Raw genomic sequence first — 144,179 nt, 5'->3', positions numbered from 1 at the left:
CACGTTCACAACACAGAGGCTCAGTCATTAAAACTTAACTTATCTACCTGAATGTTTACTTCTTTAAATTATAATACTTTTTACTATTCTATACTTTGCTGTAACAATGTAATGTTAAAAGGAATTCTGATTTCTTCCCCTTTAATACTTCCCTGTTGCTGTCCCACACTTCCCTCTCTCCTTCTCCTGTGCCCTGCAGGTTATAATATTTATCCCACCTCTCAGTTGTTTGACGTGGGGTTTAATCCTGGCTCTGGGCGGCCTGAGCTGAGCCGAGGGCTCCTGGTGCTTTCTGGCTCTTACATCCAGAGGACACTGTTTTATCCCCGTCACACTATGCAGCTGTGCTTCCTACAGTTCAGCAGGCAGTACGACGGGGCTGAGGTTGCTTTTGACTTTTATTACTGTTTTTATTCATAGAGGCTCATGACAGCGCCAGGTTTAAGAAAAAAAATAATGGGCTGAGCTGTATCACTAGTTTACTGAGTTTCAGACAGTTCATGACAGTTACTATATTTTAGAATTAAATAAAATTAAAGACACAAAAGTATATGTATACATGTTTTGATATACAGATAAAGTTAGAATGTTCAATACCAATATAAAAATAATATTTGATAAAAAAATAAGAAGTGAAACAAAAAATGTAAATGGTGGATGTGTGACCTAGAGTGGACTGTATTTATATTGTGCTTCATCCAGCCTTTACACCCCCTCAGAGAGTTTACATACTACAAGTCATTCACCCTTTCACACCTCATTCATACAGAGCAAGCTAACATTCACACACAGTTGGCCATGGGGGGCAACTTGCCCAACGATACATCAACATGTGGAGTGCAAAGGCTGGGATAACACGCTCAAATGACAGAGGATTATTATATATTCAATAAAATGTATAAATATCCCTCTAACTTACTTTATAATAAAGGTAGATGCATACGTCCCACTCCGCTGTGATACTTCTGCACAGTGATACTGTTGGTAGGCGTAGTTTGGCAGAGAGAAAGTAGTTCCTACATCATACTGCTCACAACAAGGCCTGAGTTTTATCTTAAAGAACTGCATCAACATTTGTGAAAACAGACATCACAAGCGACCTTCTATCGCTCTACAGTTGAGAGCGTCCTCACATACTGCATCTCTGCTTGGTATGCAGGGTGCTCGGCTGCCGACAGGAAGGCTCTGCAGAGGGTCATTAACATGGCCCAGAGGATTATTGGCTGCCCTCTGCCCTCCCTGGAAGACATCACCAGCTCTCGCTGCCTCAGGAGGACCAGTTCCATCCTGAAGGACTCATCCCACCCAGCCCGTCATCAGTTCGACCTGCTGCCCTCGGGCCGGCGCTACCGTTCACTGAAAGCCCGCACCTCCAGACTCACAAACAGTTTCTTCCCATGGGCCATTAGGACATTAAACACACAAAAATAACCCCCCATATCCCCACTGTGCAATAATCACGGTCTGTCTCTATGTATATGCTGTAATATTTATCAAATATATTTTATCATAATTCTACTTTATTCATTTCTTTATTTCTTTATTAATCCTGGTCATCTACATGATGATCCGAAGCTGTGTGCGCTACTTGCTGGTCGTAACTGTCAGAACTTTTAATCTGTGTTTTAATATGTCCCGCATATATCTCGCTGGAGCAGTGACTATAAATCTCGTTTTATTCTTGAATTTGACATGCTCTTTAGTATTATTTTGGCAGTCTTTTGGCATCACCTGCCAAGTACCATCTACAGTACAGTAGCTCCTTAATATTGGAGAGAAGGCAGACACACCCATTGCCGATATATCTAACACTGCAGCTCACATCAAAAGAATATAAATTGATTAATAGCCCGTCAACATGGAGAATAACTGTCCCTTTAAATTAAAGCAACAGTTTATTCAACAGGCAAACGTTTATAAAAGGAGTATGATGGAGGGAATCACGCTGAAAGTAACTCCACTTTATACTACTGCACCTCTCCTGTAGGCGGGCTTTAGGAGTAAAACATTACATGTAACAGGATTAGGATAGATACAAAAAGGTAACTGTATTCCCTTACAGTTACGCTATAAAAAAAGTCAAATCTGCTTTATGGTTTTCACTTTCTTTGGTTAATTTGTTCTGTTTTTAATTCAGCAGATAGTGTGTGAGCTTTATTTATGAAACTAAAATGGAGCATTTCCTGTCAGCTCAGATTAGATTTCTGCTCTAACTGTAGTCTGTGCTCATGGTTTCATTGTTGGTGTATAGCAGAGGCGTCCAAACTGTTCTCACTGAGGGCCACATACGGAAATATATACAAAGGGCTGGGCCTGTCACTAGAGGTGAGGTATATTGCGTGTGTGTGTGTGTGTGGGTGTGTGTGTGTGTGTGTGTGTGTGTGTGTGTGTGTGTGTGTGTGTGTGTGTGTGTGTGTGTGTGTGTGTGTGTGTGTGTGTGTGTGTGTGTGTGTGTGTGTGTGTGTGTGTCTCCTGGGCTACAGTGTGTATCTAAACAAAGGCATGGCTCCTGGAGTCTCCACCCTCTCTTCAGAGCTGCTCTCCCACGCCCAGGCCCTGTCTGAGTCCAATGGCCGAGGTTTAGTGACACGTGCACAGTCACGCGGCTCAGAGAGCATCTGGGCACAGGGCCGGAAGAATGACCACTGTGGCTTGGTGAGGGTTCAGTACTGCCAGGATATCCACGCACACACACACACTACCTTATCTAGAGATCATGCAGCTATATTTGATGAGGTTAGGGAGGATGGAGCTCATGTTGGTGCTGGGAGCGTCGGCCCTCTCTATACCTGTTCAACTGAATAGTGGGCTAAACCAGGTTTAGGCAAATGTTCATATTTTGTCATCTAATTTATGTGCCACATTTTTCTACATCTATTTCCTTGGAAAACTAACTGTTGATAGATCCAAAAAAGGAAAACTCCAAATCAAAATAGAGGGTTTGATTCTTAGTGTAAAGATTCCTTTGCTTTTACTGCCAACAATGCTAAGTTTATGCTTGATATATTGGGAGAAATTAGCAAAACCACAGCAAAATATTTTGATGACATATAGACACATGCATCAATAAAAAACTTAAATAATTTTAGTTAAATGTTATCTTTGAATTTCTGCTTACTTAATCCACAAAATAGACCTAGTTAATCAAAAATGATTTGTCAAATTACCTCAAAAACTAAGAACATTTCTGAGGAACTCCAAACATTGAAGGTATCTAGAACTTTTTTGGCAAACGTAGGTTTACACGACTTCTGTGCTTGCAGTGTGTCTGATAGATGAAGTGCATAACCTTTTATCAGTATGTATACATGTATACACATGCTCCACTCACTCAGACTCCCAGAGTGCACCAATCAGAGCAGCTGGCCTCACTGAGCGGGACAGATTTACACCGTCAACCATTTACAGCTATTACAATGCCTCCCTCTAAAAAATGCAAACACTTCGTCAGATTCATAGGCGGCCATGAATTTAGCCCCCCCCCCACACACATACGTCATGCACCGAGCTGCATAAACATTTATGCAGCAGTATTTTTAAAGGCCATCTGCAGTGTCTTGTAAATCTGCCCGCTGCTTTGATTTCTTATCTATCTGTGTGTGCGTGTGTGTGTGTGTGTGTGTGTGTGTGTGTGTGTGTGTGTGTGTGTGTGTGTGTGCGTGCGTGCGTGCGTGCGTGCGTGCGTGCGTGCGTGCGTGCGTGCGTGCGTGCGTGCGTGTGTGTGTGTGTGTGTGTTGTTTATGTATGCATGGTCACTTCCCTTTGATCTACTCACAGAATTGTATAGATTTAAAGTTCCACCCTTCATATAAATAATTGTCGGCAAAGAAATATACATTTGTACAGAAGTCCCAGGGCGAGCAAGAGACACAACCGGTGCTGTCTATTTTCTATGTCTGATTGGCTTTCGGTTCATGTTTGTTGTGGTAATATTTATTTCTGCCACAAGAGGCTGAACTGTCCTCTACACCAGGTGTTCCCAAACTTTTCAGCCCGCGACCCCCAGAATAACAGTGCCAGAAACTGGCGACCCCCTGTCGACGGGGGGGGGGGATTAATTTCAGTTTCCCTCACAAACACTGCGCTAGTGGATTGTCAAAGGGGGAGCCTCGTTGCGGGGAAATTATACAGATGGCTAGTCCGCCCCTGAAAATGTCTATGCAAACATTATTATTAATAATATATACTATAAAAAACTATTTTTATTTTGTAATCGTCTCGCGACCCCCACTTTGGGAACCCCGGCTCTACAAAGTGTTCTAAATGGGACCTAAGACAGCTATTTATGACAGAAAGACATGTCAGTGAAGTAAATTGCTAAGTAACTTTGCATAAGTTTGTCCATGCATAGCCATTTTTTTCCCATAATTAGTGGAAAGCTGACAAAATGCAGGTTAAATCATAGTTAGGTAGCCGATGTGTCATCACCAGTCATCCATTCTATTGGAGTGCCCTTGAGCGAGACATGAAATCTCTTACCTAATGACAGTTTAGATTTTACTGAAGGGACCTTCTCCATTTAAAAAACATTCCCCTGAAAACCACAGATAATGAAAGTGTTGTTTTAATTGTCCCTTTCCAATTGGATGGTAAATGACATGAATAAGTAAAAACAATGTAAATGTATTGTGTTCCAGAGCCACAGTGACAATGTGTGTGTGATAAGTGCCTCCTCAGGCCTATCGCCTCCTCAACAGATTTGTTAAACGCTGTTTGGGTAACGCAGAGAGCCTCAATGATTTACAAGCCTGTGAGTGTTTTAGTGATGGTTGGTGCAGGTCAAGGTAATGATCATAAATAGAGGCGCTGCAAAGGAGAGGAGGTGAAGGAGGAGGAGCGCGGGGGCAGAAAGAACAAGTGCGAGAGGGGGGGTGGACTTCATAAGTCAAAGGACTGGTTTGTATTCAAACCGTATGGTCAATGGTTTCCTAATGCACAGAACCCTGTGTTGGCGCCCAAGAAGAGTTGGAAGAATTACCAGAGTGTAGGAATACTCTCTTACAAGTAAAAGTCACATTTTTGAGCACATTTTGCAGTAAAAATGTTCCTCAAGTAAAAGTAGAAAAGTATGATCATCAAAATATAGTGAAAGTAGCGACATTAAAAGTAGTCATTGTGCAGATTGGTCCATTTCAGAATAATATATATGATATGTTTTATAATGATTGATCATTAAAGTGTTCTCAAAGCTGGTAAAGGTGCAGCTTGTTTGAATGACTTTGTATACTGCAGGGTAGCTTGTGAATTTACACCAGGTGGAACTAAAGTCTGATTTAACACTTGATTATATTTCACATCATTCATCCACATCTGTGAAGTAACTAAATACATTATTATTTAGTATTCAATACATGTAGTGGAGTAGAAGTACACCATTTACCTCTGAACTGTAGTGGAGAAGAAGTACAAAGTAGGATAACATGGAAATACGTAGTTAAGTAGAGTCCCTAAACATTTTACTAAAGTACAGTACTTGAGTAAATGTACTTACTTACTTCCCCCCTCTGCCCACAAACAGCTGTGACAGTAGGTGGTGGGCTCAATGGCAACTCTGGAATTGTTTACTTTGTGGTAAAAGCATCTGTTAACACTCATATAGCGCCATCTCTTAGTGACATGTTCTGTAGCAGAACACGTTATAACTGAATCTGAAGTCTTTGTATTTAGGCTGTTCACAAGTTCCAATTTAGCCTGTTTATATGTGTTTACTAATTGGAAATGTATGCATACCAAGATGAAAAGTTGCAAATCACAAACTAGTTATTTTGAGATTATTGTTAACTAAATGTTTTTTCCTGTGAAAATAGTAACAAACAATTGAAACTGTATTATCAGTAACAGTCAGCCCAATAGATGTTAGCCAGAAAGGACTGCTACAGCAGGGAGTCATTTTTATTATCAATTCACACGGTTGACGATCAAAAGACCCAATAGAAGACGATGACTCTGACCATTAGCAACTTCAGTAGGCCACAACAATCCACAGTATACACAAACTACTGTCAGTCAGGAGGACGTACCCATACATTATAAGGACAATATCAAAGCTTATTTGAAGGTTTAGACAGTTGCTTGTCTTTTGAATCTGTCCTTCTCCAGTCATTACAATGATTACAATCAGTAAAGACAACATCCTATACAATATAGGTTTAATAAAAAAGGACAAACTTTTGTTCTTCTTATTCTTCAAAATTGAATCAAAGGGGAAATGTCCCAACGTTAACTGTAAGCTAACAAGACAGTGAATGTACAGCCAAGCTAGTGAGGATAGGTACAGCCAGTTGATGCCAGCATTATAGTGTGCTAACATTCCGTTATTAGCACTACAAAAAATTACAATGATATGTTATATTATATATTTACATTATAATATTTAACTGGTGTGTGGTCAAAAGATAATGCATTGACAAATCTGACATTTTGAGCTGAATGTTTTGCCAGGTGAGAAGTCAGATAATCACTACGGTCTCTGAACTTTAACTCCTGCACCATGCATGTTTGATTTGTCCAAATCCTGGATGTTGAAATATATCAGAGTGTGTGTGACCTAGAGGCAAAATCAACCTCTGGGGACCTTGAATATCTGTACCAATTAGAGTCAAGGTCAACCCAATGGGGACACTGGTGAAAAGTTCAGTAGATCACCAAAGTAATGTGTGGACATGACATAGTAAACCAGTAGAACATGAGATATTTCAGTGCTTTTTTTCATTTGTCATAATGGTATGTTGTTGGCTATAGTTGTATTGTGGCCAAAAGGCAAATCATGCAAACACTTTTTCACTGAAACATGCAGAGGACTTTCTTAAATGTATCCATTACAGTAAAGACAGAGTGACTACATGAACAGATTTAGCTAAATGCATCACGCCAGACAGGCAAACACACACACACACACTCTTACACCCACATTCACACATACTCAGACTTAGCTATGGTCTGTGTTATTGTACCCAGAAGCCCTTGAGACAGACTCACCCTGTAGAATACATACACATTCTGATTGTGCACCAGCAGCTTTCTGTTTGCTCATGTTACTCATGTTCCTCTCGTATTGGCTGCTTTGAACAGATGACCAGCCGAACTGAACTGAACTTCCCCTCTATCGTTTATGACTGCACAACCTAAAACTGGAAGGAAGAATCTGTGCACGAGGAGTAACACTTTCAACTGCTAGGTGTCTTGACATTTCTTTAGAAGTTATGCATATAATATTTACAGTTTTTACATCATTTTATCAGACTTCAAGTATGTTCAGCTTGCCTTCCAGGAAGTGAACAGTTTCTGCAGAAGAGGAAAAAGGACAGTGATGAATTACACACTCCTCTCATGTTCGCCTGCTCTCCCAAACCTCCCCCCTGCTGAGATCATTCATTACAAACACTGCTTTTGTGGAGTATGGGAAACTTTTGCGTCTTATAAACAAAAAAAGACCTCATAAATGTTCTGCCCTCACTAGAATCATGTTGATCCTCCCTCTGCTTAAAGGCGCGACTGGGCCCTCGTGTGGATGCACATAACATTACACTGATGTGTGAGGAATCAACTTGAGCAAACTATATATAGAAAGTGACAAAAATAAGAAATGGTGAGTGTATTACACCAATCTTAGCACCGTTCATGGCTTCCCTAACTACATTAGATCAGACTTTGGGATACCACTATGGTAGCGTAGCATTTATACATTACATTAATGCACACTTTACGAGCAGTACCTTGTTTTTATTTATTTTAAGCATTGTGAGTCCTGCAAACCCTCCGAATATGTTGCACATTCACAAAGCTCTTTTAATATGTACAGCTTTCCATTTTTCGTAAGAATTCTGCACATATTTTATTTTGTTATTCCGAGTATTTTTTTCATATTATACTCTACGTAATTTGTGGGTATATCTATAATTCATGTAAATATTTCTATATATTTTAATGTTATAATAAAATGTATAATTGTATTTTTGTTGTTTTTTTTCTTACAATTTATCTTCTTTTACTTTGTTTATGTATGCACCGTATACACCAAGGCAAATTCCTCGTATGTGTAAACCTGTTTTTGATTCTGATTCACTAAAGACTCCGAGGTATCCAAGGGGAAATCCCCTTCTAGGCAGTCTGAGTCATCCTGCAGGCTGCATGAACTCCTTTTAGTTGTTATTATTATTATTAGGGTCTGAGACCAGGGGGGTATACTACGAAGCAGGATTTTCGCTTAGCCGGCTAACTTCAGGAAAAACTCCGGCTTTCCGGTCTTACGAAGCAGGTTCTCTTTTTAGCTGGCTAGATCTCCATGGTAACTTATGCTGAGCGGCTAACCTGCCCCGGAGCAGGTTAGGTTGCAGGCTAAGAGATCAACTCAGTGAAAGTACTGCCTGCTGACCAATCAGAGCTCCGTCTGCGGAGTTTAAAGCGATCAAGTCACATTACAGGAGAAAGGAAATACAGAAAAACTGTCGTTGCAGGAAAGACGGCCGGCAAAAATCAACTGACTGTGAACGTGAACATTAATAGAATATCACCTCCCATCTTCAGAGCAGTCTGACTATTATAACATTAGTGTTAAGAAAGCTTACTTAAATATCTGCCACAACATAAGTAACCGGATCAAAGTAACAGTACAGTCCGCGGCATATCACATCATAATGTATCATATATTTCCTTATCTGAGTCAGCTGAGCCGTTTCTGGCCGTGCAACACTCACAGTGTCACATGCTGTATGCAGAAGTATTATTTTAAGCAACACATTAAGTTGACGAAACACTCGAGTCAAATGTAATTAAAGTCAGATCGTGTCTTAGACGGGGCAGTGATACCTGTTAATGTACGCATTCAAACACTTTTACCAGCTCTATTCACCTTGCAGGTGCAACTAGGCTATGTGTCTTTTATCCTAGATAAAGTGTTTAGGTCATGGATGTTTAAAGTTTAACTTCTTTATATGTCTAATACAGTGTTTCTCAAACTTTTTCTTACCAAGGATCAACCAATAAAAAAACACTCGCGGACCACCTAACTCCACAAGTATCCAAAAACACATCGTTTTTTTAGAACAGATTACAAATCGCCTAAAAATGGTACAAACAGGTGGCAACATGTGTGACGAAGGTGTTGCGCTGGGCTGTATCATGCAATCAAAACTTAAGCTGACTCCATTGCAGAGATATTCCCGCGAGAGTGTGGAAAACTTTAATTAATTAATTAATTTCAAATGTGAAATGTTACCAATATACTCACGGACCACTAGGGGGCGATCACGGAGACCACACTTTGAGAAGCACTGTTCTAATATTATAGTATTTTCATTCAGGAAGAATGACGCTGCGCTGTCAGTATGCTTCTCCATGTTTGTGATTGGTCGAATGCTCCAAATACCACCCCTTTCATGTGAACGCACACCTAACTAGATAGGACACGGCTAGCTTGAGCGATCCACTTGATAACCCGCGTCGTAGTACAGTTTAGCGAGAGCGCGTATGTTTTGGATTAGGCCAACCGGCTAACTCAAACATATCCAGGTTAGGTTGAACCAGCTTCGTAGTACAGGCCTCAGAGGTCGGCGAAGACCCTATTGAAACAAAAAAGCCTCTTGGAGGGGTAAAAAACCGACGTACAGGAAGTTGGCCATTTTGAATTTGGCATCGGAAAAACGCGATTTATCGCGTTTTTCGTCCTCCGCGCAAAATCTATCTTCTCCTAGGGACTTTATCCGTACAGATGTAGCACTTAATTTCAGACTCCAGCTTACAGCTTCCTGCCTAGGACCTGCCTAAAACCAGTATAGAGGAATGTTAAGCCCTCCCACTATTTTCCAAGAGGGCGTTGCCAGATTTTCAATTTCAGGTTTTAACCAGGAGATGGCGCTTCATTCACAAATACAGAAAGACAAGTTTCATGGACTTTCAGTGGTGTTTTGAAGAGCATTTGAACACATCAATATTTTAGATCAACTAAATTATATCTAATCTTGTAATTCAATAATATATAGTCTTTATATATTAAATAATCATAATAATAATGTAAATGTTTACATTACACTTCTTTATCTGTTATGCTCATACTTTCACCTTTACAATCGTTTGCTTTAATATGCAGTATATTTTTTGTATATTTTTGTGTTTGCTTCCTCCTGCTCCCTTTCGGACACGTACTGTATGATTTATTATTATTATTATTAATATGAAGATATTATTAAGATAAGATAAGATGTTACTTTATTGATTGAACATTTTAGTTTAGAATGTGCTGTCCCACGGTAATTCATAAGGCTCACAGGTCACATTCCGACCATTATTTAAAACAATAGGTGCTTTCACACCGTCTACAGCTTGATTTGTATAGAGGGACCTCTGTGGCTGAATGGCCAGCGATTAGGTGTGGCGCATTTATCATAGGTGATCAGAGCTAACTGCCTGCCGTCAGATTTCATTTAAAAAACAGATCTGATTTTAAGACTATTTCTGCGCTCATAAAGATTGATAAGAATAAGAATAATGCGTATTGAACTGGTTTCATTAATTAGTGAGTTTATTTAACACTAGAACAGCCAATCGGGTCAATTTGTGTGATGTGTGTTGTGTTTGTGCAATGTAACTTTTTTTCAATAAAATATTAAAGTCTCCCAGTCCGTGACTTTTCCTGAAAGTGTGTTATGTAGCACCCTATGTTGTTAAAAATTGCATTCTAATAGCGGGATTTAACGGGTTTAGGTAGGCCTATACAAAAACCTCTGGCGGTTCTAGTGTTAAGGTAATTAGGTACAGTAGAAGCCCTTTTTTATCAGTGACGAATTTAGCAGTTGAACATAAAAGTCAACTAACTGAGGGTCACTTGCAATGACAGTGTTGTGTCTAACTGTAAGATTGTCACTCAGAGTAACCTACAGTTAACTTGGCTGCTGGAGAAGAAAGATCAGGGGGGAGGGGGGGAGAGAGCTGTGGTTGATGGGCCATTAGTTGTGTAAATACACAGCTGAGAGCTGCCGTTTCATTCAGACTGTTTAAAAAACGGTTACAACGGACTATTTTTCAAGATCAAGATCCCTCCGCTACGCTTTGGGATCCTGATCTGCCGACGAGGCTCCATTAAAATATAAATCATTTTAGTGACTTACTGAGTTTAGCCACGTTAATAACGTTTTAATGAAGTTGAATACAGTATATTCATATTTGTCAGTGATTTCATGTCAATTGTGTGGGTGTGTGGTGTGTGTGTGTGTGTGTGTGTGTGTGTGTGTGTGTGTGTGTGTGTGTGTGTGTGTGTGTGTGTGTGTGTGTGTGTGTGTGTGTGTGTGTGTGTGTGTGTGTGTGTGTGTGTGTGTGTGTGTGTGTGTGTGTGTGTGTGTATGTGTGTAGAGGTGTGTGTGGTTAAAACACTTTCATGAAGTGAAGGAGGTTTTCCTTCTATAAAACAGCTGTGGGCAGCAGTGAGTGTCACGGACATGAATTCATAGATCAAGGCAGACTGGTGCACACACTCTCCTGTCCTGCCAGGCGACACGCCCGTTCTAAGCCGTGTCCCTCATTCCTCACATCCCAAGCTGCATCCCCACAAAGTGTATTATGTTGTTACATCGTTTCAGATGTTATGTGCAAACTTGTCACCTTTCGGCGAAATTCGCCGTTTGGAATCCAAAATAGGTCGTTTGTGTGATTCATGTAGATCTGCAATAAAAATATGTTTGGGGTACGGGGGGGTCTGGGACCCGGAGTAATCTGCAGCCGTGAGCTGTTATGTGCCATCATGACACGCATGGTGTTCTTTTTTTATATATTATAATGAAGTGCGAGCTGTGTGCTCGAGTCTTCCTGCCTGTCGGCTCTGCTCTCATGGATGTATAATAAGGCTCTGCTGCTCCGAGATGATGGTCTAGCTTCAGCAGCTACATTACCTACGGGTGCGTTCGTTAATATTAACTTTGCGTCCGGAGTCACTGTGGCACAGACTGGACCGCTGGTGAACAGCTGTTAGAACGGGCCGTTCAGGTGTTCAGAGCAGAGCTCCCTGTCGGAGCGGCAGAGCATGATGTGAACTGAAAGGTTTTTCTGTGGCAATATTATTTAAGGAATCGTTGAGCTAGCTAGCTAGCATACATTGTCACTATCTGCTAACGTTAGCTTTAGCCTAGTTTTTTTCATAGGCTATAAACAGAGGTGGTATAAGTATATATATTATATATATATATATATATATATTGTACTTGCGTAAAAGTAAAAGCACTCAGATATTGTACTAGAATAAAAGTAGAAGTACTCAGATCTTGTACTTAAGTAAAAGTAGAAGTACTCAGATCTTGTAAAAGTAGAAGTACTCAGATCTTGTACTTAAGTAAAAGTAATAGTACTAGAGTGTAGGAATACTCTGTTACAGTAAAAGTCCTGCATTCAAAATGTTCCTCAAGTAAAAGTAGAAAAGTATCATCAAAATAAGTAGCGACAGTAAAAGTAGTCATTGTGCAGATTGGTCCATTTCAGAATAATAGATATGATATGTTTTATAATGATTGATCATGAAAGTGTTCTCAAAGCTGGTAAAGGTGCAGCTAGTTTGAATGACTTTGTATACTAAAGGGTAGCTTGTGGATTTACTCCAGGTGGAACTAAAGTCTGATTTAACACTTGATTATATTTCACATCATTCATCCACATCTGTAAAGTAACTAAAGGTATTAAATACATGTAGGGGAGTAGAAGTACACCATGTACCTCTGAACTGTAGTGGAGTAGAAGAACAAAGTAGCAAAACATTGAAATTCTTAAATAAAGTGCAAGTATCTCAAAATTGTGCCCAAGTATAGTACTTGTTGAGTTTATGAACTTAGTTACTTTACACCATGTGGCTATAAAGATAGAAAGACTAAGCCTTGCACAGAGGCATGAAAATACATTTTCAAAATGCTCAACAGTGCTGCCAAAATTATAAACTGACTGCTACACAATTAAAACAAATGCTTTTATATATTTCTATTAGATGTGACTCTTTGGCGTTTCTGTTATTATTAACACTGCTGCTTTAGTTGTTCTGACTGCTAAAACCCTCTGTTATTCCTCATTTTAAAGCCGATATTCCGTGGGGTGGGGGAGCCGGGGCCTCGGATCCTTGTCATCTTTTTCATACAGATGAGTTTGCATCCCAAAGCCTCAGTCACCTTAATTCATGTAATAAAAACATCTCAGGTCAGTAACACTCAAAGCTAAATGTGCAATGCCATGTTCAGCTATGTTACTATTTATAATGTTATTGTTGTTACATCAGAAGATGTACATATTGAAATGATTTCTTAACTTACAGTAGGCTATTTTTTACAATGTGTGTTGGAAGGATTTATTAAATTACAATGAATATTGTCATTGTTGAAGGTTTTTAGAGAAGGGTGAACTATAAGCCTGAATTACATAACATTTTATACCTAAAAACATAAAAGCCACAATAAATAAATCACAATTATTGTAGTTATTTTTACCTCCCGTATTGCTTTCAACCCACCAGCTTTTACGGTGTTGTTACGTCACTAACTGTAAGCTTGTCACATACAGTCTATGGTCACTCAGAGGAACCTACAGTTAATTTAGCTGCTGGAGAAGAAAGATCAGGGGGGCAGGGGGAGAGAGCTGCCGTTTCATTCACACTGTTTAAAAAACGGTAACAACGGACTATTTTTCTTAGCGGATGCATGTCAATTTAAATCAATACAACTATTTTTTAAATCAATAAAAACATTTTCTAAATCCATTAGAGCATTTAAATTAATATTGGGAGTCATGTCGTTACTTTGTTGAGAATGTTCCTTATGGGGAAAATAACACCCGTCATCCAGATCAGGATCCCTCCGCTACGCTTTGGGATCCTGATCTGCCGACGAGGCTCCATTAAAATATAAACATTTTTAGTGAATTACTGAGTTTAGGCACGTTAATAACGTTTTAATGAAGTTGAATACAGTATATTCATATGTGTCAGTGATTTTATGTCAATTCGGCGAACATAAACATAAATGATCGTGGTGAAGATGATGATTAAATTAGGATTACAAATCGAGAGCCGGGCATTTCCTCCCGTTCGTTTTTTTCGACAAACAACATTATTTTGTTAAATAACAACATGGTGATGTTTTGTAAATGATTACATGTCTCTTATTTAGCACAGAATATGATATCCGTGACATATGGATCTTAACAAAGTTCCGCTGTACATCCAGCGTACTGTATCTGACTTTATTTCACATGAGCTCCAGTGTGGAACCCCACTGCACCCCCTGGTGGATCAATGATCCATTGCAGCTGGCTTCATTATAATTACATTTATCTATCACGGGGGCGGTCTCAAGTCAAGCTGGAGGTTTTCCCTTGAGCGAGGGCAGATCACGTACCAATCACGGCCCTCGCGTTTCAAACTGTCTGAAATGAATCGCTACATCTGTACGACTCGAAATTCGTTGGGTAGCTTCTCGAGACATGGGCAATTTAAAGTTATCACAGACCTTTTTTTCTTTCGCACGGCGTAGCCATGATTTCGCGCCAAAGTTCGCGTTTGCTCGATGCTAGGCGATCCCTCGCCATGGAATACGATGATGTAATAACTCAAACTGACATACTCAGAACGCCACCAAACTTCACATGATGGTTAACACTGCGGCCCTGAACAGCTCTAGGTCAAATCTGATGTTACTTAATGTGGCGTTACCATCGCAATGGATATTTCGCCATTAAAATACGATGTTGTTATAATTCAATGGAAAATCGTCCAAACAGCACCAGAATTGCACCCGGACGAGAGATCTCTCTCTCCCGTCTGTGTGCGAGGGGGCGGGGCAGTTTGATAGGTCTCCTGACTGTGTTACAGACTGTCATCCTGGTTAGTGGTTACTCTGGCTTCTGTCTTCTGTCTTCAGGACAGAGTGTTGGATTTTTTTGTTAGTTGGATGGGACTTGATTGGATTCAATATTAGAGTAACTTTCTCGTTTGTGTGTTTTTTTTAAATATATTTGGCCTTTTTTCTGTGTTTGACTTATTTCCTAAAATAAAAAGGTTGATGAATTAACATCTAGATTTGTATGATGTTTTATTTATGTTAAAGGTGACTTTGAATGATTTTAATTAATGAATATGTAGAAAAACTAATATTTTAAATTCGGGACGGTCCACATTAATTTCGGGACGACTTAGAATGTATTTCGGGACGGTTCCGGAGGATGGTGAAAAAAATTAGTCGAGAGCCCTGGAGACAGGGTTCTTAAAAAGTCTGAAAAAGATTTACATTTGATAATCTGAATTTAAGGCCTTAAAAAGGGTCTTAAATATGACCAAAAAAATAATAAAGGTCTTAAATATGATTTAGAAGGTCTTAAAAATGATGGGATTTGAAAGGTACTTCTGTATTTCGATCAAGTCTAAAATGTGTTTTGGGGGAAATGTCCGGGCTGCAAAGTAACCAGTACGGTAATAGCCTTTTAGTTCCCCCCAACAATTTTTATTGAAATAAATCAACATGGAACCAGTAATCACTAACTTTGTTTCCCCTGGCCCCTTATCGGAGAACACCCAGCTAGTAACCTAGCAACCAAGCTTCAGCTAGCGGCAGTCAGAAACTCATGTCTCTTCGAATCTACTTACAAATAAATATGGGGAAGTATAAGTTCAACCTTATTTGGTTGAAAAACACTGAATTTAGTGTTTGGTTGAAACCAGTGGAGGGGAACGTGTTTGAAGCCCGCTGCACCTTTTGCAAAAATAAATTAGCGTTTGTTTTGCTAATTTAGCGTTAGCTAGTGCAGCAGCCCGCAACATTGTAGCAGGCAGCAGAGCTCTGAATATAGCTCTTGTTACTCACTCTCTCTCACACACACACACACACACACACACACACACACACACACACACACACACACACACACACACACACACACACACACACACACACACACACACACACACACACACACACACACACACACACACACACACACACACACACACACACACAAGGGCTGCTCGATTTTGGCAAAAATCATAATCACGATTATTTTGGTCAATAATTGATATCACGATTATTAAATACGATTATTCATTGACTTTGAAAACATCCATTTATTGAACTTTAAAACCAATAATAATTTGAACAGTATATTTCAAACTGTTGTTGGAGCACCACCCAATTGAGTGGTTGGAAGGTTCACCTCAGCTCCGCGCCGTCCGTTGATGAGTAGTCTGCCACAAGAAAAAGGACTCGAACACCAGGGCTCGACATTAAGGACTGCCCGATGGCCCGGGGCCATCTAGTATTTAGCTCGGGCAATGAAGCCTCACCTGCTGGTTGCCCGATCGGGCAATCTATTATGCCAGTATCATGCAGCTCGCGGATCCAGTAATGAGTGACCCGACAGTAAAACCAAACATATCTATAACTAGTGTTTGAGAGGTAATTAAAATAGCTACGTGTGATATTCTAACCTGAAGTGTGTGTTTTGTCCACTCACCGCTGCATGTGATCATGCAGAGCTGCGTGTCGACTCGTCAGCTGCAGCTGATCTCTCTCTCCCGTCAGATTAGACTTCACTCGCGTTTATGTCCATATCGATCAGATCCAGCTAGTTCTAGCTAATGATAGGACTACCTGCTTATTAAAACACACCGTCCTAAATAATAAGTGTTGCTATGCAACTGGGTGAGGCCACAAAGTATAGCACGGCATTATGCATTTGTTTACATGCCCACCGGAACCTAGAGGCATTACCAACAGATCAACGCACAATCAACCCATACAGGACATCTCTTTCTCCACATTACATGTTAGACCTTCAAATGGACTATTCTTGTCTGTCACATACTCTTCTTGTCTGTCACATAAGTGGCGCAACTGAAGCGGTATTGCGCTAAAGGGAAATTATTTTGACTGAAGAGATTTAGATTTGCCGGCTAACGGGAACTCTGCCGTCGCCATTTTGTGTGCTTCGCGGATGCGCTCGGCCCCTCTCGACTGCTGCTCGGGTCTGCTCGGTCAGCTTCCGGATGAGGAGGCATTCGTTCAACTTACAGTAGATAACATTACAAACATTTTTAACAGGGGCCATAATACTGTAAATAATGTTTGTTTTGGCATTTACAACTGAATGTAATGTTTTCAACTTTTTTACATCTGGGAAGGCATTTGCCTTCACCAGATGGAAAGTATCTTGACCAAAAACGTAAGTATTTCTTATAGCTATGCAGGGCATGCAAGCGAAAGAACAAACAAACAAGTGAAATGAAGAATAACATTTAGTTATATTATTATTTTAATTGTACAATATAATATTGTCGTGGTTCATCTTATAATTCAGTCTAGAGAATGCACCAGACGGCATCTGGTGCACCTGCAAAAATCTAAATTTTCTAGGGGGAGGCCCCCCAAACCATTCGTGCCATTTCGTCCGCGCGCATTTTTAAGGGCAAATCTCTATTGGGCCCAGGGCCATCTGTAAATTAGCTTAGATGGCCCACAGCAACAACAATACAAAATACACAGTATTCTGGGCTCAATTCTACCACCGTGTGATAATGCGTATCACGACAGCCAGTCAGAAGGAGCGCCGAGCATAAGAATATCATAATATTTATACACACAAGTGGGGAGGAGTTGTGCCGGTTGCTCCTCCCTACAGGTCATCTATTGGGAGATACAAAAACGATGGCCTGTCGCAGAGAATCAGCGCGAGCCAGCCGAGGCGACCCGGAAACAAGAGTCTCTTAAGTTTGAGGTTAAGCAGACACATTTGGTGTCCGGTACGGCCCCCTGCCCCATCAGTTTAATACACACGCAGTTTCACATACTTTTAGCATCTTTAAGATATGTTTAAGATATAGCTGTTCATAGTTGGCTAATACAAGTAATATATATAAGTTACTTTAGATCTCACACACACACACACACACACACACACACACACACACACACACACACACACACGCCTGTGTCCTTATAGGGATGTTTCACTATATCGTTGCACATAACAGGTATAGTTGATCAATGATTAGTTAACTAACAAACGTTAACTGTTCTTATACCCTAAGGCCTTCTCTGAACTTCCTCCAACCTGAAATTCAGCTCACTTAGAATGAATACATCTATTGATAACTCAGAAGGACCATTGTCTCTCTAACTGTGTGTGACCCAATCGTCTCATGGCCTCTTTAGGAGTCTTGCAAGATATGAATTATACAATTAATAAACTATATATACGTCTGCACATGAGCGCACATTTCCAACACACCAACATCCTTATAGTTTCTTAGCTAATGCATGCTGGATATGAACCACTAACTAACAAGACTTTAACTGTATTATATCTGAGGAAGACCTCTCTTGGAGTTCCTCTGACCTTTACCAATTTACTTAACATGGGTACATCTGCTGTTAATTGCAAAGACCATTGATAATTAGCAAAGAGACTCATGGGCCTCTTCTAATATCTGGAAACTGTAATTAAATTATATTTATATTGAGAAGGTCCAAGACTTGACATAACATTTCCTCCTTTTATTAATTTAAGTTTCCAGATCATACAAAAAACTCTTGCAGATAACCTACTGAGTTCCGCCCTTGAAAGCCCAAAATGACTTTCTGAAAAATACTTATCAACGGGTAATCATTTTACTCAAGGCAGAAATCACAGGTTGTACTGTACCTTACTCACAAATAGCCAAAAAAACAACTTTTGATTATAGCACAAAAGTGGAAAAAAAGACAATTTGCGCTAATCTACTTCTACTTAAAATGGGACATCATTTTAGGAATATATATAAAAAACCTCTCTATAATTAAGAGGAAAAAATGGACTCGTCCATTTAAGTTTAACACACATCCTATATATCAGGTGACATTAAAATGAATATACCAGAAATACGCTGTATTAAACTTTCTGCTATAACACGTTACTTTACTGTTGATTACCCTGAACGTATAATTCAACTGAAAAACCAATACAAAAATAAATTAAATAAATGATACATTTAAATAAATAATATCAAAATAATAAATACCAATAAACAAGATCAACAAATATTTTGGAGCGCACTTCCACAAGCTACTAAACATATTTGTTGATAACGATGTGATGTGAGATGCGAGACAAGGCTGGAGAATTGCACAGGGGAAAATAATGTATGTATGCCACAATTTGAGATGGGGATTTTGTTAAACTAATATGTTTGCGCTGTGGACCAACACTATACATTGACGGGGTAGCACTAAAGATAACAACATTAAACAGTTACACAACATAACAGAAATAATATCGATAGCAGCGTCCCTAGCAACCACCTTGGTAACAATGAAAACGTTGTATGGACACAATTTCCTGAAGTAATCTTCGAAATAACTAGCAAAATAAAGATCAATGTACATCCACTGCACACATAATCTGAAATAACAACTCATATTTCTCGCATCAAATGACATCAAAACGCATTTTAATGGCCAAACTAACTTTAAAATAGGTATTTTCCACCGAGAATAAAAAGAAGTTCGGCCATGTTTTGTTTTTCTGCTGGGAGAAATTTGAAGATCACGTGACATAGACGCCAGCCATTGGAATGAATGGAATGCAGTTGGAGGTCAACCAATCACAGAGCTTGAGAACTAATCACGGGGCTTGTCAAACAGAGCACATGGTGTAGTCCTAAACGATAGCTGGGGATTCTGGGTAGTGTAGTGTCTTCTTCCATCCTTTACTCCGAAAAAATATTTGTTTCTCCGAATCGAAGGGGAAAAATACAAAAGCGTTACACACAATTTAAACCAATCAATGTTGTGTAATTAATAAGGATAATCTGGTGTTTTTTAGTTGAGGAGTAGTGCAGATATCACTGTAAAATAAATCGACAGTAAGGGGAATACTTACTTCCGGGTGTACAATTCTCCGTTATCCAATGGGAATGGACGCTCACATTGCCTTTAAGGGCAGCCGACACAAACGAATGCCGTGCTTCCATGAGCGTCAAATCCCGCCGCAGATGGGAATACATTGCAATCAGTTGAAAGCTATTTGCGTCCCTTTATGAAGCTGAAGGAGCCTAGGAGCGTCACAACTGCACGCCTCGGGGACCCTGACCAAACGTCGCTCCTGGAGTGAGAGTGTGTTGTATTCTCACAGAGGGTTACATGCAGGAGAACATGAAGGGGTGGTGCCCCTCACTTAAAATGAGATATTCCCTTACGCACTACTCTATAAATCAGTAAAGTCACATAAACATAAATAAATAAATACTGATTCTTGAAACTGTAGTAAAAACCCTACAACTTCTTCATCCAAGCTATCAATCAGTGTTACGTTATTCAGTTTGCAGCTCATGCTTTAAAACAGATACTTCAGAACGATTAAAAAATGTGTTTATGAGAAAATGTAATCTGACTTCATATATTACATAATTGTTTGACTAAAAACTATACTTCAACTAACAATAAATGAAGTTCCCCTTTAAACACAGCCCCAGTCTTCTGACGGGGTCTATCTATGTACTGGCTGGTAAATGTTGTGCCAGTCTCTGTCGCCCTGTGACTGTTCTCCCGCTACCAGTCGCTCTCTAGTTCTGCTGGGTTCTTGTTGACTTCTTCACTGGTTTGAGACAAGCGATTCTATCGAAACACCTCCCTTTGTAGCCAGATTTCACCACAGCAGGATCGAGTTTCTGTTTTCAGGTCTCAACAGCTTCAAGTCAGGTGTATCGTCACCCCTTGAACTGCAGTCGGTGTAAACAGGAGGACTTGGTAAGGATCCTCCGTCTTAGGCGAGTACTAGGTTTCCGTCTTCATATTTTGGGTGGAAACCCATCGTCTTGACCTCACTAGGTGTGTGGACACAATAGTTTTCTGTGTGGGGGGACAACATCACTCGTAATGTGTTTTCCTTCTCATAATTACAAAAATGTTTTACTATGTTTTAATATTCTACTAATCTGTGGAGGCTTTATATGTTAAGGCAATATGGTACTCCCTATCCTTTAAATAACATTCAACCTCTCCCTCCTGTGGTGACAGATATGGCTCAATGTAGCTGGATTACAAAATACCCTTCTGGCCTGAAGATGCATCACCTGGTGGTCTGGCCCTCTAAGTTTCCTCATTGTTGTGGTTGATACCAGGGGCCTCATGTATAACGCCGTGCGTAGGATTCACATGGGAAGGTTGCTTACGTAGTAGAAATCCGAAAAATAGGTACATACATTTTCCGATTCACCGAACATTGCGTACTGGCGAGGAAAGTGCGTACGGTACTTCCTACGCCGGTTTCCCTTTATAAATCCCAATCGATTCGAAATGCGGTGCAGCTTCTGTGGGCTTCACGTAACGCCCATATTTGCCTATAAATAGAAAAGAAACGCCCATTCATTCATTCATTTTGATTGATTGCATGAAGAAGATCGCAGGAAATGACGACAGAACAGCTAAAAAAAACATCTCACATCGTGTCAGATTTTGGTTATTTTGGGGAGGTTGAGATAAATCATATTATTTGGTGGATGCAGTTTGAACCAGAGTAGCAGCATGGAGGTCGGATCGTCACCAAATTAAATAAATAAGTGGTCCGAAAAAGGTTAATGACAAAAATAATACACATCCTAACCTTCCTCAGGCAGTGTGTTTGTACCGGGGACAGGAGACAACCCCTTGATGAGAAACTGTAAGAAATGATCGGGGAATCCCTCCGGAGTGGAGTCATGACGACTGGATCTGAATTATTTTTTGTATTTGGTGGTTTGTGTTCCAGCTGTCGATCAGCAACTCTATATCCATAATCCACCAGTTAAAGGAAATACAACTAATGTGTTGTGTTATATTAGCTGTTGTGGTGACCACCTATTAATACACTGGGTTAATAATTCACATGGAACTACAGTTGGGGGTATTGTTTCCACACGGACATGTACTGTATGTGTTTTACTATATACAGTATATTGTGTGCCCTCCTGGCTTCTCTCTCTTCTTCCCGGACTGCAACCGGACAACATGACCTTAGCTGCTCTCAAATAAAGTACCCTTTTGCACCTTCATTGCACCGCTTCTGACTCCCTATCTCTCGGCACTACACTGGTGACCCTGACAACGTCTCGAAAAGTTTCCAGGACGGACCCGAACACGGCAAAATAAGGTTTTTTTGGAATCGTCCGTGGCTGCCACCGGCACGCGGACTGAGGCGGCTTGATGCGCGCCCCGCAGAATGGCTGGGGACCAGGGCGGCTGGTACAGTAGGCTAGGGAAGGCTAAGCCTTCCCAAATATTTGTGTCACTGCATCCTGCATTTTTAAAATTAAAAATGTAATGTAGGCCTATAATGTTTGTGTCTTTGACATTAGCGCTGCTATGCAGCCATCTGTGCCCTGTACTATGAAGCCAGTTCAACATACCCTGGATATGTTTGAGTTATCTTAACTAACCCTAACAAACGAGATCTCGCTAAGCGGTCCTACGACGCTGGTTATCAACTCCGTAAATCAAGCCAGGGTTTCTCTCTCCAGCTGAGAGCGCCTTCACGTGAAAGGGGCAGGGTTAGCTACATTTGACCAATCACAAACAGGGACAAGTGTACTGACAGCGCAGCGTCATACTTCATTAATGAAAAGTAAACTAATATTAGACAAATATGAACTTTAAACATCCATGACTTAAACATATAATCCAGGATACAAGCCACATAGTTGCACCTTCAAGGAGAATACAGAACAACTGGTTAAAAAATAAATAAACTACAGAGTGTTTGAAAGCTTACAATAGTTTTATAATACTGCCCCATCTAAGACACGAGTTGATCTGACTTTAATTACATTTGAGTTGAGTGTTTCGTCAACTTAACGTGTTGCTTGAAATAATACTTCTGCATACAGTATATGTGACAATGTAAGTGGCCAGATACGGCTCGAGAAGCTGACTCAGATAAGGAAATATTGTGATATTATATGATCGATGATCTGATCGATGATGTGATATCAGTGTGATATGAATGATAAGTGCGACACGTCGGCGTCTTCTCTGCATACGGCAGTTTAAACTTTATTTCCTTTATCCTGTGACTTGATAAATTTAAACTCCGCACACTGAGCTCTGATTGGTCAGCAGGCGGTGCTTTCACTGAGTTGATCTCTTTGCGTCAGGTAAAAAAAAGTTATTCAGCCTTCCCAAACCTGAGCCTTGCGCGCCGCCTATGCTGGGGACGTTGACCTCGTGTGGACACTCTCACTTTTTCACCACCTCAACGGCGGTTCCAGATGCCACTCACGTTTTCATCGGCGCCTGGGTGGTGCACTCCTGGACCCTGTCTTGCCTCGACAGTTTCGGACGTCCATGCTTGCATCGACCCATGGGTGGCGCTCTCCGGGACCCTGTCTGGCCTCTCCTCTGTCCACGGCTCCTTCCTCCCGGGGAGACTGCTCCTGCCTCCTGGGGATACCTCAAGGCTTGCCAAGGATTTCGTGCCCGCCGCCGCTGCGCGTCTGCCTGCGGCCGGGTTGCTCTCCTTCCTCCCGGGGTGACTGCTCCTGCCTCCCGGGGATACCTCAACGCCTGCTGAGGACTTTGTGCCCGCCGCCACTGCGCGTCTGCCTGCGGCCGGGTTGCTCTCCTTCCTCCCGGGGAGGCTGCTCCTGCCTCCCGGGGATACCTCAACGCCTGCTGAGGACTTCGTGCCCGTATTTTATAAATTGCAAACATTGCGTAGAAACTGGCGTACGCAATTTTTTTAGCGTGTTTCCCTTTATAAATGAGGCTCCAGGCTGTCAGTGGCATTTGGTTCATGTTTGGCACCCCTCCTCCTCTTGGTTGTCCTTGGAATCCACTGCCAGCACGGTGTCCTTCCCTTTGCTGATACTGTACGGGTGTGTACATGGGTGCTGGTGGCTGTGATTGGGTGGGGACATACACAGGGGTTTGTTGTGTCTGAAATTGGGGATAATACTGTTGTGTCTGAAGCTGCTGAAATGGTGTAGGAAAGTATTGTGGTGCTTGTGGTTGCTTTAATTGGTTTAGCGGACATTCATTTGACCAATGTGACATCTGTCCACATTTGAAGCAACCACCATTCTGGACACCTCTTCCTCTGCCTCTTCCTTTTCCTTGGAAACCTCCTCCTCTTTGTTGATTCTGTATCTGATTGTCTGGCACTTCCTGAGCTTGGAACTGTTGGGGGTGTCAGCACTACGGTCTCTGTTAGTAAGGTCTTCTCTGCTAGTATGGCCATTTGCTTTGCCACTTTCTTGTTTCTATTAGCTTCGGTATCTTTCTCAGCTATTTGTATCTTCAAGAGTCTCCTAGCTAGGATTTTGTCGTCTTCATCAATTTCCGTCTTTGTTGTCTGGTATCTGATATCGTGGTGAATGAGATGTTGTCTCCATTCTTCAATGGTTTTAGTGTCTAATCCCACCACGTCTCCCAGGCCTGCTTGCACTGATGAGGGAAGGGCTTTAATGACAGCGTTCTTCCACAACATTTCAACAGATAGAGAAACATAATGTTGTTCTCCCGTGCTGGCCTCCCAAACCCCTTCACATCTCTTCAAGAAGGCATGCATGTCTTCCCCCGGCTCCTTCCTCAAGCTGGTGAGGGTATGTAAACTGCGTGTTGTTGGGTAGATGTGACGAATAGCAGCCCAATAGCTCGACCTGATGTAGTTGAATGAAGTGTCATATGGGTCGTGCGTGCAATTGGCCTCGGAATCTATTGCTTTTGCCTCCAGTCGTCCTTCAATCGGTCCGAACAGGGCCCTCATGTCTCCTGAGCATAGGTGGTCTTGGGCTGTGTATCTCTCCAGATCATTCACCCACTTCTGACCTCCTTTCGTGAGTGGAGGTCGTGTTCCCACTAATGCTTCCATGTCCCTGTGAGTCCATGATTGGTATTGAAATCCTCCTTTTCCAGCTGCTATCAATGGAATCCAATATCTGGCTATACTGCACAGTGAAGAATACAATAATCCTTCTTAACAAACACCAAACTTCAACTACTGTACAAGAAGAATGATTTGTTCTTTACAAGATGGAGGTCAAAAACAATGATTTGCCCTGTGAGGCTGAATGGAGAACAAACAAAGGAGCCCTTTGAATTTGCATTTCATAAAATGGCAACTGCCATGTGTTTGTTTGACATGCGGTCGAAACAAGATGGCTACTGATTATTTCAACCTGATCTCACCAGAATGCGTGACTCCACCACGACTCCTTAACACCACATTGCGTGGTGGAATCACAAAGTTTGTTACATTCACGTGTCTGCACCACGCAAACAACCCCTATGTAAAGTGAATGAGGTTCCTTTGTCGTGGTGCACACAAGCATTTCTACAACGTCCAGCAGTGAACTTTTATTCTATAAAATGTTTTTGAAATCTACTTTATAGCTTGTAGTAACTCACGGGAGGCTTCTTTTATTTTATTTGTATTCATAATCATTTTTATTTTTCATCAGAATGTATTATGGTGCATTAGTTACGAATTTTGGTTCTCAAAAAACAGTGCATTGTGTGTAATGCAACTGTGATTTTTATTAAATTAGTTAGTTTTTAAGGAACGCCAGAGCTTCAGCTGTGTCAAATAGATTGTTCCCTTTAGTTAACGTTATTTAAAAGATAATGATCATGTCCCTTTTATTGTATTACGAGCGTCCATTCCCATTGGATAACGGAGAATTTTACACCCGGAAGTAAGTATGCTCCTTACTGTCGATTGATTTTACAGTGATATCTGCACTACTCATCAACTCAAAAACACCAGATTATCCTTGTTAATTACACAACATTGATTGGTTTGAATGGTGTACAATGCTTTTGTATTTTCCCCCTTTGATTCGGAGAAACAAATATTTTTTCGGAGTTTTTGGATGGAAGAAGACACTACACTACCCAGAATCCTCAGCTATCGTTTGGGACTACACCATGTGCTTAGCTTGAAAAAGCCCGTGATCAATCCTCAAGCTCTGTGATTGGATGTTGGAGTGGCAGTGTTCGAAGTTTACACGGAGCGTCAAAAAGCACTTTGAAATGGAATGAAACCCATCGACGGCACACTATTCAAAACAGGAATCGAACGTGTCCAACCCCCCCACCCCCCCCCCTTAGGTCACAGGCTCCTCCAACAGTGCAACACAATAAAACAGATACACAGAAAAAATAGTGAAATAGTGCAATAAGAGTCAATATACAAGTGATTGGAATATGATATATTAGATAAATAATTTCTAAGTAGTGTTAGAAATTAAAATCAATGTTGATATGGCGTAATTTGAATTAAATACACTATTTGATTTAAATCAGTTTTATTCTGAAAAACCGGAAGTTCTCACTATTAGCTTAACACTTTTATTCTGAAAATTCGTCACTTCCGGTTAGCATTTAGCATCTGGCGGAATCATACGATTTCAAACCTTGAACCAAGGTGAAATGACATGTGATGTTGTACACTGAGCACACTGGGATTAGCACTCATTTATTGACGCTGAATAATGTGTAGCAGGGAATGTTTAAATAACCACAGACGCTAGAATGATGCAATTTAGCTACAGAAAAAGGCGGGAATTGCATTGGACCCGCCCCCCGACAACGCCGGCCAATAGGAGAAGACCTCAGATGACAACAGGAAGAGCAAGCCAAGAATTGATCTCTTCGACCCCCTGACCTGAACTGACCGGTCGGATGTGGAGAGCGCCTCCACTCGCACATTTCATTTTGTACACCACCGCATATTTTGTGTAATTAAATGCTGTTAACTTTTATAAGCTTCCCTTGACTCTTTTCAGTCTCTCTTGCCTTCAGGGTTCTAGAATTGCTTTCAATTTGGCGTCCCTGGGTGGACCTGAAGCAGGATAGAGCTGAGTAGAGGGGAAGGCTGCAAGCTAACTAGCATCACACCAGGCTGCACAAAGGGAGGACAGGCTACAGACTCACTGCTGGAGTTTTTGGCTGGGCCTAAACGAAAGGTGAGACAGTTACCTGTTCAATTCAAAAACTGTATAGTTAAATAACTTACATTAGGTGCAAGCGTTGGTAGTGATCTGTAGATTGATCTGTGGTGATAATGTGGTGATTGCGAGTGGTGTGGAGATTAGGGATGGGCATTTTAAGAAATCTCTTTAATCGATCATCGTGAGACGTTAACGATCAATTATCGATTAATCGTTAACATTTATACCCGTCAAAAAAACTGTATGACGTATTGTAACGTCCACCCGGACAGGTCGGAATGACGAGCGAAGCGTATACAATCTTAACAGCTTTATTGCGGTTACAGGAAGGGTCACTGTGGGCCGGGACCACGCCAAAACAACCAAAAACAACAAACCGCTCAACAACGTGCTGCTCTTCCTCTCCCTAACATGCAGCCTTTCTCACCCACACGCACGCGCCCACACAGACACGCACTCAAAAAGCCCTCTGCTCTCCACCCCGCCCCTAACTGCTCTCCTCACAGAAGCCTGACCATAAAACAACCGTTAACAGAACACGTGAACATTAATGCAGGTCGATACAGAATAACAGAAGTGAGAAACTCACTTTTATGTTTATTTAAATGTGCAAATGTTAAACAAAAGAAATATCCCCGACGCCTCCGCGACATTAAAAAAATAAGAGCCAGTGTTCTTAAAACAAACAAAAACAAAATAAATACAATTCCGCCTCTTTTAGACATAAAACATTAACTAACAATAGTATAATGAGAAACTCCTGTGTTTAAATGTGCAAACAATAAACAAAAGAAATGTCGCGGAGGCGTCGGGGATATTAACAAAATAAGAGCCAGTGTTCTCAAACAAAATAAATACAATTCCGCCTATTTTAGACATAAAACATTAACTAACAATAGTATCAGAAACTCACTTCTGTGTTTAAATGTGCAAACAATAAACAAAACAAATGTCGGAGGCGTCGGGGATATTAACAACATAAGAGCCAGTGTTCTCAAACAAAATAAATACAATTCCGCCTATTTTAGATATAAAACTTTAACTAACAATAGTAAACACAAAACAATAACACGTTATAGGCCTCGGTCTGACTAAAGGCTACGGTGGTTAGGAGGCTATAGCTTACTTAACCTACTGGTTTTTGTTGAGGAAAATTAGCATGTTAACATGCTCGGGGGTGAGACGTGAACGGAGCCGAGTGACGGTCAGTCCAGCGGCTGAAAAGACCCGCTCTGACGGGACCGAGGTGGCGGGGATGCAGAGATAGCGTCTAGCTAATTTAGCCAGCCTGGGAAACTTTCCACCGTTCACTTTCCACCAATCAGTCGGGCTGCACTCCAGAGGTGGGGGTATGTCCCTCAGAAAGTTCTGAGTCTCTGTTTCAATGCCAGTGTCCTGTGGGGTAGATGAGTATTGCTCCCCCAGGAGAAGTGCCATCGCAGAAACGTGCGTAGTGGCAGTGACAGTTGTGGGACTTCCCCGGCATGACAACACCGCCTCCTCTCTCCCAGTCTGTGGGATAGCCGCCTCACCTGCATCAATTGCCTCTCCCAGTTCAACCAGTTTAGCATTAGCAATTAGTCTCTGTGGTGGCGAAAGAAAGCTCAAATGCTTGTGACGGGGATCCAGCATGGATGCAATCATTGGGGCGGATGTCACAAACTCGTCAGACCAAACCTGTATAAATAAATTATAGAAAAATGTCGGATGATCGATAAAAAACGTTTGAAAATATGCCATATCTAAATAAGCAAAGCACATAAGCGACATTTAGCTATGCCTATGTCAGTCTCGTCATCAGCGGCTATTTATTATGAGTGTCATGTCAACTAATTAGTTAGTTTACCTTCATTCTGTTGCTGAGGGAGGACTTCACTTTGGTCTTGAATTCGGTTACTCTGGTCTCGTCTCCTTCTCTCCGCATGAGATGGGTGTTGATGAGGCTGAAGCTTACTGGATAAATGTTTGAGATGGAGACGTCCTTCTCGGCAGACATGGCAGTTGTGACACACTTAAGTGCTGCTAACACAGGCTGTGCGTCCTCCATGAGCCGCCAGTGCTCATCCTTCGGCTCCAGGACCCTGGCATCTTGAAGCTTGGTCAGGGTTCTGTCCGAGAGGACAGCAACAACAGCCCAGCGCTGCTCCACAAGTCGCTCAAACATCTCACAGACTGAGTTCCACCGTGTTTTGCACGATTGAATAAGCCGGTGGGTGGCGAGGCCCATTTGCTCCTGCTTCTCCTTAAGCGCATTGGTTGCCACAGTGCTGTGATTAAAGTGGCTAACGAGTTTACCAGCTGCAGAGATGACCCGATGCAGGTATAGAGCAAACCCGTCATTTATGGCTAATTGGAGAATATGTGCAAAGCAAGCAACAGACACCCAGCTGACTCTGGTGGGATTGTTGGCAGCCGTAATGTTGGCCGCGTTGTCGTGGACGCAGGCGATAACTCTGGCTTCAAATCCCCACTGCTCTACAGCTTCATTCATCTTCTCAGCGAGAAGGTCGGCAGTATGCCGGCCTGGAAGGCTTTCAGTGAGCAGGACCGCTGAATTCATTTGCCAGTTGTCGCAAATGTAGTGGCATGTGATAGTGATGTAGCTCTCCGCTGTTAAAGCGGTCCAACAGTCTGTTGTTATAGCAACACTAGCTGCTGTGGCTAACTTGTTTAGGAGCTCCTGTTTTCGCTCCTTGTAGTGGGTTTCTATGACCCTGGTGATAGTGCGCCGTGAGGGAATCTGATACGCTGGTTCAAGTAAACTAACCACATCTCTAAATCCTTTCCCCTCGACGACACTTGTGGGGAAGATGTCCACTTCAATCATTTTGGCGATACTTTCTGTGATTTTCTCCGCCCGCTTCGCATCACAGCTCCTCCGGTTTAAAACTGAGGTGATGGTGGGCTGAACGGAGGATTCAGTGCCTCTTAACACGCTGGGATGAAGGCTCTTTAAGTGGTACATCATCGGAGTTGTTGTCGTGTTGTACTTGTAAACCGTGTCGCAGTGTATACAGTGAGCGGACTCGTTTTTTATCTCAAAATGGTCCCACACCGGACTTCGTTTCGCGCGCTTCATGTTGTTATCTTTGTGAGTGAGCAGCTCGCAGGAAGTTTTCTCTGCTGTCGCGACTCCTTACGCTATATCGCCCCCTGCTGGTAGGATGTTTTATTACCGATCATCGATAAGAAAAATACGAAATCGACAAAATCCTTAACGATCAATTATCGATCATCGATTAATCATGCCCATCCCTAGTGGAGATTGTATATAGTGTTTCTATTCATCTCTGTTGTATCCTCGGCGCCGCCCGATTAATGTGAATATTACATAGTATTAAGACCTTCTGGGGAGGTACCAGACTTGATCTGGTTTACACTGGACTGGGTCCATTCATGTTAGTCTATATGTTTGATGTGTTAAACCGGCGTAGTCTGGTTTAATAAAGTATATTGTGTGGAGTTTTTAAGCCGAAAAGTATATTTTTGTGCAATGTTCTAAGCCGAAACGATTGTGTACAAGATTGGTATGAGATCAGCTTTTAAGGTCAGCATCGAAAGAATTTAGAGCTAAGATAAATGAAGATTGTGTTGTTTTGTATTGTCAAGCAGTGTGGTTTTAATCTGCACATGTTGAGTGTTCCCCTTCCCCCAGTCACATGAGGTTTATGCTATACTGCTAAGCTAGTTAGCTAGCCAGTTGGCATTACTAGATGATGAAGTAGTTTGAGTGAAGATACAACCGGTAATTACTGATTAAATACACAGGGATGGTGTAGATGAACGTTGAGAGTAGATTGAGTTGTTTTGTTTTTCATGCTTTTCAAAGAAAGTCATTTGAACTTTATTATTTTGGGGAAATAAACAGGAAGTAGGTTTATGAACCGGAAGTACTAGTTGATACATTTGAGAGGAGTTCAAAAATAAAACAGCTCCCCTAGCGGACATAATAAGTATTACAGTTAATACATTCTTCACCACACAGATAAAGATTACAGGAGGTTTCTTTGAATTGAAGTATTGTAGTTGACTCATTTTATGACATTTGCATAATTTCATAAACTTGAGTATACACTGTACACGGTTTATTAGGATTTGCACCATATTCCTATTTTCATATTACTAAGTCAACTCCTGTTCATTTTTATTTCTTTATTCAGATTTTAAAATTTGCATAATTTCAAAATGTTAATTTAATTTGTCTGATTTTGATTTTGATTTTCCAACATTTTAATTTATTTGAAAAAAACAAAACAAAAAACAACAACCAGATTTTAAAGTTAAGTTCAGGTGACATAGGATATCTTTATAAAGAATACAAAGGTACTATTTAGAGGATTAGTTTTTCATCTTTGATAACTTAATAATATTATCCAAGTACTTAAACATGTCGCCAAAAGACACCAAGTTGAGACCAGTCGCAGAGCCAGGCTCAACTGCAGATATCAAGGAAAGGGTAAAAATCAGATCAGATGCTTTAACAGTTTCAAGTAAAAGACAGAGGATATGGAACCAAATGGAGAAACTGTTAGAACAGTGGCAAACGAGAGGATTGATTCCAGCAGATGATCAGCCTGGACCAACGGAAGCCCATAGAAAAGCTGTAGTTGAACATGAGAATGCTGAATACCTACAACAGGAAAAAGCATGGATCAAAGCCGGACAACCCTCTTGGTATGGACCTGAAAACATTGCTATGAACAGAGCTGAAAAAAGAAAAGCTATGGTTGCAAGTCTGGTATTCCATCTGGAAGATGCCAGCCAAGGATTGACAAACAGCTTACATGTGGTAGAACTCAGCAGAAGAATGGAAGAGGAGACCAACAGAAGAATGGAAGAACTCAGCAGAAGAATGGAAGCAGAACTCTGCAGAAGAGAGGAAGAATCCAACAGAAGAATGGAAGCAGAACTCTGCAGAAGAGAGGAAGAATCCAACAGAAGAATGGAAGAACTCGGCAGAATAATGGAAAAGGAACTCAACAGAAGAATGGAAGAGCAGCTCAACAGAGGAATGGAAGAGAGACGAAAAGCAGATGAAGCACATAATGACATTATTGAAGAGAGACGAAAGGCAGTTGAAGCCCATAATGACATTATTGCCGAAAGACAAAGGGAGGAAGATAAATACCAACAACTTCTGGCGGAAAGACGACAAGAAGATGTAAGATTTCAGGACATGAAGGCAGATAGACAACAGAGAGAAAGGAGAGAACAAGAAGAACGAAGAACTCAAAGAAAACGCAGAACAAACTACTCTCCTGACTATTCCGAAGGACAGGGAGGTGAAGATGACGCCTGCGGTACAGTCTGAAACCAGTAAACACTCCCCATACCATGAACAGTCACAGCAACAACGCGGTTTTGCATCTCCTCCTGAGAATAATAGTAGCGACGAAAATGAGCAACATTACCCTGGGAAATGCCCCAAAATGAGAAGAACCAAGAAAACTAAAAGATCCAAGACCGGTGCACATACCTCCATGCCATTGATAGCGGCTGGAAGAGGAGGATTTCAATACCAATCATGGACTCACAGGGACATGGAAGCATTAGTGGCAAAACTACCTCCACTCACGAAAGGAGGTCAGAAGTGGGTGACTGATCTGGAGAGATACACAGCCCAAGACCACCTGTGCTTGGGAGACATGAGGGCCCTGCTCGGACGGATTGAAGGACGACTGGAAGCAAGAGCAGTAGATTCCGAGGCCAATTGCACGCACGACCCAGATGACACTTCATTCAACTACATCAGGTCGAATTATTGGGCTGCTATTCGTCACATCTACCCGACAACACGCAGTTTACATGCCCTCACCGGCCTGAGGAAAGGCACGGAGGAAAACATGAATGCCTTCCTGAAGAGATGTGAAGGAGTGTGGGAGGACTGTACTGGAGAACGACATGACGTTTCGCCGGCTGTCACAATGCTGTGGAAGGACGCGGTCATTAAAGCCCTTCCCCAATCAGTGCAGGCACGCCTTAGAGATGTGGTGGGGTTAGAAGCTAAAATCCCAGAAGAATGGAGACTACATCTCATTCACCATGACATCAAATGCCAGGAAATAACAAAGGAAGATGATGAAGAAACAAAGAAACTGGAAAAAATACTTTTGAAGATGCAGGTGGCTGAGAAAGATACTGAAGCTAATCAGATGGCCATACTAGCAGAGAAGGCAGGGTGGACACCTCCAACAGTTCAAACTCAGGAAGAACCAGAGAATCAAATGCAGAACCAACAAAGCGGAGGAGGAAGTGTATGTCCACAAAACCAAGTTCAGCAGATACCTGTGTATCTTCCTACGCAAGTACAGCCACAAGCACAGCAGTATCTTCAACAGCAGACACCTGTGTATCCTCCTACGCAAGTACAGCCACAAGCACCGCAGTATCTTCCCACACAATTCCAGCAACAGCAAATACCTGTGTATCTTCCTACACAAGTACAGCCGCCAGCTCAGGTATACACTCCCATACAGCATCAACAAAAGGGACAATGGAGAGGAAAGCAACGCTCAAGAGGAAGAAGAGATGGTGGCTGCTTCATATGTGGTGATTGTAGACATTTGGCCAGAGATTGCCCCACTCAGCAATATCCACCACAAGGTATCACCTCACAATACAGAGGAGAACCAGTGTTAGATATGAGAAAAATTGAGGCGGAAGCATATGCCAGGGCCATGACGAATATTTCTGTTGGACCAGGGAATTGGGTAAATGTAAAAATCCACAAGATGAAGTTGTTGCAACCTGTATGGAGTGGACCGTGGGAAGTTGTAGAACGCACTGCAGATGCACTCCGGATCAAAGTTAAAAAAGGAACATGTTGGCACCCACTTACAGTGTGTAGCCGCACCGCTACATTTGCAGAAACGGAACGGCAGTTAGAACTGATTTTGGAAAACTGGTTCAAAACAATAAGGAATCAAACATTTTTACAACGACAGCACCAGGAGATGAGTAAACTCAAGAATCCGTGGAGTGTAAATACATAGAGAAAAACACCTTTTTATACTCGAACTGTTTGCACACCATAGACAAGGGATTTAGACAATATAAATAAATGTTCACTAAAAGTAATAAGTATAATGGAAAGTAGACATAGGCCTAAACTTGATTCAAATGTCATTACTGTAATCTGATTAGTGTGCTCTGCAGGTTTACTATTGTTCTAAGTAACAGTGGGATTTAAAATATTGGAGAAAATATGGAGATGTTCTTTCGTAGTGTGAAATATGTGATGCTTGAAACAGGTGTTTCAATTTATAGGAGAAAATGGTTTCCTGAAAGAGTCAGGTTGGGTAAATATGTAGCAATGGATGAAACAATTTTTAGAGGGAGTATTTGTAATATCATTAGTAGACATTCATTGTGTTGTTTAGATGGCATTTAACAAGTAAGACGGATAGTATGATTAGAAAGGGACAGAGTGGAAAGGGTTCGATTTATTTAACCTCAGTGTGCTAGATTTCTTATAGATAATGCGTCCCGAGACCTGGACTCCCCCTCTGAGTCAGAAAGGCTACGACCCCGTCCCGCCAAGCAGACAAAAGACCTAACCCAACAGGAGACTCCTCCTTCTCCATCAAACAGACAGAGAACCAGAGCTGAAACAACAACAACAACAACAACAACAACAACATCAACAACAGAACTGCAGCCAGAACTATCTCCACCTGAGGCATCCAGAACCAAACGGCTTGCTGACATACAGAGATACTCTCATCAGTCCCTCAGACCGGGCATGAAGTTCCAAGCTGAGCCACGAGATTTGGCAAGAGCAAAGTGTGAAACTTGAGAGCAGAATCCGCCCTCCATATAAACAGCGAAGAGACTGTAAAGGAGGAGATGACATATAAAAAGCAGTACAAGAACAGTGGCATGATGTGGGCTGCAGATGTAACTGGGCCAAAGGCTGCCTAAAAGAGTTACAGCGGATGGATTCAAGAGCTGATGGACTGAAGAGAAGACAGAATCAGAGGAGTTGGCATGGTCGATTAGAAGTGAGGAGGCCGGGGTCACGGCTTGAGACAACCAGAGGAGGAGAAAAGGAGAACGGGAATGAGTGAGTTTACACATAAACACACTTATTCACAAACGCACATAAAAGAGACCACATTTAAATAACTTGAATTCACTTGATAAATACATAAAGACAAACAGATTTATTAACCATGAATTAATCAATTTGTAAATTAAAAATAGCAGTAAAGAGGAAACTATTAAAGTAAAATGAGAAAATCACACTGAGGGAGACATGATGGAAATATTCACTCCACTTTAAGCAGTGGGTGTTGTGGAGTACAGAGTAGAACCATATGCTTCAATCTTTTCATCATGTTAACAAATTAATCTTTTAAAGATTTTTATTCACGTGTGATCTCATTTGTTACAATATTGATCACCATTAAAAGGATAGTTTTAGGAACCACTCTATAAGACACATCTGTATTTGTATGGATCATGTTAAAGGAAGAGCTCGTGCCAAGCCAAATATAGTATTCCAATCTGAAGTGTTGATTTCTCCATTGTAGCATACTTATTACCATAGGAGGGCTTTCAGATGGAAATATGAAATGACTTCTGTTTTAAAATCCTTGATAAAGGAGGGAGTAATTGTTACATGTTCGGACACCCAAGGTTCCACACACTGCTAAAGAGTTTAACGTTGTTTTTTAAGTGGACCAGAATTGAAGATATATGAAATACATAGCAGAGCTACACAGATCCTAGTAATGGTTTGACTCAAGATAATAGTTATGTACACAAGTTTCTGAATTAGATCTATTAGACATTGTAATACTAATTAGGTGTAAATGAATTGCAGTATCAGTAGTACTATAAGGAAGTGAGTTTTGTACCAAGTTTCAGGAAAGATGGGAGGCAGAAGTCCAAAAGGAAAGTTAGAACCATCTTGAAAATCATAGTTGAAATCGTGAATGAATAAGGAATGGCGCTCCACATGCTGAAATACCTCTGAAAAGACTCTGCAGAGCACGACATGGCCAAAAGACTGAGACCAAATTACCTTTGACCCTGACTGACAGTGTGACAAAAGCACTGTCAATGACTGACCCTGGGGTCAGTCACCAAACCAAACCTGACTTGACAACCAGATAGTGTGAGTGTGAATGAATGCCGGCATGTGATCAGTGTAACTGCATGATTCTAAAACAATAACTAACCAAGCATGTTTTTGGACTAACATATTATTTTGGAGCTCCAAGGGAAACGAGAGGTTTCCTAAAAATTCCATAAAAAGGGGAAACCGGACATGTGACCCGTTTCTAATCTACTTGATGATATTTTATTCCCACAGGAGTTGGCGGTTTGCAAATGTAAAACTCAATCTAAAATCTGAAGATTTTGTTTCTTTTGGGCCTGAAAGACGGAGAGAAACACTTATTTTCACTGAAGTGTTTACTGTGGAAATAATAATAATGGGTCTAAAATTGTAAACAATGTTCGTTATGTCCCTAACCAATATTTACCTGAAAGTGTTTTCCCCCTCCCCATTACAGGATTTTGTTACACATGAGTTCATGTGTAAATAGGGGGGAGTGTGTATAATGTATAATGTCAACATGTAAATGTAAAATTCACAATTTAAATTTTTTCTTTAAGGATTGAAAGAAACTTTCCACCCCAACCCAGATGTTCAAACTGAGCATTGAAGATAGTTTTAGGATTAACCTGCTCCATATCTAGGGATAATATACTGTTTGGTGAATGTTGACATGTTTCTAATATTGATTGAGTTATAACAGGTAACACAGATGCAGAATCAGTGGCCAAGGGGCTACTGTAAGAGATCTAATTCCAGAATGGAATACCGAAAAAGTTGACCTGTGATAATGAAACAATTTTGTAATATTTCAACAGATATTAAAGTACCTGAGGTTTGAAATGTAGAAAGAACATAACAGTTAAGCTGAAACATAGTAATGTAATGAGACAGAATTTAATTTTGACAACATCTTGTAACTAGCCTGGTAAAAGAAGTAAAGGCCATAGACTTTATTGTTTAGGTTATTATTATCATTATGGGGATATACATTTCATTTAAATTCATAATAGAAAGACATTTGATGACAGTATGTTGGATTTCTGTATTCATTTTTCAGCTTGATAAAAGATAGGTAGAAGCAGTATTGCCAGGTGCAATCGATGGGATTTCTGCACACGATCCAAGCAGAGAATGACGTACCTTACAGGACAGACACACTCAGGAAATCATTCACTCTGACATCATCATGACTTTAGTTGTTTTTGAATCATAATGAAATTGTATTACATAACGTTAGTGTGTTTTTACCACAAACAGGAATAGTTAATTGTTATATTAGATTTGAGAAAGATTACAAGGATTTTATTTAGTTCACCAAGAAGATGTTTTTTGTTTGTAACATATGCCAAGTAGTAAGATTCAAATATCAGCAGGTTCTGAATTATTATTCCTCTGTCCCAGAACCAACAAGAATGTGGATGGAGAGAACTATATCTACTGGAGCCAGCAGAGATTCGTAAATTGCACCAGAGACACAGTAAAAGGATGACACAAACAGTTAGATAAAAACAGACCGATAGAATGGCGCTAGACTTGTTTAAATAAAGAGTAATATTTAGCTATTTTTAGATAGTTTAATCCTTCTTATACTTTGTAAAGGAACAAGTGCCTTTACACCAGATACAGTATGAAGATGATTTATGATGTGAAAGGAGGGCGTTAGACATTTTCCATACCAAGCCAATTGCTGCTATTTTGCGAAGTGACATTAAAGGTTTAAGATAGAAGTTATGCACAAATGAAAAACTTTATATTTATGATGAATATGTATTATTTGTATTTTTGACTTTTATGAGTTATGTACCATGCATGCAATGTTCGGATGAAGAACGCATTGATTTCAATATTATTTACATACCTTAAATGGTATGTAAGGAGGGATTGTTAGAAATTAAAATCAATGTTGATATGGCGTAATTTGAATTAAATACACTATTTGATTTAAATCAGTTTTATTCTGAAAAACCGGAAGTTCTCACTATTAGCTTAACACTTTTATTCTGAAAATTCGTCACTTCCGGTTAGCATTTAGCATCTGGCGGAATCATACGATTTCAAACCTTGAACCAAGGTGAAATGACATGTGATGTTGTACAATGAGCACACTGGGATTAGCACTCATTTATTGACGCTGAATAATGTGTAGCAGGGAATGTTTAAATAACCACAGACGCTAGAATGATGCAATTTAGCTACAGAAAAAGGCAGGAATTGCATTGGACCCGCCCCCCGACAACGCCGGCCAATAGGAGAAGACCTCAGATGACAACAGGAAGAGCAAGCCAAGAATTGATCTCTTCGACCCCCTGACCTGAACTGACCGGTCGGATGTGGAGAGCGCCTCCACTCGCACATTTCATTTTGTACACCACCGCATATTTTGTGTAATTAAATGCTGTTAACTTTTATAAGCTTCCCTTGACTCTTTTCAGTCTCTTTTGCCTTCAGGGTTCTAGAATTGCTTGCAGTAGCAGCCAGATGAATGTTATGGATGTTGTTTCAAAGTTCAGGTGTTTAATAGTCTTATTATATGGCCTGTGGGATGAAACTGTCCCTGAGTCTGGTGGTTTTAGTCCTGATGCTGCAGTACCGCCTGCCAGACGGCAGCAGACAGAACAGTTTGTGGCTGGGGTGATGGGGGTCTTTTATAATCCTGAGGGCTTTCTTTAAGGTTAACCTGGTATTTTTACTCCACTACATTTATTGAAGTTACTTTACAGATTTGGATTAATGATTAATGACTGACTTTAGTTACACCTGAGTAAAATTCAGTGAAGGTGATTGTCAAGTGCCAACAATCAGGAGAGATATTTGATAGTTGGTGCTTGAGAAGACTAAATATTTATCTTGCAGATCCGTGTAAAGCATATTCATTACTCGTTATTCTCTAATCGTTCATTAAAGACCCTGTCGTATAACTGTCGTATTCTGCACATGTATTATTCTATCTACATACATCTTATAAGAGTATAATAAATATGTATAATTTCGGTTAAAATAAGTGCTTCAACATAGTTAACATTGCATGAAAGTTGATTGTCAAGTTCCAAAACAAACCATGCAATATATTAGACTTTGTCAGGCTTAATATTTATCTGTAAATAGATACCCCCAAAGCTTTTTTCTTATTTAAAAGAAGACCTTAACCTAAAGTATTCTTTAATGTTGAAATAAAGCCTTATTAGTTAGCACATCCTCCTATCAGGCACTAAACTGTTTTATTCTAGATATCATTTACAGTATCTTCTTGATATTTTCTATTCTATATTTATATCATTGACCTTCTACTTTCCCACTATTTTGTATGTACTTTTAATATTTAAATGTTTTCATCAAATATAACACATTCAAAAGTGCTTTACAAAAATGAAAGACATTAAGAAAAAGGCATTTTAAATAGCAACACAATCTTCCTGCATTGCAATTACTCTAAACGTGTAATAACGTGCTTTAACCAGTAGGAGGTACGGGTTAAAAAGCTGTTTACAGTGTTAACAAAATAAAATATACTGCTGTTTCCGGTTTAGTTTACGACGGATATATTTTGTTATTGTTTTGATATTTGTAACACAAAAGCGATGGAAAAAACCAGCAGCAACACAGAAAAGATGATCTTAACATGACCCAGCGGTCTAGTAGTTAATAAAAAACGATTATATCAAAACAAATTATTACTACCAACTTTATTGTGAAATTAAAACAGAAAGGTAAAAGAATAATTTCCGTCTATTCTGATGCCCGATCTCTGTAGATAAATAAAGAACTACGACAGATGTGTAATATGTAATGCAGCCAAACCATTTATTACAATGCATTCATGTGATGACTTTCAAAAAGTAAAGCAAGCACTGCTGAATAAAGTATGATTTTCTCTTTTACGAAACGTTTTTTTTCATATGGAATGCAGTTGGAGGTCAACCAATCACAGAGCTTGAGGACTGATCACGGGGTTTGTCAAGCTAAGCACATGAGAGGCTTCTCAAGACTCAAATTTCCCCTCCTCGAATCCTCGGTCCTCCGGTAGTGACCCGGAAATGAATTTCAGCGCGCCATTTTGAAGGACATCTCATTTCTCTAAATGCACACCGAGGACTGAGGATCGAGCGTCGAGGAGGCTCTCTAGAGGAGCTATAACCGAGGATACACTGATGGTTCCTCCACGGCTCCTCCGCGGATGCATTTCCGGGAACGGTGGAGACGTGACGCACGGCCGGACTTATCTCAGCCAATGACAGCTCTGCATGCATCCCCTGGATATTATTTTAGAAACTGCTTTCATCGCGATGTTTCCAGAGAGAACAGCTGTGAAGTCCGTGCAGAAAGCAGAGCAGTGTATATATCACTCAGTATAACAGGCCTACTCTCTTTATTTGCTTTAGTTTAGTAGATAACAAACAAAGAGTCGATATTTTTCTAAGACCATTTAGTGCTTCACATAATAAAATACACAACGGTTGTAGCCTGATTATGCTTTAGGAGCTGTAGGTGTGTGTGGTACAGTGTGTAGGTGTGTGCGTGGTACAGTTTGTAGATGTGTGCGTGGTACAGTGTGTAGGTGCGTGCGTGGTACAGTGTGTAGGTGCGTGTTGTACAGTGTGTAAGTGTGTGTGTTGTACAGTGCGTAGATGCGGCGGACAGACGGGTCTCAGTTGGTTTGGTGTCCTCTGCTTACCTTTAATACTTGTAAATTAGACCCTCCAGAAAAACGCGGGCAAAAATGCTTGATTATGCGGGCTAAATTCCTTGATTATGCGATTAAACATGCAGGGTTTTTATGTGATTTTATGCGGTGAAATTGCGGGAAGTTGCGAAATATGCGGAAAGTTGCGAAATATGCTAAATATGCGGGAAAAAATAATAACAATTTTTTCAAATATTGGGCTGTCTTATTTATTCTCTCTCACACACAACCTGCCACTAACGTTAAACCCCTTTACTACTCAATTAAACACATTCAATGTTTATTTATTGTAAAAGCAAACACACACACACTTCTCCGCCTCATTCTGTTTTCATTTACTCTTCGTTATCTGACCAGCTTCAATCTTGTAGGCTACTCACTTCGTTTCTTGTAGCCCTCGAAAGGGTTTTGGAGGTTGATGCCTCAGTGAACGTGGGTTGTTTGGCTTTCTTGTCCGCAGCAGCAGAAAGCATTTTCGAATGTTTGAATGAATCAAAGTGGGTGGTCACCGTCGATTTTCTCCTATGCTCCAACACACAGTTGCACGGGGTGCAGAATAGTTTCCCCCCACTTTTTGCCCGGTCTTTAGTAGAAATGTTCGTCGGTAAATGAGATGGATTAGATTTTTTCATCTTGGTGTTTTCTCTATCGTGTGAGCTCCACTTCTATATCGTATAAGGCTTCGCCCTCTAAGGCTATCGCTATTGGGTAATCCCTCCTGCACGTGTGCAGCACTGACAGATTTAATCCACGCCCACCTATGACGTGGGCCCCACCTCCGGGCTCACTTCCGTATAAATAGGAAGTAGGCCCTACTATCTACTCCCACTTTTCTTCAGCACTCCGTTGCAGAAGCATTGTCAGGCAAAAACAGTTCTGTTAAGAGCTACTTACCGTAACACAAGCATTCCTCCTAAAAAGCTTCTGTTTTCCGGTAAAATGGAGACTGGACAGGAAAGTCAAGGCTGTGTCAGGGATTGCCTCGTATGCGGAACGGGCTACATTATGAGTTTTGACAGGCACTCACAGTGTGAGTCCTGCCTGGGATTAGAGCATGCGAACGCTGCTCTCAATCCCGGGGTGTCTTGCTCGCATTGTGCCCGTCTCCCGCTGGTCCTCAGACAGCAGAGAGCGGACGCTCTCGCTGCTGCGGCCGCCGAGGACGATTGGCACGTCCAGGAGGAGTACTCCGGGGACAAAGCCCTTGATTTCCTGGATCCGAGTGGAGGGCACGAGTCGGACGACTACGTCCCCTCCATTCAGGGATCACCGGGTGATTCCCCCATCATCTCTCCCCTCCGGACGGAGGAGACAGGTATGGGGCCCGGTGCAGGGCTGGTGTACGTCCCAGTGATCCCTATCTCCGGCGCCACGGCGTTGCCATCGATCGGTGGGATCCTCCTAGAACTTCCGGAGATTATATCTAAGGCGGCCGCCTAGAGAAATCTCCCTGTTCCCCTAGCTCAGGAGAGCTCACCGCCGGATGATATGTCCGGGGTGTTCTCCCGGGTGCACAGGGTTAGGACTGACCCGATCTGGCCACGCTTCCCGGCCATAAGGAAGTACCAGGAGGGGAAAGCGAGGGACCCTGGAGCAATGAAAGCTCCGATAGGGACATACGTGCCCCTCACGAGAGTGGAGGGATTCACGGACGTGAATTTCCCGACCGTGCCTCCTCTAGAGCCGAACCTCACGGCATTCTTTGGGGCTAGGCAGGCCAACACGGTTTCCGGACGGCAACCCATGTTGGCTGCCGCCAAAGATCGGTTTGTCGCCCGACAGACTGACCGCATGCATCAGTGTGCGTTCCAGGCGTCGGCGGCGGCAAACAATATAGCGTTGCTGTCAAATTCCATGGTGGAAATGTCAGAGCAGTCTAAAACCATGTCCTCAGTGGAGGCTGAGGAGATAGGTAAGGCGGCTAGTACTGCACTTACCCTGTGCGCAGCAGTCGCAGTCTCGCAGGCGCGGATTGCGACATGGGCGACACAGGTTCAACGGTACCTCTGGCTACAGCAGGGGAGTATACCGGAGGGTGCAGGAAAGGAGCTGCTGGAGGCGCCAGTCAGTCCGGACGGACTGTTTGGGCCACAGTTCCACACCATGGTGGAGTCTATGAAATCTGCCGCGGAGCAGGCAGAAGACATAAGGCGTCACGCTAGCTGGCTTCAGGACAAACGTCCTCAGCAACAGCAGCGACAGCAACGACAGCACCCGCAGCCCCCGCAACAGTCTCAGCGAGGGCAGCGCGGGCAACGGCGAGAACAGCAACGGCGTCAGAATCGCCCTTCGGCAGCTGCAGGGGCTCCGTCCCAGGTCTCCGCTCCTCCGCCACAGAGACAGGATCTGCAGGCGTCGAGTCGGAGGGGAAAAAGGAACCCCCGCTCCTGGTCTTCTCCTCCGAGGGAACCTCCGAGGAAACAGAACCGAAGATGACTCTTTGGGGGGGTTATGTGGGAAGAGAGAATTTTGAATAAAAACGATTCAAATCTCAACAGTGTGTCTGTAGCAACTGTGTCTCACATGTCCCCCACACTAGTCAGGCCGGCTGCCATTAATCTATTGGTTAAAAGGCAGCGGGACTTGTTGCATATTCCATCTGTTTTTTCCTTTTCGGGTAAAAGACAGAAGGACTCGCCGTTTGAGCCAGCTGTTTCTAATCTGTCGGTTAGAAAACAGCAAGGCTCGCTGTATAAGCCTGCGGTATTTAACCAGTCGGTTAAAAGACAACAGGGCTTGACATTTAAACCGGCTACTTCTATCCTTTCGGGTAACAAGCAGCGCAGTTTTTTCTCTGTTCCAGTTGTGCCTACACACAGTCGTATTAAGCCTAGCGCGGCTATTACGCACGAGGTGAATAGCACTGCACACACCTCCACGAGTTGGAGCATAAACCCGCCTCAGGGTCCTGTTGATGAGTCTTCTCCTAAACAGAGACAGGTTGAGAGCCGGTATGTGATGCAGCGTGTGGAGACCCCTTCAAAGCCCTTTAGGGCGGGGCCCCCCTTGGGTTGCTTCACGGGCAACGGCGGCAAGGGCTCTGGCATGGCTTGTCACCATGACTACCACAACACAACAAAAACAGGTACGCCCGCTCTCAGAGCGGTGCTCAGAGTGGAGGCAGCTATGTGTAATGGACGGATGGATGAGCAGGCTGATCAGCAGAGGGTACTCTCTGCAATTTGCCTTACCCCCCCCCCCCCCCGCAGTTCGAGGGGATTCAGGAAACGCTCCTGTCATCCCAAGAACAGTGTCTTGCGCTCCATTCAGAGCTGCGGAAACTCCTGTTAAAGAAAGCAATTTCCAGGGTTCCTCAGGGGAAAGAAAATCGGGGGGTTTTCTCCCGTTATTTTCTTATCCCGAAAAAGACCGGGGGGATGAGACCCATCCTAGATCTGTCAGCATTCAACAGGTTGATAATGAAAAGACCGTTTCATATGCTGACAATCAAACAGGTAATGGAGTGTGTTCACCAGGGAGATTGGTGCACCTCCATAGACCTGAAGGATGCTTACTTCCACATAACCATCATCCCAAAACACAGGAAATTCCTGCGTTTTTCATTCCAGGGAATAGCGTACCAGTTCAATCGACTGCCGTTCGGATATTCTCTGGCTCCACGCACTTTTTCAAAGTGTGTAGAGACGACGCTGGAGCCGCTACGCAGAAGAGGGATGAGAGTGTTATTTTATCTGGACGACCTGCTATTGCTGGCCCGCTCCAGAGAGGAAGCTGCTTTACAGACGGTACAACTTGTATCTCACCTGTCAAGCCTGGGTTTCATAATCAATTGGGAGAAGAGCTGTCCTCTTCCCTCCCAGGTTATCATATATCTGGGGGTGGAATTCAACTCAGCCCGCATGAGAGCACGACTCTCACAGCGGAGAGTGGAGGATCTGACAGCTCTCCTCGGGCGCGTCACACCCGGCAGGGTGGTGACAGCCCTCTCCGTGATGCAGCTGTTGGGCATGATGTCAGCTGGTCACGTGGTGATCCCCCTGGGTCTCCTTTACATGAGGAGACTTCAGAGATGGTTTATTCGCCTGCGCATCGACCCCGTGCGTCAGAAGAGACGCATGGTGTACATTCCTCTGTCCGTAGGTTTAGATCTGACCTACTGGAAAAATCCCCACGTCCTGTCAGTGGGGGTTCCCCTCGGCAGAGTGACGTCACACACCTCGGTGTTCACAGACGCATCGCTCTCAGGGTGGGGAGGAACATGCATGTCGCAGGCAGTGGGGGGACAGTGGCCGCCTCACATGTCCCTTCATATAAACGCGCTGGAATTACTCGCCATATGGAAAGTAATCCGGCACTTCGCCCCGTTGCTGTGGAATCATCATGTGTTGATTCGAACGGACAACAAGGCAGCAGCAGCATACATAAATCGTCAGGGAGGTGTACGATCAGCGCAGCTGCTGGACACAGCCAGGAGGCTGTTGTGCTGGGCGCGCACACACGTACTCTCTGTCAGAGCAGTATATATTCCCGGCGAGCTGAACAGAGGGGCAGACCTCATGTCCAGAGGAGGTCCTCGACAAGGGGACTGGAGCCTCCACCCCGAGCTGGTCTCCCAGGTATGGAGCAGGTTCGGAAGAGCGGAGGTAGATCTGTTCGCTGCACGCGGGAACGCGCAATGTGCTCTCTGGTTCTCCCTGAGAAGGCAGGATCACCCCCCTCTGGGGGTGGACGCGTTCGCACACAGACCTTGGCCCAAGGTGTTACTGTACGCTTTCCCACCAGTCCCTCTGATCCCTCGGTTCCTGGACCGAGTGCAGGAGAAGCGGCTGATAGCGGTTTTAATAGCCCCGGAGCGCACGGGAGCGTCCTGGTTCCCCTGCATACAGCGGATGCTGTCAGGGAGACCGTGGGAAATTCCGTGGCGGGGGGATGCTCTCTCCCAGGTGGAGGGAGCGATCCACAGTCACCCAATGTTAGGCCAACGTTTGTGGGCATGGCCCCTGAGCGGGAACACTTAGAGAGGCTTGGCCTCTCTCAAGATGTTGTGAGTACTATTCAGGGGTCTAGGGCCGCGTCCACCAGGGCGTCTTACACAGCCAAATGGACAGCGTTCCAGCGTTGGTGTGTAGGGAAAGGCTTGGACCCCGTTACGTGTCCCCTGCCTCACGTGCTGTCATTCCTCCAGCTGTTGCTGGACAGGAATTTGGCTTATAGCACGATAAAAACATATGCCGCTGCCATTTCTTCATGCCACGTAGGTTTTGAGATCAGCACGGTGTTCAGTCACCCTCTGACAAAACGTTTTCTACGAGGAGTACAGAGACTCAGACCGGTGTCACGCGCTTTAGCGCCTCAATGGGATTTGGCTTAAGTGCTGCGCGCACTGGGTAAAGCTCCTTTTGAACCATTAGATCAGGTTCCCCTGAAGTTTTTGTCAGTCAAAGTAGCTCTGCTCTTAGCTCTGACATCAGCTAAAAGGGTGAGTGACTTGTCTGCTCTCTCGGTGGCTCCGTCGTGTCTCCAGATCCAAGGAGATGGCAGCTCAGCTGTATTACGCCCGAACCCGGCGTTTATGCCAAAGGTGATAACAAGCTCTTTTAGATCAAGAGTGATAACCTTGAAGGGCTTCTTTCCCCCTCCTCACATATCGGAGGAAGAAGCCACTTTTCATCTCCTCTGTCCCGTGCGCGCGCTGGCAGGCTATATTGCACGCACGGCTGCTTTACGCAAATCCCAGCGTCTGTTTGTACATTATAGAGAGCGCTCATTAGGGCAGCCTCTATCTACACAGCGCCTGTCACACTGGCTATGTGAGGCGGTGTCACAGGCGTATGTCTCCTCTGGGTTGGATCCCCCGGAGAACATTAAAGCGCACAGCACCAGGGGAGTTTCAACCTCTACGGCGTTGCACGGAGGAATGACAGTGGAAGACATTTGCACGGCTGCATCTTGGTCTTCACCCTGTTCTTTTATTCGTTTTTATTTGAGGGATGTCTCCCATTCCTCTCTGACACATTCAGTGCTGAATAGCCTGTCAGAATGAGTAATGTCAGGGTTTTTTAATTGCGTGCCCTCTCTCCGGCCGGTAGGCACTTAGAGAGCTGCCCTTTTCCCCCCTCTCTTGATCGTTTTATTTGAAGGAGACTCGGTCTCTATCTCTTATAAACGATAGGTAGCATAAGTAAGCCTACCCTCGTTCCCTTATGGAGAATATTCATTTTTTAAATGATATATTCCCTGGGAATGTGATGCTCCATTTTACGCAGGACGAAATGGACATGGGTTATTAACTGAGTAGGTGTGTTTTGTGCTTCTGGTAACGGACGGAACCAGTGGGGCGTAGACTACATCCTGCTTCGCCCTTAACCCAATAGCGATAGCCTTAGAGGGCGAAGCCTTATACGATATAGAACTGGGGTTACGTAATGTAACCCAGCTTCTATGAGTATAGGCGCAGCCCTCTAAGGGTCGGGCCCCACTGGCTCCGCGAATAGCTGAAGAAAAGCTGTTTGTGTGGGAGTAGATAGTAGGGCCTACTTCCTATTTATACGGAAGTGAGCCCGGAGGTGGGGCCCACGTCATAGGTGGGCGTGGATTAAATCTGTCAGTGCTGCACACGTGCAGGAGGGATTACCCAATAGCGATAGCCTTAGAGGGCTGCGCCTATACTCATAGAAGCTGGGTTACATTACGTAACCCCAGATGTTCAATCTATACAGTGTTGTTTACATTCTGTGATGCGCGAGCTGATGACGTCACGTCAAGACGAGTTAACTTTTTTTCCCCTCAACTTTGTGTGGAAAAAAGCGGGGATTATGCGGCCTTTTGATAAATATGCGGCCTTTTAAAAATCTGCACCATTTTGCTGATTATGCGGTAAATTCTGCGATCGCAGAATCGCGTTTTTCTGGAGGGTCTAGTAAATAGAACTTTTGGCCAGTCTCTGATTGTGTTACGTTATTATGAGAGTGCTCTCATACTTTAAATTGTATATATTTATATAAATATATTTGTGTGTGTGTGTCCGCATCTGTAGCCTGTTATTGTCTCATTATACCGCACTGTCTAGAGAGGTTTCTCAATACTCAAATTGCAACGCGATGTTTACAGTGAGAACAGCTGTGAGGTCCGTGCAGAAAGCAGAGCAGTGTGTGTATAATATATATCACTCAGTATAACAGGCCTACTCTACGCTTTAGTTTAGTATATCTACAAACAAAGAGTCGATATTTTTCTAAGACCATTTAGTGCTTTACATAATAAAATACACAACGGATTATGCTTTAGAAGCTGTAGGTGTGTGTGTGTGTGTGTGTGTGTGTGTGTGTGTGTGTGTGTGTGTGTGTGTGTGTGTGTGTGTGTGTGTGGGGGGGTGTGTGTGTGTGTGTGTGTGTGTGTGTGTGTGTTGTACAGTGCGTAGATGCGGCGGACAGACGGGTCTCAGTTGGTTTGGTGTCATATGCTTACTTTTAATACTTGTTCAACTTTTGGCCCGTAATTTCAATTCCCCATTTCAGCGACCAGAGAGAGGGGGGGATATATCCAGTTATCATGAACACATCTGTCCATCAGAGTGCTCCTCAGTCCTCCGCTCGCATCTCCTGTGGGCGGCACCAAGTCTCGAGGATAGGAGTCGAGGAAAGGAGTCGAGGAGGGGAAATTTGAGTATTGAGAAACCTCTAATGAATCAAAGTAAATATATAAGTCGTCATGAACACATCTGTCCATCAGACAGAGGGCTGCTGTGCCTCCTGTCATCATTAATGGACGTCTCTTTAAAATGACCTCTCAGAGGAGAGGAGTTCTCATTTCTCTAACCGCCTGCTGCTTCCCCTCCTCTCTCCTCGGTTCCCCTCCTCGGTCCTCCGCTCGCATCTCCTGTGGGCGGGACTAAGTCTCAAGGAGGGGAGTCGAGGAGGGGAAATTTAAGAATTGAGAAGCCTCTAAGGTGTAGTCCCAAACGATAGCTGAGGATTCTGGGTAGTGTAGTGTCTTCTGCCATCCAAAAACGCCGCAAAAATATTTGTTACTCCGAATAGAAGGGGAAAAATACAAAAGCATTGTACACAATTCAAACCAATCAATGTTGTGTAATTAACAAGGATAATTTGTTTTTTTTGAGTTGATGAGTAGTGCAGATATCACTGTAAAATCAATCGACACAGTAAGGAGAATACTTACTTCCGGGTGTAAAATTCTCCGTTATCCAATGGGAATGGACGCTCGTAATACAATAAAGGGGACATGATCATTATATTTTAAATAACGTTAACTAAAGGGAACACTCTATTTGACACAGCTGAAGCTCTGGCCTTCCTTCAAAACTAACTAATTTAATAAAAATCACAGTTGCATTACACACAATGCACTGTTTTTTGAGAACCAAAATTCGTAACTAATGTAATTTTTACATTCTGACGAAAAATAAAAATGATTATGAATACAAATAAAATAAAAGAAGCCTCCCGTGAGTTACTACAAGCTATAAAGTAGATTTTAAAAACGTTTTATAGAATAAAAGCTCACTGCGGTACTTTGTAGAAATGCGTGTGTGCACCACGACAAAGGAGCCTCATTCACTTTACATAGGGGTTGTTTGCGTGGTACCGACATGTAAATGTAACAAAGTTTGTGACTCCACCACGCAATGTGGTGTTAAGGAGTCATGGTGGAGTCACGCATTATGGTGAGATCAGGTTGGATTATTTCAACCTCTGACCCCCAGAACAAAGAGCTTTGTGAGAACACAGTGGACTCTCCCAGATGAGGTGAAATCATGAGGTGCTGATCTTAATCAAAGAAACCAGCTATCAGGCTAAACTTTAGCGTAGTACGACAGAAAAACACACTCCAAAATGCTGAACAGTTTACGACAACAATAATACAAATAGTTAGAGACCATCAAAACTATTAGTCTATGGTCGTCCGAGGAACTCTCACGCTATTATGCGACCAAATGGGAAGCCAGTCAGACACTATTAGTAGAATATCGTCTATCTAACGCACGAATGCCCCATTTCTTTCCGTAATGCACACGCAATGATTAAAGAGTATCCTTCAGACTTCCACAGACTCTTATCACCAATTAAACAAGAGACCATCTCATTTATTTGGGAGTAAACCACAATCACAACCTTTCCAGAATTAACTAAAAAACCATCTTTCTAATCAGGAACCTGGAACAACGGAGTCCATCCGATTTGTTCAAACAACACAATATTACAAGAATTAAACAGATACCATCTATTTTATTCAGGAACTTAGAACACTGGATTCCATCCGTTTGTTCAAACAACAACTATTACAAGAATTAAGCAGATACCGTCTTTCTTATTCAGGAACTTAGAACACTGGACTCCATCCGTTTGTTCAACCAACACACAAAATATATAAAAATACAAACAATAAGTACCGGCTTTGTCCCTGCCTCACCATGCATCCATTCTTACCAACACTTTCCAGCTAATGTTAGCTCGTTGCTATTCGCGCCGCCGTAGCTACAGAGGTCAATCAATCAACACCATCTCGAGAGGAACAGTTACCTGTGGACGCCAAACTAGACTTCAAACACCAGGCTAATGAAAATTGATTCACAATTTAATAAATTGCAATCCCTAATCTCTCTACAGACCCCCTGCAATCCCCTCACGTAACCCTAGGTGCCCCCGTAACCCCGGTTGGGAACAACTGCTCTACAGGAGGGATCCATTGTATGCCCGGACGTCACATCAGTGAACTCTTTCAACAGAACATATAATCACAGTTCATGCTGTTGATCTTCTCATACTGTAGGTGTAGAATGTATGAAACCTGTGACAGCCGGCCGGGGCAGAGAGGAGGAGGATGACAGCGAAGATGCTGCCTCAGCCCCGTCAGGCCGGTTATAAGGAATCTGGTTTAGGAATCAGGAAATGGCGTTTTTTCAGATGAGGCATGTATCATGTCTATTGTGCAGTTTCAGTGTCAACATACGTGCCAGTGCTATTGTCTGTTATTTTTCATAGTATTTACATACCGTCACCACTGTCAGCGAGTCCACCGCACCCTGCCGCTGCTTTATGGCTCCTCTCACTCACACAGTATGGTACAAACTAACAGAATTCAAGATATGAATCCTTTATGGTGTTGGACAAAAATGTAGACTTTAACTATTATCTCACTCCAACTGCCTGATTCCAACCTCTGGGTCTAACATTCATACAGTTTAAAGTTTGAGACACAAGGAGTCTTTTATATAATGTATTACATTCCAGCACTCGATGGGCTATGAATTTTGCCTTATCACAAGGTTATCAGAGGTGGGAGAAGTACTGAGATCTCGTACTTAATTAAAGGTAGAAGCATTGGAGAGTAAGAATACTCTGTTACAAGTAAAAGTCCTGTAAATGTTCCTCAAGTAAAAGTATACAATTATTAGCACCAACATATAGTTAAAGTAGCGACAGTAAAGTTATTGTGCAGATTGGTCCATTTCAGAATAATATCTATGATATGTTTTATAATGATTGATCATGAAAGTGTTCTCAAAGCTGGTAAAGGTGCAGCTAGTTTGAATGACTTTGTATACTGCAGGGTAACTTGTTAATTTACTCCAGGTGGAACTAAAGTCTGATTTAACACTTGATTACTACATAACACTTTAGTTAAAGGTATTAAATAAATGTAGAGTAAAAGTAGACAAATTAACTCTGAATTGTAGTGGAGTAGAAGTACAAAGTAGCAAACATGGAACAAATCTACTTGGTTACTTGAGTTATTATTTTCTTTCCTTCTTTTGAATGAAATACATAACTCTAACTTCTGATTTCCACGTGCCAGGCTTCTGCTCTGCTGCTTTGTGTTTGCCAGTCAGTTTTTCTCTCTATCCCGACAGGGCTTTATGGGACCAGTTTAGCCGGTTATGTGGGATTTCAGCAGAACAGGAAAATCAAGGGCCAACTTGCCCGGGCCTCAGTGTTTGCGTTACTTAAGGGGACAACAGCTTCAACCGGTTTTTTGGGGTGGAGAGAGGGGAGGGTGTGGGGCGTTCTCTCTCGCCTTGTTCTCCTCTCTTCTCCTCACTATCGCTCTGTCTCTGTATCACTCAGATCATCTCTAGCACCGGGCGAGTGAAGGGCAGGAGACGGCCTTCGATATCAGAGGTGAGTTTCCATCTGAATGAGCTGAAGTTGTTGCCTGAGGGCCGGAATACATTACCTGACAGGGAGCGGGGGGGGGGGGGGGGGGGGTCAGGTATGTGCAGCAGGCTGGAGGACTGGCAAGGACAGAGCTGGCATACAACCACAACTCGTAGTTGATTTTATTTATAGTTGCTTGTAAGTCCTTTACTTAAGTGAATACAATGTGCAAAAATAAATCTGCTCTGGAGTCATATGAGTGTGTGTGTGTGTGTGTGTGTGTGTGTGTGTGTGTGTGTGTGTGTGTGTGTGTGTGTGTGTGTGTGTGTGTGTGTGTGTGTGTGTGTGTGTGTGTGTGTGTGTGTGTGTGTGTGTGTGTGTGTGTGTGTGTGTGTGTGTGTGTGTGTGCGCGTGCGTGCGTGTGGTTGGGGGGGGGAGTTCTGTCATTTATCATGTATTGTTATTTGCTTTAAAGCCATACTCTTGCAAAACTAATACTCAGACAGTTGGACAATGGGAGGTTTGGAAGCAAAGCAGCTCCAACAGCAGCTTCCAAAGAGCTTTTTTTTCCTTGATTCAAACAGAATCAGTCGATAAAGGGTGACTGCAGTGAATACATTTCAGCAGCTGAACATCTTCTCAAGTTTGGTTTCTGTCAGACAGCAGAGCAGCAGCAGATGGGTGGTGTTCTGATTCTGACATGATTCTGATTCTGCTGAAGCTCCAGTGGTGAGATAAGCAGCCAGGTTGACAACTACACACATATGCATATATTTCTACACAGTAGGTGTAGAGCATCCAAGGCTGCATACTTCCACCTTATGTGATAATGCTAATAGTGGGAGGAGTGTCATAGAGTAGCATCAGACATAACAGATTTAAAGATTCTGGGAATTCAATGCTAGTTCACAAGTAGGTAAGACATATTGGCAACCTTTGTGCGTGAGAATACTGATCTGGAGACAGCAGAGCGGGCACATGGAGGCAGACAGGTCTTTTCTTGCTCGACTGACACCCTTTTCCTGACATATCCCGACACGTTGAGAGCGTCTGATCCGCGCTGATCAAAATGCTCAATAGTGTTCAATGAATATGCTTTTAGTGATCATGTGAAATAATGAGCAAGCTGAAAGTGACACTTTAATTCACCTGCTTGCATTGAGACTTAAAATCAACAAAATATCTTATTTGTAATCAGTGACACAAATCGACACCATGTGCTGTACTAATCTGCATTCATATGCACAATGTATAAGACCTGGGGTTTTGGATACTTGAAACACAACCCTTCGCAGAACCAGTCTATCGGGTTCCTATCATCCTTGATATAACAACAACATTTGCCGCCACATTCGTGTAGCAGCTTTTATGCATCAGCAGTGTGTGACGTACACCCTGAACACAACACAGTCCCCAGGCCACAACGGCCAACAACCTTGAATGTCTCACTATCTTCACACATTAGTAGATTTATCTTATTTTAGTGCAGGGGAGAAAGAAAATGAATGAAAAAGTAAATGGTCATACAATTGTGTACTTTCAAGTCTAATACACCCTAAAGGATATTTCATTGGCTATCTGTAGGGTTTAATGCGCATTATCAATCTGCGTATAAAATAATTTAAAAGCCAAACATTCATAAATTGCAATAAATATTACAAGGCTTTGCTAAGGTGGTATTAGTTAGTGTTTATAAAAGTAAATAAAACAAAGTGCAATGCAAACAGATTGAGCAAATAAATGATGACCCAGATCTGATGCCACCTTCTTTACATTCATACACTGAAAGAACTGAAACGTTGACTTTAATTAAATGTATTACGTCAACTAATAACACATAACTGTATTAGGTAAGTTGAAAGCAATAAGTTTACGTTTAAATAACATATTAGGTTCAACTTAATATTATTGCTTTCAACTAACCTAATACAGTGATGTGAGATCTGTTGACATAATACCATTTTTTAAAGTCAACGTTTCATTTTTTCACTGTACTTGTAACAATCAAAAAGGTCATATTTCTATCAATCATTCCAAGTTTATTTCCTAGTTGAAGGCCAACTCGAGCTCTTTTAATTCTGTCCACTTGTGCCTTCTACAATATCTAGGAGAACTCAGGAGTACTGTGTGATTATGCAGTACTATACGCAGATTGTAATGTTACTTAAGCCTGTTTATAATGCATTATCATCGCTTTCAGCTTCATTCAATCAATCCAAAACGTTGACAAAATATTTTCTGTCTCTCTTCTGTTGTGCAATCAGACTGAAAACAGAAGAGGTAACAATGGATTGCTTCAACAGCCTGCTCCTGAAATTGAGGGAGGTCCACGAGCGGGAAGTTGAAGGTGAGTGTAAAACGGGAAACCAGAAGCAATCAAAAGTTGTAAAGCAGCTGTAATGTGCAGAGTATCCTGTGTCAAGGGTTAAAACCATGTGTGTTTGACTTTCAGGGTGGCAGATGAAAATCCAAGAACTGTCCAATAAGAAAGGCTGGTGGGTGGATCTCTCACCCCCTGAGGTTTTACAATGGTCATGTTTAGACAACGCTTTCAAGATATTGAAGTTTAGCCGTAGAGCCAGCAGTGTGTGGACCGGGCTGCTCCTGCACCTGGCCCCGTGTGTGTCCGTGTGTCACGGAGAGCTTGTGAGGAAGCTCATGTTGCAACAAGTTATTCAGTCTGAGTCACAACACTTTTGTTTCTTTTTAAAACCAGTGGAAAATCATCCTGGTAGAGAGGTTGTCTTATTTTAGATCATTGCTACAATAGAAAGTTACAGTGATGATGCCAAGCAAGGGCTCCCTCCACAAAAAGCAATGGGATTTCTCCATTGCTTTTTGGAATATAACAACATATTTGGCAGACGTGGTAGAAGTACTCAGAGATGAGGTAGCTTAAGTGGTCAAATGCTAACTCATACCAAGGTTTAACGACTTGTTCTTGCACCACTCTATTCAAGAATGTCTTTACATCTTATAGTGAATCATCTCATCTCTATCAAACACTGGTCCACCTATTGTGGCTCAATAGCTGATTCATTAGAATGTCAGCTGGTATAACTCGTCAGACGTACTGTGCTTTACAGGTTGTGCCTTACCTGTAACTTAAAGTCAGATCAACTCCTTTTACTGCATTGATGTCATTCCATTCCAGATGACAGTATGCTTCAGTTTAGCAGAAGTAGAGCTTACATGTTGATGTGTAATTATAATTAAAATCCAATAATACATTAATACAGCACTGACCATTAGTGTAGAATTATTCAGTTTCTTGTATTTTAAATGCTCATAGGTGAATCAGTGATGTTGTATATGTCTGTGTTCTGATACAATTCATTTGACTCGGGTTTATGTTGCTCTCAATTAACGTAAAGTTCCATTAGAAATAGAGATAGAAGCACAGCTAAAACAAGAACAAAACTACACAAGGATAAAATACCAGTAGGTAAAAATAAACCTAGAACTGTTTTTTTTTAACTTTGTACATACAGTACTGTAGGTAGATAGAGGCATAAATGAAAAAAATATAAAAGCAACAATGAACAACAAATACTATGTTTATATGTAAGTCACCCTGTTTCTGTAACCTGCAGCTAACAACACATTAGTGCGAAGAGTGCTGCAATAAGTATTACATAATCAATGTAATGGATAACTTTACATGAACATAAGTAGAGGGTGTATTTACATGTTAAGAACAGCATGTGATATTTTAAAGGCACAGGGATTGTTTTCTGATTCTACTAACTGATTTGTCTGTTATCACAATAATGCTTTCTCACTGAACATATAAATCAGACACGCTGTGTGATCTCATAACATTTAGACAGCAGCCTTATTCTTGTTTGATGTGTATCTGACAGTGAGTGCGTGTATGTGTGTTTCTATGTGTGTTTGCATGTAAACAGTGATACAAAGCGAATGGAAGATCTGTTCACCAAAAACCAGCAGATGAAAGAACAGCAAAGACTCCTCACAGAGAACATCAAGACCCTGGAGAACAGGTACGGATGCCACTGTGGTTCTAGAAATTATAACTGATAGTTCCATTTAGGATATTTTGTTCATGTGTCTTTGTGATGCCTACACACGCTGGGTACTTTTTTGTTGCTTGTCTTGGCCAGCACACTCTGAAAAATAGGTTTTTGATCCCAATGTATTACTGGTTAAATAATGATTGAATCAAAAATGTATTACAAACACTTTGGCAAAATGATATAATGGTCATATAAACACTATAGGTTAATAGTAGCACAAGTGGAAAAAAGTCAGCTAACATGAATGCCATTAACACAATATAATCTGTTTAATGTTTGCTAACATTATCGACCACAAGGTGTATTGAATTAGGAAATGGTGCAATTGAATGCTTATAAATTCAACTTAGTTGACTGAATTCAAAGTGTTGTGGTCTCACTGTGGCCTGTGTGTGATGTATGTGAATGTAAAAAGAGGATGTGTGTTATGGATTATCTGATGTGTGTTTCAGGCTGAGGGCGGGGCTGTGTGACAGGTGCACGGTGACTCAGGAAGTGGCTAAGAGAAGACAGCAGGAGTTTGAAGCGTCTCAGATCCAGAGCCTGCACAACCTCTCCCTGCTGGGTATTCTACTTGCCTTTCAAATCCCTGATCATCCATTCCCGTCTGTCACCTTCATCATACTCTGTCACGTCAGACTGAATCAGCATTAAAACTTTTTCATTTGATATATTTCTTATCTCTCTTTAAGACGGCATATAAGGATTGTATGGTACATTTTCATCTTAGTATTTCAGATTCTTTCTTTGCAAATTGGACACGTTATTATCCTAGAGAATGGGTATTTTGGTAAGATGTTTACTGTTATTATTATGCTTTATTTAATTTTTGTATAGTTTTGCCTTATTATGGTACGGCCAAAGATAGATGGGTCAGCATCAACAATGACCTATAGTTTTGATGTACATGGGGAACATTTTTATATTTACATGTTCATCATTGTTAATTTTTAACATTTAATTATTTTAATCTCTGAAATATATTTTTTATTTATATTACCCCCCCCTCCACCTGCTCTGTGATTTCATTTGAACCTGCCCGAAAACACTGTCATACTTCTTTTCCTTTTCCATTAAGAACAACTCTTTTTCAAACTCTATCCATGTTTTTTCTTTCACCTAATAATACATTTGAAAAGAAAACGTTGTTGTCCAAAGCTCTGATCATGGCTTGTTGTCTGTCTTGTAGCGGGAGAAATGAACAACCAGAAAAAAGAGAACAATAGGCTGCGAGAAGAGCTCCGGAGTTTACGAGCAGCACTCGAGTTAGTATATCATCATTACTCAAACTCTTGTACATTTTCACATTATGCTACTTCATGTTTTTACTCAACTACATGTTGTAGGCCACTGTTGTACTTTTTACTCCACTACATTGATTTAACATATTTAGTTACTAGCTACTCTGCAGATTTGTAAACTATGAATACAATTATATAAATCAAATAATTCATGATCGTAAATTATTATAGGTTAGGCAACACATTATTATATAAAGTAATTCAAATAAATCCAATTTTACCAAGTGCAACTGAAGTGATGAATAGATACATAGCCTCCACAGCCTGCACAAATAACTGATACAACAAATACAAAATATATGGCGCTTAAATGGTCATTCTGCATATTGAGTACTTTTACTTTTGATACTTTAAATATATTTTGAATGCAGGACATTTACTTAAGCCGAGCACTTTTACACTGTAGAAATGCTACTTTCACTTAAGTAAATAATCTGAGTACTTCTTCCGCCTCTGTATATATGTGAACACATGTTTGCTGTTTGACCAGTATCTGACAATGGAGGGTGGTCTGCCTGAAGACCCCCTCCCACAAAGCCCCCCTGCTGTAATAAAACATAACCCTGTGTGTGCAGCAGAGGCCAGAGTGACAGCAGCACAGAGGTCAAAGCACAGAGCCCCCCCGACCTCTCCTCCCCCTCGGGCCCCGTGGCCCTCATCCGCACGGCAACCAGCAGGGCCGGTAAAAAGCCAGAAGATGGCGATGTTGTGGTAAAAACTGAGGCAGACCAGAGAAGTGAAGGTGAGAATGAGGAAGAGCTGTGTTCTTGTGTATTCATTGATTATCATGCTCACAATTTTACATTAGATTATGTTTGTGATCACACAGAAGCTCAACACAGTCAACTGAGATGGATCAACAGAAACCACTATGTAAGTTTCTAAATCACTCTCATAAGAGTAAAGAGTTTTAAAAGAAAGGGAAAACAGCTAGCCTCACTTTGTCCAAAAATACACTGAAAAAAGTGAAACGTTGACTAATTAAATGTATTGCGTCATCACATTTCACATAACTGTATTAGGTTAGTTGAAAGCAATACAATTAAGTTTAATCTAATATTGTTTTATTTAAACTTATTATAATTGCTTTCAACTAACCTAATACAGTTAGGGGAAATCTGTTGACATAATAACAAATTAAGGTCAACGTTTCACTTTTTTCAGTGTAAAAAAACCCAAACAGAAACATTAACCTAACTGCAGGTTTAACGCTCAATCATTAACATTTCCTTATTGTCAATCCTCGAGAAGCGTGTAGATTATTCCATTTCCTTTGCATGGAGCCAGGCTAGCTATGTCGCTTTTTTTTACTGGTAATTTTCTTCCTGAATAGATTCATATTTTGCATGATGTGAAAATATGAAATTATTACCTTTATAAATGTTATACTGAATAGCCACACATTTTGTTTTCTCTTTCCATAATTCTAACAGGATTCATATAAGCCTCTTTCCTGGAAAACAGAACCTTGCATACCCCGTGCTGGAGAGCGGAGGTGAGACATAGCCACGTAGGAAATAGTACAATATGCTGTAATAGGGTAAAATGGAACACATCTGTGATTGGGTGTGCAATATTTATCCAAAGACAACTGAGAAAAGATCGAGAAAAAAATGGAAAGAAGAACAAAAGTCAGCACTCCCAATAGAGATTTGAAGTTTTCCCTACTTCTGAAAAAAGTAATCATATAATCTGATTTGGGGAGTAACAGATTACATGTAACGAGATTATGTAATCAGGATACGAAAGTAGGCAACTGTATTTGATTACAATTGCTTATCAAAAATATGAATTATGTTACATTTACAAACAAATTGAGATTACTATGAGGATAACAGTGTTACAATACATTTTTAAATAAAGATGGATATATTATAGGAGAACATACTGAATGAATTTTTTTTAAGGTTTATATTTAGGGTACTTTAATTCTTTATTTTAAATACTTTTATTTGTAATGCAGTAGGTGGACACCTGGTTTATTAAACAGTTACACAATACATTTTGCTTTTGACTAATGTATTAAATTCAAGCAGCATTTGTGAACTATGACTGTTACTGCATTTTGATATAATATATCTTGGTTTCTACTTCTCTTGGTTTACATTGTTACACTTAAGTAAAAAACATCTTATTGTTATTTTCTCTCGTTTTATTTGCATCACATTTGATATTAAGATAATCAGAAAGTAATCAGGATACATTACTTTTATATTTTGATACTGAGATTAGGTTACTGATTTAAAATAACCCTCCGGGGCTTGCATATAACACACAGAACAAACTGAAATGTTGACTTTAACTAAATGTACTATGTCAACACATTTCACACAACTGTATTAGGTTAGTTGAAAGAAATTATTTTAAAATTAACCTAATTCATCTTTATTTAAACTTCATGTTATTTATTTTAACTAACCTAATACAGTTATTTGAAATATGTTGGCATAAGACATTTAATTAAAGTCAACGTTTCAGTTTGTTCAGTGCAGTTAGTATGTAATGCAGCTGCCCAACCCTGTGGTCTGATGACCTGCTCTGACATGTGACTCTTCCCCCCCCCCCCCTGTCTGCCTGGCCTCTGTTCTCAGATCTCAGAGTGTAGAAGGTCTGGACCAGCGACCCTCCCTCCCTCCTCAAGCTCTGCTTCTTAAGAGCTTTCCTACGTTAACTGGCGGAGAAGGGAGACCCAGCAGACATGTGCTCCATGCTCCCGTCCCCTGCCGTCCTCAGCCAATCCAGACCTGCCCTGCCACTCTCCCCTGGCACCTCTCTGAGTCCTCTGATTGGGTCAGCCCGCCTGCTCCGGGGACCAGCCTGGTGGTGCAACCTTCTCAGAGACCAAACCCACCACGCTATCCCAACCTGATCCCCACCAGCCATCATGCCAGCCCTAGAAGACAGGGGTTCAGCCTGACCAGGCACAGCACCCCTCAACCCCTGGCCAACGAGCCCACTGTGGTGGTCCGGTTGAGAAGTATGTCAGATACTGTGAACAGTCAAACTATGCCCCCGGAGAAGAAGCAAATCCTGCCATCTAAGACTGAAAGGGTCTTTGCAGAGCTAAGAGGGGCATGCGATGGGCCTCTGGACCTATCAGATCGAGGAAAGTCCAAAACCAACCAAACGCCAAGAGAATGTTCACCCATAGCCTTACAAGGTGAAGACAGAGGACAAAGGAGCCCTGACAAGGATGGGAAGGCCAATCAATCTGCACACGGACCAGTGTCCTCATCTCCTCCTGTCCTCCCCCCCAGAAGCTCCTCTACCCCACCAGGCAAACAACAAGACAAAGAGTCTGCCCACGACCATAATAACAAGGTACATTTTTAGCCAATAATAGTGGGATTCGACTTGACTTGCAATTTTGGTTTTTCCACTTAAGATTACCTGGTACCTTTTTTTCATAGCACCTCAGCAGACTTTACAAGTGCAACTAAATGGTGGCAACCCTGTAACCTGCTGATTGATCAGAGAAAATATTAAGTAGCGCGTCATTGGATATCCTACAAAATCATCAATAGTGACTGAATCTTCTTTTTTTCATATCTCTGAGATTTAACAGTATTTTTATTCAAATAGTGGTTGGCAAAACTAAACGAACACCACACCACTTCATCCATTTGGTTGCCAATGAAAGGATTCAGCAACTCTCTCGTATACACAAGAGTGGGTACAATCCAAATTGGTAAATTAGATTTTGTGAGGCAAGTTGAGTGAAGTAGAGCCAGTGTGTGCTTTTACAGCTTAATGGTCTTTTGGTTCAAAATAAACTGTGGGCCCTTTGCCCGATTAGTACAGTTTGTTATTCATGACAAATAAGACTTATAATGCTTATAATGACTTATTTATTTGAGGGCTCTTTTTGACATCAAACATAAATATATATCTGAAGCGTTAAAGAGCAGCATGAACTTCTGTCAATCACATCATTTGATGTCCCTGCGTGGGTGCTGAGGATGCAGAAGGATTGATATAGAGTCAGATTTGGGTCAATATTCTAGCGCGCAAAACAAGCTACTCACGAGCGGAAAATGTGCTTTTAAACGCGCATAAAATGACCCTCGCGCGCAGATTAAACCCCCGTGAGCGGCTATGTGACAGCCCTCTTGCTCGCTTGCGTGAGTGTCAGCCTCAAACGCTCGCGGAGTCTGTCTGCGCACACGTGAAAAGTTTCTGACAGGTTAGGGTGGAGCCACTGGACTTTGATTGACAGCTGCCAGGAAACCTGGAGTTGCCAGGTTTGATAAATGCCTGAACTGCAAGAGCCGAGGAGTGAAAGCAGCAAGATCAGTTGGACGAGGTTGAATGGTAAAGTTGTCCATAAAAAAACATTATATTCGTAAAGTGTACAGCTAATTAATATAATGCTGTCAAAATTATCGCCTTAACGGCGGTAATACATTTTTTGAATCAATTGCGTTAAAATATTTTACGCATTTAACGCATGTGCAGAATGGCCCGCCCCATACATCCCACCAGTGGCAGCGCCAGGGGCAGGCTACACCCATACCAAGAAATGGCTTAGCCCCACCATGAACAATTATGTTAAAGTAAGCAAAGTAAAGTCAGCCAACTTGCGTCGAGAATTGCACAGACAGCAGTTAGTAAGATTGATTTCAGTTGCCACTTGTCTGGAAATACCGAAGACCAGAAACGGTTTTGAATTTTTTTGTCACGTAGTGATCGTCTTCTCAATAGAACATCTTTGATTACATTACATTGCATTTAAATGACGCTTTTATCCAAAGCGATTTACAATAAGTACATTCGACCAGGAAGATACAACCTTGAAGAAAACAGAATCATATAAGTACATCAGGTTTCAGAGAGCTAAAACATTTCAAGTGCTACTCAACTGGCTATAGATACCAGTCCTTTATTAGTATATAAGTGCTTTGTTAATAATTCTTTGTTAGTAATTCTATCGCTCAAAGTGGAGTCGAAGGAGATGAGTTTTCAGTGTGCGCCGGAAGATGCGCAAGCTATCTGCTGTCCTGATTTCAATGGGGAGCTCATTCCACCATTTTGGAGCCAGGATAGCAAACCCACGTGTTTTTTGCTGATGGGAACTTGGGTCCCCCTCGCAGCGAGGGTGCAGCGAGTCGTTTAGCTGATGCAGAGCGAAGTGCACACGCTGGAGTGTACAGTTTAACCATGTCCTGGATGTAGGAAGGGCCAGATCCATTCGCAGCATGGTATGCAAGTACCAATGTTTTGAAGTGGATTCTAGCAGTTACTGGAAGCCAGTGAAGTGAGCGGAGGAGCGGCGTGGTGTGGGAACATTTTGGAAGGTTGAAGACCAGACGAGCTGCTGCATTCTGGATGAGCTGCAGAGGTCGGATGGCACATGCAGGTAGACCAGCCAGGAGGGAGTTGCAGTAGTCTAGGCGTGAGATGACAAGAGTCTGGACCAGAACCTTCGTCGCTTTCTGGGTCAGCTGGGGACGTATTCTCCTGATGTTGTAAAGCGTGTATCTGCAGCAGCGGGTTGTAGCAGCGATGTTTGCAGTGAAGGACAGTTTGTTATCTAGGGTCACACCCAGATTCCTTGCAGTCCGAGTCGGGGAAACAACAGAGGTGCCGATGTTGATTGTTAGGTCAAGAGTGGGACAATCTTTTCCCGGAAGGAAAAGCAGTTCAGTCTTGTCAAGGTTGAGCTTGAGGTGATGAGCAGACATCTACTCTGAGATGTCAGCTAGACAAGCAGAGATGCGTGCAACGACCTGGGTCTCTGAGCGGGGAAAGGACAGAATTAATTGGGTGTCGTCAGCATAGCAGTGGTATGAAAAACCAGTAGGCCTGTAGTTTATAACATCAGACGGGTTGAGAGTGGGTTTCTTTAGGAGAGGGTTTACTCTTGAATCCTTGAGACTGTTTGGAAAGTGACCAGAAGTTAGAGAAGTTTTGATGAAATGGGTGAGAAACGGTAGAATATCAGGAGTGATAGTCTGAAGGAGGTTTGAGGGGATAGGGTCCAGAGGACAGGTGGTAGGGCGGGCAGAGGTAATGAGGGTAAGAACCTCACTTGGAGAGAGAGGGGAAAAGGAGGTTAGTGTGTGGGTGAAAGCTGGGTCTGGTGACCCAGCGGTGAGTAAAGGTGAGTCAGAAAAAAAAGAGCGATTATCATGAACCTTTTTTTCAAAGTAGTTAACAAAGTCGCTTGACAGAAGGGAGGAGGGGGAAGGGGCTTTAGGGGGGTCCAAGAGGGTGGAGAAAATTGAAAATCGTTTTTTGGGATTGGAATAGGAAGATTGGATCTTATCTTGAAAGAAAGTGCTTTTTGCCTGAGAGGTCGAAGCAGAGAAAGAGGAGAGGAGAGCCTGATAGGTTAGGAGGTCGTCATGTTGTTTGGATTTCCACCATTTCCGCTCTGCTGCCTGAAGGATGGTTCTATCAGCACGCAGTGCGTCATTTAGCCAGGAAGCAGGAGGGGACTGACGAGGCTGCCGAGATGTGAGAGGACAGAGAGAGTCCAGAGAGGATGAGAGAGTAGAGAGGAGAGTTTCTGCAGCAGAGTTTGGAGGCAGGAGTTGGAACGAATCAGAGGAAGGGAGGGCTGAGAGCACCGATGAGGCAAAGGTAGAGGGGGAGAGGGAACGAAGGTTGCGGCGGACAGGTGCAGAATTAGAAGAGATTAGTTTGTTTTGTTTGGAAAGGGGTAAAGAGAATTAAATGAAGAAGTGATCGGATGTGTGGAGCGGGTTTACAGAGAGGTTAGAAGTAGTGCAGTTCCTTGAGAATATGAGATCAAGGACATTGCCAGCGTTATGAGTTGGTGGGGATGGAGACAGTGAGAAAGCAAAGGTGGTTAACAGAGATGTTAGTTTGTCTATCTTCCCTGTCAGGAGGTTGAAGTCTCCGAGAAGTACAGCGGGAGGGCCAGTTTCAGGGATGTGTGAGAGGAGATTATCTAATTACTCCAAGAATTCCCCCAAGGCGCCTGGTGGACGGTAGAGAACAACAATGGTTAATTGTATAGGATGGGTTACTGTGACGGCATGGAATTCAAAGGTGGAAGGAGTGAAGTTAGGTAGCTTGAAGAGGGAAAAGCTCCAGTTGGGAGAGAGCAGGAGAACAGTGCAACCTCCTCTGCCAGTGGGTCTGGGTGTGTGGGAGAAGGAATATGCTGTGGAGAGAGCTGCTGGGGTGGATGTGTTGGATGGAGTAATCCAGGTCTCAGTGAGAGCAAGGAAATCCAGAGACTGCAGGGAAGCGTAGCCAGAGATGAAGTCAGCCTTAGGAACAGCTGACTGGCCGTTCCACAGGCCACCTGCAACTAGATGTTGGATCTCAGTGGAGCATGTGGGATAGACGAGAGCAGGCCGGTTATATCGATTAGGAGATAGACGGGGCAAGTGATAATTGCGAGAAGACATATAAACAGGAATGGAGAAAATACACATGATTATAGCATGAGGGGCTAGAAAACCAAATGAAATAAAATACTAGAGATACTTAGCTCAATCAAAGTAGGATTTGCCTCCTCTTTGCCTCGCTCGTGACTCCCGCAGGACTCCAATGTCTTTGTCAGTCTGACGCTGAAGCTGACACTCCAGGAAAGAGCTACTTAAAATGGACACCTGATTGCTGAGTTCTCACTGCTGTGGGGCCACGCCCCTCTAATTAGTTAACTCTCTACAGCTGATGGGCGACAGCAGAGTCTTCCTGTCTATTGTAATGCAGGGTTGAGACAAGTGACCTACTGAGACCTGTGTAAGAGCTTCAGTTGAGCAGATCTGAGATTTAAAATCTCTCAAAAGCGCCGTTTTAGCTACAATAACTACAGAAAGATTATACAGCGTAGAATAAATGAAACAGAGAAGTCTATTTAAACAATAATATAGCTTACAGTGATTGCTGAGTCAATAGGTAGTGTCGTCACCCGGTCAAGATGCACACATACACAGATGATGTCTTCTGGCCAATCAGAATCAAGATAACGGCGTGGTGTTGTTGCAGGAAGTCCAGATGGAGAATACTTTTTCTGTAGTACAGGGGTAAACATAACTGGTACGCAGGTACGCATGCGCGGCAACAATCTGAAATGCGTACCGTCACTTGTGTCACAAAGCGTATTTGCGTACCGACGTACTTGTGAAGGTTTTCCAGAAGGCGGTTAGATCACCGGACGACAGAGTCGGTCTCCGTGTGCACAGACAGGGCTGCTGTTAACGTCGGTCTGTACAACGGAATTGTGCCAAAACTACGCCAACCGGCTGTGGAGGGAGACTCCCCCCCTTCACTGGAGAACTGCGCTAAAACAGCTGATCACAGCGTTCACACTCCACTAGCCCCCCCCCCCCCCCCGTGTTGGTAAGGAAATAAGACCCCCCGGTTTGATGATTGATAGGTGTGTGGGCTGTCTTTCATTTTGACACACAGAACAATGTTATAATAAACATACATACATACATACTGTATGTTAAATGGATATATCCACCTTGTTTCATTTATCTTTCCATTCCCACAACAATATACATAAAGAAATGGCATATTTTGGACATAGTTCGAATGGTGGTTATTAATCATGATTAATTAATTTTTAAGCTGTGATTAATCTGATTAAAAATGTTAATCGTTTGACAGCCCTAATATATATATATATATATATCAATTAATTTTATATAAAACAATATATTTTTGAGTGGGCTGTATCTGTCGAAAGCTGCTAGCTACTGTCTGCTGTACGCACCTCCCTTACGAAATGAACTATACATGAACTATAGTATTACTATAGTATACTGTAAGACTTGTATAGTGTCCTATAGTAAGTTTGTAGTGTTCTGTAGTATTTTTCGCCAGCTATCGTATTACTATAGTTTTTTCTGTTGTGCCATTTTATTAGCTATAGTAGCCCTATAATATTTCAATAGTAATACATCTAGATCTTTGTAGATATTGTCATAGTGAATGCATATTATTACTATAGTGTTTGTAAAAGTATTACACTCCTAGAATTAATGTCATTTTTTTTATATCAAATGAATTGATATATATATATATATATTTGCTGTACACTTTAAGAATATAATGTTTTTTTATGGACAACTTTACCATTCAATCTCATCCAACTGATCTTCCTGCTGTCACTCCTCGGCTCTTGGTAGTTCAGGCATTTATCAAACCTGGCAACTCCGGGCTTCCTGGCAGCTGTCAATCAAAATCCAGTGGCTCCGCTCCAAATTGTCAGAAACTTTTCACGCGCGCGAAGACAGACTCCGCGAGCGAGTGAAGCTGACACTCCCGCCAGCGAGCAAGAGGGCTGTCTCTCTCGCGAGCGAGCGCATTGCCACTCGCGGGGGTTTTATCTGCGCGCGAGCGTCATTTAATGCGTGTGTAAAAGCACATTTTCCGCTCGTGAGTAGCTTGTTTTGCGCACTAGAATATTGGCCGAAATCTGACTCCATAATTGACAAAACTTTCCAGTCAACTTAACTCTGAATCTGTCTAACTATACGTTTACCTCTTGTAATAAAACAATTTCCCAGACCAAATGAACTGAATTACAGGTGTGAAAGCACCTTGGAAGACATGGAGGTAACGGTAAAAGGGACAAAAAGGACTCATGGTATAATGGTCTTGTCACGGCAGGTATTCAAAGAGGATGACCCGAAAAAGGAGTTGAATGGAAAGACCGACCAAAGCAACGAGAAGAAGGTGCCTGTCCTCACCATATCACTGCGTCCAGGTGAACAGCTTACATTCACACTGCACTCGTCTGTGTGTTTCTTCATTTCTACCTCTATTCTACTCACTGGGTTCATGTTTCTTTAACAGTAGTCGTGCTGGAGAGTCTAAATTCTGCTCTGCAAGAATCCTTAACGTCAAAAAGCAAGGTACGTCCATTCAAGTCAACAAAGCAAATACAGTATGTCAAAGGGAAAATGTTCATGATCTTAGTATTTCTGTTTAATGTTCCTGTTTAATCTGGAAATGTATTTTCTCTTAGTTTCTTGTCTTGTTTTACTTCCTGTGTTTTCCCTGCAGTTTTATTGTGCCTGATTATGTTCCCCTGTTACCCTTGTGTTTTTGCATGCCCTCCTAATCTTTATCTTGTCAAGGTCATAACATTACATTGCATTTAGCTGACACTTTTCTCCAAAGCGACTTACAATAAGTGCATTCGACCAAGAAGATACAAACTTGAAGAAAACAGAATCATATAAGTACATCAGGTTTCATAGAGCCAAACCATTTTAAGTGCTACTCAACTGGCTATAGATAAGCCAGTCCTTTGTTAGTATATAAGTGCTTTGTTAATAGTTCTATCGCTTGAAGTGGAGTCGAAAGAGATGAGTTTTCAGTCTGCGCCGGAAGATGTGTAAGCTTTCTGCTGTCATGATTTCAATGGGGAGCTCATTCCACCATTTTGGAGCCAGGATAGCAAACCCACGCGTTTTTGCTGATGGGAACCTGGGTCCCCCTCGCAGTGAGGGTGCAGCGAGCCGTTTGGCCGATGTAGAGCGGAGTGCACATGCTGGGGTGTACAGTTCAACCATGTCCTGGATGTAGGAAGAGCCAGATCCATTCGCAGCATGAACCACAGCAAGTACCAGTGTCTTGAAGTGGATTCTAGCAGTTACTGGAAGCATGCAGTGAAGGGAGCGGAGGAGCGGCGTGGTGTGGGAAAATGTAGGAAGGTTGAAGACCAGACGAGCCGCTGCATTCTGGATGAGCTGCAAAGGTCGGATGGCACATGCAGGTAGACCAGCCAGGAGGGAGTTGCAGTAGTCTAAAGGCGCATTTCCACTACAGCGCGGTTTAAGCGTGCGGTTTAAGCGTGCAGTTTAAGCGAGCGTAGTTCCGGTTAGCGGGTACTTTTTTTTGTATGCTAAACACGTTTCCAAATGATGCCGAAGTAACAACATACTGATACCGGTTATTGAAAACCATTGATTAATGCTTCGACAAGTCTGCAGACGGCAGGTGAAAAACCTTTTAAAATGCGTATTTTTTCTTAATGGAGATCGGCTAAGCTAACGCAGTAAATGCTCCGACCGTCCACACTCACAACAACGGCCTACAGACATAAATAAACCAGTGACTGTATTCACCATGACACAGACAGTCTGGTGTTTGTACTTGTTTAACTTTTGTCTAGTTTCTGAACAGATATGAGGAGCTGTGAGCTCTGAGTGCCAACAGCTAACAGCTGATGTTGGTTTTGTGTTTCGCATTGAATATGACGTCCCGGCTCCGCCTACACTGCGTTACTATAGTTACTACCCCAGTTGCTAAACTGTTATGGAAACGCAGAATAAAGTGAGCCTGTGCTACCAAGGCCTAACTATACTGTACTAAGCTGTGCTAAGGCCCTGCAGTGGAAATGCGCCATAAGCGTGAGATGACGAGAGCCTGGACCAGAAGTTGCGTCGCTTTCTGGTTCAGGAGGGGACGTATCCTCCTGATGTTGTAAAGAGTGTATCTGCAGCAGCGGGTTGAAGCGGCAATGTTTGCAGTGAAGGACAGGTTGTTATCTAGGGTCACACCCAGATTCCTTGAAGTCTGACTCGGGGAAACAATAGAGGTGCCGATATCGATTGTTAGGTCAAGAGTGGGACAATCTTTTCCCGGAAAAAAAGCAGTTCAGTCTTGTCAAGGTTGAGCTTGAGGTGGTGAGCAGACATCCACAGAGAGATGTCTGCTAGACAAGCAGAGATGCGTGCGACAACCTGGGTTTCAGAACGGGGAAAAAAAGATTAAATTAATTGGGTGTCATCAGCGTAGCAGTGGTATGAAAAACCATGTGGGCTAATGACCGATCCGAGCGAGTTTGTGTACAGAGAGAAAAGGAGGGTACCAAGGACAGAGCCCTGAGGGACCCCTGTAGATAATTGACAAGGGTCGGACAGTTACACTGTAGGTGTGGTTTTTGAGGTATGAGGTGAGGAGGGAAAGTGCAGAGCCTGAAACTCCAAGTTTTTGGAGAGTGCGAAGGAGGATCTGATGATTCACCGTGTTGAATGCAGCAGACAGGTCCAGAAGGATGATGACAGAGGAGAGGGAGGCTGATTTAGCAGTGTGCAGTTCCTCAGAGACAGCAAGGATAGCAGTTTCTGTGGAGTGACCTGCCTTGAAACCAGACTGGTGCGGATCCAGAAGGTTGTTCTGATGGAGTTAACAGGAGAGTTGTTTAAAGACAGCGCGTTCAAGTGTTTTAGACAGGAACGGGAGGAGAGAGACAGGCCTGTAGTTTATAACATCAGACGGGTTGAGAGTGGGTTTCTTTAGGAGAGAGTTTACTCTTGCCTCCTTGAGACTGTTTGGAAAGTGACCAGAAGTTAGAGAAGTATTGATGAAATGGGTGAGAAACGGTAGAATATCAGGAGCGATAGTCTGAAGGAGGTTTGAGGGGATAGGGTCCAGAGGACAGGTGGTAGGGCGTGCAGAGGTAATGAGGGTAAGAACCTCACTTGGAGAGAGAAGGGAAAAGGAGGTCAGTGTGTGGGTGAAAGGAGGGTCTGGTGACCCAGCGGTGAGTAAAGGTGAGTCGGAAAAAGAAGAGCGAATATCATCAACCTTTTTTTCAAAGTATTTAAGGAAGTCGCTTGGAAGAAAGGAGGAGGGGGAAGGGGCTCTGGGGGAAGGAGGGATGAGAAGATAGAAAATATTTTTTTGGGATTGGAATAGGAAGAATGGATCTTATCTTGAAAGAAAGTGCTTTTTGCCTGAGAGATCGTCAAAAAGCAGTCCTGTCTCTATAAATACCCGTCAGTCATAGTGTTATTGTCAGTCCGTGTCGTGTTTCCTGCTTCCGGTTAGTTCCTGGTGTTCTTTCCTGTTCCCTTTTCCTGGTCGGTTTCATTCCTGGTTTTGTTTTATTTCTCTCCTTTCATTTGACCTCGCACGAGCTTTAATTGAATAAAGCTTGCCTTTTGTAAAGCTTTTGTTTTATACTTCGTTTGGGTCCTGCCTTCCTTACCCCCTTGTGACAGAAAATATTAGCTTTCATAGTTTGAGTTCACTTGAGAAAAAGATTTCTTTCTGATTCATCTTCTTTGTCACAGTCATCGCCAGCAGCAACACAGCGAGGGAGCAGCTCAGATGAGCAGGACGATGAGGGGAGTGTGTTGGAACGAGAGAGCAGCCTGGGCTGCAAGAGGAGGAGGGCGTCTGCAGGAACAGAGACCGACAGGGACTCTGAGACGGACAGTAGGCACAAGTTTATCATTTCAGTTCTCAACGTTTCTTGTTTTCCTAAATCATTTTTTTTCTCTGCCTGTGGTCTTCAAATCAATTTGCATTTCTAAGGCTTTTTCTATGCTCAAGAAGCATAATCCTCCTTCACCTTATTGCACCTTCAGCACCATTAACCACTCCATCCTCATCAGCCACCTCCAGTTCTACACTACCGCCCTCTCCTGTTTTAAATCTTACCTCTCCGACCAACATCAATATTTCTCCATCAGCGGCTGCTAATTCCCAACAGCCTCTGTCCCCCACGGTGTCCCCCAGGACTCTGTACTTGGTCTCCTTCTCTTTATCATTCACTTCCTCCCTGTCACGATCTGTCTGTGTGGTGTTTTGTCTTGTATTTTTCTGTCTTTGGTTTCCTGTTTTATTTTTGAAAAGTGTTCACCCCCTGTCTTGCCTGTTGCTTTTTGTCTGTTTTGCCTCCCTGATTACCCGATTGTGTTCACCTGGTGCCTCTGTGTTTTCTCCTCCCTCCTCACCTGTCTCTTGTTTGTTTGATTAGTCCTGTGTGCATTTAGGTTCTGTGTTTTCTGTTAGTCTTTGTGAGTTCCTTGTTGTAGTTTGACGTTGTTCACAGGGAAGAGTTCTGTTTAGTTTCATTGAGCCTTGGATAAAAAGGTATTTTTTCGGAGAAATCTGCATTTGGGTCCTGCCTGTTTCGCTCATACCTGACAGAAGGAACTCACCAAGGATGGGCCCAGCAGATCCTTTTGAGTTGGAATTACTCAGTTTTTCCTTTTCTTTGGCTGGCTGCTCTGATAAGTGGAGGGGAGCGTCTGGAGTTCAGCAGCGAGAGGCTGCTCTGGCTGAGTCACACCAGATGGCTATGGAGAAGCCAGGTTTAGTGAAATTCTTACCTGGCTGGATTTTGGACTTCCTCTCGGTGTATGATTCCCGACCTGCTAGCCCCAGGCATGCTAGCTCCCTGCCTCCCAACTCCCAACCTGGCGCCGTACACCTCGGTGTGTTCCGTATGGAGTCGGCCTCTGCTTCTTCCCCAGTTCCTGCTCCTGTCCAGGAGTCATTCTCTGGAACTCGTCTGGCTTTTGGAGTTCCACAGAGCCTCCAAAAGGCTCCTAAGAGAAGGAGTCGCAGGTCCAGGCTAGCAGCCCTAGCCCCAGAAGCCATGCTTTGGGCTCCAGTACAGGCACCAGCAGCCATGGTTCCAGCCCCAGTTCTGGCCCCAGCAGCCATGGTTCCGGCCCCAGTTCTGGCCCCAGCAGCCATGGTTCCGGCCCCAGTTCTGGCCCCAGCAGCCATGGTTCCAGCCTCAGTCCTGGCCCCAGCAGCCATGGTTTCGACTCCAGTCCCTCGTCTCCGTCGGACGCCAGCTACCCGTGTCCTGTCGGCGTACCGGCCGACGCCAGCTCCCTGTGTTCTGTCGGCATTCCGGCCGACTCCAGCCCCCCGTGTTTTGTTGGCGAACCGACCGTCTCAAGTCTCCTCTCAAGTTCCTACTCAAGTCCCCTCTCAAGCCACATCTCCAGCTCCCTCTCGAGTCTCCTTTCAAGTCACCTCTCAAGCCAGATCTCCAGCTCCCTCTCAAGTTCCTTCTCAATTCCCCTCTCAAGCCACATCTCCAGCTCCCTCTCGAATCTCCTTTCAAGTCACCTCTCAAGTTCCCTCTAAAGTTCCCTCTCGAGTCCCTCCTCCAGTCCCCTCTCGAGTCCCCTCTCGAGTCATCTCTCGAGTCATCTCTCAAGTCTCCTCTCGAGTTACCTCTCAAGTCCCCTCTCGAGTTCCCTCTCAAGTCACCTCGCAAGTTCCCTCTCGATTCCCACTCAAGTCTCTTCTCCAGTCCCCTCTCGAGTCATCTCTCAAGTCTCCTCTCGAGTTCCCTCTCAAGTCACCTCTCAAGTCTCCCCTCGAGTTCCCTCTCAAGTCACCTCTCGAGAGCCCTCTCAAGTCACCTCTCAAGTCACCTCTCGAGTCACCTCTCAAGTCACCTCTCAAGTCTCCTCTCGAGTCCCCTCTCGAGTCACCTCCCAAGTCTCCTCTCGAGTCCCCTCTCAAGTCTCCTCTTGAGTTCCTTCTCGAGGCTCCTCTCGAGTTCCCTCTCAAGTGCCAACCCTATGTCCTGTGCCGTTGGAGGCCCCGACGACTACTGTTCTGCCGGTGGTCCTGCCAACCCTATGTCCCGTGCCGTTGGAGGCCCCGCCTACGATTCTTCTGCCGGGGGTCCTGCCAACCCTGTGTCCTGTGCCGTTGGAGGTCCCGCCGTCTACTCATCTGCCGGGGGTCCTGCCAATCCTATGTGCCGTTGGAGGCCCCGCCGACGATTCCTCTGCCGGGGGTCCTGCCAACTCCGTGTCCTGTGCCGATGGAGGTTCCGCTGGGGGTCCTGCCAGCTCCATGTCCTGTCCCGTTGGAGGTCCCGCCGACTACTCTCCTGCCGGGGCTCCTGCCAATCCCATGTCCTGTCCCGTTGGGGGTCCCGCCGACTACTCTCCTGCCAGGGGTCCTGCCAACCCTATATCCTGTCCCGTTGGGGGTCCCGCCGACTACTGTTCTGCCGGGGGTCTTGCCAACCCTATGTCCTGTGCGTTGGAGGTTCCGCTGTGGGTCCTGCCAGCTCCATATCCAGTCCCGTTGGAGGTCCCGCCAACTACTCTCCTGCCGGGGATCCTGCCAACCCTATGTCCTGTCCCGTTGGGGGTCCCGCCGACTACTCTTCTGCCGGGGGTTCTGCCAGCCCTATGTCCTGTGCCGTTGGAGGTTCCGCTGGGGGTCCTGCCAACCCTGTGTCCTGTCCCGTTGGAGGTCCCACCGACTACTCTCCTGCTGGGGGTCCTGCCAATCCTATGTCCTGTTCCTCTGGGGGTCCCGCCGTCAACTCTTCTGCCGGGAGTCCTGCCAACCCCTTGTCCTGTTCCGTTGGAGGCCCCGCCATAACCTGTCTCGCCGGGGGTCCTGCCAACTCCTGGTCCTCTTCCGTGGGGGATCCCGCCAAAGCCTGTCCCACCGGCTCCGGTTCCTGTTCAGCCAAAACCGGGTCCTGCCTGGCCTCCGGAGCTGTCTGGTCTTTGCCCTTGAGCCCGGCCCCCTGAGAGCTGCGGTCTTCGCCCTCGAGCCCGGCCCCCTGAGTTCGCCCGCTGTGGCCTTCGCCCCACCTTGGACTCTGCCTTGCCCCCGGGCCGTCCGCCCGAGTCCCCCACGTTGGACTCTGCCTTGCCCCCGGGCCGTCCGCCCGAGTCCCCCTTTTTGAACTCTGCATTGCCCCCGGGCCGTCCGCCCGAAACCCCATCCTTGAACTCTGCCTTGCCCCCGGCCGTCCGCCCGAGTGCCCCTTTTTGAACTCTGCCTTGCCCCCGGGCCGTCCGCCCGAGACCCCTTCCAGGTCCTCCGCTGTGCCCCTGGGCTGTCAGCCCAAACCCGCCCTCCAGACCGCCTCCACCCACCCTGGTGTCCCTAGTGATTTATCCTCCCTCCTCACCTGTCTCTTGTTTGTTTGATTAGTCCTGTGTGCATTTAGGTTCTGTGTTTTATGTCAGTCTTTGTGAGTTCCTTATTGTAGTTTGACGTTGTTCACAGGGAAGAGTTCTGTTTAGTTTAATTTAGCCTTGGAATAAAGGTGTTTTTTCTGAGAAATCTGCGTTTGGGTCCTGCCTGCTTCGCTCATCCCTGACACTCCCATTCTATTATTCTTGCTTCTACCAAGTTTTGTGAGAACCGGGCCAACAGTTTTCCCTAATCGTGCACAAATAGACAGACAAACAAACAAAATCAAACCCATATCGACCCCTAAACAAAACCACCATGGCGGACGATCTTGAAAACCCTGCATGTTGTCTCAAAACAGCTAAAATCTATCATTCAATAAAAATTAAACCAGAATGTAATGGATAAGCTGAAATTGTCTTTGCATCTTAATCCACACAGCCAACTCTGTAATTATACAACTGTCATAATGATGATTCATCTCTACCATACCGTAAGACAGAAACACCACAATTATTAAGCATACAGAGAGCAGAATAGATACTCTAATAATACAACTCTTGTAAAGAAAGCTATCTGATATAATGTCAACTATTGTCAGTCTTTTTTCTGCTTTCTGCTTCATACTGTATATACATTTAAAAAGGATTTGCTCGACAATTTTTCTCCCCAACCAAAAGGAACCGTTTGGAACAATTTTCCTTTTTTTCCCTGAAAGACACCCAGAAGGAGAAGAAGATCAAGATCACCGTGAGAACAGAGGAAAGGAGCCTTCGCTGAAGAGAACCATGTCCCATGGTCTCGTGATCTCACTCAGACCTGCGTCAGATGATTGAAATGGCCACTTGGGGCTGTAATGACATCACTTATTTATTTTACATAAAGGTTATCAGTTTAGGATCAATATATTTAAAAGTAATTTTATGAGCTGGAACATATGACATCTTTGTTCATATAGTGTTTGCAATATGTCCTTCAAGTCCTACTGTTGCTACTTAGAACATTACAATATTACCAGTGTTGTATGTCATGTAACAGTTTACTGTATTCATTTTTTGGATAGGTAAACAAACAAATTCCATGGTGTGACTAAATCCAAATCCAATCCTAATGGCATTAATATGCCCATCAGCATTCTGTTTGGCCATTTATAGTTGTTCGTAAGAGAAGTGGCTTAAAAAGTCACACATTGTGCAACACTTACAGCCCATTTTCACAGCATATGACCAACTGAAGAAGAGTGCAGTAGGTGACAGTTTTCCTATAGAAATGTGACAAATATATCATAGTGTGACTTCTGTGCAGTCTCTTCTTTTGAAGCTGTTGATTGGTTCAAATTTGATCACCACGGCTATTTCAAATGCAGTATCACTGCTCATCGCTCTGTCGAGAACAGCACTGTCATTGCCCCCCCACCCCTTTGTAAAACACTAAAAAGGCCTTTAACTTACTGTTGACCTTTAATCATCACATTTCTAATAAATTGTTAAATATTGTAGAAAATAATTGTTTACTCGTATAAGCCATTTGGAAAACTCCTATCCCACACTATGATAACTTAATGTCACGTGTTATTAATTATTTCACTTTCCTGGCATTACTGTAACTGTAATATATTTTTGCCTCAGAGCCTCCCCGCCCTTTACGATGTTTTAAGTTACCAACAAAGAAGAGAAAGAGAAAAAAAACATGTTCCTCTTCCTCTTTTACATTTACAGAATGCACATATTTTGCAAGTATTAACTTTCCGTTCACAGCTGTGAAAACTTGTGGTAAGCCGGGTGGATAAAAGTAATAATTGACAGAGTCACCTCATAACGCCTAGCCTACTTTTGTGAATCATCACTCTAAAGTCAATAAATATCAATTTTGTGTGAATATAGAATGTATTTTTTTAATGGAGATGTCCCAATCAATAGGCAGAATCAGCCAGTATTTATCCTGCATATGAGACTGTTATTTTCCCTTCTGCTCTTTTTCTTTTGTGTACTTGAAGCTTTTGTAGCTTTAATGCTGCTCATGTCTCTCTAATAGCTTTCCCCCTGCCAGTGGTATCTCGTTGATTATTAAAATGTGATTGACTGTACGTACTATTGCATTGACTTTAATAGTGATTTAGTGTTGCCGTCTGCTCTTGGTACATTTTGTTTTCAAAATGACAAAATGTACACTTATACATATTTTTGTCTTAACACACTACTTCTCATGCTGAAATAAACTCCTGTCCTTGAATGTTGCCTCTGTAGCTCCCACTGTATGTGATTCAGCTCCGATATATGGTACCTAAACTGGATCAACACACACTTCCTGTTGGGTGAATTCCCCTTGGTGGATATTGATTAGTGTTCTTGGAGATAGAAGTAGCATCACGTCTGACGTTTGCTCAGGACATTATGCAAAACAAGTTGCGTTGTCATAATCAGGGATGTAGAAAAAAGTGGAAACGATCAAAAGTTTGTCATGTAGGGTGTTATACAAGTCACTCTTGCCAATTCTATTCTATTCACAGATCACATGTTTCTGTAAAGCTACAATCTAACAGTGAGCCACACTGCAGAGCAGTTCCTCTACTTTATTTGAGTTTGTTCTGCTTGGGCAGATGAAATGTGGTTGTAAGGCTGCATTTCTGCAAGCTGGAAGTGACGGATGTAAATGAGCTATGTTAGGTAAGCTGTTTCCAGTGATGGAAACTAACCATAACTCTACATTACAAGTACTGTACTTTAGTACAACATTGAGATACTTCTACTTTAGTATTTCCAACTCCTGCTACACAATACTTCTCCTTCACTACAAGTTCCAAGTTACATTTTGCAGATTTATATTTAAAATAAAATTATCACTAATATTCATCAACAACCAACTACTGAAAGTGTATAATTAAATATTAAATTATCCTGCAACATATAAAGCAATTAAATATATATCCACATGTATAACCAACAAGTCCCACCATGAGAGACAGCTGCAAGTAAAAACTCAAACAACACAACACAAACAAAACGAAACACTTATTCTGCTCATTCTCAGGTTCATATCAATATTTTGTGTCTCTACTGGAACATGTCTCCATGCTTTAAAGTTCAAAAACGTCTTTATTTTTCTTATACTGCCTGTGCTGCAGCACCTCTTTTCACCCTCTGTCTGAAACCAGACCCCAGTCTGCTCTGATTGGTTAGCTGGCTACCTCTGTCGTGATTGGTCAACCGCTTAGAGATGTCCCGCCCCTTCAGCCTATCACGTACGATGTGTTGGAGCGCTAGCCAATAGTAGCGCAAGTGTTACATAATGATGTCACTATGTGATGGAAGTAAACAATGGAAACCAATGGAGGCGTAACCCTAACGCAGCGTCCACACGGCGGAGTGCGTTGAAGCTTGCCGGTGGGCGTGTCTGAAACTCAACCACAACCAATCACATGAATCTCCCAACCCGGACACACAAGGACACGGTTTGATTGGCTAGAGCAGGGGTGGGGAATCTCCGGTCCCCGGGCCGTATACGGCCCGTGAGACCATTTGGTACGGCCCTCGAGGTAATTTATAAAAACATTTAAGAAATCTAGACCGCAAAAAAATTAAACAAGCGAGTGCCTGTTTTTCCTGGCCACGTGGTCAGGGTCCTTGAACACAACACGAGCCTACACTCTTAAAAATGTTGGGTTATTTTGTCAACCCAACCACTAGGTTGAACCTGTTGGTTAATTTAATTGGGTTATTTTTATGGAAATGGGTATTCTGAGAACCCAATTCGCTGGGTTATTTCTGTTGGGTATGGAGTTATTAGCTGTTGGGTTGCAATTTCTATGAAGTTGTGTTGGTTTGTTTTGGAATACCCAACACATTGGGTTGACGTTGACCCGCGAAACCAGCCACCTCCCACTACTCTCCGTCTCTCTCCAACACGACATTGATGGAAGGACGGTCACACTAAAGTGTAGAGAGGAGACTCGATTAAAGCAAGGTTTGTTACATACATTACATATACATTGTTTTACCATGTAGTTGACTTGATATTATTATATAAAGCGTCATACTGTTGTTAAGATGTAAGTTCGTGGAGCACTGTTGTGTACATTGTAGGGATGTGCATCTCCATCACTGAGGCCGATGCGATGCGCATCTCGATACGTTGCCACGATACGATACATTAACGATACCTTTGAAACACCAGGCGATGCGATACGATACGATTCACCCCTGTTGCGATACAGTTCGATACCATTTGATTCAACATTATGCGATTCGGGGCAATACGATGCGATTCAACACGATGCAAAAATAATGATACTTCAATATGGTACGACAGAGGATTTTTGTTTTATTCCTTATATGCAGCAAATCATACATTAACAAAAAAGTGCTTTACATATTTGGTACTGCACATCCCATCATGCCATTTATTTTTTTACCTTTAAAAGCTCTCCAGAGTACAATTGTATAACACCTCACAATTAAACAATGTAAGGATGCATTGCTCATGATTAACAATGTGCAAATAACAGCTACCATAGACCAATGCCCATACAACTGCTGCCTGATGTGCTTAACACTCAGAGGCTAACTTACCAGTGAGCAGAATGCAGTCGTTTCTATCTGAACAATAAAGAAAACAAATAACCTTTCACAAACAGGTATTTCATAACTGCTTACAGTAAGGAAGACATTTAAATTATTATTGGCCGTCACAGGCTGCTGTAAGCTAAACACCTCTCTCTGACAGAACACCTCACTGAGTGATTTAACTCATATGTCTCACTTTCAGGTTTCTCTTTTCAGCCGCAGACCCCACGTCGCCTCTTTATGTGCGTCGCTAAGTTCCTCGTACTACTTGTGTACTTTAAAGCGGCTCGGCATCGTTAACAATTTGCGAGTGATTTTTCAAGTTGACCGTCTGTAGTAATAGTGCCGCGCACATATACCATCAGGACGTTACTGATGGGGTGCGGCTGCGGAGTGATACTGTGTGTATGCAAGTCCGCATCTAGGACGGATCTATGTATCATGGCTGTAGACCTGTTAAGTAATAAAGATACCTCATACAAAGGTCTACGGATACCTTATTACTCTCTATGACCTGCGGTCAACTATATAGCATAAATGACTATTACACCGTTTTTCTTGAACAATCCGAAGTGTTGCCAAACGTTTGATTTGTAGGTATTTTTCGGTGCGCTGTGTTTCTCTTTCTCCTCAACTTCCGTGTGTGTTGATAACTGAGACTCTCGTTCTCCGTAGTGGCGAAGCAAATATCAAAGATCGTCTCTGCTGAGCGTTGACAAGATGAGGGGATTTTATATGAATTAATCGTTTTTTTACCGATGCAAAGACGCTACGCAATCGATGCATCGCGAGTTCAACCCGGTTCAACCCAAACTGTAGCCGATGTGCACTCTTTCAACCGGTGCACTCGCATCTTGAACGTTTATGCCGGTGCACCGATGCGAATCGGTGAATCTTAACATCTCTAGTACATTGCATCAAAGTAGCAAGCTAACACGTTAGCTAACACGTTAGCTGGCTAGCTATGTAGCAAACACACTATGTTGTTGTTACTCGAAATGACTCGAGAAATGCGTCATGTATTGCAGCTAGGAGGACAACGTTAGTTATCTCGTCAATTTGGCTTTTAATGCAATATCACACAAGTGAGTGTTATGGAGGGAAAAGCGCGGTGGTGAATCAGCTAGCCTCTGCATGCTAGCAGGCCTCAGCTAGCTAGCTCACCAGGCTTTACACAGCACTGGGCATACTTGTAGCCTCCCGATTTTCGCGGTAGATTCCCGATTTCATTGCCCTCTCCCGGTTTCCTCCCGGGGTCATATTTCTCCCACATTTCTCCCGATTTCTGACAAAATCAGATTTACTCAGTACTGTTTCCACTCGGACTTTAATATAGCTACACCATTGTTTGGCTTCCATGGTAGCGTGTCTCTTTAGTAGCGCGCACAACTGAAAGTGAGAGGGTGAGTAAGATATATCACAGAAAACAGAACAAGAATCGACAACATACCCTCTGCTCACTCCTTTCCTGTATTTAATACAGGTCCAGCCCACACATAGCTCCATCAAGGATGGTGCTACAGGCCGCAAGGCAGTGCACTTACAACTACAATAAGCATGGTGCGGTGGAAAGCTACCTTAAGTCGCATACAGTTTAACCGCCGACTGAAACTTTGGTAAAGTTAACGTTAGGCCTAACCATTATGTTAAAACAGTGAAAAGACGTTTGGACTACTGAATCTTATTTCATGTTATTGTATGTTTTTTCCTAATGGACTCTTTTTGTGTTGATGTTTCAGGTTGATACGAACAATCAATGGACGATTTTGTGACTACTAAATTGACCGAGTGGCAGCTTCCAGGGCTGATTGAAAGGTTCAGAGGTAAGCTAATTTATAGGTCACCTCCATGCCTTCATTTTATGGGTACTGTGTTATGGTTCAGCCCCTGTCATCATTATGTGCATGCTATATGCTCTGTGCATAGGAAATGAATGGGACTGTAGTAATATTTTGTGTTCTGTCTTTCAGATGAGGCTATTGATGAAGAAAGCTTTGGGTACCTGGATCTTCACACCATCACCACCTTGATCCCCAGAATAGGCGAGAGGCTAAAATTCATTAAGAAACATAATGAATTTGTAAGTAATGCGGTTGCATACACTGTCACCATGTTCTAAATTAAAATTCAGACGGACGGACTGACAGACAGACGTTACCCTTCACTGCTTGCCCTTTTAGTTCAGAATTCAGATGAATCATGGGATACGTTTGCTTTAGATGTAAAACTCGAATTCCTGGGGATGTGAGAAGTCTTTTTATCCATTTACGTGCGGTACATCATGTTAATTATGCTGCAAACTATTTCCAGTGTTGTGAAATTGGCTGCGGTAGAACAACTGAACTGAACAACTGAAGCCCTGAACTGCGGTTCAGGGCTTTGTAGGTGATGAGGGTAATTTTGAAGTTGATGCGTTGCTGTTCGGGTAACCAGTTGACAGAGCATTGGAGTGATGTGTGCTCTGGAGTGGGAGTGAGTGAGCAACTGGGCGGCTGAGTTCTGAACATAATGTATTTTTTGGAGAACAATAAAGCCGTTGGCATGCCTGGGGTGACACGGTGCAACATCAATAGAGGGGGACACCAAAAGGGGAGGGGGGATCCGTCCCCCTCCATCAGAAAATGGCAGATATGTCGCATTATGAGTATGCTCACAGCATAAGTGTTTCGGTGGCTGAGGAGGACAGGGTGGGGCAGAGGCCATTTTACTGAGGTGGAAAAATGTTTTGGTGATTTGATTGATGTGTAACTTTATATTATTGTATTATACTGTATTATACGGCTATTCGAGTCTATATTGACACCCATAATTGTCCTCCTACAGGTGCCAGGGGAGAAGTAGCCCTGATGCTGCTGCCTTTCATGCTCCCTCCGCCTATTTATAAACAGGGCAGAAAATTGGTCCGCGTCAGTGTGGAAGAATCAAAGAGATTCTTCATTGATGTTAAGCCTGTAAGTAATTTACCTTTGAACAGAAACTCAAATATAAATTCATAGTGAAATGACTCCAATTATTATTTTACACTGTTGGAAAGCCTAATTCCTCTTTACAACGAGGTGCAACTTGTAAAGATTGTATTCGTGAATAGAAATACTTACCTTTTTTCTTTTCTTTCTCATCATAGGTCGGAACTAACATGGTGGAGTATTTGGAGGAAGCCAAATCGTTCAGGTCGTGCCCGTTCGTGCTGCTGCTTAACGATGGGATGCTGTGCTCTCAAGCCTTTGTTGTCATCTCAGGCACGGCTATTGAGACCGAGACGGCTCTCGCAGCGGTGGATACTTGTTTTAAGACTTTTTATGTCTTTGACATCCAATGTCCAAGCCAGTGTTTGCCTACTCGGCAATTTCTCCAGGATGTGGTGTATGAACTCCAAGGAACTGTTTCCCCAGCAGTGAAGTTCCTGAAAACCCAACTACATGCATGCAAATAGACTGGCCTGCAACCCCCCCACCCATCTCTTACTTTCTCTCTCCTCTCCCTCTGTTGTGTAATTTTATGGGAATTGTTATGTCAGTGTGTTTTGGAGCTGTTAAACGAGAAATGTTGTGGAAATTGTATATTTGTATGTGTTATTCTGTGATATTCTGATTAGAATTTTAATAAATCATTATTATTAAATTGGTGTGAGAATATATTTGATCAAGAAAACAACCTAAGGATGTGAGGTGAAAACAACCGAAGGATGTGAAGTGAGAAAATGCCAACAAGATGTATCACACAATTGTGATAATGTGATAATTTTGACTATCAGTTGTGCCAATGAAATGTCAATTATAAAAGGGAACAACCCATTATAGATAGTAATAATTCATAATTATACATTAACAACTAAACCCAGCAGTGTAGTCAATGTGAACCCAACAAATTGGGTTGGTCATATAACCCAATTTGTAGAGTAAAATTAACCCAACAAATTGGGTTATATGACCAACCCAATTTGTTGGGTTAAATTAACCCAGCGTGTGTTTGGTCCAATAGTTAACCAGCGCTGGGTTGAGAAACTACCCAGATTGGGTTGTTTTTAACCCACCATTTTTAAGAGTGTAACGTGTCATCACGTGGTATATGTCTTGTCTGACACGGGTGCAGTTCTGCCGGAGACCCGTACACATGGCGCAGTTTTTGCCTGGCTGTGTCTTTAGTTGAAAGCCCAGTGGCGATCTGTTCATCAGTCATACTGATCATACAGTCAATAACTTTGTTGTTATTAGCATCTGATTAGCTAGGTATGCCATCGAATACAAGAAGCTTTTTCTACAACCAGTGAGGTAAAGGCACATCTTTATGATCATTATAGTTGTAAAAAAATAAGAGAATAAAGTAAACAGGTATAAAATACTATATGACAGTAATTATTAATAAAAAGCAACAATACAGTTTAAAAAGGGAGTGATTTGTAAAATATCCATAAAGAAAAATCCAATCTGCTTACAGTTCTGTTTCATATGGGTGTTGAGAGATGTATCCATAGATCTCCTAATGTTGCTCTCAAAGTGCAGCAGATTGATGCTTTTAACTTCAACATTTAAAAAAAAATCTTCCCGGGGGGGCATGCCCCTGGACCCCCCTAGAGGAGGGTCCTGTCACACGAATATCAAATCGGTCGGTGACACAGAGATCAGGGAACAGAAGTGACAGCGGAGCAGTCTGCTTTATCCTCCAACACAAGCACCAGTCCAGAACCAACAGCAGAATGACCCGCTCTGAATCAGTCCGTGTTGCTGCAGTTCAGAGACACACATCGAGTATGAATGTCCTCTTGCTATTTTCAGATGATAAATACATGTGTAAAGTTTGTGAAGGCAGGAGGAAAGCTTCCGCGATCACCTTCTCCTCTCTGCTGCTCCAAACCTGCCCCCCCCCTGAAAATATTGAGTGACAGGCTGATAGTAATCTGATCAAAACTTTATTATTCACTTAATCACTGATTGAGATATGATGAAGCTAACTTAATCTCCTACATGAATGTAACATACGACAGAGAATGTAAGTGTGCACCCACATGCAGTATTTTTCTTTTTATATGCTGTTGTAAATACTCCTGTTGTCTGCTGTGTTCAGACTCAAGTCTTGTTTGTGATGCCACATTCAGGACATTCAGTGTCCTTTTTTGAGCAGAAGACCGTTGCTAGAAGCTGCAGCTAGACTGCAGAAGCATTCGTTTTTGAGGATGGAACAACTTCACACACAGATGTAGGGAGGCTAGACCTATACAATTGGTTTACTTTGGTTTATAATTTAATGTCAAGACATTTATGTTGGTTGATTTCTGACGCACTTTCTAAATAATAAAAAGGGAGTTCATATTTATCTTACTTCATTCATTGATGAAAAAGAAGCCATGTGCAGTAATATAGAAAATTGAGGATGCAACACATTGTTAGGCATCGTGATGCATCGGGATATCGAATCAAATCGTTGACAGAATAATCGAATCGTGAGACCAGTGAAGATGCACAGCCGTAGAGCCCGATTGGTGCTGCGGCGGCTGCGTCATGACGTCACCGTTTACGTCGCTGAAAACAACAACAACAATGGGGGACTGCGTTGGGTCGATGATCGTGTTGCTTTTAATCATACGAAACCAGATTAAATTAAATAACTACTTCTCAACCCTTGTACTTTTCTCCAGAGTGCCGTGGTTCATTGTTTATTAATGTATTTGAGCGGCATTTACCGACCGCTGCAGTGCTGCTCGCTGTTTGGCATCACAACGCTGTTATGACAGTTTCTTTGGTATAAAATGGGTGATGTTAGCATAGCAACCAAGGCTATCCTATTGTGGCATAAGCCTTTTTCTACAGGCACATTTTACCGGCGTATTTTTCATTATGATTCTACTTGTGATAGTCGGACATGAAAACCTGTGCAGCCCATGTATTGATTCCATCCGATAGCTGCTATAATACAAAACAAAACGTCTGCCTGCTCTCCACAATGATCAATAACAGCGAACGGATGGTCAAAGTAAGGTACAAATAAACAGAATCACACGAAGCCTGGTTAGTGTTGCCTGACTTTATAAAGTGTGTGGTTGCATTCTAGTCACTTTGCTAAAGTCAAGTGTAAAGTAATCCAATTCTTGACTTCAGTCCAACTTGAGCCCAAGTCATGTGATCCCATTTATGTTACAAGGAAGAAATAACAAGTTTAAAGGACTAGGAAATGATGTTGATTTTATGGAAATTAGCAACAAAATGCAGGAAATAATAATAATAATAATAGCTTGGATTTATAAAGCGCCTTTCACGGGACCCAAGGTTGCTTTACAAGTAATAGGGCAAAAACAAACATAACAAAACAAAACAAAAGTCAGACGGACAAAACAACAGATCGATTAGGGGCCCGAAAGCCTTGGCAAACAGATGGGACTTGAGGGCCCTTTTGAAGTAGTCGAGTGTGGGGATGTTGCGAATCTCCGCAGGGAGAGCGTTCCAGAGGGTGGGGGCTGCCACACTGAAGGCTCTGTCACCGAAGGTTCGCAGTTTGGTGCGGGGGGTGGTAAGCAGGCCAGAGTCTGAGGACCGCAGGTTCCGGGGTGGGGCATGTGGGTGAAGGATGTCCGATAGGTACTTGGGGGCAAGGGCATGGAGGGACTTGTAGGTGAGAAGGAGGACTTTGTAGGAAATGCCGGACTTGACCGGCAACCAGTGTAGGTGGATGAGGGTGGGAGTGATGTGCTGCCACGGCTTTGTGTTTTATGTTTTGATTTCATGCAGGCAGTTGATGAGAGACTGAGGGGGGAGCTGGGAGGATGGAGTGGTGCTGAGATACAGTTAGGTATCATCAGCGTAACAGTGGAAATTGAGTCCATGATGTCGGATGATCTGGCCGAGGGGGAGCATGTAAATGGTGAACAGGAGGGGCCAAGCACAGAGCCCTGGGGTACACCGTGGTGGACTGGGGCCGGGGGTGAGTTTGAGGCACAGATGGAGACAAACTGTTTCCTGTTGTGGAGGTAGGATGTCAACCAGGACAGCGCTGTGCCAGTGAAACCTAGGACGTCTGAGAGGCGGGTGAGGAGGATGTTGCGAGAGATGGTGTCAAACGCTGCAGAGAGGTCCAGGAGGATGAGGATGCTGAGGCGGCCAGAGTCAGCAGCAATGAGGAGATCGTTGGTGATCTTGATGAGGGCGGTCTCAGTGCTGTGTTGCTGTCTGAAGCCGGATTGGAAGGGCTCATAGAGCTCATGGTTGGATATATACAGATGGAGTTGGCCGGCGACCACTCTTTCCAGAGTTTTGCTGAGGAAGGGAAGGTTGGAGATTGGCCGGTGGTTCTGGAGGTCGTCAGGGTCCAGGCCAGGTTTTTTGAGGGTTGGGGGTGACTGAGGCCATTTTGAAGCTGGTGGGGACTATACCAGGAGCCAGAGAAGTGTTGATGATGACCACCATGTAGGGACAGAGGGTGGGTAGGCAGTCCTTGACCAGGGCTGTGGGCATGGGGTCCAGGGAGCAGGTGGAGGTCTTGGCCGAGCTGACCAGTTTGGCCACTTGGAGAGCATCCACAGGGGAGAAGGAGGAGAGGTTGCAATGGGAGAGGTGCGGTGCTTGGGGTGCGTTACCAGGTGGCTGAGGTGCAGATAGGGGTGAGGGCCAGTCACCAAGAGCTGCTGATGGATGGCCTTGACTTTTGCCTGGAAGAAGTCGAGGAATTTGGAGCACAGATCGGGAGCCCCTGAGGGCTGGGGGGCGTCAGGGGGCCGTAGTAGGCGGTTGATGGTGGAGAACAGTGTTCTGGGGTTGCTTTGCTGGGCACCAATGAGACGGGAGTAGTAGTGAGTCTTGGCATGGGAGAGAGCTTCCTTATACGTTTTGACATGGCTACGAAAGGCCAGGAGGTGGACTGTGAGGCAAGTTTTTTTGGAGAGCCTCTCCACTCCAGCTGGCGACCAGAGGCCTTCAAACGGCGGAGTTCCGTGGTGAACCAGGGGACAGGGCGGGTGAAGGAAACAGTCCGGGTTTTAATGGGGGCGAGAGAGTTGAGACTGAGGGATAGGGCAGTGTTGTAGTGGGCTACCAGGCCGTCCACGGTGGAGTCGGAGGGACCCGAGGCCATGTGGGTAGCTATCAGGTTGGATAGGGCTGGTGCACTCACAGTCTTAATGTTCCTAAAGATAATAGGGAGTTTAGGATGCTGCCTGGGCAGGGAGACCGGAACAGTGAAGAGGATGGCGTGATGGTCAGATACAGCCAGGTCGAGGCGCTGTAGGTTGGGGGGTGGAGAGCCGGTAGAGCACACCAGATCCAGCGTGTGGCCTTTGATGTGGGTGGGGCCCTGGACATGTTGCTTGATGCTGAAGCAGTCCAAAAGTGAGAGGAATTCAGCAGCGAATGTGCAGTTACTGGAGTCCACGTGGATGTTAAAATCACCGAGCAGGAGAGTTGATGGAGACATGGAGCAGAGAGAGGTGAGTAACTCAGAAAGCTCAGACAGGAAGGTAGTGGAAGATTTAGGTGGGCGGTAAAAAGGGCAACCTGGAGCGGAGCAGACCCAGCCAGTTTGAAGACAACACACTCAAATGAGGTGGTAGTAGGTACTGGGAGTTCTTTAACCAGGATGCCAGCTCGGTGGATAACAGCCAATCCACCGCCACGACCCAGGGAGCGGGGCTTCTGGATGTACAAATAGCCTGGGGGTGTAGCTTGATTGAGTGTCACAAAGTCCTGCTGATTTTGCGATGTCTCTGTTAAGCATAGGATGTCAATGCTTCTGTCAGTGATAATGTCCTGGATGAGTAGTGCTTTGTTGTTGAGGGACCGGGTATTCTGCAGCATAAATGTCACATAGTTTGTTCATAGCTGCTGAGGGAAAGAGGGAGGGAGAAACCAGCACACTGTCAGCACAGGCCAGGGACCTCAGGTAGATAGAGCGAACAGGAGGTTTGGTCGGATGACGTCGTTTGTTGTGATGACGACATCGCCGTGCGACAGACCGTCTGTCAGAAACAACTGCGGGGATAGGAGTTTCAGAGTAGAAAAACTTGCATCTGGATGCCCGGTGTATGTAGCGGGGACGACGCAGAAGCCCAAGGGATTTGATAACTGCAAGGCAGTCGGGGATAGTGTGGTAGAAAAAGTTACGAAGTTCCAGCGAGGAGTATTGGAGCAGCATCACGAGAAGAGCGGCGAGCCAGCTAGCAGCTAGCACCATTAGCCCTGCAGAAACCGGACCTCGAACCTCGGCAGCGGTGATGGAAAACAGCCCAGTTGGAATGGCCGGACTGAGGGAGGGTTTGTGGATAGTCCTGGGAGTGTGGCAGAGAAGAGCCCAGTTGGCTATCGCGGATAGCAGAGCGTGATGGTGAGCTCGTTTTGGTAATTGCAGGACGGCAGAGGCTAAGAGCTAAACAACATCCAAACATAGTCGGCTGAGCAACGGAAATGGCAGAAACACAAAACCAGAGGAGAACAATCTTTCCGCTGTGTATGGGAATTAAATAGATTGATGGCAGGGAGTGGTAGACACGAGAAGTAAGCGTCGGCATGAAGAGCGGCGAAGAACACGCCAGCGTCCACTCTGAAATGAGGCAGAGGAAGTGGTGCCACGACTGTGTTTGAGATAAGATCAATTAAAAGGCCCATGTCATGCTTTTCCGGTTATTACCCGTCCCCTTGTGTGTTATGTAGCTTTCTCTGCATGTAAACAGTCTGCAAAGTCACAAACCCTCAAAGTACACCCTGTAGAGAGTAAAACTCGAACACAGAAAATACGTGTCTATGCTGCCCCAGAACGCCTCGTTGGAGATTTTTCTTTTTCCATTTTTTTTTTCCTGAGTATAGTGAATGACGTGACCAATCCATGGAGCTCCTCACACACACACACACACACACACACACACACACACACACACACACACACACACACACACACACACACACACACACACACACACTCACTCAGCCTTATCTTTTCTCAGCCGCGCTACTCCGCGGAGTTTCGCCGGCACACACACTCACTCAGCCTTATCTTTTCTCAGCCGCGGCTCCATGGATCTCCACTCATAGTTCGCCACACACTCACGTGTGTGTGCTCAGGCTGAGTTCCTCTGTGTCTCGCTGTCTCGCAGACCCCACGCAGCAACCAGGGAACGACACCAGTAATCCAGCTCACACTTTCCGCTCCTCGAGCAGAGCAGCTAGCCCCGCAACGTCCCGCCAACACGGCACCCAGACCCCACGCAGCATTCTCATCTGTTTGTCATTACTGGTGTCCTTTTCTGGTTGCTAACAAACGCCATTCTAACACATAAACACACATCAGAGCACAGTGAAAATAAGAGTTGATTTTAATATTATGTCTGATAATATATTTGTTATTAACTAGACCACTGGGTCATGTTAAGACCATCTTTTCTGTCGGTTTGGTGTTAAAAATATAAAAACAATATATGTGTGGATAACAAAATACATCCATCATAAACTAAACTGGAAACAGCAGTATATTTTATTGTGTTAACACTGTAAACTTGACCTTTAAAGCATGTTATTTAATTTTTGTGTTGATATGTTATATTTAATGAAGTACATGAGTATGAGTACAAATTAGGGGGAAAGTAGAAGGTCAATGATATAAATATTGAACAGAAAATATCAAGAAGATACTGTAAGTGATCTCTACAATAAAACAGTTTAGTGCCAAATTTACAAAGATATTAACAGGAGGATGTGCAAAACAGACAAACTAATTCGGTTTTATTTAAACATGAAATAATACTTTAGGTTAAGGTCTTCTTTTAAATAATAAAAAAGCTTTGGGGGTATCTACAGATAAATATTAAGCCTGACAAAGTACTTAACGTCTAATATTGTATATTGCATAGTTTGCTTTGGGACTTGACAATCACCTTTCCTGCAATGTTAACTATGTTGAAGCACTTATTTTAACTGATATTATACATATTTATTATACTCTTATAAGATGTATGTAGATAGTATAAGAAATGTGCACAATATGACAGTTTAATGGTGGAGGTACACACATCGATAGATGTCTTGTAATGCACTGTTGAGGAACCTGCGACCCAAGTTTTTCATCTCTGACCTTCTCAGTTATTGAACATTCAATAAATAAAGAACACAGAATTATTAAATATAAAACACAGAATTTGTGTGATTATACGAAATTATTTACAACACCACTGCATATTTACAACTCTTACACATGCTGCTGTAACGAAAACAGCCGTGGTTCCATCCCATTTCAAAAGTGCTGTTTGACGCTCGGCGTAACCCTCGGCCCACTGCCACTCAAACATCCAATCACAGAGCTTGAGGACGATCACGGGGTTTGTCAAGCAAAGCGGAGAGAACACTTACTTCCGGGTGTAAAAATCTCTAAAGCAACTACTATGAGCTGCTCCGACCCTCAGTCCTGACGGACTCCAAAGGTCCGACATTATACAATCAAACAAATAAATAAACACAAGGATAATTGTGTCTTATTGTTGAGTAAATAACAGTGTGTGGTTTAGAAAATAATACAAAATTAGAAGGAAAAACGATGAAACAATACAGATTTCAGTATTCTGAGCCCCTCCTCTCCCCCTAACTGACGGCAACAAAAGTCCGACATTATACAATTAAAATAAAGAAGTAAAAACAATAAATGTGGCTTGATATTGAGTATGAAAAAGGTTGATAAACGCTGTGAGAATGGGTCTGCGGAGAGCATTTCTCCGTGATCTCAAATCGTCTACTACATACGTTCAGGGAGCTCTATAGAAGTCTATGGACATCCCCGAAAGTTGAAATTCAACGCTAAAGGGCCCCCTCTTGCATTGGAAAGTGACGACAGGGACCCTGACATAACGTCAACATAGGCCGAGTTGGGAGTGAGAATGTGTTGGTTCGCTCTATCTACCTGAGGTCCCTGGCCTGTGCTGACAGTGTGCTGGTTTCTCCCTCCCTGTTCCCCCCCAGCAGCTATGAAAAACACTGTGACATTTATGCTGCTGAATACCCGCTCCCTCAACAATGAAGCACTTCTCATCCATGACATTATCACTGAGCGTTGACATCCTATGCTTAACAGAGACATGGCAAAATCAGCAGGACTTTGTGACACTCAATCAAGCTACACCCCCCAGGCTATCTGTACATCCAGAAGCCCCGCTCCCTGGGTCGTGGCGGTGGATTGGCTGTTATCCAACGAGCTGGCCTCCTGGTTAAAGAACTCCCAGTACCTACAACCACCTAATTTGAGTGTGTTGTTTTCAAACTGGCTGGGTCTGCTCCGCTCCAGGTTGCCCTAATTTACCGCCCACCTAAAGCTTCCACTATCTTCCTGTCTGAGCTGTCTGAGTTGCTCACCTCTCTCTGCTCCATGTCACCATCAATTCTCCTGCTCGGTGATTTTAACATTCACGTGGACTCCAGTAACTGCACATTTGCTGCTGACTTCCTTTCACTTCTGGACTGCCTCAGCATCAAGTAACATGTCCAGGGCCCCACCCACACCAAAGGCCACACGCTGGACCTGGTGTACTCTACCGGCTCTCCGCCCCCCGACCTACAGCGCCTCGACCTGGCTGTATCTGACCACCACGCCATCATCCTCCTCACTCCCTGCCCAGGCAGCATCCTAAACGAGTCATTATGTTTAGGAACATCAAGACTGTGAGTGCACCGGCCCTATCCGACCTGATAGCTACCCACATGGCCTCGGCTCCCTCCGACTCCACCGTGGACGGCCTGGTAGCCCACTAAAACACTGCCCTCAGTGTCCCTCAGTCTCAACCCTCTTGCCTCAATCAAAACCCGGACTGTCTCCTTCACCCTTTAGAGAGGTATCAAGATTCTTGTGTTGTGTCACGTTTTTAGTTTTGTGTGTCTGGTAGTGGGTGTTTTGCTTTTCTCCTTGTCATGTTTTCCTCCCTGTGTATTGTCTGGTCTTTTTTCCCTGTGTTTTCCTGTCTGTCGTTAGTTTCCCTGGTGTGTCTAATTTCCTGATTGTTTTCACCTGTCACCCCTTCTGTGTCTCCTGCGCTAATCAGCGTCAGTCCCGCCCCTGATTATTCCCACCTGTGTCTTGTTACCTTGTGTTTAAATTCCCCTATCTCCCAGTGTTCAGTGTCAGTTCGTTCTTGTCTATTGCCATGGTCAGATCTTTGCTCTTGTCTTTTGCCACAGTCAGGTCTATGCTCTCTAAGTGCTCTTGTGAAAGTTTTGATCCTCACTACGTGAGCGTTTTCATTTTGTTCTCCATCTTTGTCCTCTCAGCTAGAGATTGATAGAAATCATTTTTTGTTGTTCATTTTTGCTGTTTTTCATAAAATAAAGTATCTTACAAATACTTTACGTCTGAGTGTCTGAATTCTTAACAGAACAAACTGACCATTATGGACCTAGCCGACCCAAGAACACTTCACGCCGCTCTGTCAGCACACGGCGTGAAAGTGTTTCACCACGAGGAACAGCTGGGTATAGCCACCCAGAGAATACAAGAGCAGAGAAGACGCCAGGCAGAGATTCAGGAAGACATCTCTACACAGCTGCAACAGCTGGCTGAAAAGATGAATAGTTTGATCCCTCACCTGCGGACTGCTCCAGTGCCGGCCCCAGCAGCCATGGTTCCGGCTTCACTACCGGCCCCAGTAGCCATGGTCCCGACTCCAGTTTCGGCTCCAGTACTGGCTCTTCGGCCGATGCCAGCTTCCTGTGCCCTGTCGGCTTATCGACCGTCTCAAGTCTCCTCTCGAGTCCCCTGTCAAGTTCCTTTTCAAGTTCCCTCTCCAGTCCCCACTCGAGTTCCCTTTCAAGTCATCTCTCGAGAGCCCTCTCAAATCACCCCTCAAGTCTCCTCTCAAGTCACCTCTCAAGTTCCATCTCAGGTTCCCTCTCGAGTCTCCTCTCGAGTTCCCTGTCAAGTTCCTTCTCAAGTCCCCTCTCGAGTCCCCTGTCAAGTTCCTTCTCAAGTCCCCTCTCGAGTCCCCTGTCAAGGTCTTTTTCAAATTCCCTCTCAAGTCTCCTCTCAAGTTCCCTTTCAAGTCATCTCTCGAGAGTCCTCTCAAGTCTCCTCTCAAGTTCCCTCTCAAGGCACCTCTCAAGTCTCCTCTCAAGTTCCCTCTCAAGTTCCCTCTCGAGTCCCCTGTCAAGTTCCTTCTCAAGTCCCCTCTCGAGTCTCCTCTCGAGTCCCCTGTCAAGTTCCTTCTCGGGTCCCCTCTCGAGTCTCTTCTCGAGTTCCCTCTCAAGCCACCTCTCAGTTTCCCCCTCGAGTCCCCGCTCAAGTTCCCTCTCGAGTCCCCTCTCAAGTCACCTCTCGAGTTCCCTTTCAAGTCACCTCTCGAGTGCCCTCTCAAGTCACCTCTCAAGTCTCCTCTCGAGTTCCCTCTCAAGGCACCTCTCAAGTCTCCTCTCAAGTTCCCTCTCGAGTCTCCTCTCAAGTTCCCTCTCAAGTCCATACCCAATGTCCTGGTCCGTTGGAGGTTCCGATGGGGGTCCTACCAACTCCATGTCCTGTGCCGTTAGAGGACCCGCCGACTACTCTTCTGCCGGGGGTCCTGTCAATCCTATGTTCTGTGCCGTTGGAAACCCCGCTGACCACTCTTCTGCCGGGGGTCCTGCCAACCCTATGCCCTGTGCCATTGGAAGCCCCGCCGACTACTCTTCTGCCGAGGGTCCTGCCAACCCTATGCCCTGTGCCGTTGGAGGCCCCGCCGATTACTCTTCTGCCGGGGGTCCTGCCAACCCTATGTCCTGTGCCGTTGGAGGCCCCGACGACTACTCTTCTGCCGGGGGTCCTGTCAATCCTATGTTCTGTGCCGTTGGAAACCCCGCTGACCACTCTTCTGCCGGGGGTCCTGCCAACCCTATGCCCTGTGCCATTGGAAGCCCCGCCGACTACTCTTCTGCCGAGGGTCCTGCCAACCCTATGCCCTGTGCCGTTGGAGGCCCCGCCGATTACTCTTCTGCCGGGGGTCCTGCCAACCCTATGTCCTGTGCCGTTGGAGGCCCCGACGACTACTGTTCTGCCGGGGGTCCTGCCAACCCTATGTCCTGTGCCGTTGGAGGCCCTGACGACTACTGTTCTGCCGGGGGTCCTGCCAACCGTATGCCCTGTGCCGTTGGAGGCCCCGCCGACTACTCTTCTGCCAGGGGTCCTGCCAATCCTATGTCCTGTGCCGTTGGAGACCCCGCCGACAACTCTTCTGCCGGGGGTCCTGCCAACCCTATGTCCTGTGCCGTTGGAGGCCCCGACGACTACTGTTCTGCCGGGGGTCCTGCCAACCCTATGTCCTTTGCCGTTGGAGGCCCCGACGACTACTGTTCTGCCGGGGGTCCTACCAACCCTATGCCCTTCCGGTGCCTGTTTCGTCGGGGGTCCTGCCGGCTCCATGTCCTGTTCCGTTGGGGGTCCCGCCGAGATCTGCTCCGCCGGGTTTCCTGCCGACACCGTGTCCTGTCCTGTTTCGGGTCCCGTCGGCACCGGTCCTTGCTCCGTCGTGGGTCCCACTGGCGCCGGCCCAGGTTTCGTCCGGGGTCTCGTCTGCGCCTGGCCCGCCGGGGATTCCGCCAGCTCCTGCCCTTGAGCCCGGTCTCCTGAGTTCCCCAGCCGAGGACTTCACCATGAACTCTGCCTTGCCTCCGGGCCGTCCGCCCGAGGACTCCACCATGAACTCTGTGTTGCCCCCGTGCCGTCCGCCCGAGGACTCCACCATGAACTCTGTCTTGCCCCCGGGCCGTCCGCCCGAGAACTCCACCATGAACTCTGCCTTGCCCCCAGGCCGTCCGCCCGAGGACTCCATCATGGACCCTGCCTTGCCCCTGGGTCTTCCGCCCGAGACACCCATCATGGACTGTGCTTTGCCTCTTGGTTGTCGTCCCGGACCCCCTCCACCCACCCTTTTTTGATTTTTGATTTTTTTTGTACATCTGGAATCCGTCCCTTGAGGGGGGGGTTCTGTCATGATTATTGTGTTGTGTCACGTTTTTAGTTTTGTGTGTCTGGTAGTGGGTGTTTTGCTTTTCTCCTTGTTATGTTTTCCTCCCTGTGTATTGTCTGGTCTTTTTTCCCAGTTTTTTCCTGTCTGTCGTTAGTTTCCCTGGTGTGTTTAATTTCCTGATTGTTTTCACCTGTCACCCCTTCTGTGTCTCCTGTGCTAATCAGCGTCAGTCCCGCCCCTGATTATTCCCACCTGTGTCTTGTTATCCTGTGTTTAAATTCCCCTGTCTCCAAGTGTTCAGTGTCAGTTCGTTCTTGTCTATTGCCATGGTCAGATCTTTGCTCTTGTCTTTTGCCACAGTCAGGTCTATGCTCTCTAAGTGCTCTTGTGAAAGTTTTGATCCTCACTACGTGAGTGTTTTCATTTTGTTCTCCATTTTTGTACTGTTCTTGAAAAAATAAAGTATCTTACAAATACTTTACCTCTGTCTCCCGGGTCGTGCAATTGGATCCTACCTTCTAAGTGTCTCAGTTCGTAACAAGAGGGGCTCTCTAAAAAAAACTGGCCTCACGGTCCACCTCCTGGCTTATCATGACCATGTAAAAGTTTGTAAGGAAGCTCTCTCCCACGCCAAGACTCATTACTACTCCCATCTCATCGGTGCCCAGGAAAGCAACCCCAGAACACTGTTTTCCACCATCAATTGCATACTCTGCCCCCCTGCCGCCCCCAGCCCTCAGGGGCTCCCGATCTGTGCTCCAAATTCCTTGACTTCTTCCAGGCGAAAGTCAAGGCCATCCATCAGCAGCTCCTGGCGCCTGGCCCTCCCCCCCAACCTGCACCTCAGCCACCTGGCAACACACCCCCGGCGCCACGCCTCTCCCATTGCAACCTCTCCTCCTTCTCCCCTGTGGATGCTCTCCAAGTGGCCAAACTGGTCAGCTCGGCCAACACCTCCACCTGCTCCCTGGACCCCATGCCCACAGCCCTGGTAAAGGACTACCTACCCACCCTCTGTCCCTACATGGTGGTTATCATCAACGCTTCTCTGGCTCCTGGTATAGTCCCCACCAGCTTCAAAATGGCCTCAGTCACCCCCATCCTCAAAAAACCTGGCCTGGACCCAGACGACCTCAACAACCACCGGCCGATCTCCAACCTTCCCTTCCTAAGTAAAACTCTGGAAACAGTGGTCGTCGGCCAACTCCATCTGTATATGTCCAACCATGAGCTCTATGAGCCCTTCCAATCCGGCTTCAGACATCAACACAGCACAGAGACCGCCCTCATCAAGATCACCAACAATCTCCTCATTGCTGCTGACTCTGGCCACCTCAGTATCCTCATCCTCCTGGACCTCTCTTCAGCGTTTGACACCATCTCTCACACCATCCTACTCACTCGCTTATCTGACCTCCTAGGTGTCACTGGCACAGCCCTGTCCTGGTTCACATCCTTCCCCCATAACAGGGAACAGTTTGTAACCATTAATGGCTCAAATTCACCCCCGGCCCCAGTCTTATACATGTTCCAAAAAATCAGCAAAATAACATAAAAACAACATATAAAAAATCAGGTCACCCTCCAGCAATATCTGAGAAAAACACAATGCCCCTCATCATTCACATCGTTCGTCCAAATGTCAATGTGAAAAGCGGAATATAAAACTCTATTACTATTTATTCCCCGTGTAATAATCAGACTGTGGATCTTCAACCTGCTAAAAGAGGAACACATTTCACCTGAAGTTTAAATATAGAGAGCCAGACTGAGGTGTGTGTGTGTGTGTGTTTTTGTGTGTCTCACTTCGCCTGCACACACAACATCAGCACATCTGTAAGCAGCTGTTTAACAACCCGTCCTTCTTTTTATCCCTCACGCTGGGATTGTTTTTCTTTTCTTCATTCTCAACCGATTTTTAAACATTCTACCTATTTTTTCTGATGTCATCCAATTATCCTCCATGTCTCCATCTCATAGCGACTCACTGTCTAATCCGCACTCTAGATTAAGGATTACAGCTGGAGAGCCGGGAGCGTTCTCTGACGTGTTATGGCTGAGCTGCTGTTGTGGCCCTTAGGCTGAGCTGCCCCCCCTATCTATCTATCTATCTATCTATCTATCTATCTATCTATCTATCTATCTATCTATCTATCTATCTATCTATCTATCTATCTATCTATCTAGGCCTATAAAGTATTTGCATCCCAAAATATTTAAAGTATCAAAAGTAAAAGTAGTGATTGTGCGGATTGGTCCATTTCAGAATAATATGATATGTTTTATAATGATTGATCATTAAAGTATTCTCAAAGCTGGTAAAGGTGCAGCTAGTTTGAATGACTTTGTATACTGCAGGGTAGCTTGTGAATTTACTCCAGGTGGAACTAAAGTCTGATTTAAGAGTTCATTATATTTCACATCATTCATCCACATCTGTGAAGTAACTAAAGGTGCATAGTGTAGTGGAGTAAAAGTACAAAGTGGCATAAAATACGCAAGTTAAGTACACGAACCTCAGAAATGTACTTAAGAACAGTATTTGAGTTATTTACTTTGTTACTTAACACCACTTTTTAAAACACACTTAAAATAAACAAAATAGATCATGTTCTGAGAGGCACAGAGCCTTAACAAATACACATAGGTTTTAGAGATTATTTAAACCATCTTTCATTTTGCGTGTTTACACAGGCAGCCCGCCTCTCTCCGTTCATCTATATCAATGAACAAGCAGCTGGGGAAGAAAAGAAAAAAAGCCGGGTATTTCAGCCAGTGAAACTGAGAGTAGGACCGCTGAGGGCTTGTTCCTCTTTTCTCTCTCAGTGAGATGCGCACAGCTCCAACTTCCTCATGCAGCCCAGTGCGCTGAGCTCTGGCGCCCCGTCCGCACCTCCAGCCCAGCCCGCACAACAACTACCGAGAAGGGATGGAACAAACGATGGAGAAATGAGGAATATTCTTTACATTGTCACCAGAGTCTAGAAGAGCACACACATCCGAAAAGAACAAGAGTCGAGGTGATTGGTTGAAGCGCGGTAAGTTTCCTCTCGTTGTGTGTCTGCAGAGGTCTAACTGTCTGAAATATGACAGAGAATCAATGATAGGCAGTGGAGAGGGACATGTAGGGGATATGAGGATGATTAATTTGATGATAGGCAAAAATAAGATTTTGAAACAAGGATGCTCGGTTCCCAAAAGAGGAAGTTCAGTGAGTTGGAGTTGAAGCGACTAGCGCCACACACACACACACACACACACACACACACACACACACACACACACACACACACACACACACACACACACACACACACACACACACACACACACACACACACACACACACACACACACACACACACACACACACACACACCGACACACGCACATGTAGGCTACATATTAGAGGCAGCCTGCCACTGTATTGGAGCAGTTTGCATCACTTTCGACCACTTTCACACTCTACAGTGTGTGTGTGTGTGTGTGTGTGTGTGTGTGTGTGTGTGTGTGTGTGTGTGTGTGTGTGTGTGTGTGTGTGTGTGTGTGTGTGTGTGTGTGTGTGTTAGAGTTATTTTTAAAACTGTCCCTCCAGAATAAACCAGAAGCTATAGTTTCTCTTCTGTTCTCGTTGTGTCTGTACTTGAACTTTCATTTCAGATGTTTAATTGCCATTGTATAGGGCTGGTCAATATACTGCTAGTATATCAATATTACGATTTAGGAGTACATTTCATTACAGATTTTGAAAAAGGCCATATCAAAACCCTGGTTTCCTGTTTTTAAAGACTGCAGTAAAGTAAAGGGATTAGATCTGAACGATGAATTGAAATTGTATCAAACTCGCAATATGTACTAGCATAATATCCAAATTGCAGTATGGGCACATTTTGGTTAAGGCAACATATGTGAAAATATCTTCTGCAGTGAGTTGTTTTTTGCTGCAGAGAAGACAGTATTCTACAGACTGCTCATTCCCTCTGATATCGTGAATCATCTCATTGAGTAGTGTAAATATTCTGTCAGAGCAACAAAACCCTACTATATTGTCGCAATATCGATATTGATGTATCTGGTAAGAAACATTGTCCATATCGCCCTGTTCTACCCCTAAACATTTAACAGATATACTGTCATTTCAAATTGTAGTGTATGAAGACATTTTATTTGAGTGTATCCCTTACAGAACATGTGTTTATCCTCAGGGAATTTCACACACACTCTTTGTGCATGTGTCAGTAGAGAGTTATGTACATTGCAGAAATGCCATTATTCCAACATATCTGTGACTATTGTTAAATTCCCCACTCAGTATCTGTCTGCAGCCACATCTCTCTGCTTAACCCTAAATGTTGTAAAGAGTTATTGCAACCTTAAATTCTTCAAATGACACCACCTATATGTTTGGTTTCTGTATGACTTGCTTTGAAAGAGAAGAGAAAACCAACTTCCTTTATTAAAAACATAGCTTTATTAGTATAATATAGCATATGAAGAATAAACGATGATGGCAAATGCGGAATTAATGGACAGAAGATGGTGAGTCCATGGTTGCAAAATGAAGTTTCTATTGAAGTTGAGAAAATCTTTCTGCTTCTCTTTAATAACTTGCTCAACAATTTTCTGATGGGTTTATGGTCTCAATTGCTAATTTTCTTTAATTCAACATGATAATCCTTCAGTAAATGTTGGTTTAATTTAGATTAAAATAGACGATTAAGCAGAATATGTTGTAGGGCGGGGCTACTTTGTGATTGATAGGTGGCTCCCACAGCGTCTCTCCACTTTACCCTTTCACCATTTTTTTTCAGTTCACTCAAGTTAATATTAACACTTTGGTCACCTAGAATGTCTAACTCAGTTTAAAATTACATTTAGCTCCACTCACTGTCACTTCTGGTTCTAAAAACAACAACATGGTAATGGACAAACCATATGGTCACTTCTTATAGTCTTAGGTAATGACCGCTCACTGAAGAAACATGAACATATTGTTAGCTTAAGAATCTTGCCTCGGGCTGCAACTCATTCGTTTCAGCTATTGATCAACTGTTCAAATAGTTAAAACTGCGCAACAAAGTTTAGGAGAGTCCAAGGTGACGTTTTCAATTGATTTGTCTTATCCAACAAATACAAACACTCAGATATATTAAATGATATGTTTTTTCATTATGATTGATGACATATCAATTATCAACATAGTCGCAGATTCATTTTCTGTTCACTTTTTAAGCTCTGACCTGATCATCATTATTCAGATTTCATATAACCTACATTATATTAGACATATGCCGGTTTTCCAAAATGCAGTACATTCCTGCATATGCAGTACATACTGTACCCTGCTAAAATATATGTACTGCAATCTAGCACTAAATATATGAAAAAGTTAAAATGAGATAAGTAAAATGTAAACAAAACAAAAAAGTAGAATAAAGATATAATATATAATGTATACTGTATAATGTTTAGATCTTTATTTTATTTGTATTGTATTAAATTGTATTTTAAAGTCATTGTGTAATTCTTGTATATTGAATGTCCATATGCTGCTCTGACAAAATCCTTTCCCAACTTGGGATAGAGTATCTATCCATCTGTAAAATATAAGTCTCACACTTGCTATGACTGTGATAATCTCCATCTCCTTGTTGGTTTGGATGATCACAGAGGTTAACATGCTGAGAAGCAGCCGACATGCAGCCCAGCACCACAGTCGTTTCCTTGATAAGTAACTTGTTAACAATGCAGTTGACTGGTAGAGGCTCGGCTACTTTTTCTTTCTTTTTTTAGTGTCCTGTTGGTGCAGAGCCAGGCCGGCAGCAGGTGGTGTTGTTATGGCCCCAGGCGGTCCCACACAGGGACACTCATGCCCACACCATTTACATCTGTGTAAAAAAAAGTCACTCCTCATAACAGAACATGCTCTGTAATGTATGGACTAGTTTCTAATTCCCTCACAAATTAGAATTTATTTTGGGTGGAGATTGACTCAGTAGGCAATTGTTTTAACCCCTGTGTTGTTTAAAATCCACAAAGTATCAATGCACACTAGTTATCCTCACATCCTGGAAGCTTGTGCTGTCACATTCTAGATTTATGGTTCCACAGCCTCCTGTTTCCAGTGGTACTTATTTGCATGGTTTGATGTAATATGACACATATGAATCAGGCCTTTATACACACTTAGACTCACAGTATGATAGAAGGGACGTCAACGTTATATTTTCATTAGTGTTGTTGAATGAAAAAATATATCGTTCTTCGAGCTGAACACTTAGTATCATGATACTCCTGTTATTCAGTTGGAATTGAAAGTTTGCATATTGTTATATACTATATAATATGTATCATTGCTTTTTGAAATTGTGATTACAAATTCATCCTTGACCCTTAACTGCACTAGAAACAAGAACATCTTCTAACTTCTCAAAAGAGTAGATAGTCACAGAGAGACCAAGGCCAAGAGGTAACACTGTTTTTGAAAAAGGGTTTATTATTGAACTATGAACTTCTAAAAAATATGAAAAAAAAGTTGGCACATGGTGACTAAAATGACTACACTTTAGAGAGATGCTGTTAAACATTACCAGCTGGCTGCTGACTTTGTTTTGGTCCTGTTAGGGTTAACTCTACTTTCCACTAGATTATTTTACCTCAGAAAATATTTTCCTGAGGAGTTTATGGTCTAATTGCTAATTTGGTGTCTTCTTTAATACAGCATAATGTTCATTTAGTAAATGATGGTACCATTTAGAGTAAAAACCTCTTCGGTTCGGTTATACTTCCTCTACTCTCTCATGTCACGGCAGGTTTTTAAAAAACAATATGGCGATGGTCAGACCATAATTCTACTTCTTCTACAGTCTATTGTAGTTTCCACTTCTGGCCCCAGCTCTTCTTGTATTCACTGATATTTACAGATAATGTAATGTGTTAAATTGCTAAGTACAATGGTAAGTTGTTTTACTGTTCCTCCCTATAACCTGTCTTTGTGCTAAGCTAAGGTAACTGCCTCTTGTCCTGTCCTTATGTTTAGGCAATGGTATTTCACCCACTGCAAGAATGTGATGATTATTATTTCATCTTTATCATGACCTGAATTTACTCAACACACTGTTTCATTATATAAAAATAAAAAAATATATAGTATATATATATACAAAATATTGCCCACGGCTGAATTCCTATGGATTCCCAGGGAGTTTCTCGCATGATGTTGTATGTGACAGTTGGTCTGATAGAATTTCGGGTTTTTTGCTTTGGTGCTATATAAATATAATCACCTTGCCTTGCCTTGATAATATAGCATTTGGTGTTCTAGTCAAGCTTACACATACCTGAACGGTATGAAGCTAAACAAAAGATTATTGTAAAAGTAGCTAAAAGTAATTGCTTTTGTAACTTTATTCAAGTAGCCGTGAAAGGTCTGTTTTTAAGGGGCCCTATTATTTGGGGGGGTTCTCCCTTTACCCATAGTGTGTTGTTCTATAGGTTTTTGTTTTTGTGCATGTAAATAAATGGTCTGTAAAGGTTAAGATATCCCTGGGAACAGTAATTTCTTAAAGTATTGACAAAAAAGAGATGTGAGATGAGAAGTGAAGGATTGAGCTTAACGAAAGCTGTTTTTTTATTTTTTGGTTTTACACTGTTTTTATACTGGCTAACCCTCGCCCTAAGCATACAAACGGGAGCAATTAGAAAAATCTTCCCATCTAACTCTGTGCCAAAAAAAGTAAACAAGTTATAACCCAAAATGTCGAACAATTCCTTTAATATTGTGTTTTCCAGTAAGTGACACTTGACCTCCTTGAACCTGTTAAGTCCCTTAGCAAAAGCAGCTTGAAAAAGAAGAAGTTACACATTAAACTCTGTTAGCTGTCATCCTGTGGATCCTTCCATTGGGATGAAAGTGGAGATAATGATGTCTTCTCAAAGTGACAAGGCATACCCAAGCTTAATCTCAGTGTGTCTTTATATCATAGCTTGACAGATACTCTTTTGAGTCAATTACTGATATCCATATTTGGGAGTTAAAAACAGTATTTGAGTGGATTTCTTAAGTATTGTGACCAAGATTCTGAGTGGGACTTTAAACTACAGTTTAACAATCCACTTGTCAGTGCTCTCAAATATAATCATAAACTATTTCTACATTTCTGCACAATTTCAAAAGCTTTTTTTTTGTGTGCACATGTGGATCCCAATATCTGCAGTAAGCATACATTAACATGATGTCATTGATGAGAAATAGTTGGTTCATAGCCTTATCTTTATTGTATATTTTGCCAATTAGGGAGATATTTGAGGAATAGAAATATGTTTAAATTATCGAAAACAAATTGTTAGCTCCAGTTACTTTGAGTAAATGTATGTTTATTGTTGGCTCCCCCAGTGGAACCATGTTAAAGACATCTCAGTCTGCAGCTTTATGGAGCTTCCATCTTCCTTGTAGTTTTTAGATTTGGCTGGCTGGTCTCCATGACTCTATCCCAACAGATCACTGATACTGAAAGGATTACACTTTATTTTTCCCAGCTTGATCACTGAGAGCTTCAGGGTGAGTTTTTCTTTCAGGCTGTGTGAACATGTGGATTTCCTTTTGCTTGCGTTCACTCACGGACTGGCATAAATCAATGGGAGCTGCATTATTTACCCAGCCAAATTAGGGCAATGTGTTACGAGCTGCTAAGGCTGGCCTCCATTTTGTGTCAGTAAAACATGACAGGGAGCCCCCACTGTTCTGACACTTGTGAGGCTCGGCTCTTATGCAATTAGACATGGGAAGAGGAACAAGGCTAGGAACAGAAAAAAAAAGGAAGCAAATAAGTTGACACCACTCATTCTGACCTCAAGAACACCGGAACTTCCTGTGTCTGAATGTTCGAATGAAATATTTTCCACTGCTTGACACTGTATAGTGGTGTTGGCTGAGGGGAAGTGTGAAAGTGTGAAAATAACTCCAGCTTATGGTGGTGTGGTTCATTCCAGTGGTGGTCGGCACGTTAAAACGTTTATTGTAGTCAAGATCAAGATGGTTTAAATAAACTAAACAATCTGTTAACTTTCAACTTAAAGAGGCCCAAGGGGTTTTCTATTTCCTGTTGTATATTTTATAGTTTTTTTTGCATGTAAATGGTCTGCAAAGGCTACAATCCCTGTGTTCCCTGGGGGGACACACTAACCCCCTGTTCGAAATGCCTCTATTGGACTCCTGTGTTCACTTCCAGAACATAATGACATCACTATGTAGCACTGTAAGAAAAGAAAAGTTTGACAGGCCTGAAAGCGTAGAGTTTAGAAGCTTGGCTAGGGGAGTGGTCTACCTTGATTGACAGTCTGGTAATGTAGAGGAATGTGATTTTTAACATCAACACTGAGCAGGATTAGGCTATCTTTAAAATAAACATTGTTTATTGGTTAGTGGTTGTTAAATTGTCTAACGGTGTCTTATTGCGTCAGTTTCTCCTACAGCAGTTATCATTAGATAGCGCCTCATTAGCATGTTCGGACAAAGAATGCTTTAGTGCATTTTAGTGGGGAAGTTCAAATGTTTACCCTGTTCCCCGTGTCTTGCAAAATTCATGAATTTTACGAAACATATCTTTTAAAACCAGACAACATATGAACATATTTAAAATGATTTTCTTTATATAAGCCATTGACTAGAGAAGTTGATTTATGTTAAACTGCATTATTTACTGAAGGACAGATCAAGAGATGCTTGAAATCAAATGTATTTTCAGTGTTTCCTGTGCTAGTGATATATATACTGAGGGTATTTGTGTCTTGTTTAGTGGTAGTTGTGGCCGTTTTACCGTAACATGTTACCACTGCATGGAAGATCTGGTTGCCCGGTAACAGGACTCACAATAAACTTTATAATATTAGAATAACTCTCTCTTCTCTACATCTGTGTATCTCCCATCACACACTCCCTCTTTGTTCTCGCTCCTGTTAAACCTTGCTCCAGATAACAGCATTCACATTTACATGCAGGTACATCAGATACAGTTTGATACAAGAGAAGTATTCCCTAGATGTGTCTGAAGAATAATAATATTGAAGTACAGTATAGAGAATAAAGTCCAACTTTCAGTATGTGCTAAGACTAATTGAATTACTCTAAAATGTTTTACTTTTTAATCCTGAAATGTCAAATTTTCTTTGACATTATGGCATTATTGTCAATATGTCAACTTTATTCCAGGAATTCATATTTTAATTGGACTTCAATCTTTAAATAAATAATTTTACGACACTTGTTTTTTTCACTTATGCCTGTCCTTTATACTGTTCCGTATAACGGACTGTGCCATAGTGTAAGCCCTGTTGCTGAGAACAACTCACACCTTCTCCACCCAATAGTAGATACATGTTGAAATACATTTATAGTAACTGATATTGATGATAATGTTTCACTTTTCTTAGCATGTGTCACAGCTTGTTCCTCATGGGACACTATTCTCTGGTATATGACTAATTTTTTCAAATGTGACTTCACACATATATTTAAAGAAGCAGTAATAAAATACATGGACACTTGTTGCCTAATAATTAGAAAATGTATATATTAAATACACTGAAAAACTGAAACGTTGACTTTAATTAAATGTATTTTGTATATATTACAGTTATCCATTCTATCTCAATATGTTTTATAAATAAAATATAACTTTCATGCAATCGCATTTGTTATAAAAATCCCTTTAGTACTTCAATATTTATCTGTTATGTTTTGCAAACATCATACAGTGCATTAATACATATGAATATTTAAGAGTCATTTTATGCTCACTCCTGATAGTGTTTGTTATTTGACTAGAATATTTCCCCTTCAATTCAAGGTTCATGTAATATCAATCAATCAATCAATGTTTATTTATATAGCCCAATATCACAAATGTTACATTTGTCTCAGTGGACTTCACAGTTTGTACAGAATATCAGTATGACAATATGACAGCCTCTTTCCTTAGACCCTCACATCGTACAAGGAAACACTTCCGGAGAAAACCCACAGTTTAAACGGGAACATGGGAGAAACCTCAGGGAGAGCATCAGAGGAGGGATCCCTCTCCCAGAACGGACAGACGTGCAATAGATGCCGTGTGTAAATTTTCCATTTGCAACATAGGTAGACCAAATGTTTGGAAATGCATGTGTGTATAATAGGACTTATGATCCAGGACCACAGCAACAGGCACAGCGACGACTCAAGATCCAGGGCTCGCGATCCAGGACTCAGGACCACAGCAACAGAATCATCCATGACTCCGGATCCCGGCGTATATAGACACCAAAAAGAAAGACATTTGGGGAAGCTGGGTTATTCGGAACATGAGAGTACACAGGTATAGACAGAGAGAAGGAAGAAGTAAGATGTCCCCTGAGAAACTAAGCCTATATCAGCAAAACTAGGGGCTGAATCTAATCAGCCCTAACTATAAGTTGAGGCGCATCTTAGACTGCTGGCTAAAAATAAACGTAAATACAGTAGGATTGTTATTCACGTCGGTGGTAATGATGTTCGTTTACGCCAATCAGAATGCACCAAACTTAATGTGGCGTCGGTGTGTAGTTATGCTAAAACAATGTCGGACACCGTAATCTTCTCTGGTCCCCTCCCCAATCTGATCAATGATGACATGTATAGCCGCATGTCATCATTTCAGCGCTGGTTGTCTTGGTGGTGCCCAGCAAACAATGTGGGCTTCGTGAATAATTGGACAGCCTTCTGGGGAAAACCTGGTCTGATTAAGAGAGACGGCATTCATCCTACTTTGGAAGGTGTAAATCTCATTTCGGCAAACATTTCAGGGCTCTGTGGACTTAATCCATGACAAACTGGAGTTGAGACCAGGAGGCAGAGTCGCAGTCTTACACGCTTCTCTGCGCTCTCTCCTAGGCAGTCATCCATAGGAATCCCGACCCCAATAAAATACCCAATATTAACGGTGTGTGTGTCTGCCCAAGGACAATTTAAGGTAAAATCTAATAGAGGTGTCATACATAATAACCTAATAAAAGTAAATGTAACAACTACTACAGTGCAACAAAACAGGAAGATTAAATGTGGTCTCTTAAACATAAGATCTATAGCATCTAAAGCAATACTGGTAAATGATTTAATATCAGATTATAATATTGATATATGCTGTCTCACTGAAACTTGGTTGAGACATGAAGAATATGTCAGCATAAATGAGGCCACTCCACCCAGCCATATCAATACTCATATTGCCCGAGGCACGGGCCGAGGAGGTGGAGTTGCAGCAATCTTTGACTCAAGTTTACTTATCAATACTAAACAAAAATTAAATTATACCTCCTTTGAAAGCCTCATTTTCAGTCTTACGCATCCGACCTGGAAAACTTTGCAGCCAATCTTATTTGTTACAGTGTACCGTGCACCAGGTCCTTATTCAGAATTCTTATCAGAATTCTGTGAGTTTTTATCAGCTTTGGTTCTTAAAACAGATAAAGTAATTATCGTAGGTGACTTTAATATTCATGTTGACGATGATAAAAATAGCCTTACTGTTGCATTTAACTCTATATTAGATTCTGTTGGTTTCTTTCAGAGTGTAAATAAACCAACCCACTGCTATAATCACACTCTTGACCTTGTTCTGACTTATGGTATTGAAATTGAGCAACTATTAGTCGAACCGCATAATCCTGCTTTATCCGACCATTTCTTAGTAACTTTTGAAGTACTGTTACTAGACTACAAAGCATTAGCCAAAAGCTCCTGCAGCAGAAACCTATCTGTTAGTGCTATAGCCAAATTTAAGGAAGAGATTCCACCAATACTTAACTCGATAGCATGTCTGCATGTAGGGGAGGAAACTTATACAAAATGTACACCACCCCAAATTGATCATGTTGTTGATAGTGCTACAGATGCGCTGCGAATAAAATTAGACTCTGTTGCTCCTTTGAAAAAGAAGAAAATAAAACAACATAGATTAGCTCCATGGCATAATGCCGAAACCCGCAAAATAAAGCAAAAGTCGAGACAACTTGAAAGGATATGGCGTTCCACTAAACTTGAAGAATCTCGTTTAATTTGGCATATTACTCTCAATGAATATAAGAAAGCACTGCGTAAAGCGAGAGCAGCATACTACTCTTCATTAATAGATGAGAATAAGAATAATGCAAGATTTCTTTTCAGCACTGTAGCCAGGCTGACAGAGAGCCACAGCTCGACTGAGCCTTCTATTCCCATAGCACTCAGTAGTAATGATTTTATGTGCTTTTTTAACGATAAAATTGTTACTCTTAGAAACAAAATCAATGACCTCTTGCCTTTGACCAGTATAGTGTTATCAACAGCTCCCGGAAACGTAAGTTCTAATAATATTACACTAGATAGTAAACTAGAATGCTTTTCAGCCATAAACCTTGAACAATTAAATTCAATGATTCTCTCTTCTAAACCATCAACGTGTATCTTAGACCCGATTCCAACTAAGCTGTTAAAAGAAGTTTTTCCATTAATTAGCACTTCTTTATTAAATATTATGAATATGTCTTTATTATCAGGCTATGTTCCAAAATCATTCAAAGTAGCAGTGATAAAACCGCTTCTTAAAAAGCACAACCTCGATCCAGAGGTTTTAGCCAACTATAGACCTATTTCTAATCTTCCGTTCCTCTCAAAAATTCTTGAGAAAGCAGTCGCAAAACAGCTGTGTGATTACTTAAGAAACTATGATTTATTTGAAGATTTTCAGTCTGGCTTTAGAACACAACATAGCACAGAGACAGCTCTGGTTAAAGTCACAAATGACATTCTAATAGCCTCTGACAAGGGACTTGTCTCTATTCTTGTCTTGCTCGATCTTAGTGCTGCATTTGATACTATCGACCATGATATCCTATTGCAAAGACTAGAGCACTTAGTTGGCATACAGGGAACTGCTTTAGGCTGGTTTAGGTCTTATCTATCTGAACGCTCTCAGTTTGTACGTGTCAACGATGAATCTTCCATGCAAACCAAAGTTAGCCATGGAGTGCCACAGGGCTCAGTGCTTGGACCTATTTTGTTCACCCTATATATGCTTCCGTTAGGCAATATTATAAGGAATCATTCTGTAAACTTTCATTGTTATGCGGATGATACTCAACTATATTTATCATTCAAGCCTGATGAAATTAATCATCTAAATAAAATTCAAGACTGCCTCAAGGACTTAAAAACGTGGATGACCTTAAATTTTTTGATGTTAAACACGACCAAAACTGAAGTTATTGTACTTGGCCCGAAGAATCTACGAAACAAATTATCTAAAGATATATTAACTATGGATGGCATTAATTTGGCCTCCAGTGAGACTGTAAGGAATCTTGGTGTTATATTTGATCAGGATTTATCCTTTAACGCCCACATAAAATCAATTTCAAGGACCGCCTACTTCCATCTACGTAACATTGCAAAAATCAGGCATATCTTGCCTCAAAACGATGCAGAGAAACTAGTCCATGCATTTGTTACTTCAAGGCTGGATTATTGTAACTCCTTATTATCAGGGTGTACCAAGAAGTCAGTCAAGTCGCTTCAGCTGATTCAAAATGCTGCAGCTCGTGTACTAACCAGAGTTAGGAAAAGGGACCACATTACTCCTGTTCTGGCTGCCTTACACTGGCTCCCTATAGAACACAGGATAGAATTTAAAATTCTTCTTCTCGCCTACAAAGCCCTTAATGGGCAGGCGCCATCTTACCTTAAAGAACTCATTATACCCTATTGTCCTACTAGGGCATTGCGTTCCAAGAATGCAGGGTTGTTGGTTGTTCCTAGAGTCTCTAAAAGTACAATGGGAGCCAGAGCCTTTTCTTATCAAGCTCCACTTTTGTGGAATCAGCTTCCAGTTTGTGTTCGGACGGCAGACACCCTATCCGTTTTTAAGAGTGCGCTTAAGACCTTCCTTTTTGATAAAGCTTATAGTTAGGGCTGATTAGATTCAGCCCCTAGTTTTGCTGATATAGGCTTAGTTTGTCGGGGGACATCTTACTTCTTCCTTCTCTCTGTCTATACCTGTGTACTCTCATGTTCCGATTAACCCAGCTTCCCCAAATTTCTTTCTTTTTGGTGTCTATATACGCCGGGATCCGGAGTCATGAATGATCCTGCGGTCCTGTGTCATGGATTGCGAGTCCTGGATCTTGAGTCGTGGCTGCGGTCCTGGATCATAAGTCCTGGATGGTTATCCTCGTGGATTCATCTTCTTATTATACACACATGCATTTCAAAACATTTGGACTACCTATGTTGCAAATGTATTATCTTTTCAATTTACACACGGCATCTATTGCACGTCTGTCCGTCCTGGGAGAGGGATCCCTCCTCTGTTGCTCTCCCTGAGGTTTCTCCCATTTTTCCCTTTAAACTGTGGGGTTTTCTCTGGAAGTTTTTCCTTGTACGATGTGAGGGTCTAAGGACAGAGGGTGTCGTATTGTCATACTGATATTCTGTACAAACTGTGAAGTCCACTGAGACAAATGTAACATTTGTGATATTGGGCTATATAAATAAACATTGATTGATTGATTGATTGATAAGCTTTATCAAAAATGAAGGTCTTAGGCGCACTCTTAAAAACGGATAGGGTGTCTGCCGCCCGAACACAAACTGGATACAGATTCTACAAATGTGGAGCTTGATAAGAAAAGTCTCTGGCTCCCATTGTATTTTTAGAGACTCTAGGAACAACCAACAACCCTGCATTCTTGGAACGCAATGCCCTAGTAGGACAGTAGGGTATAATGAGTAATTTAAGGTAAGATGGCGCCTGCCCATTAAGGGCTTTGTAGGCGAGAAGAAGGATTTTAAATTATATCCTGTGTTCTATAGGGAGCCAGTGTAAGGCAGCCAGAACAGGAGTAATGTGGTCCCTTTTCCTAACTCTGGTTAGTACACGAGCTGCAGCATTTTGAATCAGCTGAAGCGACTTAACTGACTTCTTGGTACACCCTGATAATAAGGAGTTACAATAATCCAGCCTTGAAGTAACAAATGCATGGACTAGTTTCTCTGCATCGTTTTGAGGCAAGATATGCCTGATTTTTGCAATGTTACGTAGATGGAAGTAGGCGGTCCTTGAAATTGATTTTATGTGGGTGTTAAAGGATAAATCCTGATCAAATATAACACCAAGATTCCTTACAGTCTCACTGGAGGCCAAATTAATGCCATCCATAGTTAGTATATCTTTAGATAATTTGTTTCTTAGATTCTTTCGGCTGAGTACAATAACTTCAGTTTTGGTCGTGTTTAACATCAAAAAGTTTAAGGTCATCCACATTTTTAAGTCCTTGAGGCAGTCTTTCATTTTATTTAGGTGATTAATTTCATCAGGCTTGATTGATAAATTTAGTTGAGTATCATCCGCATAACAATGAAAATGTACAGAATGATTCCTTATAATATTGCCTAACGGAAGCATATATAATGTGAACAAAATAGGTCCAAGCACTGAGCCCTGTCGCACTTCATGGCTAACTTTGGTTTGCATGGAAGATTCATCGTTGACAGACACAAACTGAGAGCGTTCAGATAGATAGGACCTAAACCAGCCTAAAGCAGTTCCCTGCTACATTCATTGTTGATTTAAAACAGTTTATTGTTCATCCAATAACTATTTATGCTTTTGTTGTGGTGATGGTGATGTGCAGCATACACCTCTAGAAATACAGAAGAGCCACCAACTTGAAAATGAATATATGAAAGATTTACAATCTTATAATGCTCAGTAGAGAGTGGAGCAGGGATGAGTCCTAAACGTGGAAAATAAGTTAGCATGTTACCCCCTTCCTGGTTCCCTCGTCAGAAAAGACGATGCCAAAAATAAATGTGGTGGTTCACACAAGCTGACAAGATCTTCACGTTTTGTTATATGATATAAATTACGTCAGTGAATGGCCCACTGGTGAATATCTGAAGCTTGTACGTGTAAAAATGGCGGTTGTTTAACAACTTTAGCCGAGCTGTGGCGACGTGATGTCATGTGACTCTTTTTACCTCTGGCGTTTGCCTTTACGCAAATATTATAACATGTGTCAATTAGACTTCAGAAAACAGCGTCCAGAACCCGCCCCCCTTCACCTAAATGGAGAGAGAGTGGAGAGGGTCTACTCCTTTAAGTTCCTTGGGATACAGATATCGGAGAGCCTCAGCTGGACAGCACACACCACTGCAGCAGTTAAGATAGCCCAGCGGCGACTACACTTCCTGAGGGTGCTTTGGAGAAACAGACTGAACAAGAAGCTGCTGGTGTCCTTCTAACGGGCGACCATCGAGAGCGTGCTGTCTTACTCCATCTCTGTGTGGTATGCTGGCTGTTCAGCTGCGGACAAGAAAGCCCTGTGATACGGATGGCAGAGAAAATCATCGGCTGCCCCCTGCCCTCTCTGGAACACATCTCCACCTCCCGCTGCCGCAACAGAGCTAACAAAATAATAAAGGACAGCTCTCACCCAGGTCAAAGACTGTTCTCTCTCCTGCCTTCTGGGAGAAGATAAAGGAGCTTCAAGTCACGGACTAACAGACTAAAACACAGTTTACCCCTGGGCCGTCAGGCTGCTGAACCACCAAACTTAATGCAATAACCGGAACCATCTTCACACATATACATCTCATACACATTTTAAATACACTTTAAAAGTGTAAAATAATTTTGATATCAACATTTTTAACTATCTATTCCCTCTGTATGATTGTTTATGTTATTGTCCTACTGCCGTGTATTTAATGTTATGTATGTTATTGCACACTGGAACAGGGTTGCACTCTGAAATCTCATTGTATTTTTTGTACAATGACAATAAAAGGCTTTAACTTTTAACTTTAATTATCCTGCTGAACAAAACATGCAAATATCATAAAACGTGCCAAGGAGCTTATTTTCGAACAGAAAAATGCCAATGCTTTTTGTTCAGGGAATCCTTGCATTGGTAACTTCCGGGTCGTCCTAGCTCAGTATGGGGCCACTCTATATGTTTATCTCTAATTGGTGTGACCTGTCTCTAGGGATGGGAGAACTGTGACTATTACATGTAATTTGCTCCACATCCTTCATGTTCTGCTGTCTCTCCCCCTGCAGGAGCACCATGGGCTGTGTGGGCTCGAAGAAGGAGTCGGAGCCGCTCGGCAAAGGGACGGCCAACGAGGAGCAGAACCGTGCCCAGCAGGCGGCCCACTACGTCAAAGACCCCACCATCGGGACCTCCGGGAACAAGGCTGTAAGCAGTACTGTTGTGATACCATCTTAGTGAAGTAACATGTTCATCACATGGCAATCAAAAACCCACATACAGATTTTATCATGGACAAATTGCTTTCTCAAAATCGGGCAATGCAACTAAGTATTTCATTATTTAAAGTACATTCAAAGTGAAAGTCCTACTTTTAAAATGTTAATAATACAAAAACTGCTGAATTATTATTAACATAATGCTTTAAAAGGAGACACAGATTTTCAGGTGAATACTTTTTGGTTTTTATGTTTGGCTTTAAGTGGTTTTAAATCCTTTATTGTTCAGGAAACACAAGATTTGTCTCCACTGTCTCTTTCTTCAAAAATCTCCATAAAAGTGTGAGTCTCTTAGGCCCCCTTACCATAAAAAGGCCAGCCTGCTCTGATTGGTCAGCGTTTCTGCACCCTCATGGCAGCCCGAGAATGACTGAAACGTCTTTTCAGTTCAGAGTGTAGAAAATGTGATCGGCACTGTATTTATAAAGGACTCAAACCTGCTTTACAATATCTCTCTATCATTACAGTATGCAACCATATTTAATTAAGAATAAAAGTACTTGTGCAGCTAAATGGCCTCTATAACTAAAAGAGCTATATACTGTTGGGTACTTCAATCCTTAAGTTAACAAAGTAGGGAATTGGTCTCATTTTAAATGTATTTATCGGCCAATTAAATGTTATTAGTTGTTTTCGTACCAATATATTGTGGCAGGGCAAACCACACCTGCAGCCACTTTGTGAAAGTGAAACATTTACAGTTTCAATCACGTGTGAAATTAAATGGAACAACTTGTTTAGGTTCAGACAAAAAAAAAAAAACATTGTTAGGTTTAGGAAAAGATTGTGGTTAGGGTTAAAGTACATGTGTTACATAACTTAAAGGGGACCTATCATGCAATGCACTTTGTGATGTCTTTTATACATAAATAGGTGTCCCCGGTGCGTCGGGGAACTCCCGCAGCATCAGAAAATAAAACCCTATCTCTTTTCCTCCGTGCCCAAATCTTTTAAAAACGGGTGTACAACGAGCGGATACAGATTTCCATCCGAACTGACGTGTCCATCCGAACTGACGTTGGCAGACCCACAGAAAGTTGCTATCAGAAACAATAGTGATTTCTCAATATTCTAATTTCCCCTCCTCGACTCCTCGGTCCTCCGGTAGTGACCCGGAAATGGATTTCAGCGCGCCATGTTGTCATTTCTCTAAACGCACATCGAGGACCGAGCATCGATCATCGAGCATTGAGGAGGCTCTCTGGAGGAGCTCTAACCGAGGAGACACTGGCCCTTTCTCACTTCTCTTATTTTTCATTTCCTCGCTCCTCGGTCTCGGTCTCACCGGAAGTTAATAGTTCTGCACCATCTTGAGTAGCGTCCCAATGGCCTTATTTTTACCGGAGGAGCGAGGAGCGATAATGGAGGAGTTATAATCGAGGAACCACCAGACCATCCTTCGATGAAATCCTCAGACACTCGCCCCGCCCCCTTACTGTGTATCGCTCACTGATTGGACGATGCAGTGCATGCACTGATCTGATGCTTCTTGACATGAGAGCAGTTTCCCAGCGGAGTGAAGAAAATACATGAACCTCACGGGAGTCACTCCTCAGTTTATACTGTGTTTTGTTTCAATTAATGTATCATTTAGTTACAAATATGTGATATATCTGAACAACAAAGTGGTCAAAAATCATTTTTTTCATTTTTTGGAAACATTTTCATGATCGCTTTTTTCGTTTTACATTTTCATTTATTGTCATATCCATTCATTCAGTCATTAAGTGCTATTTAAAATGTTAATTTGTTACATATCCAAACAAACAAAGTGTTCAATCCAATGAATGTTAATCTAACTGGGTTTTGATAGATAACATATCTCTTTTTCTTCTCTCAATTATTTTTATTTATTTTGTGCACTCTAATCAATATTAATCAAACTATTGTTCTTTTATACATTGGCGTTTATCTTTTTTGAGAATGAGTTCTTATTTTATTTAATGTATTTGGGTCTACAACAGATGATACAAATGTTTGTGTCAGTAAATGTGTACTAACAGAGGCGGGGGTGTGTGTGGAAATAACGGTGACAGAGCTGGCTGCTGTCAGACGATCAGCTGTGCAGCGTCATCACAAACGGACGTCGCTTCACGTGACGCTCCGGAGGAAACGACGTCCCATTGCTCTTAAAACTCATTTCCCTGCTTCTCGTGGTTTCCTTGCATCTCTCCACGCTTCCCTGGTGGGAGGGACGAGTCGCAGGGAAACGACGCAAGTGAGGGACGTAAGGAATCCATTTAACCGAAGTGAGAAGGGCCCCCAGCTTCTCGTGGTTTCCTTGCGTCTCTCCATGCTTCCCTGGTGGGAGGGACTAGTCACAGGGAAACGACGCAAGTGAGGGACGCAAGGAATCAATTTAACCGAAGTGAGAAGGACCGACAGATGGGTCCTCCACGGCTCCACCGAGGACGCATTTCCGGGAACGGTGGAGACTTCACGCACGGCCGGAATTATTTCAGCCAATGACAGCTCTGCATGCATCCCCTTGATATTATTTTAGTAACTGCTTTCATCCCGACGCAATGTTTACAGTGAGAACAGCTGTGAGGTCCGTGCAGAAAGCAGAGCAGTGTGTAAAATATATATCACTCAGTATAACAGGCCTACATTACTCTCTGTATTTGTATGCTGTAGTTTAGTAGATATCTACAAACAAAGAGTCAATATTTTTCGAAGACCATTTAGGCCCCGGCCCCACGAGGACGCATACGGCAAAACGCATAGGATTAACGCAAACGCAAACGCAAAAAAGATTCCGTCCACACGCAATATTCTCCGTATAGTGTCTGTCCACACGAGACAGCTCCGTTTAGCTCCAACCGCTTGAGAAGCTGCAGTACATATGCAGGAGCCTGTACGTGGCGCTGTAACTTCCTCCACAAAAGCAGCGAAGAAGCATGGTTGTCATGGTTGCCCTTCTGTTTATTCTCTGCGGTGGGGGCCGAGGGAACCGGGCAGAGTTTTTCGCCAGTCAACGTGTATTAAAGTTGAAATCTTCCGGACAAAATTATAAAAGTGCCAGTCAAAGGTCTTCTTTGTTATTTATTGAGCTTTAAAACAAATGAATAACGAATCTATATAATATAATAATAAAATACATGGAGCCTCTCTTTTTCCTCCCTCTCTTCGGACAGCGTCAGTGTCTGTCTCATGCAGCAGCTGATCCAGTAATGAGTGAACCGACAGTAAAAATAGTTTGAGAGGTAATTAAAATAGCTAAGGGTGATGATCTGACTTGAAGTGTGTGTTTTGCTCCGTTCACCGCTGCATCACAGCGGGAGGAGCTGCAGGTGAGCAGAGCTGCGTGTCTCCGTCCTGTCAGATTAGACTTCACTCGCGTCGAGAGAAAGATAAATAACTTCACTATCGAGAGAAAGATAAATAATCTGAATTCAGTGTGCAGTTTACCTTGATGCAGGGGTGAGCAGCAGAGGTGGGGAGAGGCGGGGCTATTGCCTCATCATTATCAGAGAATGATCGTATAGAGTTTACACACGGAGCCGTTGGACCCCCCAGAGCGTTGCGTATGCCGTTCTATACACCTTGGGACCCGTTATTGTTTCCGCAGTTGTTTACTGTCATATCCAGTCGTCCTAGTGTGGTCGAATGGTCTATATCAGCGGTTTTCAAAGTGTGAGGCGCGCCTCCCCTGGGGGGCGCCAGAAAGCTTCAGGGGAGGCGCAGCGTGAGACACAAAAGAACGAGAAAAAGACGAGTAAATTGACACTTGCCCACTTGTGGCTGTCTGTGGAGACCGAGTTCCCCCACCTCGCCAAAAAGGCTGTAAAAGTGCTCATTCCCTTCACCTCCACCTACCTGTGTGAGTGCAGGTTTTCCCCATTGACTTTGATCAAAAGCAAGTACCGGTAAAGGCTGCAGCCAGAGGATGATCTGCGTTTATTCCTCTGTGCATCAAAGACACAGACTCATTGTTCCCACTAAAGTAGGGGTGAGTGTAATAAGGAGGCAAAGTTGACGTTCAGTGCGTTACCCGGAGCATATAAGGATTTATCCACCATGTTGAAAATGTTAAAAAAAAATATGTCTTGAGAACACGGCGTGCGGAAATATACGGGTCGTGCTGCAGCAAGATGTGCCTGTCCTCTGTAAGAAGGTGTAGGCGACTGACATGCAAGGAAGAACGGCTGTCCAAAGGCTGTTCCAACTTTAACAACTGTATTAACTTCCAGGGTAGTGAATTGAACATGCAATTGTAATTGGGTGTGTGGTATATTTTCATGCACGGACACGCATGTTCCACAACACACAAACTGAACAACACTCAATTTTCCAATCGCTACCAGCGTCCTTGCGATCTTGTTATAATAACAAGTGCACGTTACTGATGCAATATGGTTGAGACCATTTGGGTTTATTCTAGAGGGGTGCAAGGAATAGTCCAAGTAGTGGGGGAGTTTTATACAATATGTTTAAAACATAAAAATAAAAAGGTTTAAAAAAGTTATTGTTTAATGTTTTAAGGAGGTGACGCTACTCAGCCAATCAAATCGGTGCAGTCAGCACGATAGATTCAAACACACACAGAGACGAAGAGGAGAGAAACAGTCAGAGTAATTTCAAATGGCGGAAGGTAGACAGCAAAAACTGAGCATTTAATTACATTTTCTCTTCCTGGACCTCTTTGAAATGCAATTGAATACCCCTGCATTATAGCAACAACAACAATAATAATAATAACAGCAATAATAATTGGGAGGGGGGGCGCGGCTGTTCTTATGTTCTCTGAGGGGAGGCTCACCTACCCACACTTTGAAAACCCCTGGTCTATATGACACTAAACAGTAACGCAAACGACCGTTCTATTTCGTATATGGCTTCGCCCTCTAAGGCTATCGCTATTGGGTAATCCCCCTGCGCCCCCGCGCAGCACTGAAACACTTTAGTCCACGCCCACCCGCAAGGTGGGCCCACCCTCGGGCCTCCTTCCGGTATAAATAGGAAGGAGGCCCGGCAATCTGCAACCTCTTTTTTTCAGCAAACCAGCACAGTTACTGAAGCACAGCAATTGAGAATCATCATGAGCAACAACTGCGTCCGTGATTGTCCCTCATGTGGCTCTGGGTTCAAAATAAGTTATGACCTGCAGAGATAAAAGCAGTATGCGAATCCTGCCGGGGGTCAGAGCACGCGTTCGCGGCTCTAAACCAGCAGGTAGCATGCACTGCGCTCGTCTCCCCTCGGGCGACAGGAAGCGGAGAGCGGACACTCTTGCTGCTATGGCCGAGGAGGACGATTCGCCCGTCCAGGCTTACGAGCCCGCGGACAGGGCCTCGTGTCACAGGGGCAGAGTGCCGGGCAGGAGTCCGAAGCAACTCCTGCCCCACCTCCCTCCACGGTTCACCCTTCGGTTCTCCCCTCCCTCCTCTCCCCCGGATGGGGGAGACAGAGTCGGAGCAGGGTGCCAGCTTGGCGGCCGAACATGCTTTCCCCCTCTTCGTCACCACAGCGCGGCGGCGTCTGTTACGGAGCAGTACCAACGCCCGCAGCATCCGCGCCGGCCACAGGAGGCCGCAAGCGGAGAGACGCCCACAGCAACCGCCTCGGCGGCTGCAGGGGCTCCATCCCACGTCTCCGCTCCCCCGCCACCCCAGAGACAGGGTCTCCCGGCGGCGAGTCAAAGGGGAGTGAGGCTCCCCCGCTCCTGGTCTGCTCCGCGAGAGCCTCCGAGGAAGCGGAGCCGGTAATTAAGCCGGCTGACACTAATCTGTTGATTAAGTAGACAGCTGGGCTCCCTGCAGAAGCCTGCTGGTTTTAACCTATCGGTTAATAAACCTGCAGAGCTCGCGGCATTCCCCTGTCCGAGATACGCCTCCTAAACACGGTCATAATAACCCATGAGCGCCGGTATAACGCCTCATGGACAGCACTGCACACACCTCCACTCATCCCCTGAGCGTGTACACGCCTCATGATGACAGCCGGAGTGAAACGCAGCGTGTGGAGGTTTCCTCGCAGCCCTTTCGCCTCACGGGCAGCGGCGGCGAGGGCAATGGCGTGGCTCGTCACCATGACGACCATTACAGCACATCACAGAGAAGCCAGAACGGGGGAATGAACAGTATTCCAGGCTGAGTGCCCCCAGCGGAAGCGCCCGCAGCGCCACGGCGCCAGGGCTCGCTGCAGAAGCCTGCTGGTTTTAACCTATCGGTTAATTAACTGCAGAGCTCGCTAATTAAGCCGGCTGCCACTAATCTGTTGATTACCAGCAGGGCTCGCTGCAGAAGCCTGCGCGGTTTAACCTCAGTTAATAACCTGCAGAGCTCGCGGCATTGCTCTGTCCGAAATATGCCTCCTACACACGGTCATAATAAACCCATGAGCGCCGTTATAACGCCTCATGTGGGCAGCACTGCACACACCTCCATCCATCCCCTGAGCGTGTACGCGCCCCATGATGAGAGTCGGAGTGAGACACAGCGTTTGGAGGCCCCCGCGCAGCCCGTTCGGTCCAAGCCCACCTGGGGTTGCCTCACGCCCTGTGTAAACCAGCTGCCTATAACCTGTCGGTTAATAGCCAGCAGGGCTCGTTGCTAAAGCCTGGTTTTAACCTGTCGGTTAATACATTTCAGAGCGCGCTAATTAAGCCGGCTGCCACTAATTTGTTGATTAGTAGACAGCAGGGCTCGCTGCAGAAGCCTGGTTTTAACCTGTTGATTAATAAACTACAGAGCTCGCGGCATTCCTCTGTCCGAGATACGCCTCCTACACACGGCCTTAATAAACCCATGAGCGCCGTTATAACGCCTCATGTGGACAGCACTGCACACACCTCCATCCATCCCCTGAGCGTGTACGCGCCTCATGATGAGAGTCGGAGTGAAACGCAGCGTGTGGAGGCTTCCTCGCAGCCCTTTCGCCTCACAGTGGCGGCGAGGGCAATGGCATCACAGAGAAGCCAGAACGGGGGAATGAGCAGTATTCCAGGCTGAGTGCCCCCAGCGGCAGCGCCCGCAGCGCCACAGCGCCAGGGCTCGCTGCAAGAAGCGTGTACACGCCTCATGATGAGAGCCGGAGTGAAAACGCAGCGTGTGGAGGCTCCCTGGCGTGGCTCGTTGCCATGACGACCACAGAACATCTCGAGCATGTGCGCCCGCTCATAGAGGGTTTCTCAGAGTGGCAGCGCGTGTGTCTGATGGACAGATGGATGAGCAGGCTGATCAGCAGAGGATACGTCCTGCAGTTCGCCTCTCTCTCCCCCCCCCCCCCCCCCACACAGTTCAATGGGATACAGGAAACACTCCTGTCCTCCCAGAAGCTATGTCTTGCGCTCCAATCCGAGCTGCTGGAACTCCTGTTGAAAGAGGATATTTCCAGGGTTCCTCAAAGGGAGGAAAATCAGGGGTTTTCACTCCCGTTATTTTTCTAATCCCGAAAAAGACTGGGGGAAGGAGACATTCCTCGATCTGTCAGTATTCCACATGCTGAAGATCAAACAGGTGCTGGAATATTTTCACCAGGACGACTGCTTCACTTCCACCTGAAGGATGCATACTTCCCGTAGCCATCATCCCGAAACACAGGAAATTCCTGCGTTTTCCATTCAGGGAATATCAGACCAGACAATCGTCTGCCGTTCGGATATTTCCTGGCTCCTCGCATTTGTGTGGAGAAGGCTGGAGCCACTACACAGAGGAGGGATGAGAGTGTGGTTTTTCTCTGGACGACCTGCTATTTGCTGGCTCGCTCCAGGGATGAAGTCGCTTTACAGAAGGTACATCTCGTATCACATCTGTGAAAGCCTGGGTTTCATAATAAATTGGAAGAAGAGCTGTCCTCTTCCCTCTCAGACAATCGTTTATCTGGGAGTGGAGTTAAACTCAGCCAGCATGAGAGCGCGACTCTCGCGGCAGCGAGGGGAGGAACTGACAGCTCTCCTCCGGCGTGTCACAACCCACACAGCCCTCTCCGTGACGCAGCTGCTCGGCGTTGGCGTAAGCTGGTCACGTGATGATCCCCTTGGGTCTCTTCCAACAGGGGGACACTCCAGAGGTGGTTCATTCGCTGCAGAAGCCTGCTGTTTTAACCTATTGGTTTATAAACTGCAGGACTCGCGGCATTCCTCTGTCCCAGATATGCCTCCTACACACGGTCATAATAACCCACGAGCACCGTTATAACGCCTCGTGTGGACAGCATGCACACACCTCTCATCCCCTGGGCGTGTACGCGCCTCATGAGGAGAGACGGAGTGAAAGGCAGCGTGTGGAAACTCCCTCGCAGCCCTTTAGCCTCACGGGCAGCGGCGGCGATGGCGTGGCTCGTCACCATGAAGACCATTACGGCACTTCACAGAGAAGCCTCTCCCCCAGCAGTTCCATGGGATACAAGAAACACTCCTGTCATCCCAGGAACAGTGTCTTTCGCGGTTTTTACCCCCGCTATTTTTCTAAATCTCCTCTGTCCTGTGCGCGCGCTGTCTTGCTATGTGGCGCGCACGGCTGCCTTGCGCCATTCTCAGCGCCTGTTTGTGCACTATAGAGAGCGCTCGATCGGGCAACCTCTGTCTGCACAACGGCTGTCACACAGGTTGTGTGAGGCTGTGTTACAGGCATGTCTCCTCTGGGGTGGAGCCCCCGGAGAACATCAATGCGCACTCCACCAGAGGAATTTCCTCCTCCACGGCTTTGCACGGAGGAATGTGGAGTGGAAGATATTTGCACTGCTGCATCTTGGTCTTCCCCCTGTTCGTTTATTCATTTTTATTTGAGGGATGTCTCCCATTCCTCTCTGACACACCCTGTACTGGGTGTCCTGTCGGAGTGAGTGACGTCAGGGAGCCAGCTGTGCGCCTCTCTCCTGCCTCTCGGCACGCGGAGAGCGGCCCTTTTCCCCTCTTATAGGAGGGATGTTCCTTTTTCCTCTGACACACTTTGTACGGAGTGCCTGGTCAGAGTGAGTGACGTCAGGGATCCAGCTGGGCGCTCTCCTACCTGTCTGACACGCAGAGAGCTGCTGTTCCCCCTCTATGATCGCTGCGCAAGGTGGGACCTTCGTCTCTACTTTCTCACAGCGGCCGGTATGTATTGTTCCCAGCCTTCACCCCGTCGGGAAGATAGGCATGTTTTGCTATGTTCCAGGGACGGTGATGCGCCATTACGCATGGCACAACAGGCATGGGGTGTTATTTAGCAGGTGTGTCTGTGCTTCTAGTACCGGGCGGACCCAGTGGGGCGCAGACTACATCATGCTTCGCCCTTAACCCAAAAGCGATAGCCTTAGAGAGCGAAGCCATACGAAATAGAACTGAGGTTACCTACTGTAACCCCAGCTTCTATGAGTAAATGGCGCAGCCCTCTAAGCGCTGGGCCCCACAGGCTCTACGAATAGCTGGAGAAAAGTTATTTGGTATGGGAGCAGATTGCCGGACCTCCTTCCTATTTATACCGGAAGGAGGCCCGAGGGTGGGGCCCACCTTGCGGGTGGGCGTGGACTACAAGTGTTTCAGTGCTGCGCGGGGGCTCAGGGGGATTACCCAATAGGGATAGCCTTAGAGGGCTGCGCCATTTACTCATAGAAGCTGGGGTTACAGTAGGTAACCTCAGCTTTCGTCCTTGTGGGGCCGGGGCCTTAGTGCTTCACATAATAAAATACACAACTGCTGTAGCCTGATTATGCTTTAGGAGCTGTAGGTGTGTGTGGTACAGTGTGTAGGTGTGTGTTGTACAGTGCGTAGATGCGGAGGACAGACGGGTTGGTTTGGTGTCCTATGCTTACTTGTAATACTTGTAAATACAACTTTTGGCCCGTAATTTAAATTCCCCATTTCAGCAACCAGAGAGGAGGGGGGTATATCCAGTCTCTGATTGTGTTAAGTTATTATGAGAGTGCTCTCATACTTGTTTGATTCTGAAATTGTATATATTTATATAAATATATGTGTGTGTATATGTCCACATCTGTAGCCTGTTATTGTCTCATTATACCGCACTTTGAATGAATTAAAGTAAATATATAAGTGGTCATGAACACATCTGTCCATCAGACAGAGGGCTGCTGTGCCTCCTGTCATCATTAATGGACGTCTCTTTAAAATGACCGCTCAGAGGAGAGGAGTTCTCATTTCTCTAACCGCCTGCTGCTTCCCCTCCTCTCTCCTCGGTTCCCCTCCTCAGTCCTCCGCTCGCATCTCCTGTGGGCGGGACTAAGTCTCGAGGATAGGAGTCGAGGATAGGAGTCGAGGAGGAGAAATTAGAGTATTGAGAAACCTCTAATGCCTGACGTAATTTGGACGTCTTTGTTTACATTAGCAAGCCTCGCTAACACTCAGAGCTAACCTGTACTTTAGAGCACATGTGTTTGAAAAGCAGGAAATAAAAAAAGAACTCACCTTGTGGTAAGCCCGCAAGAGAAAAAGCATTTGAGCTCCATACTATTTCAGAAATAATCCTTGACGTGGTTTAAACAGGATGGCGTTTAATTACAACCAAATTTAACCTTAGGCTTGTTTGAGACGAGCGAGACCAACGCAGACCTGCGCAATTGCGATCGCCGTCTTGCTAGTGCGTTGCATGATGGTTAGTCATTTTTTCCGACTTGCTCTGGAGGCTCGCCTACATGAGACGTTGAAATCTCGCGGGACAAAGACGCCCGCAGACTTGAGAGCGAGGCGAGGTGGCGCAGTTTCTCTCCACGGGCTGCGGAAGCGAAATGCTTGATGGGAAACGACTCGCTGGTATCTCGAGCTGAGCGCTCATTGGTGGTTTTTACCCCGTGCTGGTGATGAAACTCTCCAATTGGCCGGAAAGTTTGTTGTTGTTTTGTGTCAGTGTTACGTCGCCACTTTCATTCACATTTTTCATCATTGTTCCACAATGTTTATCATCATGAAATTAATATCTATATATTTTATACTATACTTGCACTACTTACGGTTTTCATACTTTATATATCTTAGTATATTCATACACACTGTTAATACTGCTCACAGGCTGATGTGTATAGTGTATTCATACCCCTCCTCACTGTTTATTCATCATTCAATTCATTCTATATTTTATTCTGTAGATTGTGTACATTACTTTTCACTTTACTGCTTTTTGCACTCCTGGTTAGAAGCTAAACTGCATTTTGTTGTCTCAGTACCTGTAATATGTGCAATAACAATAAAGTTGAATCTAATCTTGAGCAGGAACAAATGTATTTACTGAGTACATATCTGACATTAATGATTAAACACGTTTGTGCATTCTTCACAAATGCAAACCGAGTCAAGCCGACTCCGGAGGAGGCGGTATGCACCTTAAAGTTGTTTGCAATCCGCCAAAAAGACGTGAGAAGAAGAAGAAGAATCCGACTCCGAGCTGTCCGACTTCAGGCGAGCTTTTTGAGACCTCCCCCGGCTGCGATCGGCTATTCTCGTCTACTTTCGAGGCGAGCCGCAGCTCATCTCAAACAAGCCTATTATCTCCGGTAGAATTCTGATCAGGCATTAGCTCCGCCTACTCTTATTTATTTATTTTCAAGCTAAGGACCCAAAATCTGCGTTTCTCTAACAGGGCTTCAAAAGAGGGGTTTGAGCAGTATGAGGCATGGCTACAATGCGTGAACTGTTTGGTATTTTGAAAAAAAAACTTCACAGACATGTTTTATATAGGTATGGCCCTACAATATATTTTTCAAATATAGCATGATAGGTCCACTTTAAATCACTTATGATTAAGTGTAAATATGCCAACAGGTGGAGTTTCCGTTCCATGTAGTACACAAGCAGCAGTGAACGTCCTGTTGGTTTGACCCGTCTGCCCACCACACACACGTCTGAGGCGGATTTACTTTTTATAATATGTCATCTGACTTCAGATATTATAAGGGCTTTCTAATTAAAGCTTTCAATCAGATTAACTTGAAAAAATAAATAAATAACTTGAAATAAGTAATGCAAATGCGCCTAGAATGTTACTTAATGTATATATTAATAGATTGATGTACCAATGTTACTGTGAGTTGATGCGTGTTAAATAACACTACCTAAAGTGGCAAACAAAGCCACCATCACATTTACCATGTTTTTATCCCTCTGACCCCCTTTGTGGCGCACAATGCAGACCGCTCAGCTGTGCCATGTCAGTTGAAACGTCTTTTATGGACACATTACAGCGATTTTTAACCAGCCATTTACTGTTGCATTGTTGTCTATATCTGATCCTGCTTAACTGCAGCCAAGACGGACCGCTTGCATGGAGGTGATTTCGTCTTATACTTACTACGGCCGCTTCACGTATAGCTGCCGGACAACTTTGACCCTCCCAGCCTGCTCCCAGCACGTGACTTAGCACATGACCAATAGGCTGAAAACTCTGAGGTAGATTTGGGCTTATACTGTATGGTTATATAATCAGACAACATAAAATCAGGTGTCAGAAAATAACCTAACTGTCGCTGACAAACAAAAGTAGGTGAGTTAAACTAAAGCATCAAATGAAAATAATTGATTTAGGTACTTTAAATGTACTTTCAACCACTAATCATACATTTAGATTTGTATCCACATCATATTTGAAAAAAATATTTTATTGAACTTTTTTGCAAATGATAATCGGTGAACACAACTGCAGAAGTTCCCTTGCATACATTTAGAATGAGGAAGAAGTAGGCTATGATGAACAATAGAATAAAGAAAACACAGTTTAAACGGTTACCACGCAAATGTTAGAGAGTTTCAGAGAGTATGGATGTGCGCCGACACACTCTGTTCCCGTGGCTTGTTTGCATACTAGCCAGACTTTGATCTGTGATGTTGGTGAAGCGGCTGCTGCGTGCTAACAGCGGCTGCTTCCTGTGTGCTGACTGTAACAGCTCTCTGACGCTCGATGGAGAAAGAGGAAGTGACAGAAGCAGAAGCACAGCGCTCAGGCAGAAGACTAATGATCAAAACTTGAATATTAAGCAACACAACTTCCCTCCAATCACACATTGGAGACAACCAGACAGTCATCTGTACATTTAAATACAGTTATTGTATTTAAATTTACAGATGACTGTCTGGTTTTCTCTTCACATTGCAGGTTCAATACCTTTGAGCCAACAAACTGTTTCTAATCTAGACACATTACGAAGCTAAAGATAACTGCTTGACAGCATCAACCGGTTGATAAGATGTTGCTTTCCTTCCTTCCTCCCTTCCTTTCAAATCTTTATTTTCTCTGCAATGGCTTCAAAGAACACGACTGCTTTGGACAATCTTCCCCACGACAAGGACAAAGTAGAATTTATTACAATTTTCACTAACAATAAGCATGTCAAGTGAATGTGTTAGATACGCAGAATGATTGTTTAAAGCTGCACTAATCCATGTTGAATCTCCCAACAGCAGCAGTAGTAAGCACCCACCAAGAGACAGAGCATGTTAACAGAGAGCTAATGTAGAAAGTCACTCCATGGAGAACTTCAACCCTGTGTGCTACAACATTACGTTTGAATACAAGGAAACCACATAGTCAATTTTGTTTTAAGGGAAACGTTGTAAAATAAAAATACACAACAAAACTACTTGGATAGGTTTAGGCAACCAAACTGTGGTTATGCTTTTTAAAGTATCCTCTTTTGGCTTAAAAATAAGTTTGTTATCAAAATGAAATAAGTGAACATTGACGTTTTACAGGACTTTCACCCAGTAGACCACTGTTTGTGTCCCATGTGAAAGTCCCGTAGAAAAGTATTTGTTATAGACGAACAACATCTTGGAGAATGTAGGTTTCCCAGAGAATGTTGACAATGCAGTTTCGTTGTAGGCCTATGTTATGTTTAGACCTGGCTGACTTAATAGGCTGATCGTGTTGCATTAGACCTGAGAAGCCCGACAATATAATAAAAGCAGCTTAAAGAAAATATATTGTTGTTATTTCGAATCAACCAAAAAAAAAGGGAAATAATTGTTGACGTCTTCTCCCAGCCTTAAGTCTCTGTGTTTCTCTCCTCAGAGCAAGATGCCATCCAATGCAAACTCTTCAGAAGGTGAGTCATGGTCTTTATTCACATATTGCCTCAGCTCCAATTACGGCCCGTCCACACGGCGGCGTGTGTTGAAGCTTCAACGCTTCTGCCCATTCACGTTGAAAGGGGTGACGTCACACTTTGCCGGACTGCATCGCTTAAAAAGTTGAGCAATATTCAACTTTTGAAGCTTCGACGGAAGCGTCAGCCAATCACATCATATGCCAGTACAAGCTCTAGCCAATCAAACTGCGTGCTTGTGTGTCCGGGGCGGGAGATTCATGTGATTGGTTGTTGGTCGAGCTTCAGACACGCCCGCCGGCAAGCTTCAATGCACGCCGCTGTGTGGACGCTGCGTTAGACAGTAGATATATGTATGCAAACCTCACCTGTACATGGTCCTATATTAAAGGTTACTATACTATTAGTTGTTAACACCACCAACAAACAGCGCCATGTAGGTCAGTGCTGGTTAGATGCAGCTAACTCAACACAGCATGTGAGTGAGAGGAAGTAGAGTGAGACAGAGTGATAGCCCCCACCCACTGCTTCACCACACTCTCTGGAGACCAGCCCAACTGTTATTATTAACAAGGAAGTCAGTTACAGATGTGGCTCAGACTTAAATGCAGTGTGTCTACTGAAACATGCACAGATACTCAGTCATGTTCACTCTATCACACATATCAGTATTTGATGAATCCTCATGAAAATTGTGTTGTTTTGCTTAACAATATGTTTTTCTTATGCCATTATTTCTTGGTATACAATTCTTCAGAAAGTATGCTTGCAGCTTTAACATGGGAATGCAAAAAGGGACATATTTGTTATTGTGTATTAAGACCAAACATGACCTCTTCATTGTCCTTCCCCTGTAGGAGAGAGTATTGCCATGGCACTGTACGACTATGAGGCCATTCATGAAGCTGACCTTGGTTTCAAGAAGGGAGACAAGCTCAAAATCTTAGCCGAGTAAGTATTGTCATTCTTTGATCCTTCAGATATAAGAATAGCTACAGTATATTATATAATAACTTGTAGGGTAATTGTCCCGTTAAATGTTGTTTTTGGACGTTTGAAGCATGTAGTTTGTCATTTCCCGTTGAAGAAATGTTCACGCTTGTGTCTCTGCTCTTCTGCAGATCGGGGGAGTGGTGGAAAGCAAAGCTTGTGAGTACAGGTCAGGAAGGCTTCATCCCCAGCAACTATGTGGCCAAAGATACTCTGGAGGCAGAGGAGTAAGTGTACAATAAAAACACATTTAAATGCATTATCCATTCTCACTCAAAACGCATCAAATACAGCAGCTTGGTCAAACAGTGACCCTCCTCTCAACCCTTTAGCTTGATTACAAATGCAGCGCTGCCTCTAGTGGCCATCATGATTATGAAAATGGTAAAGAGGGATTAAGGTAATAAAGCTGCATATTTTATCAAAGTTTTATTGAAATCACATCTGGGGCTGCCAAAATTGCAGGAGGCGCAATATTTGTCTCAAGCAACATATGTGAAAATATCATTCGGATTGTATGATTGTTGTGCTGCAGATATGTCAGGGCATACAAATCATATTCTATGAACATAATAAAATATAAAAGAAGCCCTTCAAAATGCATACCATGATCATTTCAAATGTATCTTTAAATGATTATAACAAAAATGTTGCAAAATGATCAATCCATCCAATATCGTAAAGCATATGCAATTGCAATTTCAGAATAAATAACCAAACATTTTTAAATTCCTGCAGCTCTATCAAGAGAGTGAATCCTTTGAACATATTTACATAACTTATGTAACATATCACTTATCACGTCACATACATTTTTGTTTTATCACAAAGTTTAAATGAATAAGGACACAAAGAACACAATGTTAATAGAGAATGAAAGTCCACAGAGGAAGAGCTGCTGAGATCTTTCTGAACTGACTGATGTTTTCCTGTTGTTCAGTTGGTTCTTTAAGGGCGTGAGCAGGAAAGATGCTGAGAGGCAGCTGCTGGCCTCGGGGAACAAAGGGGGGTCCTACATGATCCGAGACAGTGAGACCACCCAGGGTAAGTGAAGAACAGAATATCTGTCCGGTAGTGGAGCAGTTTGAAGGGACGTGGTCACAATGATTAAGAGTAGAAAGTCATACAATATTTATAAAAATTTAAAATCTAAAAATATATCTATATGAATAATACAAACTATTCAAAGTTGCTATATATATATATATATTTATATATAAGAGGGGGGGGGGGGGGTGCTAGTGGATCGCCAGAGCTGTTAGATTAACATTAACATGCTTATTGTAGTTGTAAGTGCACTGCCTTGCGGCCTGTAGCACCGTCCTTGATGGAGCATATGTGTGGACTGGACCTGCATTTTACAGGAAAGGAGTGAGCAGAGAGTAGAGTAGTTGTCGATTCTTGTTCTTTTTTCTGTGAATATCTGCCTCACCCTCTCAGACTTTGAGTTGCGCGCGCTACTAAAGAGACGTGTTACCATGGAAACCAAACAATGGTGTAGCTGTATTAAAGTCAGAGTGGAAACAGTCGTGTATAAATCGGATTTTGTCAGAAATCGGGAGAAATGCGGGATAAATATGACCCCGGGAGAAAACCGGGAGAGGGCAGTGAAATCGGGAGTCTCCCGCGAAAATCGGGAGGGTTGACAAGTATGACCCACACTCAACCAGATGACTGGTTTCAGGGCCAGGATAACTAAGTCCACGTCTGAAAAAATAACCAGCTCACTGGATTGCACTCGACTGTAGACCACTTGGAGTGGTAGAAGAGAAGGGGCTGCAAAAGGTACTACAGATTGCATCGTCTGACACAACTTATGAGCTGCCATGCAGAAAGACAGTGACAAAAAGAATCCAGCAGCTTTATGACAATGAAAAGGAAGATTAAGAGAATTTATTGGAGAAAGCCGAATGTGTTGCCCTGACTGGGGATCATTGGACCTCGGTTAGCAATTCAAATTACCTCTGTGTTACGGTGTCGGTACCAGATGTGTTCGGGGTACCATATGTGTTCGGGGGCCGTCTCTTACCAATGACGTCACGCATTGTACGCATTGTGATTGGCTGTACGGTAATTTACCCAGGGGTGCTCGGGGGCAAATCACATCTACAGATCATGACGAACCGAATTGAATTATTCCTATGCTCCTAGCGTGTGAAAATGTTTGTGAAAAACATGTTAAAAAAACATGAAAACGGAGCAATGGCTGTATGCCATTGGCTGTACGGCAACTCAAGAGGACCATCATACACGGTCAAATTCCGAACATTTAAACATAGCCTACACTTCATTCTTTACTTTGTCCCTTACTATATGTAGAAGATGAACTACCTCTCTGAAAGGTCCCAATGTGTTCATTTTGATGGGCTGTCTTCTGAGTGGTTAAACATCACTAAAGATTTTCTGACTTCTGACTGCTTTGGATATATAATTACACCACAATAAGGTTTTACTATCACAGTGCACTGAGATTTGTGACAAACTGTAAATTACTTACGCATCACTGTAAACTGTAAACCAAGGCGGTTTTGCCATCACTTACTGTACTGAGGCTCAGTCACTGCTACATTTTCATTTAGAAAAGCCATGTTGGATAAAGTACCATCTTATATCTGCTCCCTGATCTCTCGGCAAATTGAAAGTACTTATTGCCTGAGATCTCATGCTGTGGTTTTATTAAATGTGCCAAGTGCTAGGACTGTCTTAGGGAAGAAAGCTTTTAGATGTGCAGCTCCACTAACTTGGAACAGTCTGCAAAAAGAATGTAAAATTACCAAGCTGGTACCACTACATGTCTTTAAAGCTTGGTTGGATGCTCCACAGTCAGATGCTGTTGGTACCTGTACATGTGGATAGATATGTAAATTGTAATCCCTGTATTTGTTGCTTTATGATGTCCTTTTGTTGTTCTGTTGTTTATGTTTTTATGTCTTCATGTGGAACCTACTGCTGCAGGTCTCCCTTGAAAAATAGATCATTGATCTCAATAGGATTTTACCTGGATAAATAAAGGTTTTGAATTGAATGTCGAGCATTCACTGCAAGTCACTCAAATGCATAAACTGGAGAATAATTATGTTACAAGTGTTACAGAAAACATATCCAAGTGTAACAAACATCCAGTATTAACCTTACTGTTTTTTTACTAACAGTAACCAACTAATAATTTTCATGAAGTGCATATTTATTCCAAACTCACAATATGTATATATACATATATATATATATATATATATATATATATATATATATATATATATATATATATATATGTAATAAAACATAATGCACAATGGTACACAGTATCCAAACTCTTTAGGCACTGGTCAGAGGCATTCATGTAAAGCAGATCACCAGAATCCAATACTGGTAAAAACGTTGCAGAGATCAAATGTTTCCTTGTCTGAAAGCAGAAACCTAATTTTAAAACAACATTTTCAGTGTGTGACTTGAAAGATAAGTTCTGATCAATAATAAAACCTAGATATGTGTATGTAGTGACCCTTTCAATGTCAATGTCAGTCCCTTGAACAGTACAAATGTTGGGGAGAAAATAAGTTAACTTTTTGCGATTTGAGAATATCATGAGTTTGGAGTTGTCTGCATTTAATACTAACTTGAGTTGAGATAAATGGGATGGAATAACATCAAAGGCAGACTGGAGGAAATCAAGACTTGCTCTATAGAAGAGGATGAAAAATAAATAACAGTATCATCTGCATAAAAATGGAAAGCAGCATTTGAAAGATTATTCAAGATTATTTACATACAGTATATAGTGAAATTATTGGTCCTAATATGGAACCTTGGCGCACACCCTTTCAAATCAAATCAATCAAATCAAGTTTTATTTATATAGCACATTTATAAACGATTTTTGGTCGAGCCAAAGTGCTGTACAAATAATAAAAAATACCCTACAGTAAAGACATTTTACAGCTAATACAACAGCAGTTTGTTCAGAATATCAGTATGAGAAGAAAACGACACCCTTTGTCCTTAGACCCTCACATCGTACAAGGAAAAACTTCAAGAGAAAACCCACAGTTTAAAGGGAAAAATGGGAGAAACCTCGGGGAGAGCAACAGAAGAGGGATCCCTCCCCCAGGACGGACAGACGTGCAATAGATGCCGTGTGTAAATCGAGGAGATAATACATTTGCAACATAGGTAGACCAAATGTTAGGAAATGCATGCGTCTATAATAATAGGATGAATCCACGAAGATGTCAACAATCCTGTGGGAGCCTTCAGGGAGGCAGCACGACGAGACCCAGGCAGGACCGCAGAGACAGGTTCAGCCACGACCCGAAGTCCGCGACTTATAATATATAATATAATCAAATATAACAATCAAAACGAAATAAGTAGTATTAAGTATTAGGGCTAAGAAAATATTGTACATGTGAAATAGTTGTATGTATTGATTTGAATTGACATGCATACGCTAAGAAAAATAGTCCGTTGTTACTTTTTGAACTAACGTACCAACGGCACTGAACATATTACAAATTACCTACCATATTACGTTTTATACTTCTTACCTTCGATTTCTCTTGTTCTTCTCCTCATTCGTCTTTGTTTTTCTTCAAGTTTTATTGTATTTCTTCAAGTTTTTATCTTGTTGGTCGAATGCACTTAAGCGTCAGCTAAATACAATGTAATGTAATGATCAAAAAACCCCTCTATACTCTAGACAGCGTGGGTAAATTACTGTAGAGCCAATCACAATGCGTGACGTCATTACGTTGTGACGTCGTGACGTCACTGGTAAGAGACGGACCCCGAACACATATGGTACCCCGAACACATCTGGTACCGACAACGGCACACTTTATTGACATCTCGAAATTAATCGCATTTTTAATCACATATAAATATTTGAGCTGAGAACAGTGAGAAGCAATTTTTTTCACATGGATTTTAGTATACCATTGAATAATGACTGAATACATAAGCTTAAGCAACAAGACATTGTTTATTTTTTTCAAGGTGGTACTTAACCAATACCAACAGAAAAGTGCAATTTTTGCCATAAAGTGTAGCAATAGCATATTTAGGAATATAGTACATTTCAGAGATTCAGGTAGCCTATAGGTAGGTAGACCTTCTGTAAACTATAACACTTTGTTTTTTAATTAAAACACAATACTTTCAAGTACATTCAGAACATTGGAAACCCTGACTATTAGAAAACATCTCTCTGTTGCTTCAGAGGCCATAACAGACGTTGTTGATTTACCAACAGTTGATTTAAAAAATCTAATCAATTTCAGTCCAACTCTCTCAATAACCTTGGCCAAAACAATAAACAGTTCAACATAAAGTGCCAGTTGCACCAACAACATAATAAATAGTTCAACATAAAGTGTACCATTTAAAATAAAATAAAAAAGTGTCAGTGATTGACCTCAATCCCTCCTATTCTTCCAATATCCTGATGAAAAATAAAATCTCTCTGTTGCATAGGCCACTGTTTGATCAACGCGAATTGGGTGTGGGTCCTTGTACTCCGAGTCGGGCTAACGTCCACGCTAGCTTCCACGCTAACTGCTATATGTTTTGCATTGAGGTGATACTTGAGGCTTGATGTGCTGCGGTGATATCCTTTTTGCATAATTTGCAAACAACCGTGCTCTTATTGACGCTTCCATCCGTCCGTTTTTTAAAACAAAATGTCCCATCCACGGGGCCAACCAAAGCGGTCTCATCAGCTTCTTCGTTCATGTTTGACTATTGTTCACTGTGGTTTGTTGTTGTCTGAAGTCATCAACGTTAGTTGGTGCTCCAGTATAATCGGTACCCCTGAAACTCATCCAGTGAGAAACGTTCCGCGGTGCAAAAATAAGTGCGATTAAAATGCGTTAATTTTTGTGTCATTAATTCATCTTAATTAACGCGTTAAAGTCCCGGCCCTATTAACAATACATACTGTATCCAGAATTATCCAACTGAATAGACCTTGTGGGCTAACGCAGTATATGCTCCGACCGTCCACACTCACAACAACGGCCTATACAGACATAAATAAAGCAGCGACTGTATTCACCATGACACAGAAAGTCTGTGGTTTGTAGTTGTTTAACTTTTGTATAGTTTCTGAACAGATATGAGGAGATGTGAGCTCTGAGTGCCAACAGCTAACGGCTGATGTTTTGGTGTTGTGGTTTGAAGATGACGTCACGGCAGTTTTACGCGGTGTCGCTCCGCCCGCCGAACAGCCGATCGCTCCGCCTACACTGCATTACTATAGTTACTACCCCTGTTACTAAACTGTAATGGAAACGCAGGATAAAGTGAGCCTGGCCTGCAAGGCCTAACCATACCGTACTAAGCCGTGCTAGGCAGGGCTGCCAACACTCACGCATTGAGCGTGAGAGTCACGCAATTAACCCATATCTCACGCACTCACGCCACACATGCTTTTCCTCACGCTAAGTTTTCGTCCAAAATAAATAAAAATAAAGTGAAGGAAAAGCAAACCAAGCGTTCTACGAAATGAAACGGTCTTCTGGCTTAGTTCAGTAAAATTGGAACGATATTGGGAGATTCTGATTTCGCCGATCAATAACTCATGAACAAAACGTTATTCAGACACAAATGACGTCTCATAAGTACCGTGGTAAGGTTGACAACAAACTACAATCACAATTTGATCAAAAAAAGCCAATACGCGCCGTCCTCCGAGCTGGAGACATTACAGTAGTCTCTATCCACAGCCGGAGAAGAAACGAGAGCTCAGGGACCATCTGCAAAGTGCAACTCCGAAAAAAGAGAAAACAATAATATTCAATCACTATTATACAGCTTATTACTACCAAACTCACCACATATATCAATAGTCTCCTGGTGGCCATACTACAGCAAGGAGTTTGGAAGAATATGCTTTTGAATAATTTTGGGGAATATTTATAATGTAAAACTTTACTATTATACAGTATATTTCTACCAAACTCACTATTTGCATTGTTGTTGTTAGCATCTGGTTAGCTAGCTGCGCTAATGGATATTAGAAGCTGTTTCTAAAACAAGGAAAGGGAGAGCTCTCTCCTGTCAGACTGAGAGAACTACGGCTCAGTGAGGTAAGGGACTCTCTGTTTAGATAGGCCTAGTTAACTTTAGTTTAGTTATCTCAGTGGGTCTCAAACGTTTTGGTCACCATTTATGAGAATAAATGAAAAACAGCTATGAAATACTATGACAGTAAAACAAGAATACAGTTTAAAAGGTGAGTGATTTGTAAAATATCCAAAAAGAAAAAGAAAATCTGTTTACAGTTCTGTTTCATATGGGTGTTGAGAGATGTGTCCATACATTCCTTTTGCTCTCAAAGTGCACCACATTGATGCATTTAACTTCAATATTAAAAAAAAAAAATCTTCCCGGGCATGGAGGTGAGGACCCCCCCCCCCCCACACTTGTAAAATAGTACTTTACCTCTGCTTACACCTATATGCCATTTTATATGCTGTGAGGTAGGGGTGGGCGATACCACAAAATCTGGATTCGATCCGATACCAAGTATTTCAGGGCCAGTATCGCCGATACCGATATCGATACCGATACTTTTTTAAATGAAAAGCGTCTTATGTACTTTCATATAGGGGAGAGCTGCATGACATGATTTTTGAGCTGAAAGCATCATAAATAGACTACATCTGAATTAATTTTCATGAATAAAGACAGGACAGTTTTTATAGACGAATACACTTTTTACTTTTGCAAATTTAAAGTGCAAACATGAAAAATAACAATACAAAGTGGCCAGAGTAGTGAACTGTCTTCTTGCACACATCACAGTTCGCTAAGTTTGAATTGTTTGTGAAATTGCTCCACACAACGCTGCTCTTTCTCTCAGCCATCATGCGCGTGTGTGTGTTGCACTCGCGAGTCGCTGGCTGCTGCTGTCCTGCCCTGCTTGCTGCTGTCAGTCAGTTTGATAATCGGCGTTCAGGCAGGGAGCGCGCTGCGCGTGCGCGAGCCTCCAGGAGAGGAGGACAGCAGCAGAGAGAGAAGAAAAGAGCATATACTTGTGTTCGTCTGCACATAGTTTTTTGAAGAAATTGACGAGTAGAGGAGACGGGAAAAAAAGTATAAAAGTATCGATCCTATTGGCTCTAGTATCGATATTTTGAAACGTAATATCGGAAGTATCGATAGTTTGGGATCGATCCGCCCACCCCTACTGTGAGCTGATTATCGAGCCTTCATTGTAAGAGTCGCGGGTACACTGTGTATGTGCGTATTCCACTGTAGCCCCGGTACATTAATGGGAAACCCTAGTTTGTAACACTGGACACATGAACGTTTCTTTTTTCCGTTCACCAAAAAAAGATCTCACTCCAAGCTGAACTCAAATGTTGGCAGCCCTGTGCTAGGTCATGCAGTGGAAAAGCGCCATTAGTTATAGAATAGTTGTGTTAGAGTTGTGGGTTAGCACCTTTGAACTTGTAACAGAAAGCTTGCATTACAAACTGAACGTGACATTTGAAGGACGTTGGCATTAAAAAGGAACCAAAGATTCCATTGTGATGCATAATGGGAATTGTAGGAATTAGTGTTTTTGAAGTTTGACCGATAGGAGAATAAACTCATAATATTACTCGGCCTCGTTTGCTTCGATTTCAGTTATTCTTTTTTTAATATGTCTTTTGTGAATCCCTTACATTTCTGAAAGTACAATACAATTCAATGGGGTGCCCCTTTAAGTGTCCCCCTTTAAGTGTCCCAAATTCCTCAGGAATTCAAAGATATTTTAATTCTAACAAGTAACATTTTTGTTTTGCATCCGCATCAAAATATCCCCTGATCACATGGTAACTACTGTTTTCTCTTTTCCCACAGGCAGCTACTCCCTGTCGGTCAGGGACGGGGACGTGAGGACCGGAGACACAGTGAAACATTATAAGATCCGTATGCTGGACAATGGAGGGTTCTACATCTCTCCCCGCATCACCTTCAGCACCCTGCAGGAGCTGGTCAGCCATTACAAGAGTGAGTCAGGCCTCCACGCTCGGAAAGATTTACCAAACTCACTACTGTTTGTCTAGTAAAGTAATCATAGCTGGTCACTAAAATTGTAATGTGAGGACCAAAAAAAAAATCCTCAGGAGTTTAATAGAGATTTTATATTGAGTATTATTGTGGTTCATATCTATCTATCAATCTATGTTAACCAAAATGTCTCTAAATAAATAGTCTCATTAAAAGGACTTGTCTCACAGTAATGCACAGCACACTCTGCTGGCCAATCATACCTGAACAATGTCATCACTGAGGGGATGGATTGTATTGCTCTTCAATATGAATTCTTGTTAGAATCGTGAAATATAAATTTCCCTGCAAATAAGAAAAATTATAACATTTATATATTTTAGAGAAAACATTTCATTAAAAAAAGTCTGACACTACAAACATACATGACATAATATATATTCTGTTGGTTCCAGAGCAGGGAGATGGTCTCTGCCAAACCCTGACCCACCCCTGCTTGAGCCCTAAACCGGAGAAACCGTGGGAGAAAGACGCTTGGGAAATCCCCCGATCATCGCTGAAGCTGGATAAGAAGCTCGGAGCCGGACAGTTTGGAGAGGTTTGGCTGGGTGAGACAGATCTGAAGCATTTTCACAATCCAGTCGTTAATGAAGGTACGAGCTTGTTATTTAATTTTTATAATTCCAATTATTGTTTTGCTTTCAGCTACATACAATAAGCACACCAAGGTAGCAGTGAAGACCATGAAGCCTGGCACCATGTCGGTGGAGGCCTTCCTGGGGGAGGCCAACCTGATGAAGGCTCTGCAGCACGACAAGCTGGTGCGCCTCAACGCTGTGGTCACCATGGAGGAGCCCATCTTCATCATCACCGAGTATATGGAGAAAGGTGTGTGTGTGTTTGTTTCCCGACCTTTTATTTATTACATTTATTAACATGTGAACTCTATGCGTATTTGAGATTGCATAAAAACTAGGTAGCAAGCACAGAAGATTTTACATGAAGTTAAATGCTTCAAATAGATCCCAAAAAGTAGTAAACTTAGCTAAAAAGTGAGACGGCCGAATGATATGGACATTTTGAGACAAAAATTAGATATCTCTCAGAGTTCTTTTTTACAAGAAATCTTTTTTGGGAGGGGGGTTAAGGCAAGGTGCTTTTGTTCTTACAATGGCCCCAATCAGCAGTTAAGTCATTGGCGAATGCTTTAAATATGAAGCGAAATGTGTAAAATAAATGTCCAATTAAAGGTGGGGTAGGTAATTTTGGAGAAACCAGCTCGAGTGCGCAGGAATTTGAAAATACACAGCCGGAAAAAATCTGCCACTTCCTTACAGAGCCCCTCCTCCAACACACACGAACGCGCACATGACCAATGAAGGCACGAGATAAATTTATGCACAGATGGAAGGCTAACAGGCAGGTAGGCCATCCAGTTATTTTAGCTGGAGCTCAGATGATTGGTCGTGCTTTTTACAGTACCACGGCTTCCACAGATGACCTTTTTTTATGGATTTTTTGTCAAAGCACTTAAGATATTCATTGCTATCGGGATGTTAGGAACATTCCATGGAATATAACAAAAAGTGTATCTCGAGCCGGTTTCTCAAACTTACCTACCCCACCTTTAATCTGGTGAAAGTAATACATATACAGTGGCAATAGGTGGAGCTCCATAACAATATCATGAAATATATGAATCATCAAAGATATCGGTTCAAACGTACACGTAAGCATTACAAATATACATAGGTTGTTTTGTTGATTTATGCTTATGGTAAATATATGTTGAGTGCATTGAGCTTTAGATGCAGCAGATGTGTTAATGTTTCTGTGTGTGGCCACAGGCAGTTTATTAGACTTCTTAAAGAGTGATGAAGGAAACCGTGTCCAGCTCCCCAAGCTCATCGACTTCTCTGCCCAGGTGAGCGTCACTCAGTCCCTCTCAGCCTTCTAGCACTGTGTGACCCGCTCCTCTGCTTGTTTGCTTCTTGCATACCTGACAGCAGTAATGACACTCAGTTCAACTCATACTTAGTTTGTATTGTCAGATCCTCCAATGCCTTTCTTTTAGAAGTACCTAAAGTATTTCACACTATTTTCCCTTGGATCTTAGAACAGCAAACTCCCTTGTGAATTAAAAACATATCTTTTTAATTTGGCTTTTAATTTGGGGTACTTTTTGTGGTAAAACCTTCTTGATGTTTTATGGTTTTATGGTTTTGTGATCGAACTCTTTCTGTTTTTTTTTATAAAGTGTTTGTAATGATGTCCCTTTCTCTTTTTTTGTCTTGCTCTGTAAAGTACTTTGGGCTGCATCTTGAATTTATTATTATTATTGTGATTGCAAGAAAAACAGTGGCATTATTCCAGGAAATAGAGAAAAATAGATGGTTGATTTAATAAGAGAACACAATGTTATTGACGTAGAGCACCTTTCCACTCCCAGACAATATCTTGCAGCTACCCGTTCCTTTAGACCTGCACATCCAGTCCAACCTGCAGCAGCTCTTGGAGAGAGACCGTAGCAGGTCTGAGCTGCAGAGGCAGACACGCCCATGTGATGATCATGACAAGAGCATATTTATCTTAAAACAACGATTTGAGATGCAAAGGCTACACCAAAATAAAAGAACAAATGGTGTTTACGCTGCTTTACAGTTGTACGATAAACGTATTGGGTCATATATGATGCCGTATTATGGCGATTGTAGGTTAAAAAAATAATAATGGAATATAGTTTATATAGTTTTACATGAGATATAGTTTCAGTTATTGTGGATGTGCATGTTTGTTTGTTTTTTACAATTAGCCCCCTTTCCCATCTACTTCTATTTATTTATTCCTAATACTACAACAGACCATATATGCTGTTAAAGTCATACATAATGGATATAAAAAATAAATAATTATAAAATAGTTAGATCTGCCCGTTTTGATTCAAACCCACCAAGATTCATTTGACTTTTGAACAGATTGATTGGTCTTAGTGCTTACACAAAGAAGCTAAAGGAAGGTAGCATGTGTACCTTAATTAAAAGGTACATACGGTTTCTCTTGTTGCCAGTGGCGCAATTAACCGAAAAAAGCTGCTTGCCCGAAGTGATTGAGTGCATGGAAGTGTTGCTGCTTACGTTGAAGCATCATGTTTCGTACTGTTTTGTAATTTCATCTCCAGTGACATTTGGTATGGGGAGCTATGTTTTGGCCTGTTTAAACTGACTGATTTATCTTTAGATTGCAGAGGGCATGGCTTTCATTGAGCAGAGGAACTACATCCACAGAGACCTGAGGGCTGCCAACATCCTGGTCAATAAGGCTTTGGTGTGCAAAATTGCTGACTTTGGCCTCGCCCGTATCATTGAAGACAACGAGTACACAGCCAGAGAAGGTAGGGCGCTGTCCATGCTCACATGTTGTAATGCTAGTAGTAGTCATCAGTGATTAAAAAAAACGGGAAACTGATTCCCCCAGAACTAATGAAGGGGAAGCAGGTCAGTTTCATCAGTTTAGTACAGAGGCAGTAACATCGTCGACATTACTTCAAATGTTTTTTGATTTCCTCTTTAACCAGGAGCAAAGTTCCCCATCAAATGGACGGCCCCTGAGGCCATCAACTATGGCTCCTTCACCATCAAATCAGACGTCTGGTCCTTTGGTATCTTGCTGACTGAGATTATCAGCTATGGACGCACACCATACCCAGGTGAGAGGCTCAATTGATATCAACATGGAGAGGATTGCATTTGCCAGAAGGCCTAAACAGGAGGGCCCTGCTGCAGGGGCCTAGAACATCATTAAAGGGGCCCTATAATGCTATTTGTGGTTTTCCCTTTCCTGTAGTGTGTTATAAAGGTTGTGTACCAGAGGGAGTTTCTCTCCCACACATTTCCCCCCCCCCCATCCCCCTTCTGAAACGCCTCCATTGGACTCCTTTGTTCACTTCCATAGCACTACTATGACTATAGTGCTACTGTGACATTGCACAGTAGCACTATAGTCATGACACTACTTTACATAGTGACATCACTGTGTAACACTCACGCTTCTATTGGCTAACACTTCAACACATTCTACATAAGGGCGGGACATCTCTAAGTGATTGACCAATCACAACAGAGCCGGCCAGCTAACCAATCAGAGCAGACTGGGCTCTGGTTTCAGACAAAGGGTGAAAAGAGGTGCTGTAGCACAGGCAATATGAGAAAAATAAACCTCTTTTTGAACATTAAAGCATGTCACAGTGGAGACCCTAAATACAAATATGAGCCTGAAAATTAGAAGAATAGAGTCCCTTTAATACCAATCTACTAAGCAATGGTGATATTGGGTTGTATCAAATTATATTAGAGATATTATCCACCCCAGCAACCGCCTGTTGACCCGTGCGATTCACTCCTAACAGACTATACAACGGCTTCTTTCCTCATACAATAACTCCTTGACTCATCCTATTGTCACCAGCATAAAAAATCGGGATTTTGGGTAGCACCCTACAACCCAATTTTGCTGTGCAAAACTGTGTTTTACAATGAGTTTAAATCAAGCTTGGACCTTGAATCAAAGTTTAACCCTAAACTCAGCCAAGGGATTCTCTTGGCCTTCAAAGTGGCCTGCAAAAATGAGGGTAATGGGAGGAAAATGCCACTGATTTGATTTTAAATAGAGCCAGGATAAAAAACACTATAGGGCAATATGTAGTTTTCTGCTTGAGTTATTTAGCAACAAAGCCCTCCACAGTTAATCGTTTTTTTATGTAATTTGGGGGTTTTCTCAAGGTTGTACCGCTTGTCCTTGATGCAGCAAGAACTAGGGTACATCTATGATAGCGATTTTTTGAAGGGGGGCATCCCTATGTTTTAGGGTCTTATAGGCCAAATACAAAAGTCTGATGGACGTATCAAATGCAGTTTGAATGGTAAAAACAAACAGTTCAGTCACTGTGAATATAACAATGTTTAAATGTAAAACTGCCCACAGTTTTGAGGGCATAGATTGTCTTGAGTTTAACATCATTAGGCTGTAAGATGGAGGTGGGAGATTTTAACATTGTGATAGGGCTACATTAATAAGAGGATCAACAAAGTTAAGACAATTCATCCTGAGATCATCATGAGACAAATTACATGGCAATTCTTCCAATGGTTAACTTAAAACCACAATGTTAACTAGGCGTTTCGATAACGTCAGGGGATTACCAAGTTCAGAGGGGATCTTGAAAGTCTGTACACAGTTTCATGGCATCCCATCAAGTAGTTGTTAAGATATTTTTGTCAACTCACCAACAGCATCCCAGCCAATGAGCTATTTTCTATAGGTTTTTTTGTGTAGTTGTTCTGCTTCTCTTAACTAAACGATGTGCTCGTGTCTTCAGGGATGACCAACCCGGAAGTGATCCGTGCCCTGGAGAAGGACTATCGGATGAAGCGCCTGGACAGCTGCCCCGTGGAACTCTATGATATCATGCTGGAATGCTGGAAAAACAAGCCCGAGGAGCGTCCCACCTTTGAGTACCTGCAGAGCGTCCTGGAGGACTTCTACACAGCCACAGAGAGCCAGTATCAGCAGCAGCCATGAGACATGTCTTCTCTTAGTGCTGTTCATTCTCACAGCAGGTCCACTTTCTACAGTGCTTTCTCCAGAGCACACACATGTTCTCTCTTTACCACTTTCTGTTTCTCTTTTGCACACACACAACCATCATAGAGACTGTACAAACATTATTGGGGAGGGTTGAAAGGTTTTAAATATATTTGTAGCAAGCTGATGATTACTGATACTAACATTTTATTTTTATTTTTATTTTTATTCAGCCCTCATTCCTTAGAATGAGAACATTTAAAGTAATAGGACTACAGAATAGAAATACAAAAACAATATTAGCAACGTATCATTTATTATTATTACTAATGCAAAAACATTATGAGAAAATATTCTTACCTCCTACTCTTACTACCAGTCTGATGATGATCTGAAGGTGTGGATTTAGGTTAACATGACCACAGCTGCATCAGGTCTACTGGATATTTTTCTGCACAAAACTGACCTTAAATCGTCTGTTTCCTTCACAGTTATTCCACTGAATTTTAAAGATGAACATTCATAAACATAAATATAAATAAATGAATTTAATTTGAATAAATGCATAACTAATTAGTGTCACACAACAGGTATAAATAAAGAGCAAGGACAGTTTGTTTTCTAAATATAAGTAAAAATAGAACCTTTGCTTGGATAAGCTCTAATAGTGAACAGGCAAGCACATCAAGACTGGTATTTTTTCGCAAATTGGAAAGGGAAAGCTGGATTTAAAACAATCTGACCATATACTGTGCTGTAAAATAGTCTCACTGCTATTTTTCTAAAAATATACAGTATATAAATAAAATAAAAATATAAATAGCAAATCCCACTTCTCTACCCTGAGCCTCTTATACTGTATGTACAGTCTCTTGTAAAAAAATACAGAGTAACAAGATATCTCTATATTCACAAACAAACAAACAAGGCCACCTGAGTGCAGTCACATGGAAGACACTGGATTTAGTTGTTGTGCTCCACCACATATTGTGCATCCTGCTCCATAACACAGATGTAATGATGAAATGTGTAAAGCGGTCTGATAATACTGTGTTTAAGCCAACCATTCAGCTGTGACTGTCCCCCCTACTCTGGTTAAATCTGCAGGGTTTAACATGTGAAAGGAGAGTGTTTGTTACAATGTGCAAGATATAGTGTATGCTTTATCCTATATTTATATATGTTCCATGCTGTGGATTGTTTTAGCAATACTCCTTCAATGTGCCTTTTTTAGGTGTTGTTACTTTTTTTCAAACATTTATAATATATTACACACGCTCTGTATAAATAAGGTGTGTACAATTAAATACAAAAATGTAGGAATAGCATTTAATGTGAAGCCGTATTAACTGATGATGCTTTTTTATCCTTTCCGCCCATTACTTTGGTGGTGCTGTATTTGGGAACTAAATGAAAAAGCAGTGCAAATATATCCACACATCGTTTGGCCTTGTTTTATTCTGAGTAAAACAATAATTTATTTGTGAAAATGGAACATGAGTTTATCTTGAATGCAGTGATCTTTCCAGAAGGAAACACTTTTTCTATCATTTTTTTTGTGAAGCACTCATTAAGGCTTACTCTTTGTTTGGATGATGGGATTCTTGTAGGAATGTGTTTTTTTGACAAAAATCCTAAAATATCAAAGGGAATGCATTTAATAATCTAAGAATTTGTAATGTGATGATTGGTACCCTTCTGAATTCTGTGAGTAACAATATCTGAGAGGATGGTGAACATATTGAATCAATGCACTGTCCTATATATGAATTAATCTGGTTACTAATGTTTTTTAGTTTTTCTTTAACAATATATTAATAGTGGCATATTTTGTTAAACGCTTTGTTCAATGCAACTCTGGGGACCATATTCAAATAAAAGGTTTTATTAGCATTTATCTACCTTTCTTTTACACAATTTTGTACACAGCTATCTGCTTGTTTCTAGTTAAATAGTAGGAGGCTAATAAATATAACGTTTTAAATATAAATACATATTACATTTGGTGGTTAACATAAAATTAGGCCTACAGTATGTCACAAGATGGAAAAATACTGTAAACACTTTCTTTAACTCAATAGATATTAATATGTATTTATTATATTGTTATATTGTTATATTGTTATTGGCATTCAATTGTTTCAGTTATTAGTAGATGTTGCT

General features: G+C 42.8%; 3 protein-coding genes and 1 long non-coding RNA gene across 13 annotated transcripts; 3 read left to right on the top strand and 1 right to left on the bottom strand.

The window, feature by feature from the left end:
* Positions 1-24,703: 24,703 nt before the first annotated feature.
* LOC307036465 lies at positions 24,704-38,391 on the top strand. The gene is made up of 2 exons (XR_013807361.1): positions 24,704-26,926; positions 34,376-38,391. It is a non-coding gene; the product is annotated as an uncharacterized lncRNA (long non-coding RNA).
* LOC307036463 (E3 SUMO-protein ligase ZBED1-like) lies at positions 27,209-30,996 on the bottom strand. The gene is made up of 2 exons (XM_079676815.1): positions 28,758-30,996; positions 27,209-28,588 (listed from the first exon to the last, which is right to left on the bottom strand). Exons 1-2 carry the CDS (start codon positions 29,988-29,990, stop codon positions 28,043-28,045), a joined length of 1,779 nt encoding a protein of 592 aa, XP_079532941.1. The 5' UTR covers positions 29,991-30,996; the 3' UTR covers positions 27,209-28,042.
* Positions 38,392-51,664: 13,273 nt separating the features above from the next.
* Positions 51,665-81,890, top strand: rbbp8l (retinoblastoma binding protein 8-like). Of its 10 annotated transcripts, XR_013807813.1 has the most exons (17): positions 51,665-51,758; positions 53,999-54,081; positions 54,187-54,229; positions 55,643-55,738; positions 56,224-56,336; positions 56,961-57,036; positions 57,648-57,814; positions 57,902-57,945; positions 58,506-58,567; positions 59,664-60,393; positions 66,667-66,763; positions 66,853-66,911; positions 70,083-70,227; positions 80,009-80,092; positions 80,240-80,349; positions 81,093-81,220; positions 81,394-81,890. XR_013807813.1 is itself a non-coding variant. In XM_079679128.1 (14 exons), exons 2-14 carry the CDS (start codon positions 54,021-54,023, stop codon positions 74,485-74,487), a joined length of 1,752 nt encoding a protein of 583 aa, XP_079535254.1. In that variant the 5' UTR covers positions 51,667-51,758; positions 53,999-54,020; the 3' UTR covers positions 74,488-75,943. The 10 variants fall into 10 exon arrangements, 3 of the variants coding, with proteins under 3 accessions (XP_079535254.1, XP_079535253.1, XP_079535255.1); XM_079679128.1 differs by lacking the exons at positions 80,009-80,092; positions 80,240-80,349; positions 81,093-81,220; positions 81,394-81,890 and adding an exon at positions 74,426-75,943 and having other exon boundaries at positions 51,667-51,758; positions 57,651-57,814; XM_079679127.1 differs by lacking the exons at positions 80,009-80,092; positions 80,240-80,349; positions 81,093-81,220; positions 81,394-81,890 and adding an exon at positions 74,426-75,943 and having other exon boundaries at positions 51,667-51,758.
* A 15,115-nt stretch (positions 81,891-97,005) lies between these two features.
* On the top strand, positions 97,006-143,909 carry hck (HCK proto-oncogene, Src family tyrosine kinase). The gene is made up of 13 exons (XM_079677690.1): positions 97,006-97,193; positions 112,266-112,404; positions 126,419-126,452; positions 127,310-127,403; positions 127,574-127,669; positions 128,383-128,486; positions 136,287-136,436; positions 136,892-137,044; positions 137,142-137,324; positions 138,284-138,360; positions 139,674-139,827; positions 140,011-140,142; positions 141,811-143,909. Exons 2-13 carry the CDS (start codon positions 112,273-112,275, stop codon positions 142,011-142,013), a joined length of 1,512 nt encoding a protein of 503 aa, XP_079533816.1. The 5' UTR covers positions 97,006-97,193; positions 112,266-112,272; the 3' UTR covers positions 142,014-143,909.
* The last annotated feature ends 270 nt before the right edge of the window (positions 143,910-144,179 follow it).

The sequence above is a fragment of the Notothenia rossii genome (assembly GCF_949606895.1).
Source record: "Notothenia rossii genome assembly, chromosome: 4".
Lineage (NCBI taxonomy): Eukaryota > Metazoa > Chordata > Actinopteri > Perciformes > Nototheniidae > Notothenia > Notothenia rossii.
The sequence above is the reverse complement of the archived record's forward strand: the minus strand, read 5'-3'. Positions and strand labels throughout refer to the sequence as shown.

Coding starts and splice junctions, on each gene's coding strand:
- LOC307036463 (XM_079676815.1), bottom strand. CDS start 29,990: ATGAAGCGCGCGAAACGAAGTCCGGTGTGGGACCATTTTGAGATAAAA. Junction 28,589..28,757: donor CCCTCAGCAACAGAATGAAG/GTAAACTAACTA, acceptor TTATTTATACAG/GTTTGGTCTGACGAGTTTGT.
- rbbp8l (XM_079679127.1), top strand. CDS start 54,021: ATGGATTGCTTCAACAGCCTGCTCCTGAAATTGAGGGAGGTCCACGAG. Junction 55,739..56,223: donor ATCAAGACCCTGGAGAACAG/GTACGGATGCCA, acceptor TGTGTGTTTCAG/GCTGAGGGCGGGGCTGTGTG. Junction 70,228..74,425: donor CAGGGACTCTGAGACGGACA/GTAGGCACAAGT, acceptor TTTCCCTGAAAG/ACACCCAGAAGGAGAAGAAG.
- hck (XM_079677690.1), top strand. CDS start 112,273: ATGGGCTGTGTGGGCTCGAAGAAGGAGTCGGAGCCGCTCGGCAAAGGG. Junction 128,487..136,286: donor AGACAGTGAGACCACCCAGG/GTAAGTGAAGAA, acceptor CTTTTCCCACAG/GCAGCTACTCCCTGTCGGTC. Junction 140,143..141,810: donor TGGACGCACACCATACCCAG/GTGAGAGGCTCA, acceptor TCGTGTCTTCAG/GGATGACCAACCCGGAAGTG.